General features: G+C 35.2%; 2 long non-coding RNA genes and 1 other non-coding gene across 3 annotated transcripts; 1 reads left to right on the top strand and 2 right to left on the bottom strand.

The window, feature by feature from the left end:
- Positions 1-28,445: 28,445 nt before the first annotated feature.
- LOC107967081 (uncharacterized) lies at positions 28,446-96,449 on the bottom strand. Its single transcript, XR_001707277.4, has 6 exons — positions 96,351-96,449; positions 89,976-90,043; positions 80,638-80,748; positions 32,084-32,207; positions 30,163-30,325; positions 28,446-28,955 (listed from the first exon to the last, which is right to left on the bottom strand). It is a non-coding gene; the product is annotated as an uncharacterized LOC107967081 (long non-coding RNA).
- Positions 49,126-49,232, bottom strand: LOC112207052 (U6 spliceosomal RNA). The gene has a single exon (XR_002941532.1). It is a non-coding gene; the product is annotated as a U6 spliceosomal RNA (small nuclear RNA).
- Positions 96,371-115,571, top strand: LOC134809018 (uncharacterized). Its single transcript, XR_010153500.1, has 4 exons — positions 96,371-96,563; positions 106,750-107,022; positions 109,748-109,832; positions 115,142-115,571. It is a non-coding gene; the product is annotated as an uncharacterized LOC134809018 (long non-coding RNA).
- Positions 115,572-144,179: the final 28,608 nt, after the last annotated feature.

The following is a 144,179-nucleotide window of genomic DNA, read 5'->3' as shown; positions in this document are numbered from 1 at the left end:
TATTTCAAAAACTGATAAGCTAAAACATATAATATTTTGTTCAATTTATAAGTTCTTTTTGTACATGTTGATAGCTACATCTTTGTTATTTTTATAGGAAATATCTCAGATACAGCTTGGCTGAAGCAAGAGAGAAAAAAATTCCTATGAAGTAGAGAGAGAGAAAAGAGAGGTATTTTGTCAGTTGGTAACGTATATATGGTGTTTTATTGTGTCATTTTCTAAGTTTCTGAATTCTGAGAACTTAGAAACTTATTTACAATAACCTGTTTTTCATCTTCAAGTGGATTTGTAAAAATGATGTAACAAAAAAAAAGTCCAGTTTGTTATATTCCTCAATCATCACCAATATTTTATGCTCCCAAAGAAAATGGGAAAATGTCTTTTTCCATTACTAGATGTATATCCAGTGCCCACCATGACTAGGGAAAAAGAGAACTGGTTATATATGTATATGTATTTGGTGAATTGAAACAGATTATTCTGATGTGTGAAAATATCATTTTTTGTCTAAATATAAAATATTCCTATAATGGCAAAATTCCTGGGACAAATTTAGTCATTTTCCTGTACATAGATATTAATAGAAATTATATATTTATAAAAACAGATAAATTCCTCGGTAAGTTTAATTCAACTTTATAATATTAGATGTTAAATTATAGAACACATGAAAAAGCTTTTTCTATGAAATTAGATAATGTTAAGATGACTTGGGAATATTGTCATTTCAGAGTTTCTTTATACTTGATAGATTTCCTCAAATACGAAAGTAATATTTCTTTGCCACAAGTTACCCTTTCCCTTCAGAAAAAAATAGAAAACAAATATGTATCTACTTATTTCATATACATATATACTTATGTGCTACAAAAATGTCACTTACATGTACATACATCTCTATGTTTTAGGAGTTTCTCAGTTCACCTAAGGATGGGGTCCTTGTCACATGGCCATGAAAGATTAGTCTCACAGACACTTTGAAGGGTGAGAAAAATGGAATTTATTGGGGGAAAAGGAAAAAAAAGGGAAACAGGAACTCTCAGCAAAGCAAGAGTCCTGCTAGCTGGTTTTCCCACCTCATAGCTTGAATCCCAGATACTACACTGGATCAGGAGAGGCCAGGCTCTCCCTCCCCAACCCTCCCCCGACAAAGGGTGCAAACTTTCATGGCTCCACCCCATTGGCTGGTTGGACGTTCTCCAGTGACCCCCTTATACTTGGCTGTCTCATCTACATGTAAACTTTATAATTAAACCTCTATAATTTACTCGAGATTATGTTTTCACCTCTGCACTGTGAGTACTATAAGACTAGAGATTACTACACTAATTATTCTTGTTCTTAAATAGTAAGATAATTACTGAAGCAATATTCTATTCAAAATGAAAATTGGATCCACCCCCAGCACACTTAAATTAGGTGTCTTTTTCTTTCATTTTGCAAAATGTTCTCCTTTTATGCTTTTCAAATGCATATAATAAAATTAGAAATAGAAGCTCCATTAACAGGAGAGTCCATGCTAGGTAAGAATGTCATCAATGTGGTTACTCTGCCTATGCTCCAATTCTAAAGGTATTCCTGTACAAACAGTAGTTCTATTAGATACTGATCCTGCTGGTTTCACCTGGCCAAACAGACACAAATTAGGGGAGGACAATAAAAATAGCATCAGTTAAGTTGAAAGTCATTAACACTTATTCAAAATATTGGATGAATTAAACCACAAAGGCAATTAATGTTTTGGTGAAAAAAATGTTTTTTTAAAAATTTAAGAGATTATTTTTCTGTACTAGAGGACAATTCAAACAATCCCAGGCTGAAATGAATACTACCTACTTAGGGCCCCATTGTATGCTGAATACATTTCAATAAAACACCTTTAACATTTTATTTCAACTCATTTTGCTTATGTCTCCATCTGTCCTTGAGGATAGCATTACATATTACTTTTTTGGTATCACTAGTTTCAGAAAAATCGTGGCACACAGAACCCATTCAACAAGTTTGTTGCATTAATAAATTAATCTGTGTTTTAAATGTAAGTTACTTGTTTCTGTCCCACACAAGTTAGCACATGATTATATGAGGCTTTTTAATTAATCAACATAATCAGTATTGTCATCCAAAAAGATGAATCCCAAAATCTCAGTGGGGATTCTCAGTGAAGAATCCTATACTCATGCACACACATATGTATTATATGCTTAAGCTACCGTCTCATTGTATTGAACACCCCTCTGCCACGTCTTTCAGTAAAGCCATTTAAGGTATTTGGTCCCAAGGGAAGAGAGAGACAAAGAAGAGCCACAGGGGCTCCTAAACTGCCTTTAATTACTTCAGTTCATGTTTCATTGGGAAGTACCAACCATAGAATGTCAATCTCACTGCAAGGGAGGTTAGGAATTATAGAGCACTGAAGTAATATTCAGTGACCACACATTTTCTCTGGCACAGTCTTTTTCTATAATGGTTTCAGAAATGTCTTTGCAGAGAGATTACAAGCATCAAGGGCAAAATACGGCACCTCATTTTATATATTTCCTAGTATAAGAGAATAGTAAGAGATATGTGGTAGGTACTCAACTTGCTGATATTTTGAAATTTATTTTTTGGAAAGTGTTATTCATTTTCCAAACTGTGGTGGTCACTAGATAAATATCTACTTGTGTTTATCTTTCCTGAAAAAAATAAGCTGGGATATTAGAAGTTTCAAAATGGTTGATATTATAACAACTATGGTGTTTCTTGAGGAGGAGGGAGGGGTTGTTAAGATGTGATTAAGATGTGTGCACATAATCATCTGAAGTGATTTTCCAAATGTAAGTGCTAGGGTTCTGAAAGTAATTCGTTTGAGGTGTGCCACAGGAGAATCTTTTCCTGAAGAAAAGTTCTAACTATTGCTCAAACAACTTTTGTCTAAGAATAACTAGTAAGCCTAGTACATTTTGCAGAATTAAACTGCTTCATAGTTTGGGAATTGCATTGACAGAACTACCAAGCTTTTGGAACACAGAAAATCATGGAAAGAAATACAACTCTCATCAACTTATTTATGTGAAAGGCTAATTTTGATATATTTTTTATGCTTCAGGTGAATTATAATTTTGCTGTCTCTATTTGGATATTTAACAATGAAACAACTGTATTACTGTGTTCACTCTTTCAGGACATTTCTGAGAAGCAACATTGATTTATTTTCCACATAATGTTTAGGATTATGTGCCAGAGAATATGAGCTGAGCTCATTCCTGGACATAGAACTTTAACATGTATGCCAGACTCTCTTTTGGTTAGTTATGAACACATTAAGTTGCAATGAATGTGATGAAGGAAATAATGAATGCCACCTTTAGATCTTGCTCACAAACCAACCAACCAGCAAACACACCCAGGCTTCTTGAATCATGAATTTGGAGAGATTCTCACCAAAAATGCTTGCATTGTTCTCGTATGTGAATAAGAAGGTAACTTTTATGGTCTCATGTCCTTAAGACTTTGAATTATTTTGCTATCATTAATATTAGTTATTATCTTAACTAATTTATTATTTTTATATTATTTAGGTGATTATTAATAAATCTTATTAGTCTCAAACCGTGTCACTTAAAATCATATGTTTATTCCTTCAAATAGCTTTCTCAGAGGCTTTCTGGCATTAAATTTTATTAGGTTTCCATTTCTAAATTTTTCTTGGGAACATTCTAGTATCTGAGTGCGTGTTACCAAAATGACATTATATTTTTAGTTACAAATGCTATCTCAGTTTATATTTCTGGGGAACACATATATATTTATCCCCACACAATACACACGCACACGCATACACACACAAACACACATGTACACACATGCACACTTGCACAAAACTGATTCTGTTGTTCATCACATAATTATAAAATGAATTGAAGATACTGTACTGCTTGTGCACGAGTCGATATGTAAGCACTTATATCAAACAGCAATTCTTACACTTTTAAATGGAACATACATGTCAAATAAAATCCACATAAATCTTATGTTCCTAATGGTTGTGGCATAACTGAGATAGACTGTGGGTTATGCACATTTCTATAGCTGTGATTCCATCCATTTGCCTTCCTTTCAAGAAAGCATATAAGTCAGCCTGACAGACCGATGGCCTCTGAAATGTTCTAATCCAATAAATCACTTATTTTTACATTTTTAAGTATATTACTCAAAAGTTTAGTTATCTTAATAACCAATGATTAATAATCAATTACTTACAGCACTTTTTGCAATGAGTCTCATAAGAGGCCTGTTCCTGACTGAGCCCTGGTTCCAGTCATGGTTCTTCCCTCCACTAGCGCAAATATGGCCTATGGACCTCAGTTTTCTCAACTACAAAATATTAATAATTTCAGAGATAATCTACATAATTTACTTTTTGTAACATCTGCCTCATAGTAACCATTTAGAAAGCATTAGCTGTTGTAACAGTCAGGGATCAGTAGCAGGTAATAAAAAGCAATAGAAATATTTTAAGCAGGAGCATATTTAATACAAGAGATTAGGTGCTTACAAAATTTCATGAAGGATTGGGAGAGCATGCTCAAATCTTGCAGAGCCACAACTCAAACTAATACATCAAGGTTGCTACTCACACTATGCAGCCAGGAAGGTGTGGAGTCAGGAAGCCAATACTGCATCAGATAAGTCACAAGATCAAAGGACAGTTACAGCAATTGAAGGACCTGAAGACATTACTACCCTTCAGCTGTTATGAAATGAATCACTGGACATTCCAGAAAAACTCCAGGTCTCTACCAATCTTCTTTCAAACAGCACAAGCCAAAGTAACGAGGAGCAACCCCATCTAACTCCTCATTTCCAAATCTTATACAAGTGTTTTCCAAGTCACTCTTGGTTTCCATATCTTTCTTTACTAGAGAAGTCACTATTTCTTATCCTGAGTTAAAGCAAAGGAAATTAGGTTTGCAAAAAGACCAAATATATAGCAAAACAGGACACCAGGTTAACCTAATAGAGACATAAGCCTGACAGGCACTCACATTTGAGAGGAAACTGAATTTGCATTTAGATTCCTAGATGTAAGGGTTTGAGAAATTTAGTGATTTGTTTTCCATCATCAGTAACCCAACAATGTTTGTTGGAATACATGAGTGTGGAATCACAGCTATTGTAGTTATCATCAGTGTAGACATTGGTGCTCCATGCTGTTTTCTGAAGGCTGTATCACCCCCATCATGTGCAGTATTCTCATTAATAAACCACAGCCATGCCATGTAAGATAGCCTGCTAGCTCTTTGAGGATACAAGCGTACCGAACATACAGTATTTGCCCTTAAAGGATATGTAATGATGTGATTTATAAAACAGATCTAAACAAAGATCTAAAACAAATTTTACCAAATTTTAAGCTAAATGTTTGCGTAAAAGACCATTATGCCTATCAATGGGCATCTTTTCAAAGAAAACTTGCTTAGATATTAGCCTGATTCCTCCAACAGCTCTGGTTACCTTAAGTAGGATTTTACTGCTTAACATTGGGCAGTTGCTTTTAATGTCTGATAAGAGATAAATTTGAAGTTTATTGCTTGTGATTACAACTTTTAAATAATAGCATTAATAACTGTCAGTATTAAATGCAGCAACTGCCATTAATGAATGCCATAGGGACAGAAGGCTTGTGAATAACACTTTTAAAACCCTCCTATATTTAATTTTTTTCCAAGTCACTCTTGGTTTCCATATCTTTCTTACTAGAGAAGTCACTATTTCTTATCCTGAGATAAAGCAAAGGAAATTAGGCTTGCAAAATGACCAAATATATAGCAAAAGAGGACACCAGGTTAACCTAATAGAGACATAAGCCTGACAGGCACTCACATTTGAGAGGATTTCTCTGCTGTAGGTCAATGTGCACAAATATCATTATACAGAATGGGAATTAGCTATCGCACTGAAGAAAGAGTAGCTTTATTTCTAGGTGGATTATTTTTCTATATAGAAAAACACATTTCTTTGTTTGATAGACATCACTATTACCACTATGATATAATCACAGTCATATCTGTGCACACAACAGAAAGATTATGTCCCTGCATTGCAGGATGAATTTGTGAATTTTTTCATGATAAGCAAGGGCCTAGATATGCAATATCTCTCTAACAATAGAACCAATGGTTTTTGCAAACACAGTGATGTTGGTAAGCATAAAGGCCAGAGAGTAGAGAGCATAAGAAGGTAGTTGCTATTTCCTTCATTTTGTTGTTGTTGTTGAAAATATCCAACTGGCGCTAGAGGTAAAAGTGTAAATAACATTAGTTTATCATGGTCTCTTTAGGACTGACAAGTAAATTTGTATTAATAAAGCAATGTGCACTAATTAAATTTTGTTTAAAGGCACAGAGATAAATAATAATACATTTGACTAGGGGATATAAGACCTATGACAGAAGACATTGTAATAACTTTCAAATACAAATATCAAACATCCTCAGGAGATAATGTAATCATCCTTCCAATGGAAAGACAAAGAAAACTTCATGAATGGGAACTAGAAGAAAGGTATCTGAAGGCCAAACAGAGAATTCTGAATAACGATAGTAGACTGAACCAGTAATTCATCTCTGCTACATCCCAAACACCTATTAAAATGAGGATTTTTTTTAAAGAAATAAATTAAACATACGCTATCAGAAAAAAAAATAGGAAAAGAGACCTTGGCAACAAAATTTTGTATGTTGGAAAGAAGATGGATGGTTATAAATCACTTAGCCAAACCAAGAACACTCCATCTTAAGCTAGCAGAGTGGAAAGTTGAGAGGCAAGCCTGATTTATACTGGAGATGCCCTAAAAGATGAAAAATATATCTGCACAAGATACTTTTGAAAAGAGGATAAAGATGGAGCTAAAATCAGAAGAAATGGTAGGAAGTCAGAGAGTCACTTAGGACCTAAAATCTCTTGATCTCTTCAGAGATAAAGATGACAAATATCTGAGGAAACCATCCACTTCAAAAAATCCTAATAAATGAGAAAAGGAATATCATTAGATGCACCAGACAGTCAAATGTGGACAATGGTTTTTGAATAAGCATAATACACATGCAAAGAGTCAAGGAAAGTTATTAAAGAAAAACAAGTAATAAAAGAGATCAATTATACAATTTAAGTATGAAAACATACAAGTTTACATTTAAAAAATGAAAATATTTTGGAAAAATAACATAATGAATTCATGAATTTTAAGATCAATTTGAGTAATTCTGCAAGAAGAAAGCAGGGAGGAATAAAGAAGTAAGTAAATAATTTTAAAAGTTGAAAGATATGAAAGGTAGAAAGCACCATCAGGTGTCCCAATGAAGGGAAAATGTTAAAATATAAAGAATTAATTCTTTAAAGAAATAATAGAGATAAACTTATCAGAATGAAAAGAAGATGAAATACATCAGACTGAAAGGACGCCCAGAGAACTATTTAAAAACAGAAAAAATTCTTAGCATTTTTAGAGAAAAAGAGGATATCACTTACAAAATAATTAGTATTTAACAGCAGATGCGTCAAGATCAATATTTAGATACAAGAAACAAAGGAGTAGACTTTTTAACATATTGAAGAAAAATAACTGAGTCTAGCTTTCATAACTATCAAAAAACACCAAAACAGCAGTCCCATAATATTCTTGGCTTAAAATACCTCAGAAGCTTAGCCACAGAGAAATCCCACAATAAACTTTTGAAAACTGTACTCTGCCAGGCACGGTCTTCACTCCTGTAATCCTAGCACTTTGAGAGGCCAAAGTGTGAGGATTGCTTGAGCCCAAAGTTCAAGATCATCAGCCTGGGCAACATAGTGAGACCTCATCTCTGCAAAAATATCAAAAATTAGCTGGGTATGGTGGTGCATGCCTGTAGAATCCCAGCTACTCGGGAGGCTGAGGCACAACAATCACTTGAGCCTGGGAAGGCAAGGTTGCAGTGAGCCATGATTGCACCACTGCATTCAGCCTGGCCAACAGACTGAGACCTTGTCTTAATAATAATAATAATAATAATAATAATAATAATAATAGAAAATTACTTAAAAAATACAAAAGACGTGTAAGATACATGTGAGTTAAATATAATAAAATATCTTTAAAAATTTGTTATTGTCCGCAAAAAGAGTCACACTCTGTATAATATTTGAAGAGATTAATTCTGAGCCAAATATGATGACCAGTGACCTCTGACACAACCCCAGGAGGTCCTAAGAATATGTTGCCAAGGTGCTTGGGCTACAGCTTGGTTTTATACATTTTAGAAGACATAAGATGTCAGTCAGTACCCATAAGGTGTACAAAAATTGGTTCCATCCAGAAAGTGGGACAACTGGAAGCAAGGGGGCAGGGCGTTCCAGGTCATAGGTGGATTCAAAGATTTTCTAATTAGTAATTGGTTGAAATAGTTATTATTTGAAGACATAGAGTCAATAGAAGAGAATATCTGAGTTAAGATTGGGGATTGTGGAGACCCAGGTTCTTATTATGCAGATGAAGCCTCTAGAAAGCAGGCTTCAGAGACAATAGATTGTAAATGTTTCTTATCAGACATAAAAAAGGTGCCAGACTCTTATTAATTATCTCCTGGCTCAGGGAAAACACCTGGAAAGGGAAGGGGATTCTGTACAGAATGTAGATTTTACCCACAAGAGACAGCTTTACAAGGCTACTTCAAAATATGTCAAAAATATATTTTGGGATAAAATAATTCCATTTTATTCAGGGCCTGCTATATGTCATGTGATGCTATGCTAGAGTCAGGTTGGAATTTGGTTTCTTATTGCTACAAAGAGTCCGTTTCTTGGTCTTCTCTGTTTTAATGTTAATGTTAATACTGGTCAGTTGTGCATAAATTTCAATGGGAGGAGGGTATAATGAGGCATTTCTGACCTTTCCTTCCTATCATGGCCTGAACTAGATTTCAGGTTAACTGTGGAAAGCCCTAGGCTAAAAGGAGTGGTCCATTCAGTTGGTTAGGGGGCTTAGAATTTTATTTTTGGTCTACATCATCTAAAACAAAAAAAAGAAGCAAACAGGCCTTTCATTTTAGAAAAACAAAACATTTACAAAAGGGAAAAATTAATGTATGTACTACACATGATAGCCCCGAATTAAAATTCCACCCCATATCAATGTGATGGGAGTTGTGCAGAGGAAAATCAATCTGGACAGAAGGTGTTAAGGGGAAGAAGTAGATAGTAACTACGATGTATACATATATAACATATATTTGACATTTTGTTTCCATCTATCTGATTGAAAATGGCAAACTGAAATAGAAATTTAAATTAAAAGTTGATTATTAAGAATTCACAAAACGAAATGATGTAAAGAATTTCAAATGGTTAAACTTTCAAAATATGTATTTTAAAAAAATTTGTAGCATCTGCTTCTGAAGTTAACTCTGTAAATCTGTCTTAAGACTTTTAGAGACATACTGTTTTATGTACGTGTGTGTGTGTATGCAAAATGATCTGAGTGATCTCAGTGAAACTGAAGAAGAAAATATAGATTGAAAAGACAATTGAGGGCCTATGGGCAAAACTGAGACAGTACAGGGAAGAGATTCAGTCCTGGTAGACAAGAGACATGGTGATTGAGATCCTAGTGGTCTTCACATGTCTGGGCATATTTCCTCCCCTACCTTCTTGCCTCCCTTAACAAGTTGACCCAATTCATGTAGCAGAAAGCTGCCCCCTTCCAACATAGCTGACCAAGATGAATTCCCAACCATAAAAGGAAAAATCGAACTATCTATTAATCTTCTTAAGTTACTTCTTCCAAGATTGCTGAAGTGGGAATGTGGCATTCCTGATTAAAAACCTGAGCAGATCTAGCTAGCTAAAGACAAGATGGACTCCAGTGCTAACTTTTCACTGAGTTTTTCCCTCATTATAATTTCATTATAATACTAGAAATCACAGACCCAGGGGTGGAGATTTAGCATGCTAATGAAACACACAGGCTTGAAGAAACATGTTATCAAACTAAGTAGGTGCTAAACGTTCCCCACCTCTACGTGTCTACATGTCACACCATTTCTCACCTCAGCTCCCTTAAAATGACAAGAGCCAAGCCCTTGAGAGAACTACTCCCTTGCTTTTCTCGAGCTGCAAGCCTGTTAAACCTTGCCTAAGAAAAATTTCCATTTGGCCTGGTGTTAATTTCTATTTACCCAAGAGCCAAGAACTCCGAGTCTAAGCTGCAGCAACAAAACCAATTATAGAAATAAATATAAATGGATATTTTAATGTCAGATACATATACAACCACAATAAATACACATACTTGTACACATATGAATTATTTATGATCAAGCACAATGTAAACTTGTAAGTAAAGCCAAATATTTTAACTTTTCCTTTGCCTCTGTTGATATTCACTGAAATAGGGAAAATTATAAAGGTAGTACAATTAATATCAATTTGGAAATATAAGAAACAATCTTCTTAAGCAAATTCAGGTAGAACATGTTTCAAGGCTGGTTGTTAGTCTATGTATATGTGTAAATATGCATTTGTGTGTAAGAACATGTGTGTGTAGTTTTGCCCTCTATAAATATTAAAGTTCAGCATTCAAACCTCTGCTTTGGAGTTGTACGTTGCTCTTTGTAATAAATTAATTCGGTAAAGGGGCCTTAGCATGTGTTTAAAAACATTTTTAGGAAAAGCTAAAAACAAATACATAGTTTGAAAGAAAACATTTCCACTGTGCTTTTCAACTAGTCTACAACAGAATAGTTGAAAACAGCTTCTCACGACTTCCCTGGCTTCAAAAAAACTTTCTCAGAATTCTCCTTTGTGTTTGAAAAAATAATGAATCAATCAATTAAAAACACCTCAAATGCAATCTATGAAATATACTTCTCTATTCTGCAATCAGCAACACTGATCAATAATTGAGCTCTCTTTTCTTTTGGGCTTCATCAAAAACTATTTTTTCCACGAGAAAGAAAGGGAAGGAATAAAAAGAAATCCAAAATTACAGTGGAAAATATGTAACCTTTTTACAGCAGGAGGGAGGTTAACTGTGCAAACACGTTATTTAAAATGACTACGAGCTGGCTTTCATCTGCACCCGTTGAATGAAGGGATGATTATTTACAAAGCAGTTTTGCCTCTGGCATGGACCTCTTTGGATGGCTGCTAAGGAAACCTGAGGAGGCTGTGACAGGCCCTTTATTAACAGCAAAATGATAATTTTCAAACAAGTGGTCAATTCTGGAACAAAGGACAAGCATAGCATTTAGTGATAATGCAATGCCCAGACCCTGGCCAGCATTATAAGGACAAGATCACAGGATGCATTTTATTTGCATATTATTTCATTAGCATTTACATTGTCTAAGCAAATAGAGGCTACATATGGAGCCCAGAAGAAGTCACCACCCCTGCATGAAAGGTTTTTGACCTAATCTAGCCAAACTCAGGAACCAGTAAAAAGAGGAATACAAACACACACATCTTGTCTAAATTCCAATGGTGCAATTAACTTCTGCCTACATAAAATTGTTCATGCCACTCTCACTTGAGAAGTTATTTTTCCAGCTCCCTTCCTGAATGCTGTTGTGCTGTGGAGCTGCTGTCATATTCAACCCCACAGGTGCTTGCATATCAGTGGTGGGTGAGCAATCTGTAGATAAAACCAGGAAGACATTTGAAGGTCTTCTGTGTGAAAGGTGTAATATACATATGAAGTGTTGTTCATCTCCTTTGGGGTGGGAGGCTCAGTTAACGTTGACATGTAATACTAATCGGTAAAACAGCCTGGTAAACTCACTCTATTATCAGGACTTGGTTTTGCTTTAAGAGGAAATTTCAAAGTGTATCATCTGTGATTGTTCAAATACCATATAATACCAATACTTAGGACCTCAAATGTACCTTTGCTTGAGAATGTCAAGATGCCACCGAACTTTGTGCTTTCCTTTGCATATTTTACGTGTAGACGGTAATTGAGGTGATACAACCAGTGAATAGGGAATTATTTTAAACTTCTTCTGCTGAGTTAAGAAAAATCTCTGGTGCAGAAGCTCCTTACAGTAAACACATGAAAATACTTCTTATAGTTATTAGCAAATTAAATAACAATAGAAGTCTCTTAAAGTGTAACAACCTGATTTAAAAAAATTTTTGATACGTTATATTTGTACATATTTATGAAGTATAGGTGAAATATTGTTACATGCATAGAATGTGTAATGATCAAGTCAGAGTATTTAGAGTATCCACCATCTGAGTACTTATTATTTATTATTTCTACATATTGAATACATTTTAAGTCCTCTCTTGTAGCTATTTTGAAAAATACTATACATTTTTAACTATAATCACCATATTCTGCTATTCCTTCTATCTAACTATATGTTTGTACCGATCTAACAATCTCTCTTTATCTTTAATCCCTGTATGCTGTTCCTAGTTTCTGGTATCTATGATTCCACTCCCTACCTTCAATGTGCTCAACTTTTCTGGCTCCCACATATGAGTGAGAAAATGTGACATTTATCTTTCTGTGCCTAGCTTATTTCACTTAGCATAATGACCTCCAGTTCTACCTATGTTGCTTCAAACAACATTATTTTCTTTTATTTTACTTTTTGAGATGGAATCTCGCTCTGTCACCAGGCTGGAGTGCAGTGGCATGATCTCGGCTCAGTGCAACCTCCGCCTCCCGGGTTCAAGCGATTCCCCTGCCTCAGCCTCCCGAGTAGCTGGGACTACAGGTGCATGCCACCATGCCCAGCTAATTTTTTTTTTTTTTTTGGTATTTTAGTAGAGATGAGGTTTCACCATGTTGGCCAGGATGATTTCGATCTCCTGACCTTGTGATCCGCCAGCCTCAGCCTCCCAAAGTGCTGGGATTAGAGGTGTGAGCCACCGTGCCCAGCCAATTTTATTCTGTTTTATAGCTGGATAGTATTCCATTGTGTGTGTGTGTGTATATATATATACCAGTTTCTTAATTCATTCATCTGATGATAGACACTGAAGTTGATTCCATATCTTTGCTATTGTGAATAGCGCTACAATAAACATGGGAGTACATGTAGCCCTTTGATATAGTTTTTATGTTGGTGTTGAAAGTTTGGATTTGGGTGAATCCTTGAATGTAGCCAGACAGAGAAGTTGAATCAGCCTATTGCTACATTGTAATGACAAAGCTGACTCTGTTAAGGATAGTGATTTACCATTTATCCAATCTATAACTTATCACAAGTTTGCAGAAATATATTGAACATACCAAAGCTTCAGTTTATTCTCTGAGTATTTCAGAACGGTTGTTGTCGTAATTAAATGAAATAAACTTATTAAATATATATAGCATATGAAATGTATAATAGATGACATATAGTAACATTGATTATAAGTTTTGAAATTAATTAGTAATGAGTTATAATTTCTATTTATTTCCTTATATTGTTAGATGCACAGATGGTATGACTATATACATAAAGTATTTTTAAAGATATGAGAAAATAATTAGAAACCACAGAAAGAGGGAAATGATGATATCAGAAACTCAGGACTGACAGTTAAATTTGATTTTCAATTTTTTAAGCAGCAAAGGCAAACAAATGGAAACATGGAAAAAAATATAGAAACAAGAGAAGTTTAAACAGTTTTTCTTGTCGGATAAACATGTCAGATTATTAGTAGAATCAAACACTGGTTTCATAAAATCTAATATATTTATCAACTTTAATGCAACTGTGCTCTCTAGTACCTAGCAAGCAATTTTGATTTTAGGAGTTTGACTTTGTGCAAAGTTTCATTTGTACAAAGCACTGTCCAATGGAAATATAATGTGAGCCACATATGTCATTTAAAATTTTCCAATACATACATTAAGAAAGGTTAAAATAAAAAAGTAAATTTAATTTTATGATACATTTTATTTGATCTGATATATTCAAAATATTGGTATTTTTGTGTATAATCAATTAAAAGATTATTAATAAAATATTTTGGTTTATTTTCTATAATAAATCTTCAAAATTTGTTGTGCATTTTACACTTACAGCACATCTGCATTTGTATTAGGCACATTTTAAATTCTTAATAATATTGTGATAGTATGCCATGTTAGATAGCATGGCTCAACATTAACTCCACATGGACATAAATAATTGACTTTGAAACATGAGCACAGATATGGATGAACTGGCATGACAATGTTACAGACATTAATAAGCACACACTCTCATGATGACATGATCCTTGACTACTGTATTAAACTTGCATTAATTTTTAATTTATTCTTACATTTGACAAATATTTGTTACCTATTATATTTCTGAATGTGCAGTGAAAATGCTTAACCTTTCCACAGTAGACAGTTTCTAGGAAAACCATTAGCCCAAAGAGTGTAGGAAGTCTTTTAGTCTCTGAGGAAATAACATGAAGCAAAATTAAATTTCTGCTTATCAAGCTTAAATTTTAGTAGGGGCAGACAGATAATAAAAAGTAAACAAATATTTATCATCAGCTAGTGATATTTGCTGTGAAGAAAAATAAACAGAGTAACAGTGAGGAGGTGGAATTCTTGAGTGGTACTTTAGACAGAGTGGTCAGAAGGCTATTCTATTAAAGATAGAAGATAGAGAAATGGCCCCTTAATGAGGCAGAATGAAAGCAAAAACCTGAATCAAGGGAGGCTATGAACCAAGAGGATTCTGGAGAGAAAGAATTCTGGAGAGAGAGAGTGCCAAGAGACTTTCAGAAGAGAACTTAAAATATGGAGATTAATAGATACAAGCAACAATGTGAAAGCCAGTATGACTGGAGAATAGCTAGTGAGGTGGATCTTGTTGGGATATGATGCCAGGTAAGAAGTTCAGGTGTTGTTTCTGAGACAGCTGGGAAACCAATGGAGGGACATGAGCAGAGAAAGGATGTGATGCTTTCTATAATAGTTACTGAAAGTATATTTATCTGTGCTGTTGTGTGGCAAAGCGATAGTAGCAGGAGATGAGCAGAAGCAGGGACAGCCCAGATGACGTGCTGGGTAGTCTTGGCCCAGGATGTTAAAGGCAGCATATGATCTAAATGAAAATCAAAATCACCTATTAAATACATAATGCCAATAGCTTTGTTTTACTTTCAGTTAAAACCATTATTGGATAAACTGTTCTATCCATAGGGCAAGTCTATTCATATCATGCAAATTTAGTTTTCTATGTGGTATTATGTACAAATTTCCAAATTGAAATTCAATAAATTGTTCTTTCACAATGTTCTTTCAATGTTCTTTGTCACAGTGCATTGTGCCAAGCTGAGAAGAAAACAATTCACATGCCTCCTGTCTCCTTTCTTGTTCCCTGTCCAGAGGCTTATGATGTAGTCAGGAAGGTACAGTTACCAGCACAAATTTGTAGGGAAAAAGTCAGACACTGGTGAAGTGTTGTCAGGATGGGCAAATCAAGGTAAAATGAAGAAACAAACAAGGAGATGATTAAATTAAACAGAGAGATTCATTAATTCATGCATCCATTCATTCTATAACTATTGATTTTGTCAGAGACTGTGTGTTTTAGCAATTCAAAGATGACTAAGGTTATAGATCTTGAGAATGGTTCATGGACTAAGAATCAAGAGTTGTTTCCCTGTTGTATAAGGTCATAGAGATGGATAGGCTGATTGGAATATTTACGCAGGAGAGTATCAAGTAGTATAGCTTTGAAAAAGATTCTGAAAGGTGGCTGCAGAGAACAACAAAAAGTCAAATCCAGAGGAGCAGTATCAAATACCAGACCCAAAGGGCAAGATGGAACACAAAGTCAGAAGCTCTGCCAATCAGGAACTGATTTAAAGCAGAACATGAGGTAGTTCAAGGTAAGCAGCTTAGTTAATGCAAAGACCATGTGCCTGAGTTTCAGAGAAAATAATGTTGTGTGGATCAGGGGGAGGCCTTAAGGTTTAAAGGAGCTGATACCACCAGAGAGATTTGTGCCTTTGGTATTTAAGCTGGAACTGACAATGTGGAAAGACACTGATAGAAGGATTTGAGTAGAAAGGGATTTCTTCCAGAAATAAAATTTGAACAGTGGTACGCAGGTTGGAAATTGCAGGGTATTACCAGGGAACAGTACATATTCAGCAAGGGTGTAACATGTCAAGAATTTGTGGAAAGATAAGTGAAGTGGAACTGGGCCAAAACCATATTATGGAGGGTTTTGAATGTCAGTATTTATATTTATTCCATATGTCTTGGTGAACAATCGAAGGTTTCATTAAAAGCATGAGTTACATATGCAAATTTTTATTTAGGAACATGTTTTAGTGTTCAAAATATAAGACATATTGTTACCAGCAGCAAATCTGTATGAGTCAGCAGCAACCTCAATTTTTGCCTCCTCAGAAGAAAGAATTCAACTAAGGGACATAAGGCAGAAGGAGAGACCACGGCAAGTTTTAAAGCAGGAGTGAAAGCTTATGACATGGTTGGGCTGTGTCACCACCCAAATTTCATCTTGAATTGTAGTTCCCATAATCCCCATGTGTCATGGGAGGGACCCATGGAAGGTAATTGAATCATGGGGGTGGTTACCCTCATGCTGCTGTTCTCATGACAGTGAATGAGTTCTCACGAGATTGGATGGTTTCATAAGAGGCTTTTCCCCCTTTTGCTCTCAACTTCTCCTTGCTGCCACCATGTGAAGAAGGGAGTGTTTGCTTTCCCTTCTGTCATAATTACATTTCCTGAAGTCTCCCCTGTTCCCCTTGCTGAACTGTGAGTCAATTAAAACTTTTTCCTTTATAAATTACCCTGTTGCAGGTATATCTTTTTTTTTTTTTTTTTTTTGAGACAGAGTCTCACTCTGTCACTCAGGCTGGAGTACAGTGGCGTGATCTCAGCTCACCGCAAGCTCTGCCTCCTGGGTTCACACCATTCTCCTGCCTCAGCCTCCTGAGTACCTGAGACTACAGGCACCCACCACCACACCTGGCTAATTTTTTTGTATTTTTAGTAGAGACAGGGTTTCACCGTGTTAGCCAGGATGGTCTCGATCTCCTAACCTCATGATCTGCCTGCCCTGGCCTCCCAAAGTGCTGGGATTACGAGTGTGAGCCACGGCGCCTGGCCTCAGGTATATCCTTATTAGCAGCATAAGAACAGACTAATACAGTTAATAATATGGTTTGGATTTGTGTCCCCATGCAAATCTCATGTCAAATTGTAATCCCTAGTGTTGGAGGATTGGCCTGCTAGTAGGCGATTGGATTATGGGGGCAGATTTCCCCTTGGCTGTTTTCGTGATAGTGAATGAGTTCTCATGAGACCTGCTTGTTTAACAGTGTGTGACACCTTCCCCTTCACTCTTTTCTTCCTGCTCTAGCCACATAAGTCATACCTGCTTCCTCTTCTGCCATAATTACAATGTTTCTGAGGTCTCCCAAAAACAGTGCACCTGTAGAACCATGAGCCAATTAAACCATTTTCTTTATAAATTACCCAGTCTCAGGTAGTTCTTTATAGCAATGCAAACATGGGCTAATATGGTTCATTAAAAAGCTTTGGAGAAGGAAAAAGAAATAAAGTACTCTTGCAGGAAGGCCAAGCAGGTGACTTGTGAAAGCAAGTGCATGATTTGAACTTTGATGTAGGGTTTTATATGTTAGCATAATTTTGGAGTCTTGTGTCTGTCCCTGATTTTTCCCTTCGGGAGTTATACACATGTTATATTAGTCAATTTTCATGCTACTGATAAGGTCATACTCAAGATTGGGCAATTTACAAAAGAAAAATGTTTAATTGGACTTACAGTTCCATGTGGCCGGGGATGCCTCACAATCATGGTGGAAAGCAAGGAAGAGCAAGTCACATCTTACATGGATGGCGGCAGGCAAAGAGAGAGAGAACTTGTGCAGATAACTCCTCTTTTTAAAACCATCAGATCTTGTGAGACTTATTCACTATCACGAGAATAGCATGGGAAAGACTTGCCACCCTGATTGATTTACCTTCCACCAGGTCCCTCACACAACAGGTGGGAATTCAAGATGAGATTTGGGAGGGGCACACAGCCAAATTATATCATTACACCAGTGGCCCCTGCCAAATCTCACGACCTTGTCCTCACATTTCGAAGCCAATCATGCCTTCCCAACAATCCCCCAAAGTCTTAACACATTTCAGCATTAATTCAGAAGTTCCGAGTGCAAAGTCTTATCCAAAACAAGGCAAGTCCCTTCTACCTATGAGCCTGTAAAATAAAAAGCAGATTAGTTACTTTCTAGATACAGTGGGGGTACAGGAATTGGGTAAATGCAGCCATTCAAAATTGGAGAAATGGGCCAAAACAAAGGGGCTACAGGCCCCATGCAGGTCCAAACTCCAGCAAGGCAGTCAAATCTTAAAGCTCCACAATGATCTCCTTTGATTCCCTGCTTCACATCTAGGTCATAGGTGGGTTCCCATGTCTTGGGCAGCTCTGTCCCTGTGGCTTTGCACAGTACAGCCTCCTTCCCCACTGCTTTCATGGGCAGGCATTGAATGTCTCTGGGTTTTCCAGGCATATGCTGCAAGCTGTTGGTGAATCTACCATTCTGGGGTCTGGAGTATGGTGGCCCTCTTCTCACAGCTCCATTAGGTGGCACCCCAACAGGGACTCTCTGTGGGTCCTCCAACCCTACATTTCTTTTCTGCACTGCCCTAGCAGAGGTTCTCCATCAGGGCCCAGCCCCTTCAGCAAACTTCTTCTTGGACATCCAGGCATTTCCATACATCTTTTGAAATCTAGGCAGAGGTTCCCAAACCTCAATTCTTGACTTCTCTGCACTAGCAGACTCAACACCATGTGGAAGCTGCCAAGGCTTTGGGCTTGTCCCACCTTAAACCACAGCCTGAGCTCTATGTTGGTACCTTTCAGCCAAGGCTAGAGTGGCTGGGACACAAGGCACCAAGTCCCTAGGCTACACAACATAGGAGACCCCTGTGCCTGTCTCATGAAACCATTTTTCCCTTCTAGGCCTCATTTTGGAGCTTTAAGATTTGACTGCCCTGATGGATTTTGGACTTGCATGGAGCCTGTGGCCCCTTTGTTTTGGCCAATTTCTCCTATTTGGAATAGGTTTATTTACCCAATTCCTATATTCCCATTGTATCTAGGAAGTAACTAGTTTGCTTTTGATTTTACTGGCTCATAGGCAGAAGGGACTTGCCATGTCTCAGATGAGACTTTGGATTGTGGACTTTTGAGTTAATGCTGAAATAAGACTGCAGGACTGTTGGGAAGGAATGATTGGCTTTGAAATGTGAGGATGTGAAATTTGGGAGGGGACAGTGCTGGAATGATATGGTTTGGCTGTGTTCTCACTTAAATCTCATCTTGAATTGCAGCTCCCATAATTCCAATGGGTTGTGGGAAGGGGTGAATCTTTCCCATGCTGTTCTCATGATAGTTAATAAGTCTCACAGTCTCACAAGATCTGGTGCTTTTATGAAGAGGAGTTCCTTTGCACAAGCTCTCTTTTTTTTGCCTGATGCTATCCATGTAAGAAGTGGCTTGCTCCTCCTTGCCTTCTGCATGATTGTGAGGCCTCCCTAACCATTTGGAACTGTAAAGTCTATTAAAACTCTTTCTTTTGTAAGTTGCCCAGTCTTTGGTATGTCTTTATCAGCAGCATGAAAAGGAACTAATACAGTCATATACCAGTTAAATGCTGCCATTTTGCCTCTTAATGTGCATGCTTGAGTCCACTTGCCTAACTCCTGAGGTCTTATCAGGTAGCTACTAATCACCAGCTTCAGATTTATACTATCTATTAGAAGACTGCCTTTCCCTGGTGACACCTGTGACCAATTATTATTTTGAGAAACAGTGTAACAACCAACTGACCATCACTTAATGGTTTGTCTGTCATTCTTGACTGGGGATGGGGAAATACTTTTCCTGCTCTCTTTATGTCTAACGAGCTACCTACTGTAATATTTCCCCACTCAAGAGTCCAATACCACAATATTTGGGGGAAAGTGAATGAAAGTCAGCTTTCTGCGATTGCTTCCTGCTGATAGAGAAGTGGTGGTGGTGGTTCTGTGGGTCTTGGCCTCTTGCTAGCTGTCAGGGAAGAATTGGCTCCATGACTTGGTGAAAGTGGTATCCAGCCAGGTCCAAGGGAGACCATGACAAGATCTTGCCTTTCTCATGTCCCACAGTTGGGCAGTCTGAGGGTCCCCTGTAGAAAGCTGATTCTTAATATTTAGAGGACAGTATTCCTCAGTGAGGATCAATTGGAGCTTGATGGCTTCAAGACTAGAGGAGACAAATCAGGTTATCAGATTTAGAAGGATGTCAAAACAAAATAGGAGTGAGGAAAGCTTTAAAAAATCCCAAGGCTGCTGACATGCTCACATAGCTGGTGGTTACAGTAATGCCTGCTAAGACTCGGGCTTATGGTGTTCCTAGCCAAATTCAATATGTGCCTAGAATTAGAATTTTGATCCAGATTTTTACATTACCCATCCCTTTGTTTTTTACTGAGCTGCAGCCAGAGATTACTTATTGGTTCACAGGAATAAACAGGGATAGTCTAAATTGCAGACAAAAACTCAAAACCACTGATGACACTAAAATCTAATGACAGGTATACCATAGTTCTTGAAAAATATTTTTATCTCTCTATTCTTGATTTTTGTTAAAAACAAATCATTATAGGACTGATTTGTTTGCAAAATAAACTTTAGTCTTATTATATTTGGCCTGATTATTGCATAAAGCACAGCAAGAATAATTATTTGTCAAATAGGCTCCTTTTTAAATTGGCTTTGATGGAACTTTGTTGCATAAGGAATCTCAGATAAGACTTTTTTAAGCCTTGAGCCTGTGCATGAGTTTGTGCCATCAAATATCTGTATGCATTGGGTAAATTTCTCTCCTTCTGAGGTTCCAAAATACCTTGGGGCTCCTGGGCCTGTCAGAAAGTAATATTTTTTACTTACCACAGTAAGGAACCTTGTACAGGATCTGTGTGGATAAGGTATGAGGCCAGTTCCCAAAGGGCTTTTATTGGCTCTATAAGCCAAATTGGTTACCTTCAAGGAAAGCTTGCCATTCCAGTCAAAGCCTTGTTAAAATAACCAGTTTCCCCAATCATTTCTTGTTGCAAAACAAAACAGATTCTTATTGTACTTATGCAAATAATTGTATTGCCATAATTTAAGAATACTCACATATAGTTTCCAAATTTGGGGGAAATCCAATAGAGAAAAATATGCTACAAATTTTGTTTATATATAGAAGTATACTTTACACAATTTTTAAAAGTTATAAAATCACTTCCACACCTTTTCAACATGCATCAACACCTTCAAGGTCATATTTTAAGGGAGGGAAGTCCAAGCCTATTGTGACAGCTGAAAAACAGGCTTCTCATCTACTACTACTTTTCATCTTTAAAGAATACGGGAAATGGGAATCTAAGAAAAAAGATAATCAGTTTGTTGCTAAAATGCTCTGAGCAAGAGTCATTATAAGGACCTGGAGAAAAGGACATAGGCCAACCCAAGCCTGCAGGTGCTAAAAAGTAAAGTTTTCTCAGCTTTTAATAACAAAGGATTAATGACATTCTAAATAAAAAGTCATAAAAGGATTATTTTCATCTTCAATTAGTACAGTCCAGGCAGTTAACTACTGTTCTGCTTGATATTCATGAACATTTTAGCTCTCCATGAAAGTCCTGAAAGATTTTTTTCTCTATTCTAATGTCAGAATCTCCAAAGTTATCAGAAACCTGCATTTAAGAGCACCTGTTAGATTCCTATAATGGATTAAAAAACCACCTTCTAAAACAATCTTTTAACCCTCTAAACCAGGCAAAAAAATCCACAATCTCATGCCTTCTTATAGTTTTTTACTGAAAGCATATCATTCTAGTTTCCTTACATGCCTTGCATGTAAAACTATTGTTCCAGTAGTCCCACGTACATGTTACACTGTTAACTCTTAGCAACTATTATTTTAGTGAAAAGCCTGTAAGTAAGTTATTTTAATTATGTACTACGTGTGGAGCCAAGACACCAGACAAAAGTGCAGATAAGATCTGACATATTCCAGCATAGCTAGAAGGCATGGATAACTCTGTATGTCTCCAGGGTTTACCTAGCTTTAAAGCAGGGAAGTTGTACAGTTAAAATCATAATAACAGTTCATGAAGCATTTAGTAGGCTTAATAACATTTAAAATTGTATAACATTTCTTTTATAAATTCCCTTTCATGAGTTTTTTTTACAACTTACACAGAGCAATTATGACATGCTTGGACTTTCTGACTTGTCCTAAACATCTTTCTTTTTAAACAATGAGTCATTTTACTTTAGGACAAGAATTTATCATACAAGATTCTTTTCTTATACAAAAAATCTTTTTTCTTTATAACTTTCTGTCCCAGAAATACCTATACTTTACAACCTTTGAATTAGTCAAAAGTAATTTTCCTTGTTTACAAGTTATGGATTATACAACATATTGCTCTGTGACTCCTGTGAAAGATGAGCAGATAAAGATGCTGTAGAAATACTGTACAAATTGTCTACGTACTATAGAAATTATCCCTTCTTAAGAGGTTGCTCTGTTAAATTTTTGCTGAAGCTTCTCTGGGTAAGTGTGGGCTATTTCTAAACCCCTGAGGCAGGAGTGTCAAGGTTCAACTTATTGGTTAAAGTTTTAGGTAGCTTTTCCAGGAGAAATAGAGCTATTCAAGAAAAAGATGAATTTCGAGGTTGGGTAAATATTAAGCAAGCACCCATCTTGGAAAAGTATATTTTTGCACCAAGGAGGTGTGAATCTTTTCTTTTGGAGGGAGGAGGTGGCATTTTTCCCTATTACCCAACAGGATTTGTAGGAGAGTTGCTCAGAGAAGAAGATAAGCATAGAGTAGGCAGCTCCTGAACCCCAAAGGGAAATTTATAATTTTATTTGACACCTCCAAAGTTTCTCTTGTCCTGTTGATTATGATGTCTGATTTGGAAGCCAGCCAGAACAGAGAGCCCCTTCAATTCAAGAATAATAGACGTTGAGATTTTGTCCTGGGGGTTCTTTGGCACTCAGGGCAGTCTTGTTTCCAGTGGCCTAGCTTGTGGCAGCAGGGATGAGCCATCCAGGGTTTTTCCCATTTACACCATTGGGGCAGTTTGCCTTCTAGTGGCCTGACTTCCCACACCAAAGGCAGTTACCTGAGAGGGTATTCTCATGGCAACCTGAAGAGGGGGTTGGAGGGTTTATAAAACAGCCAATAATTGAGCCTGCCTCTTGTCCCAGCATTTCTCCTTTTTATTACCTCTGTGCTCTGTCCTCCTTATTCTACTCTCAGTTATAAAACAACAACAACAACAAAAAACAGAAGACTAATATGAGGACCTCCTGTACACTCCTGTACAGGGGCATTGGGTTCCAAGGCTGACTTTTGTAATTTACTCTCAGTTTATTTTTATGTCAAACAGCTTTACAAAGGAAAGCTAGTGTGTGTGTGTGTGTGTGTGTGTGTGTGTGTTTAAGGTTTGGAAGATTCAAACTTTTTGGTTTTGAGGGGATGCATCCAAGTGGCATGTCCTGTGGCATGAAGACTTGGTTTTGCATATGCAAAGAGAGGACAGAGGAGAAAACATAAAAAGAAAAAAGAAGGCATCACCTCTTACTTTTCTATTATCCTGAATAGGGCATTCCCCATTTGTCCTTAGGGTTCTGGAATTAACCAGTCTTACTATGTACCCTTAACCTTGGTCTCATCTTGTCACAATTACCCACTTGGGATCAGAGGAGATAACATAGTGAAGTGAGCCCCTGTTCATCCTTATGGTGCTGGAATGAACCAGTCTTACTGTGTACCCTTAACCTTGCGTTCATCTCTGTTATAATGGTAATATGTTAGTCTAAGATCAGCCATCTTCTCTGTCCTATGTATCTCTTGCACCTGAAGGCTTGGGTTGGCCTATGTCCTTTTCTCCAGGTCCTTATAGTGACTCTTGCTCAGAGCATTTTAGCAACAAACTGATTATCTTTTTTCTTATATTCCCATTTCCCATGTTCTTTAAAGATGAAAAGTAGTAGTAGATGAGAAGCCTGTTTTTCAGCTAACTGTCACAATAGCCTTGGACTTCCCTCCCTTAAAATATGACCTTGAAGGTGTTGATGCATGTTGAGAAGGTGTGGAAGTGATTAGAGAAATTCAGGCTGCGGGAGGAAGTGGGAGGAAGCTAGAGGAATACTCATGTAAAGCCTTCATATGCTCACAAAAACAGCAGCCCTGAGATTTAAGTGAGCATTCCTTTGCACTCTTGACATAGAATAGTAACCTCTAGAGGATGTGGGGATAAAAAATTGCAAATGGCAAAGAGAATTTCCCCTCCTCCAAATGTGGTATTAACTCAAAAAAGCAAGCAGGTGAGGTCCATAAAGGGCCACAGGGTGAGGCATTATGCAGGCAGAAAAACAGCTTCAAAAGCCTATGAAAATCTTAACCCTAGAGCATGATAAGGAAAAAAAAGTGTAGGTAAGTCATAAGAATCTGGCAAAGTCAAGATTCCAGTTAGTGTCTGTCCTGGAAATGTGTCAGCAGATAGGGGGAGGGTTAGAGGTATCCAAGCTGGTAAGGTAAAAGCAAGTATAAATCTCAGAGGGTATCATCAAGACAGCCCGTGTCTTTGCAGCCCAGCAAATGCAGCAAGAGCCTGAATAACAGGTAGTGTATGTTTAAGGAGTGTATGTTTAAAAAGTCATGTGGAATGCAAAGTGCAGCCAGAGAAGAGGCAGACTTACCCCTGAGGCAGACAATTTGGCAGGTATGCAAGGCCATTTCAGAACACATACAGAAAAAACAGAATAATAGGCAGTGCAAAGTTCTTGGGAAAGAGCTGATTTTAGTTGAAAAAGCAGAAGAAACCCCAGACATTGCAGGGTGTTAGGCTTTAGTCCTAGCCTAGTCTCATGAGTCTCCTGTCAGGAGGGCCATTAAATACCTCAGTTCTACTAGGTGCAGACCCCAAGGTCCTTCCCACCCCCCATGAGCCACCTGTCAGGGTGAGCTGAAAGATCAGCCTGGGTGAGCAGAGCTACTTTTGGCCAAGAAGAATCTTTCTGAGAGTTGGTTAGTAAGCAGGAGAGTGAAAGGTGAGAAGAAAACCACATAAAGGGGTTTAATGCCTCTGGAACAAAGAAGGTGAGATGTGGACATGTCTTACCACTTAGGGAACGTATCAGAGTCATGTGGACCAAAGTGTGTTAGCAGTGGAACATATATGAGTCATGTGGCACCAAAGTATGTTACTGCTGGTGAATCCATATAGGGCTACAAGCAACCTCAGTTCTTGCCTCCTCAGAAGAAAGAACTTGGCTAAGGGGCATAAGGCAGAGGAGACCAAGGCAAGTTTTAGAGCAGAAGTGAAAGTTTATTACAAAGCTTTAGTGCCAGAATTAAAGAAAATAAAGTACACTTGGAAGAGGGCCAAACAGGTGACTTAAGAGATCAAGTGCATGGTATGATCTTTAACTTAGGATTTTAGAAGTTGGCATACTTCTGAGCCTTCTGTCCCTTCTTCCCTGATTCTTCTCTTGGGGTGAGCTGTCCACATGCACAGAGGACTGCGAGCACCTGGGAGGGGAGCATGCAAGCATGCACAGTGTGTTTATTGGAGTTGTACGCATGCTTACTTGAGGCATTCTTCCCTTAGCAGTTGAATAGCCCTAGAAGGCCATATACCAGTCTGCCATTTTGCCTTTTTAATGTTCGTGCTTGGCCCTAATTGCCTAATTCTTGAAGTCTTATTGGGAAGCTGCTGATTACCACTTTCAGTTTTTTTCTATCTATTGGGAGATTGCCTTTCCCTGGCACTGGCTGTGACTGATTATTATTTTGAGAAACAATGTAACAACCACCTGATCATCACCTGATGGTCAGTTGACATTTCTGGTTGGGGGCTGGGGATCCCTTTCCTGCTCTACCCACTGTAACAATATCAGATGAAAAATGTAGAAAGAATGAGCTCTTATGAATGTCCAAGAATGAGTAATTAAGCACAGAACCAGGGTAGAGTGTGAGAAACAGCAAAATGATAAAAGGAAAAAAAAAAGAGGCAAAGTCAGTATTAGCTAACAAAGGTAGAGCAGTGCAATTGTATAATTTTCACCTGGTTATGATTTCTAGACTTTGCCTGATTTATATAAGCTAAATGAAAGAGTTCCTATGTGGTGACAATTTTAGATCTTCAGGGAATGTAACTTATGTCAACAAAAGAGTCACATTCTGTAAAATATTTGAAGAGATTTATTCTGAGATAAATGTAAGATCCATGACCCATGATATAGCCCCAGGAGACCCTGAGAACATGTGCCCAAGGTAGTTGGGTTACATTTTTTTTAAACATTTTAGGGGGACAGAAGTTACAGGCAGAGACATAAATGAATGTATGTAAGATATACATTGGTTCATCCCATAAAGGCAGGACATCTCAAAGTAGTGATGTGGGGGGCTTCCACCTTATAGATGGATTTAAAGATTTCCTGAATTATAATTGGTTGAAAGGGTTAAACTCCACCTGAAGGAGTGAAGTTAGCAGAAAGAAATGTTTATTGTTAAGATAAGGGGGCTTGTGGAAGCCAGGGGTCTTGTTGTGTAGATGAAGCCTCCAGGTAGCAGGCATTAGATAGAATAAATGATAAATGTCTCTTATCAGACTCTAAAAGGTGCCAGACTCTTAATTAAATCTCTCCTGGACGAGGAAAAGACCAGGAAAACGAATCTGATTTTTCTACAGAATGTAGATTTTCCCTACAAGAGACAGCTTTGTGAGGCCATATCAAAATATGTCATAAAATATATCTTGGGGTAAAATACTTCATTTTCTTTCAGGGCTTGGTCTCTGTCATATGATGTTATACTAGAGGCAGGTTGGAATTTGATATCTTACTGCTACAAAGAGTTTGTTTTGTCTGTTATAAGATATCTTTTTTAATGTTAATGCTGGTTAGTTGTGTCTGAATTCCAAAGAGAGGAGAGTTTAATGAGACTTGTCTGACCCTCTCTTCTTATCATGGATTTAACTGGTTTTTTCATGTTTAACTTGTAATTTAACTGTTTTTTTCAAGTTTAACTTACTATACCTGCTCCTGTTCTACCCATCCATTTCTTCTGGTTTATTTTCATTCCTTGGCCTGAACCATGTTACATTCATTGATTTACTTTAGAATTATTGGTTGAGCATCCACTCTTGCCAGACACTGTATTGTATACTTGAATATAGCTTTGAACACTATTCTTGGACCCTCTTGATAAAATTTAGTTGAACACACAGACAATAACTAATAAATACATGTGAACTTGAAAAAAGTTATGAGAGAAATAAAATGCTCTGTGAAGAAATAATGCTGTTAGTTTAGGACATGGATTCCTAATTTAGGTAGATTTGGTAGGGAAACTGTATCTCTTGTCCATTCCCTCACTTTTCTACTCTTTCTAAATATCCTCCCTGATCAGGAGACTGGTATAAGGAAAGGCACATAAAGAACACAAGTAAAGAAGAATAAAGAAGTTGGGAGAAACCAAGTTGGTCAAAGATGCTTGAAGTTGAGTAAGATAATAATACAGATGTAACCATTGACTGTGGTCACCTAGAGGTCATTAGGAGGTAAATCATTAATGTAAAATCCTAAATACATAAAACTATCTTAGTCTACATCTGCACACTCTTTATGGTTTTAACTATTGCAATGGATGGAATGTTTATCATTCTTTTAAAAACTAATCTTGATAGAATCAAGTTTCTTCTTTTATCATCTCTTTTCTATTCAAGTGTGATCTTTAGCAAACAATTATGTTCCACTATTTTCTATCTTTAAAATTAAGTACACAGGTAAACAAAGCTATGATTCCAGTCTGGTATGGTGGCATAATATTATTTTGTATTTTGTATCCCCCCAGATATATTAGCAAAATAGTGCTTGTTTTCTTATTGAACCATGGGGGTAGGCCATCAACAGAGAATGAGGATTTGGTGAAGCTTTGGAAATTTTAAGAATGAGAAGGTAGAAAATAGAGTGGGATGGCAAAGATTTTATGAAGTAATAGTATGATGGCTGGCAGAAAGATGATTACCTTGGGAAATGCTCAAATTTTCTCTTTTACTGAAATTTATGATACTCATGAAAGAAGGAAACAGAACTTTTCCCCTTTCCAGTATCTTTGCAAAGATATTGAAGACATGTGTGTGATTGTGTGTGTGTTTTCATGAGCTCTATTTTTCTCAGCAATCTGAGAAGTTAAGGTTTCCCTCTTTTTTTCAAAATCAAAAGAGAGAACAATAAAATTTACCCATCATATTCAACTAGTAATTAAAATAGAGTTGCGTAAAAAAATATGGTAAATTGGAGGCACAATTCCAAAGAAAATTCAGATAGCCCCAATTATATGCATAATAAGGAGGCATACTATTAAGTTATAATTAAAATTCACTATATGTATAAATTGGCTAAATAAATAAATATGTGAATAGATTTCACCTTTACCCTATGTTCAGAATGAAGAACAGGCCTCATTGCTTCAATATGAAATAACCATTAATGATCAGGATTTAGACCATAAACTTCATTTTTAAAAATTTTACTGTTATCATCATATTGTTTTATTTTCTGGGTTCTTTCTTTCATTTGGCACGTGAAATGTAGATAATCTGGATTCTTCAGTAATGCAGTGTTGAACTTGATCCCAGTTGGCATCTTAAAATACTGATGGCGTCAGACAGAAGGTAAGTACAAGAAGTGGGATTTTTAAACTTGTTATTAAAATAAGAAAATACTGCCTGTCTGTCATATGACTTATTTACCGACTCTGTACCCTTCTCCAACAACTTTGGGTGCCAGAAAACTGACTGCTTCTTTGACCTTCCTTGATTTCTGTCTTTGTCTTTGTTCAGCCAATGAAAGGTCCTAGTATGAAATCTGAAAGTGGAAGGAGACAGTGGTCAAAAGAATGGGTTGGCTTTATTGAGCTTGCTGCATTCTTCTTCAGAACCTTTCCACCTACAGCTATTTTCTCCAGGTTTTGGTGATCATTCCCTCCAGTGGCCTTAAAGGCTTAGAATAATAGCTTCCTATTTTTACTAGGTCTAGAGCACTGCATTATACCTTACTAAACCCTGTATGTACTTTATAAATAACTCCACTATCAAAATCTCTTCAAATGACAAGATTGAGCATGATATATGTTTCATTCCAAGATCCTGACTGATAGAAAAGGTTCTCATGAGACAACAGACATTTGAACTGGGAGGAAATTAGATATAATAAAATGATATTACAGTTATGAGAACTTTGAGTCAGGCTTAGAATGGTGCATATATGGTGTGACTCTTAAGATTCAGTGAGAAATTATCTTGGTGACCTCAAGATAATAGGACACCACAGCTTCTTGAGGAGATGGAGCCTAGAGGTCTACTAAATTATTTTCAGAAATTAAAAGTAAAGTCAATCCTAGGTCTGTGGTGGGAAAATTGAACAATGAGTCTTGAGCATCTTGTAATACCAGAAAGTAAGAAAGTGTTCAAGAAACAAAAAGATGAGGGCATGTCAAAGGGACACAAAGCTCCAACCTGAGGGAGCTCCCACAAGAACATGGTAGAACAATTTAGCAACAGAATATACAAATAACATAGTATTGAATTATAATCCAAAGTAAAAAATTAATATTAATGAATACATATTAATATAAATAAAAGATTAAATCAATAAGAGAGTAGAAAGAAATCTTTGGAGAAAAATCCCACATAATATAGACAGATACTCCTTTTTTTTCCCAGGAAGTAGAGCTTAGTTTCCCTTCCTTCTCTTCAAAGTGGGCTACATTTCAGTATATCTATGCTCCTTAGCTATACAGTTTGATTCTTCACTGAGAACAATGTGATGGATTTTCCAAAGACTGAAAGTTTGTTGCCCCTGATAAACTCATACCCTCATATGATTTTGATTTATACAAATGCTACTTAATATACTGGTGGTAGCAAAAAACAAATGGACCCAAATGAAGCTTGAAACACACATACACTCAAAAACACCCTCTACCCAACTTTTTTTTTTCCAAGGGGTTGAGGGGATAGCAAGCTGTAGTTTTCTGTGTTCCATTGATTTCTATAGACAAAGAAAAATGTACCTAATAGTTTATCTGCAAAGATGTATTGACTATGATTTCATCCTCTGACTTCAGGAGGGTAGCAGGAATATATCTTTCTGGACATGGAAATGAGAAAACGTTCCTTCTGCTACTCTCTGGTTAGTTCAAACTCAAATCGTGATCTGACTGAAGAGAATGATTCCTAAGAAAACCATAGAGGCACAATTTTCCCTTTTGCTCGCAAAGAACTATAGACATTAGTTATTACAAACATTGTTCAACTGAAAAGAGTAATAAATCAACACAAATTTATTGGATATCTGCCTTTTCAAGAAAATGTGCTAGAAACCATTTGATATAGGTGGGGGAATATTACATGTTTCTAGTGTTGCACTACATATTTTTGAAAGAAGAAAGTTCAAAAGATTTTATGAAAAGCAGGGTTCTTTTTGAAATACATGTAGAAATAGCTAAATGGATTGAGAAGAGCTGTTAAGTATGAACATACAGCATGATCATAAACAGCTATTTTGGTGGACTAAACAATGCAAAAGCAGCCATCTTGTATTCCCTGGCTGTTAGGGCAGGCATGCACAGACTAACATAGAAAGAATCACTGTTACTAATAGGAACTTCAAGGGGCTTATTTATAAAGAAAATTGATTTTAGAAGAAAACATGTCAAATTATTTTAGTTTGAGAAACTTAATACTCTAGCAAACCCAGGCAGAGCAATCAAGAGAAAATATGGTCTGAGAATGCTGATATGACTTCAAAACTCAGGTTTGCATTCACATAAAGAAGATTAAACAAATTTCTGATGAAACAAATCTTCGTCTGAGTCATAAGGTTGAATACAAGATAGCAAAATGTTGGAAAGGTTAAAACTCCAGAAAAAGTTTCACAAAATTGTTAAATTACTAGTAATCCTTACCTAAGATTATTTATTTATTTATTAGTTGTTTTATTTGATTAAAAATAAATGAAAATAAACATGCTTTAGCATTTTGGATTTAGCTGAAGCTCCATATATCCTGGTGGACACAGATTCTTTGAATAAGTAGCCACAGTTATTCCAAATGTCAGCAACATTTATAAGGAAGCAAGAAAGCTAAGTAAAATAACCTTAGCTAAAACCTACAGTTCAAACACAAAGGAGTTTATCAACAGAGAAATAGAATTGAATTTATCATTAGTCTTCAAAAATGTTGCAATTTTTACAAGTGTCTTTCTCTTTATATATTTGTCTCTATCCCTCTAATATTGTAAAACTACCGTTTCGTATGGAAAAATCCTGATTATTCTTTAAAACTGTGCTCATGTATATTGATTCTCTAATGGTTTTCTAAAGTACCTTTGCCTCCGCTGGTATAGATTTTCAACATTTATTCATTTGACATCTATCTATTTTCACCTAGAAAGTGTAGTTACTTTTTATTATATATTTTGTTTACCCAGATTTGAAAGTTTTTTCCCTTGGGGGCAGAGGGAGGAATCCCAATCTTCTATACCAAAAGTCTTGTCCCAGCTAATAAGACTGTAATTTAAAATTTGTAATTTCAAATAACTGGTTGGATGTAGCAATGCCACAAGAAGTGATGTTTGAAGTAGCATATAATTTAATGACTAAGGCCAGGCATGGTGGGTTATGCCTGTAATACCAAGGCTTTGGGAGGCCAGACAAGAGGATTGCTTGAGGCCAGGAGTTCAAGATCAGCCTGGGCAACATAAGGAGACCCCCCCATCTCAAAAAAACAAAACAAAAAAAAGCCAGGTGTGGTTTCATGGGCCTGTAGTCCCAGCTACTTGGAAGGCTGAGGCAGTACAATTGCTTGAGCCCAGGAGGTTGAGGCTGCAGTGTGCTATAATTAGACCCCTAAACTCCAGCCTGGGTGACAGAGCGAGATCCTGTCTCTAAAAATAAATAAATAATAATGTAATAATTTAATATATTTTAATACCTCAATAATCTACTGATGAGTTGACCTGTATCAGTGGCTGTTCGTGTCCTTAGCTGCTTAGCTGCATGGATGGAACATTTATTTTAAAGAAAGCAGATATTTTTCTCCAGAGGAAAGAGAAATGCTTGGGAGACAAAAGCAATAAAAGGAGGTGATTAATGGCAGAGGCTGGAAGTTAGATAGATGGGATGGAATTCTAGCTTTACTACTTACTAGTTGTGTGAATTTGGATAATTTCCTGATAAAATTGACAATGAATTTACCTTTTGAGACTACTGAATTCTCTTTAAATAAAATCTCATCAAGTTAATGTATAAATGATAATCCTAACTTACAGCAAAGAATTGAAGAAAATGACAACCCTTTCCTGTAATATTTGGGAGACACTGGTAGATATATTCTATCACAAAACATCCTAAAAATCCTGTTGGAGTATGACTACCCTTTTGTCAAAACTTCCACCCTTTATGGTTACTCACACGTTGATGGGTATTCTCACATCTCTCTCAGTTTCCCTCAATGGATCTCTTTTTCAAAGGATTGCAACACTATTCTTTCCAACCCTCTGCATTCCCTCTTTCCAATTCAGCTATGTTTCTCTGATCTCATGTATAGCAACTTATCGTTCTTTTGGCTTCCCAAATTCTCTTCCTCAGACTTCGCCTCAGCACTCAGCAGAGCAAAGCTGAGTCAAGCACCTCATGAGATCTGTTAAAGAAGCAAGGAAACCATCTTCCTTAGAAAACAGAAGAGGGCAATGTAAATGTTTACCTATTTTGTGTCCTGCTACATTTAATCTCTTTTAGTGTAATTTACTTCATCTATAACGATAATAGTAGGACAATGAACACCTCCTAAGAATGTTTTCAGTGTTTTAAATGTGATAATGCATATAAGGCACTTTATAATTATTACACAAAAGAAATCAATACATTAGCTATATAATATTTTGGTCAATGGCTTTCATTGATTTGGTGGACATTTTGTATCCATTACAGCATGTGTTTACCTGGCCTACTAAGATTACCCCACTAACAAATCCCTTTAAACTTGTGGAAGTCATCTTCATCCTTTGTCTATACCTTATTTCCACATCTCCAGGTTCTTGTTTTTATTTTATTTTATTGAAGGGCACCTGGAAATAGAGCCCAAATGATTTTCTATGCTATAATTTTTCAAATAAAATCATCAAATTCTCAGAAAAATTCAATACACTTGTGCCTCCCTCCTATAATCTGAATTTTCTTACAATCAAAAATAACTCTTTTAGGCCGGGCGCGGTGGCTCACGCCTGTAATCCCAGCACTTTGGGAGGCCGAGGCGGGCGGATCACGAGGTCAGGAGATCGAGACCATCCTGGCTAACACGGTGAAACCCCGTCTCTACTAAAAATACAAAAAATTAGCCGGGCGTGGTAGCGGGCGCCTGTAGTCCCAGCTACTCGGGAGGCTGAGGCAGGAGAATGGCGTGAACCCGGGAGGCGGAGCTTGCAGTGAGCCGAGATCGCGCCACTGCACTCCAGCCTGGGCGACAGAGCGAGACTCCGTCTCAAAAAAAAAAAAAAAAAAAAAAAAAAAAAACTCTTTTAACACAAAGTAAAAACCTCAAACACAAATACCTTCTTTTGGAAAGTACATGAGATTTGAAACTTCATCATGATGTCTGTTAGCTATGAATTTTTAGGGGACTTATTTAACCTCTTCCTCTATTTGGTTAATACAATGAATCACATTTTTAAAAAATATTGGGATGCCCAAACCCTGTGCATATGTCAATTGGACATCTAGATAAATGCTTCCATTTATAGATTGCTAGCAAGCTTCAAGTACAAAACTTATTCCAGTGTATTGACCTAGATTGCATATCCAAGGCAACCTAATTTCTATGCATTTCTTTCAGTTGAATAAAAATGGTTAACTCAGTATATTTCTGTAGATTCATTGACCATAGTTTCAGATCTTTTGACAGGGTGAACTAAGATTAAAGTGCACTGAAATATGTAGAAAAGCCCAGAATTAACAATACCTTCTCTACATTGCACATGTGCCAATATAAATAGGTAATATATAAGAATAGTTCTATATTTCTTTTTCTATTTCAGAAGACAGATTTACTCCAACTTCATGGCTTGTATGGCTTGATGATTCTGCTTGATAGATGATATATTTGATTACATTGCAAATACAGTTTCTCTACATTGATAACCTGAAATGAAATATCATTTCCTTCTAAATGAAAGAAACAAAATATATCTTCTATTCTAATTGCTAGAATTCTTTAAGAAGGCATGAAATCTGTTATCCAGGTGCTCTAAAGGAACGGCTCAATGTGAAAATACTTCGTATCTCAATATTTTATTATTTAAGCAATATTGTATGATTGTGTCTCTAAAAATATAATTTGCAATGCTGGTTTTATTTTTTATTTTGGTTGAGATGTATATTGACTTTATTCAAATAAACTGTACTCTACAATTGAGAAATTGTACTAACAAAACAAATGTTGCTTAATTAACTCTTTTATAGTTATAATTTTTTTCTATTCTTTTAAGTACTTGCTATAGCTAATAGTAAAGTTGTACATATTAAATGGAAACCCATAATGTTTAGATAGATATATTTGTTTCAAATAAACCAAAAGCACTGAGACAAAGAAAATGATATATTGTTCACTCTGTCTTTCTGTATCAGTGGTACACATTATAAGTTAGTTGTCTTTTAATTGGAAAAGATACATCAAAGAAACATGAAAAATGATCTGAGTCTAAGCTTATTTTTATTGATTAAATCTTGATTACATTGCTCAGACATACAAACCTTATGCATATTTTCTTAGAACTTTTCAAAATTAGCTTGAATGGTATCTGATAATGTTAAGGAGAAAATTTTGTCTCTTTTCACTTGTGATTAACTTGATCAATGTATTCTCCCAACATTAATCATTTATTTATATGTCTTCAACCAATAATATTCTCTGTCTCTAAAACTTTAACTCTCTGAAGAGTGACCACTCATAATTCAACACATTGAACTGTGTATTGCAAAAGCTTTTCTTCATCAAACAAACAAAGTGCTCAAGAACCCAAATAATAGACTAGCATATGAAAACTTATTAGCAAGTATCTTCTGCCACTGGTCAGATGTGTGACCAGAATTGTTCTAATCAACTCTGGACTTTCAGCCAACAACTTAAGAAAGGAATGTAGCACAGGAAGTATCCATGTTATAGGTTCATTTCTCAAATCAGAAGGAAAATTGTAGATTCTGGGCTTGCAATTGGAGAAAGCCTGCTTTCCAAGAAAAAAAGAAAAAAGCAGAATTGTAGATTCTGCTTCTGATTTGAGATCTGGGATAGTACCTATAGAAGTGGTGAAATAAGTGGGTTTGCAATTAAACTTAATTGGTTTTACTCTTGATTCTGCCACTTACTGGCTATTTGATCTTGAACAAGTTGTTTCAACTTCCTAAGCATTAATTTTCTTCATCTGTAAAACTGATAAATAATGATGCCTATGTATAAGGTTGCTATGTGGGTTAAGTAAGGTAATGCAACTAAACGGTCCAGTATAATGCACATACAAAAGCTCATAAGTAATGCAATTAAGGTGTTTAGTATTAATATGTAAAGCATTTAGTGTTCACAGGAAAAATATTTAGTATGATGCACATCATAAATTGAAAAGCTAATAGAATCAAGTAGCTACAATTTATGTATTATTATGTTTTTGTTTACTTAAATGTATATATGCTTTTCTTGGCTCACTGCAACCTCTGCCTCCTGGGTTCAAGCAATTCTCCAGCCTCAGCCTCACAAGTAGCTGGAATTATAGGCATGTGCCACCACACCTGGCTAATTTTTTGTATTCTTAGTGGAGATGGGGTTTCAACATGTTGACCAGGCTGGTCTTGAACTCCTGACTTCAGGTGATCTTCCTGCCTTGGCCTCCCAAAGTGTGGGGATTACAGGCATGAGCCACCGGTGCCTGGCCATGTTTTTCTCAATTAATCTTTTTCTTCTAGGTATGTGTTGCAGGTTGGATTCTGTGAAAGCCAACTCTGAGAAAGAGATTAAAATGCTAGGAGTTTATTAGGAAGTGCAGTCGGAGTCAGCACCTATAGAAGAAAGAGATAGAGATAGGACTTGGAGGTGAGAGAAGCTCTTGCAGGCATCAGTCTCAACAAGGTTTCAACCAATTACATGGGAGCTCTGGAGCTGTTAATAAGATGGCCCTTCAGTGGCCTTTTGTTGTTGGGAGGAGCCCGGGTGTCCATACTTTTATATCAACCAGGCATTGGATGTAGGCTTCTTCAGGAAGGAGGTATGACCTTGAGCAATGTAGGGCTCTTCAACTAAGGGCAATTTTCTGAGATTTCCTGAAACATATAGTTGAGCATTATCTTCCAGGAGCACTCCTCGCAGATGGGAGCACAGGTTCTTCTGACCTGCAGGGGAATCTAAGCAGCCAAATACAACAATTACATACTTCCTCTTAAGTTATCTTTTCTGGAGTCTGTTCAGAAGCTAAATTTGCTTTTTTGTTTTATATTTAATAACTATCAATGGCTGTTCTTTTGAAGTCAATTAATAAAAGGAAAGTTTGCTAGTAGGAGATGTCACAGAATTCATGAAAGCCCTTTGACAATTTGCTATGCCTCTTGTATGTACGGGGATTGGATATAGTGATATGCACTATAACCAACAGGGGATATTTCCTTCCTTCCTTCCTTCCTTCCTTCCTTCCTTCCTTCCTTCCTTCCTTCCTTCCTTCCTTCTTTCCTTCCTTCCTTCCTTCCTTCCTCTCTCTCACTTTCTTTCCTTCTTTCTTTCTTTCTTTCTTTCTTTCTTTCTTTCTTTCTTTCTTTTTCTTTCTCTTTCATCTTTCTTTCTCTTTCTTTATTCTTTCTCATATTAGGCATCTAAAGCTCTTGGTATTGACAGATAAGCAAGACTCAACTAAAATGGAACTTCTAAAGTAAATAGTAAACTTGGGGGTAAGTAAATAATTAATTTTTAAAAAGGAACTATCATTATTTAGCCCAGAGAAGAAACTTTTTGTAGGGTTGGAGGACAGAGATGTGCCATCCTCTTTATGTGCAGAAAGGATAAATTGTTTGATTTTTGTTTAATAACAGGTGGAACTTTAGTAAGAATAAGATAGGTGGTGTGTGCCTACAGCAAAATAATGGAACAAACCAGAAACCCAACTGTTTGATTTGAATGTATTTGGTTACAGTGTTTTGGTAACATAAAGAGAAAAAGGGAATTTATTAGAAAGATACTTGTTTAAAACCTATCACCATAATCCAAAAAGGAGTTGGAAAATCAATCACACAGCATCTTTCAAGGTTTCTATAGAATTTTAACTTTCACTCAAGAGAAAAGCCATTAATGCAATTTGGCTGTGACTCAACATAATATTTCTTACTCTCAAATCTGTATTCATCGGGAGAAATTGCAACTGACTCAGATTCAGTAAAGTGTCTATTTCTAGATTAAATAAGGGTAGCAGGTGGGCGGGATCATGTTAAGCTCATGGAGAAGCTTTCTTGTGGGCAATGGAAGGCTCTGTCGTAGCGATCAATTCTTCTGTTTACTACTACTCGGCAAATAGGGACACTATTTTACTTAGTGTACATAGGCAAATATCAAGGGGGTGTGTGTGTGTGTGTGTGTGTTGTAAAATGGAAGTAACTAAAAGGAAAACATTTTAGATATATGTTATTATAAAATAAGATAAATTCCCATGCATTTGGGATGATTTAAACATGTTTCTTTATAAAATCAAGAAGATTAGCTGATTTATATGATTTGCTTCAATATACTGGGCTTGCAACTGGAGAAGGCCTGCTTTCCAAGAAAAAAATTGTGTGAGTATATACTTATTTATACATATGTGTGTGCATGTATTTCTATACAGTTTTTTAAATATCAGAACAACATTGCTTATCACCTATTCAAGATACAATAAGGCTTAGTATTTTTCATTAGTTTACTTGGGAAAGTATCCATATCCCTCATTATTTTTCTGCCTACTATATTGGTCAAGTAGCTGTGCTATGTTAGTTGAGCATTAATATGGAATTATATTAGAAAAAGAATACCTAAAAATTTGGCAGCTGGCTGACTACCAGTCAATGAGAACCCATCTAAAATATAAATATATTTTTAAAGTAGCTGTTGAACTTTTTGACTTGTAACAAATGTCTGACTATAAACTCTAGCTCAAAAATAAATTCCCAGATTTTAGTAGGCTTTTTAGCTATAGAAAAACTATATGACAGAATTTTTTAATTAGTGAGTCAATTAGACATTGATTAGAACACTATAGCACCCGTGCAAGTTTTATTATCACCATTCAGGCTTAGCAAGCTTGTATGCTCCTTACATTTTGCAGCAGTTCTCTTTGGTTTAATATTTGGAATTAATTTCTGAAATAGCTTAGACAGGCTGAGCATTCAGCCTGTCATTTTTCTAAATCTGATAGGATGGAATAATAAGTAGCTGAAATATTCTAGAGCTATATTACAGGCTTCAGTGATCACAAGGGTCTATGATTCATTCTCAAAGCAAAGTTTCTTTTCTAATATGTCTGATGTATTGGTTTTTATTGGCAATTTTCATATCTGAGTTGGTGACCCTGCCATTTGTCTTTATTGTTATTATTCTCTCTTTGTGGCAGTGATAAGAAAACTGGTTCAGGCCCTCTGGTTGTTTATGTCTGCAGTCAGTTATTCTTGAGGCTGCTCTCCTCTGCTGGGTTCCTTTCTTGCCAATCTTTTTTTTTTCTTTCTTTCTTTTGTGTGGATACCTGATTTCTGAGCAGATGCTCTTTTTAATCTCATCTCATGTTAATTTTAAATACTTATGTATCAAATGTTTCCAGTCAGTAAATCAGGAATCAGTTTCTGTGTTACATTCATGGCACTCATTAAATTGTGATCTCATGATTAACATGCTTGTCTCCTTTAAGGGATTGTTAGCCAAGAATTGTGTTTTTGTCATCTCTAGAACCAGAGTCTAAGCACAGAACTGAACACACTCTAAACACTCAGGAGCTTTTGATTGAAGGAGTAAACAATAACAGAACACCAGTGCAGAACTGGAAACTTAATGGGTGGGAAGTAAATAAATTAAAGGAAACAAATAATGAATTGGCACTTACATATTGTTGGTTTGGAAAAATCCATAGAAAAGATAAATATTGTTTTGGGTTATTGAAGTTGCCTACTTATTATCTGTATTCTTAAATGGATGTTCCATTATGAACACATAGAACAATTACAGTCAGCAAAGGTCAGCCTTCCTTTCTTTTTAGTACTTCAAGAATGTCTATCCACATACATGTTCGACCTAGCATTCTATGCTCTTTCCCATGGTTCTTTCTATTCTTCTGACTCTGTACTCAACTCTATACCTTATTCAAGCCTATATCCTTCTTTTAGTGATTATTTTAATATCTTTTTTCAGCTTCCTGAATTTGCTTCTCATTTTACTCCCACCCTATTCTAGCTTATCTTACATTTTCTTCCCATTCTTTTGGTTTCAGTAAATGTGCAACTCATTTGTAAATTTGGGGGGATATCTCTGAAGACGGTATGTAATTAAATTATGCTATTATAGCTTGGGGCCTAGATTCCTGTGAAATAAACTCAGTATGTGGATCTTTTCCAGAACCCCAGTATATGTGATCTATGTTAATTAGCTGTGTTCAGCCTCCCATATTTTGTGCCAATCCTATAAAATCTAAGTTTTCGGGGTTACAGGAAGGATCAAAAAAGATGATGAATATAGAAACATATTTTCAGTCAAATCTCATCAGTTTACGTATACATTTTGTAACAACTAATGAAAAAGATCTTACATGACTTCCTAGACAGAGATGAATACTTATGAGGATGAGTGTTAAAGTCAGAGTGCCTGTGAGCATCCTCAGCTATGCTTTTTGCTTGCTGGCCCGGAGTCTAAGTAAGGTGTTTAAGTTCTCTATATCTCAGTTGCTTCATAGAATTATGGGGATCAAATATGTAAACACATGTAAATTTCTTTGCTACTACACAGCAAGTACTCGATTAAATGTGAGCATTTACCATTACTATTTTTCTTTTTATTGTTTCAAAATATTATTGATATATTCATTTTCTATTCTCTTTGTGCTTAAGCAAATTTTGTAGCCAACTGTAATCACACTTGCAAGATATACTTCTATCTCCAAAAGAAAAATCCTAAGCTACAACTTAACAATTGTGCTCTCATATTCTTGGATGAATATTGATGTTTTTAAAATGAGAGGTCTTCAAAAGCAATCAGAGATATCCAGTGATTAATGGAGGTTGCCTTCTTTTCCAAACTGCTTTGAAAATTCACCTGTTGAAACCTGTTTTTCTGTTCTGTGGCCATAATCAGAACTTTTAGCAGCTCTAAAATACTCTGTTTTACTTTATCTCTACTTTCTCCTGATATAGCTCAATCCTATACCATCATAACTGACAGCTCCACAACAGTGGTAGAGCCCATTCATTCCAAGGAGGACTCAGATGCTAGTGATCTTCATCCTGTCTTCCACTTGTGAGGATGAAAACTGGAGTCTGCTGAGTCTGCTTTCTAGATATGAGTAGACCGAATGAAGACATCCTGGCACTGGTGAATTTTATTTCTTTATTTTCATCTTCTTTTCAGCACCCATTCCATTCTTTCCCATGCTGTATCAGCTTTGATTAGGGTAATATTAGTTTCACTTCTGTCACAATAGGTAGGCTCCCTGTTGTTTAAATCAATAAGGGCTATCCTATCTCTCTTTCCACAATATTTCACGTAGCTTAAGTCTTGACCAGTCATAACATATGACACTCCCCTGAACACAGGGACCTGTTCACAGTGTTTCAATTAGTAGGAAAGTCAGATATTTATTTGATGTCCTCTGTGCTGCTGGATGGGAATGTACCATGTTGCCCAACTGCTGGCAGCCATATTAGCACTTACAGGGAAGCCAGATGTAGCGTGAAGCCAGATTTTTGTATGGCACAACAGAGAGTCTGAAAGAAATTGAGTCCTTGATGACATTACTGAACCACTGTAACTTCAAGTTACAGGAGCCAATGATTCCCCTTTATTGTTTAAGCCACTTGGAATAGAGGTGTACTTTATAATCCAAGCAATCAAACTGATGTGCTTTCATTGAGTGATTTGTGAATAAACTCTTCACTCAAGATCACAGCACAGTCACTGTCCTTTAAATTAAAAAACTAAATAACTGTGGAATCCCCCCTATGGAAAATATTCTCATACCTGAGAATGTAGAAGTTATTTTACTAAAGTAAAAGCTAACTGGCACAATTTAGCTTAGGCATCTGGCCAATGATTGTACAGAATATTCCTTGATTGAGATCCAGAGATGTCCAGTGGCAGGCCCAAACTGCTCTGAGATTAGCGAGGCATAGTACATCAAGACAACCTTGTGGTATACAACCAGTCAGGTAAGTTTCCTCCAAACACAAAGGCTTTGCAACTCCACCACATTCACAGGACTCAAGTTTGTTTCAGAGTCCTAAATCTGGTTCCCAAGGACTTTTTGTGTCACATGAAAGCCAGAGATAGTAAAATATCTGTGCTCAAGGCCCTCTGCTGTCTTCCTATTATGCTCAAAGAAAGCAATAGATTTTTGCAAGTGATGGAAATGTTACCCAATCTGATCCTCACTTATACCTGTAAATTCATTTCCTAGCACTCTCTCCTTCATTTAGGTCTAGTCTCAATGGCCACCTCACTTTCCTACCAACATGCCATATGTATTCCTGCCACATACCCTTTTGTACTGGCTACTCCTCTGTCTTAGAAGGCCCTTCCTGCCAATATCTGCATGGCTCTCTTAACTTTCTTCTAAGAACATTTTCACAGTGAATCTTTCATTGCATGATTTTTCAAAAATATCAAATGCTTCTTTTACGATGTTCTTTGCTCCCCCACCATACCTACACAACCTTCCTTATCCATGCTTCTGATTTATTTTCTTCTTAGTCTTTAGTACCTAACAGAAGTTTTAAAATTAATTATCTTGTTTACTATCTATTTCCCCATTAAAGTGTGATTTTCATATGCACAAAGGAATAATTGGTATTGGAGTTACCCTACCTTACTCACAATTATAAAACTGAAGAATATATTTATGAGCAATGAGCTTCAGGCATTGGATACGGGGCAGCACAGGATTGTGAAAGAAAGCAAACATAGAAAGGAAGTGTGTAGTATTTTCCTCACTTTTTTTTTTTTTTCTGCAGGGCCTTTTCCTGAACAGTCCAGGAGGTAGGACCCCTCAAATGAATAGAGGAGTTAGGGAATGCTGAGGTAGCTGAGAATGCAGGGCACAGTCCTAGAGAAAAGAGAGCCATGTATAACAGATAAAGAAGCCAGAAAAATAAAAAGAAAGTATGAATCATTATGTACAATGGCACAACTCTAAGAATTGATGGCTGAATTTTTTAACAGATACAGTAGAAATCAGAAGACAAGAAAACCTCATCATTAAAAGGCAAAAAAATTAAAAGTCAGCCCAAAATTCTGTATCCCATGAAGATGTCCTTCATTAATGAGGTTCAAGTAATAATATTTCAATTAAAGAAACCAACAGATAAAGAATGTACATTTTGTATATGTATTGTCTTACATAAAATCAAAACTGAGATAGTTTATATGTTTAGCCTCAATATATAACACTCAGTAAGTCTCAAGATATTTCAAAATAAATGTTTAAAGTTTTGTTTTAAATTGACATGATAATTGCATATATTTATGGGGTACAGTGTGATGCTTTGATACTTATTGTAATAATCAAATCAGGGAAGTTAGCATATTCATCACCTCAAACACATGTCCTTTCTTTGTGGTGAGGACGTGCCAAATCCTCGCTTTCAGCCATTTGGCAATATATGATACATTATTGTTAACTGCAGTCATCCTGCTGTGCAATAGAACAAGAACTTATTTCTCCTATCTTACTATAACTGTATGCCTGTTGACTAACCCGTCCCTTTAACAGTCCTTTCTCCCTCGCCTCCCCTGCCTGTAGCAATTACTATTCTCCTTCTAAAAATCAATTTTTTAAAAATTTCCAGTAGGAGTGAGATCATGCAGTATTTGTCCTTCTGTGCTTGGCTTAATTCACTTAACATTGTCTATAAGTTTCATCCATGTTGTCACAAATGACAGGTTTTCATTTCTTTTTATGGCTGAATAGTATTCCATTGTGTATATGTGCCACATTTTAAAAATCCATTCATCTATTGATGAACACTTAGGTGTTGATTCCATGTCTAAGCTGTTGTGAATAGCGCTGCAGTAAACCTGAGAGTGGAGATATTTCTTTGGCATATTGATTTTATTTTCTTTGATATATACCCAGTAGTAGTATTGTTGGATCATATGGTAGTCCCATGTTATTTTACTTTTTAAAGGAACTTCCCTACTGTTATCCATAATGGCTGTACTAATTTACATTCCTGCAACCAATGTATAAGATTTCCCCTTTCTTCACATCCTCATCAGCATTTCAATGGATTAAAGACTTAAATGTAAGACTCAAAATATTAAAACTATTAGAAGAAAATGTAGGGTGAATGCTTCATGACATTGATTTGGGCAAAGATTTTTTGAATAAGACCTCAAAAACACAATCAAAGTAAAAATAGACAAATGAGATTACATCAAACGAAAAAGCTTCTGCAGAGCAAAGAAAACAATCAACAGAGCGAAGAGACTACCTACAAAATGAAAGAAAATATGCACAAACTGAATCTGACAATGCGTTAGTATTCAGAATATGTAAGGAACTCAAAAAAATCAATAGCCAAACAACAGATATTTGATTTAAAAACGAGCAAAATATATGATTAGACATTTCTCGAAAGAAGACATACAAATGGCTAATATGTGCATGAAAAATACTCAACATCCCGAATCATTGTGGAAATGCAAATCAAAACCACAGCGAGTTACCACCTCACCTCATTTGGAATAGCTATTACAAAAAAAAAACCAACGTTATAGAATATGTTTTGAGCACCATGGAATTAATTAAAAATCAAGTAATTGAGATATCTAGAAAATCCCCAAATATCTGGAAATTTAAAAAAATACATTTTTTTGTTTTTTGTTTTTGTTTTTGTTTTTGTTTTACAAATTTTATTTAGGTTTGGGGGTACATGTGAATGTTTGTTATATAGTAAACTCATGTCACAGGGGTTTGTTGTACAGAGATTATTTGATCACCCAGGTATTAAGCCTAGTATCCAATAGTTATTTTTTCTGCTCCCCTTCCTCCTTGCAAGTAGATCCCAGTGTCTGTTATTTCCTTCTCTGTGTTGATGAGTTATCATCCTTTAGCACCCACTTATAAGAGAGAACATGTGGTATTTGGTTTTCTGTTTCTGTATTAGTTTGCTAAGGAAAATAGTCTCCAGCTCCATCCATGTTTCCACGAAAGACATGATCTTTTTTTTTTTTTATGGCTGCATAGCATTTCATAGTGAATACATACCACATTTTCTTCATTCACTCTACTATTGATAGGGATTTACGTTGATTCCATGTCTTGCTCTTGTTACTGATGCTGCAGCGAACATTCATGTGTTTGTCTTTATGGTAGAATTATTTATATTCTTCTGAGTATATACCCAGTAATGGGATTGCTGGGTGAAATGGTAGCTCTGCTTTTAGGTCTTTAAGGAATAATCATACTGCTTTCTACAATGGTTGAACTAATTTACACTCTCACCAACAGTGAGAGTGAAAATGTTCCCTTTTCTCCACAATCTTTCAGGTATCTGTTGTTTTTTCAATTTTTTAGTAATAGCCATTCTGAGTGGTGTGAGATGGTATATCATTGTGGTTTTGATTTGCATTTCTCTAATCATCAGTGATATTGAGCTTTTTTTCCATATGCTTGTTGGCTGCATGTATGTCTTCTTTTGAGAAGTGTCTGTTCATGTACTTTGCCCACTTTTTAATGGGGCTGTTTGTTTTTCTCTTGTAAATTTGTTTTGGTTCCTTATAGATGTTGGATATTAGACCTTTTTTGGGTATTTGCAAAAATTTTATCCCATTCTGTAGGTTGTCTGTTTATTCTGTTGATAGTTCCTTTTGCTGTGCAGAAGCTCTAATTAGAAGTTTAATTAGATCTCATTTGTCAATTTTTTTGCTTTTGTTGTGATTGCTTTTGGTATTTTTTGTCATAAAATCTTTGCCCGTTGCTATGTCCAGGAAGGTATTACCTTGGCTGTCTTTCAGGATTTTACAGTTTTGGGTTTTACATTTGAGTCTTTACGCCATCTTGACTTGATTTTTGTATATGGTGTAAGGAACAGGTCCAGCTTCAATCTTCAGCATATGGCTAGCCAATTATCCCAACAACATTTATTGAATTGGGAGTTTTCTCCCCATTGCTTGTTTTTGTCAGCTCTGTCAAAGATCAGATGGTCATAGATACATGGTCCTATTTCTGCACTCTTTATTCTGTTCCATTGGTCTAGGTGTCTGTTTTTGTACCAGTACTATGCTGTATTGGTTACTGTATCTCTGTAGTATAGCGTGAAGTCAGGTAGCATGATGCCTCCAGCTTTGTTCTTTTTGATTAGGAATGCTTTGGTTATTCTGGCTCTTTTTTGGTTCCATGTGAATTTTAAAATAGTTTATTTTATTTTTTATTATTTTATTTAGTTCTGTGAAGAATACCATTGGTAGTTTGATAGAGTCACACTGAATCTGTAAATTGCTTTAGTCAATATGGCCATTTTAATCATATTGATTCTATCCATGAGCATGGGATGTTTTTCCATTTGCTTGTGTCTTCCCTAATTTCTTTGAGCAGTATTTTGTAATTCTCACTGTAGAGATCTTTCACCTCCCTGGTTAACTGTATTCTATTTTATTCTTTTTGTGGCAATTGTAATGGGATTGTGTTACTGATTTGGCTCTCAGCTTGGCTGTTGTTGATGTATACAAATTCTAATGATTTTCATACACTGATTTTTGTATCCTGAAACTTTGCTGAAGATTTTTATCAGCTGAAGGAACTTTTGAGGTTAAGACTATGGGGTTTTCTAGATATAGAATCATGTCTGCAAACAGAGATAGTTTGACTTCCTTTCTATTTGGATGCCCTTTATTTTTTTTATAGCCTGATTGCTCTGGCTAGGACTTCCAATATTATGTTGAATAGGAGTAGTGAGAGAGGGCATCCTTGTCTTGTGCCAGTTTTCAAGGTGAATGTGTTCAGCTTTTGCCCATTCGGTATGATGTTGGCTGTGGGTTTGTCATAGATGGATCTTATTATTTTGAGGTATGGTCCTTCAATACCTAGTTTATTGAGAGTTTTTAACATGAATTGGTTTTAAATTTGATCAGAAGTCTTTCCTGCATTTATTGAGAGAATCGTGTGGTTTTTGTCTTTAGTTTTGTTTATGTGATGAATCACATTTATTGATTTGCATATTTTTAATCAACCTTGCATCCTGGAGGTGAAGCCTACTTAATTGTGGTAGATTAATTTTTTAGTGTTGCTGGATTCACTTATCAAGTAGTTTGTTGAAGATTTTTGAATCCATGTTCTTCAAGGATACTGGTGTGAAATTGTCTTTTCTTCTTATATCTCTGCCAGGTTTTGGTACCAGGATGATGCCGGCCTTGCGAAATGAATTGGGGAGGAATCTCTCCTCAATTTTTTGGAATAGTGTCTGTGGGAATGGTACCAGCTCTTCTTTGTACATCTCGTAGAATTAGCCTGTGAAGCCATCAGGTCCTGGGCTTGTTTTGGTTGGTAGGTTATTACTGATTCAATTTCAGAGCTCATTGTTGGTCTGTTCAGGGAATCAGTTCCCCCCTGGTTCAGCCTTGGGAGGTCATATGTGTCCAGGAATTTATCAATCTCTTATAGGTTTTCTAGTTTGTGTGCATAGAGGTAGGTGTTCATAGTAGTTTCTGATGGTTGTTTGTATTTCTGGGAGTTCAATGGTAACATCCCCTGCATCATTTCTAACTGTGTTTATTTGCATTTTCTCTCTATTCTTCATCATTCATCTGTTTAGCAGCCTATTTTATTATTTTTTTCAAAAAAAAACAACTCCTATATTTGTTGATCTTTTAAGTGGTTTTTTAATGTCTCAATTTACTTCAGTTCAGCTCTGATTTGGGTTATTTTTTGTCTTCTGTTAGCTTTAGGCTTGATTTGTTCTTCTCTAATTCTTTCCATTGTGATGTTACGTTGTTAATGTGAGATCTTTCTAACTTTATGAAGCAGGTATTTAATGCTATGAATTTTCCTCTTAACGCTGCCTTAGCTCTGTGTCACAGAGATTCTGATATGCTATATCTTTGTTCTCATTAGTTTCAAAGAACCTCTTGATTTCTTCTTTAACTTCATTATTTACCCAAAAGTCATTCAAGAGTATGTTGTTTAATTTCCATGTAATCGCATGGTTTTGAGCAATGTTCTTAGCTTTGACTTTTATTTTTATTGTGCTGTGGTTTGAGAGTGTGTTTGGTATGATTTCAGGGTATTTTTTTGCATTTGCTGAGGATAGTTTTATGTCCAATTATGTGACCAATTTTAAAGCATGTGCCATATGGCAATGAGAAGAATGTATAGTCTGTTGGTTTGCAGTAGAAAGTTCTGTAGAGGTCTGCCCGATCCATTTGGTCCAATGTTGACTTCAGTTCCTGAATATCTCTATTTTCTGCCCCTATTATCTGTCTAATACTGTCAGTGAAGTGTTGGAGTCTTGCACTATTATTGTGTGACAATCTGTGTCTCTTTGCAGGTTATCTAAGAACTTGTTTTATCACTCTGGGTGCTCCTGTGTTGGGTGCATACATATTTAGGATAGTTAGGTCTTCTTGTTGAATTGAACCTTTTACCATTATGTAATGCCCTTGTTTGTCTTTTCTTTTTTTAATCTTTATTGGTTTAATATCTGTTTTGTCTGACATTAAGATTGCAATCCCTGTGTTTTTCTGTTTCCCATTTGCTTGGTAGATTTTCCTCCATCCTTTTATTTTGAGCCTCTGGGTGTCATTACATGTGAGATGGGTCCCCTGAAGACACAATAACAAAAGTTCTTGATTTTTCATCCCGCTTGCCACGCTATGCCTTTTAAGTTATGCTGGCTTGTTTGCACAGTTGCATTGTAGTGTCACTGGTATGTATAATTAACTGTGCTTTTGTATTAGCTGGTAGTGATCTTTCTATATTTACTTCTTCTTTCAAGATCTCTTGTAAGGCAGGTCTGGTCATAACAAACTCTCTCAACATTTGCTGATCTGAAAAGAATCTTATTTCCCCTTTGCATAGAAATCTTAGTTTGGCTGGATATGAAATTCTTTGTTGAAGATTTTTTCTTTAAGAATGTTGAATATAGGTCCTCAATCTTTTCTGGCTTACCGGGTTTCACCTGAGAGGTCCACTATTAGCCTGATGGGCTTCCCCTTGTAGGTGGCCTACCCTTTCTATCTGCCTTTCACTTTCTTTCTTTCATTTTGACTTTGGAATTTCTGATGATTATGTGTCTTACAAAGAATCTTCTTGTGTAGAATCTTGTAGGCGTTCTCTGTATTTCTTGAATTTGACTGTTGGCTTCTCTAGCAAGGTTTGATAGATTTTCATGGACAATATCCTATATCCTGGATTTCCTGTATTGATAACTGATATCATACACAAAACATTGAAATATGTTCTCCAAGTTGTTTGCTTTCTTCCCCTCCTTTTCAGCAATGCCAATGATTCACATAGATTTGGCCTCTTTACATAATCCCATATTTCTCAGAGGTTTTATTCATTCCTTATTATTAGTTTCCTTTATTTTTGTCTGACTGTCTTATTTCAGACTGCCATTATTCATGTTCTGAGATTATTTCCTTTGCTTGGTCTATTCTGCTGTTAATACTTGCGATTACACTGTGAAATTCTTGCATTGTGTTATTCAGCTCTGTCAGATCTATTAGGTTCTTTTTTTTATACCGGCTATTTCATCCTTAAGCTCCTATATCATTTTATTGTGAAAAATTTGAAATGTTTCATGAATTTGTATGCCATCATTTCACAGGGGTCATGCTAATGCTCTCTGTATCAGTGCAGTTTTAGTATATGTGCTGCCCCAGTGGGCAGTAAACAACATACTTCTAAATAACTCCTGAGTCAAATAAGAATTCATAAGGGAAATTAGAAAACATTTCTAAAAACAGTAAAACAAAGTATCAAAATTTGTGTGATGTATCTAAAGCAGGGTTTAAAAAGAAATTCATAATTTCAAATCTATATAATTTAAAAATAAAAAGGTCAAAAATTAGTAATCTACAATTCCATTTGAGAAGCTAAGAAAAAAAGGGGAAATTAAATACAAATTAAGTAGAAGAATGCATACATTAAGGATAAGATCAGAAATCAACAAAATAGAAAAAACAGAGAGAAATAACAAAGCCTACAGTTGATTATGTAAAAAAATTAATAATGCTGACAAATCTTATCATCAGCAAGATTAAGACAAAAAAGACAAAACACAAACTACCAATAACTAGAATAAAAAACAGAATATCACTAAAGTTCCTATGGATATAAAAAATGATAAAGAAATATAAATAACTCAATGCCAATAGGTTTGACAATTATACAAAGGCGATTCTTTGGAAAATACAAATTAGTGAGACTGACAAAAAAAAAACTACATTTGTAATCTATTAAAAAGGAATTAAATGTTATTAAAATATTTTCACAGGAAGACTAGAGATCCTGCTGATTTTGAGAAGGCATTCTACTAAGCATTTTAGGATGCAAGAATATCAATTCAATAAAAACTTCCAGATAATGGAGAAGCTAACACTTTTCTTCTGATTTTAAAAAGCTGAGATAATCATGATGCCAAAAGATCTCTCAAATTAAAGACTAATAGCCCAAATGAAAAGATGTATAAATCTTATCACAAAATATTAACGAGTTGTAACCAGCAAAAAATAAATATGTATACATCATGACTCTGTGGGTTGATTCCTACTCAAATCATGAATGCAATTCATCACATTAAAAATAGAAAAAAAAATCAACTTTTCTTGTAAACTTTTCAATTTATGCAAAATAATCATTTAACACAATTCAGTATATAGAATAGGAATACTCAGCAAAATAGACAAAATGGGCATCTCTAATAAGAGGCATCTGAGAAAAACCTCGAGCTAGCACCATACATAAATGGTCAAACGTTAGACATTTTAAGGAATAAAAAGTTCATCCATGATATTTTTTCTGATTTTTTATATCTTTATGTATAAAATTTCTATAAATAAAATTCACATATTTTAAGTGCAGGATTTAATTATTTCTGGTAAATGAATGGAATGATATGAGAACCATCACAATCAAGTTTTAGTACACCTCCATCACCTCAAAGAAATTTCTCATGCTCCTTTGCATTACATCTGTGCTCCAATCCCCCAACACCCATTGACTGCTAACTTTCTTTTACTGTTTCCCCTTTTTCTAGGATTTCATATAATCATACAGTATGTACTCTTGTGTATGGCTTCATTCACTTGGTGTGCTATTTTTGAGATTCATTCATGGTGGATGCTATTTGTATCAGTAGTTGATTTCTTATTATTGCTGAATAGCATTCCAATGTATAGGTATACTATATTTTCTTTACTCATTAGCCAGATGAAGGATATTTGAATGGTTTACAGTTTATAGCTATGTTAGATAATACTTTTAAGACATTCAAATACACATCTGTGTTTGACATCTGTTTTCATTTTTCTTAGCAGGTAACTAAAATGGGAGGTGCTTGGTCAGTGGTGTACCTTTTTAAGAAGTTATAAATCACTTTTAAAGTGCCTGTACCATTTTGCATTCCCACCAGCCAATATATGAAGATTCTAGTTTCTCTACATATTCATGGTATTATCAGTTTTCTTCATTTTTAGTTATTTTAGGGAATGTGTAATAAAATCTCATTGTGGTTATAGTTGCCATTTTCCTAATGATTGATGATGTAGACCTCCTTTTTACGTGTGTTGGTCATTCATATATCTTCTTTTGGGAAGTGTTTCTTTAAATATTTGACCATTATTTATTGAGCCATTTTTCTTATTGTTAAGTTGTAAGCATTCTTTCTTTATACTGGATGCAATATATTGTTAGATGTATGCTTTGCAAATATTTTAAACCATTCTGTGGCTGCTTTTTCATTATCTTATATCTTTTTGTAAGTGACAGTTATTTCTTCTAAAATCTCATTTTTAAATTGTTTTTATGATTTTTGCATAAAAGAAATATATTAAATTATTTTAAAATGTATGTAAAATAAAAAGGAATTTAAAGAGTTTAAATATACATTTTAGAATAATTGTGTTAATTTCCACAAAACAATGCCAGGAATTTTACTGGTATTGTGTCAAATCTCTACATCACTTTGGGAAATCTGACATTTTATCTATATTGAGTCTTCAAATTCATGATCATGGTGTATTGCTCCATTTATTCAAGTCTTCTGTAATTGATCTCAGCTATATTTTATGATTTTTAGTGTGCAAGTCTTGAATATATTTTCTTAAACTTATTATTTCCATTTTTTCTGAAGCTATTTTCAATAAAATCAATTTAATTTTCTAATTTAATTTTCAGATTGTTGTTGCTGATAGAAATAAAACTGATGTTTATATTGATCTTGTTAAAATCATGTATTAATTTCCATAGCTATATGCATGATTATGTTCTACATCCTTTACTCAAATATGAGTGAATATATTTTTTTATCTGTTCTTATTACACTGTCTAGAATGTCCAATATTGTTGAGTGGAATTGGTGTAAGCAGACAACTTTGCTTTTTCAGAAGGGAAGACAGTAGAGGGCATCAGTCTTACCATTAAGTAAAATGACAGCTTAGGTTTTTAATATGTCCTTTGTCAGGATGAAGAGGGTGATTTCTATTGTTTTTAAGAGTTTCCATGCCAAATACATGAATTTGTCAAACGTTTTTGTGTCTATTGATATTATCTAATATTTAATTTATTCAGTTTACATAGTGTATTATATTGCTTTTCAGATTTTAAACCAAGCTTGCATATACTTGGTAATACTTTAATTCTTGCTGAGTTAGATTTACTGACATTTTGTTAAAGATTTTCACATCTTTGAGAGTCTGTGATATTGTTTCATAGTTATTTTGTTATTTTTTGCTTGTTCTATTGTTGTGTGATGTCTTTTTCTGCCTTTGGTGACAAAGTGGTACTGACCTAACAAAATTAGTCAGAAAGTAATCTTTTCTCCTCTATTTTGTAAAAAAGGGTGTCCAGGTTTGACATTAGTACTTTCATCATAGTTTTATAAAATTCAACAATGAAGTCACCAGGCCTAGACTTTTCTTTCAGGGAAGGTTTTTAATTAGTAATGAAATATTTTACTTGATATACAGACATTTACATTTTTCTGTTGTTTTTTGAATCAGTTTGGTAAAATAATTCAATGCCCACTAAGGTAATTACATGTGTTTTAAACATAAAAGAATTATGTATATAATAGATATATGAGTATATATATATATACCTATATGTACACCTATATATGTATACCTATACCTATATATATACATATGTATACCTATATATATATACCTATATTCATATAGGTATATATGAATAATAATACATGTTTTAAAAATTGTACCCCCATATTTGCCATTTCCAGTACTTTTAGTTTCTTCCTCTATATATGAATTACCATCTAATGTGATCTTTTTCACACTGAAGTTCATTTAGTTTTTTATTAAGTAGAATTATACCACCAATGAATTATATCAGTATTTTTTTTATTTGAAGTGTCTTTATTCCACTACTACTTGTAAAAAAAGAGTTCTGCTAAATATGGGATTTTTTACTGACAGCTTTTATGTTTTTGTTTGTTTCCTCACTTTTTAGCAACCTGAATAAGTCATTGCAAGGTTTTCTGGCTTCTGTCATTTCTGATAAGAAGTTAACTGTTAATCATATCATTGTTTCCTGCAACTGAGGTTTAATTTTTCTTTTCCTTTGACCAAGCTTTTCATTTTTATGTTAGTATGTCTAGCTCTGTGGTTTTTTTTCTTCTTCTTGTTTTTGGTGTGTTTATCATATTTCAGGTTGGATAAGTTTCTTGGGATCAGTATGGTTTTCGGTTTGTATTTTTAATTAAACTTCTTTCAAATGATTTTCTGCCTTCTGCCTGCCCCATCTTTTTCTGGAAAGCTATAAAATGTGTGCTAAAATATCTGATATTTTCCCACACATCTATGACAATTTTAAGTCAATTCTTTTTCTTTTTATAATTTGAAATGAACATCTACTGATCTATTTTAATCAATTACTGATTTATTTTGCCTTATCAATTCTGCTTTTGAGTCATTTAGTGAAATTTTCATTTCAATTATTGTAAATTTTTATCTCAGAATTTAAAAAAATGTTGATACACAATGAGTATATGTATTTATGAGTTACATGTGTTATATTGATGCATGTATAAAATATGTAATGATCAAATCAGGGTAATTGAGATATTCACTGCCTCCAACATTTGTTATTTCTTTGTGATGTGAACACTTCAATTCTTCTAGCTATTTTGAAATATACAATAAATTATTGTTAGCTATAGTCATCCTACTGTGCTACTGAACACTAAAATTTATTACCTCTATCTAATTCTGTTTTTTACTCATTAACCAACCTCTTTTCATCCCTCTCCTCCCTGAAACTTTCCCAGCCTCTGGTAATCATCATTATACTCTCTACTTCCATGAAATCAACTCTTTCATGTGAAGAAATCAACTCTATCACATCAATGATAACATGTGAAATTTGTCATTTTATGCCTGGCTTATTTCACTTAACATGATGACTCCCAGTTCCATCCATGTTGCTGCAAATGACAGAATTTCATTCTTTTTTGTGGTTGAATTATATTCCATGTATAATACATTTGCTGTATTCATTTTTCTGTTAATGGGCACTTATGTTAATTTCATGTCTTTGTTATTGTGAAAAGTGTTACTATAAACATCAAAATGCAGATATCTGTTTAACATACTGATTTTTTATTTGTGTGTGTGTATATATATATACACTTGAGATATAAATATTTGTGTGTGTGTGTATATATATACACACACACAATTGTATATATACACACACATTGTGTATATATATACACACACATTTGTGTATATATATACACACACATTTGTGTATATATACACACGCATTTGAGATATATACATATATATGGCAGCGTGAGTTCTGGTTCAACATGGCAGGTATATTTTTAATTTTTTAATGAAAACTCCACACTTCTTTCTATAGTGGCTGTACTAATTTTCATTTCCACCAACTGTGTACCTGAGTTCTCCTTTCTCCATAAACTCATAAGCATCTGGGTTTTTTTTGTCTTTTTGATAATAGTCATTTTACTATCTCATTTGATATCTTTACTATCCTTTGATATCTCATTGTGATTTTGATTTGTTGATTTTATAGTTTTGTAGCATAGATTTGCATTTTGCTGATGGTTAATTATGTTAAGAATTCTTTCAAGTGCCTGTTAGCCATTTGCATGTCTTCTTTTGATAAATATCTATTCAGATACTCTGTCCATTTTTTAAAACAGATTATGTGGGTTTTTTTCTATTGAGTTGTTTGATTTTTTAAAATACATTTTGGTCATTAATCTATTGTCAGATAAATCTTTTCTTTCATTCTGTAGGCTGTATCTTTATTCCATTCACTGTTTCTTTGCTATTCAGAATATTTTTGGCATGATGAAATTCAGAAGTTTCTGATGAAGTTCAGAAATATTTTGGCATGACGAAATTCTATTTGTCTGTTGTTTGATTTTTGTTGCCTTACTCAAAATATCCTTGTGTAAATCAATGTCCTGAACCATTTCCAATTTTCTTATACTACTTCCAATATTTCCATTATTCCATTCCATTTCCAATATTTCTTCTACATTTCCAATGTTTTATTCTACTATTTTCATAATTCCAGGTCTTACATTTAAGGCTTACATAAGTTTTGATGTGATTTTTGTATGTGGTAAGAGATAGGAGTCGTTTCATTCTTCTACATGTGGTTATCCAGCTTTTTAAGCGCCATTTATTGAAGAGGCTATTCTTTCCCCAGTGTATGTTCTTGGCGCTGTTGTCAAATATTAGTTGGTTGTAAGTGTGTGAATTTATTTCTGTGTTCTCTGTTCAGTTCAATTGGGTTATGTGTCTGCTTTTTTGCAAGTATCATGCTGCTTTGGTTACTATAGTTTGTAGTATACCTTGAAATCAGATAATGTGATGCCTCTAGTTTTGTTATTTTTGCTGAAAATTCCTAGGCTATTCAGGGTACTCTGTGACTTCATATAAATTTTAGTATTGCTTTTCTATTTCTGTGAAGCTTGTCACTGGTATTTTCATAGGTATTGCATTCGATCTGTAGCCCACTTTGGGTAGTGTGAAACTTATTAACAATATTAATTCTTCCAAACCATGAACATGGGATAGCTCTCCTTTTTTTGTGTTCTTTTCATTTTTTATCAGTATTTAATAGTTTTATTGTATAGATTTTCACTTCTTTTATTACATTTATTCCTAGGTAGTTTTTTTAGTTATCTTTGCAGCTATTTGTAAATTGAATTTCTTTCTTAATTTTTTTTCAGATTAATTGCTGTTGGTGTATACAAATGTTACTGATTTTGTAAGTTGATTTTATAATCGGAACATTTACTTTTAAAAAATTATTATTATTATTATTATTATTATCATTATTATTATTCTGAGACAGAGTCTAGTTCTGTCACCCAGGCTGGAGTGCAATGGTGCGATCTGCGCTCCGTGATCTCCGACTCCCGGGTTCAAGCGAATCTCCTGCCTCAGCCTCCTGAGTAGCTGGGACTACAGGCGTGCACCACCATGCCCGGCTAATTTTTGTATTTTTAGTAGAGACACGGTTTCACCCCATTTGGTTAGGCTGCTCTGGAACTCCTGACCTCATGATCCGCCTGCCTCGGCCTCCCAGAGTGCTGGGACTACAGGCGTGAGCCATCTCTCCCGGCCTAAAAATTATTTCTACCAGACTTTGGTGGAATCTTTAGGTTTTTCTAAATATAAGATTAAGTCATAAATATCCCAATGAGTCTAAAAGAATGGATGAATTCTAGCAAGGAGAACTGGCAAGGAGCTACCTGCTCTCTCTACAGGCCTCTGGAATTCAGGAAGGAGGAGACCCCTTTGCCACCAGGGACATAGAGTTGGAAGGGAATATTACTTAGAGGAATGGAAGGGGCAGCAAGGCAGCTGATGTGGAGCCCAGCGGGTTTGGAGCCAGAGCCTCTGTAGTGGACCACAGCCAGGGATGGTGATTCCCCTGGGCTCCCCTGGCTTCCCTTAAGAAACTTTAGCTCTAGAGGAGCTATTGCAACTGAACTCTGGAGGGCAGTCTTGCCCATCAGATGGGGCCAGTCTGACCTGAGGACCCCTTGGTCTGCTGGCCTCTCCGGTGGCCCCAGCCTGGTTGCCTGCTTGCAGAGCAGCCTCGGGTGCCCTGGGGGCCTGCATCATAGCTTCTGTGCCAGGGGACCATGCCTGACCAGCAGAGAGCTTCAGCAAGCGGCCCTCACAGCCATGCACCAGCCCACCCACTCCCTCCCTACACAGCAGCTTCCCCCAGCCCACGGCAGCTATCATATAACTTTGCCGGGGCATGTGCACAGGAGTGGGTTTTGCTTTCTTTGCCCTGCCAGCGCACGTGTGTGAGCACTCTGCCTTGCCACTGCTGCACTGGGAGTGTAGTCCACTTACCCGCCCCAGCACCACACCATCACACTCAGAGCTTTGGCAGGCACAGAGCCAGCCAGCCCTGCTCCGTTCCTGCCAGTGCAACTCCCAGCCATGGGAGTGAAACTATGCACAGAGAACAGCGGACCTTCCCCTGCCTTGAGTAACCACCCCTGCCTGTGGCACACAGAAAAAGCACACAGTCCTGCACCCTTCAGTGGCCCGCCTGGTGCCAAAACCATCACCAGCATGACCATGCACGCAGTTCCCAGGAGGGGCCCCCACCCGCCATCTCCCCTAAAGCCACATTGCTTCTGCTGTGGTGAATGCCTCTGTGGAGACAGGGCCCCCAGCCCCCGCTAGCACCCTGCCACAGCCAAGGAGCACGCACCCTGCCATGCGCAAAGGCTGCTGCTGGCACATGCAAATGAGGAGGAGTCCCGCTGTCACCACACTATAAATGCTTTGGCTGAGACCATCCATTGGAGTGTAGTGACCAGTAGTTCAGGAGCACATCAGCGCCCCTAGTACCGTGGATTCCTAAACTTGAGAAGCCAGAGAACGAAGTCGAGGCACAATACAAGTCCCAGAGTTAGACCACGCAGTTCCAGAAACAAAGCCATTTGACTAAATCCACCTTATACCACAATCAAACCTGTGAGGTCATCAAATAGGAGATATATATATATAGCAAAGGTCAGCAACTGTAAAGATGGAAGGAACATAAGCCCACAAAGATGAGAAAGAATGACCACAAGAACCCTGACAACTCAAAAAGCCAGAATGCCTTCCTTCCTGCAAAAAACTGCATCACCTCTCCAGCAAGGGCTCTGAACCAGGCTGAGATGGCTGAAATGACAGAATTAGAATTCAGAATATGGTTAGGAACAAAGATCATTGAGATGCAGGAGTATGTTGAAAGCCAATCCAAGGACGCTAAAAATCACAATAAAACAATGCAGGAGCTGACAGACAAAATAGCCAGCATAGAAAATAATGCAACCAACCTGATAGAACTGAAAAACAAACTACAAGAGTTTCATAATACAATCACAATTATTAACAGCAGAATACACCACATGAAGGAAAGAATCTCAGAGCTTGAAGACTGGCTTACTGCAATAAGACATCAGACAAGCATACAGAAAAAAGTAATGAAAATGAGTGAACAAAACCTCTGATAAATATGGGATTACGTAGAGAACAAATCTATGACTCACTGATGTACCTGAAAGAGATAGGGAGATTGTAAGCAACTTGGAAAACATATTTTAGAATATCATTCGTGAGAACGTCCCCAAACTAGCTAAAGAGGCCAACATTCAAATTCAGGAAATTCAGAGAACACCAGTAAGACAGTTCATAAGAAGATCAATCCCAAGACACATACATCAGATTCTTCAATGTTGAAATGAAAGAAAAAATGTTAAAGGCAGCTAGAAAGAAAGGTCAGGTCACCTACAAAGGGAAGCCCACCTGGCTAACAGCAAGTCCCTCAGCAGAAACCCTACAAGCCAGAAAAGATTGGGGCCAATATTCAACATTCTTATTAAAAAGAAATTCCAACCCAAAATTTCATGTCTGGACAAACTAAGCTGCATAAATGAAGGAGAAATAAGATATATTTTAGATAAGCAAATACTGAGGGAATTCATTACCCCCAGATATGTCTTACAAGAGCTCCTGAGACTTAATTCTAAGACCTCAAAGTATGAAACTACCACCAGAAAACATTGGGAAAATATTCATGATATTGGTCTGGGCAAATATTTTTGGGGTAATACTGCACAAGCACAGGAAACAAAAGCAAACATGGACAAATGGGATCACATCTAGTTAAGACACTTTTGCACAACAAAGGATACAATCAACAAAGTGGAGAGACAACCCACAAAATGGGAGAAAATATTTGCAAACTACAACTACCCTCTGACAACGGGTTAATAACAAGAAGATGTATAAGAAGCTCAAACAACTCTATTGGAAAAAAAATCTAATAATCTGATAAAAACATTGTCAAAAGGTTTACATAGATATTTCTCAAAAGAAGACATACAAAAGCCAAACAGGCATATGAAAAGGTGCTCAACATCATGGATAATGAGAGAAACGCAAATCAAAACTACAGTGAGTTATCCTCTCACCCTAGTTAAAATGATTTTATCCAAAAGACGGGCATTAACAAATGCTGGTGAGGATGTGGAGAAAAGAGAACTCTTCTACACTGTTAATGGGAATATAAACTAGTACAACCACTATGGAGAACAGTTCAGAGGTTCCTCAAAAAATTAAAACTTAAACTATCATATGATCTACCAATCCCACTACTGGGTATATATCCCAAATAATTTTAAAAAATCAGTTTATCAAAGAGATGGATACACTCCTATGTATGTTGCAGCACTGTTAACAATAGAGAAGATTTAGAAACAACCTAAGTGTCCACTGACAGATGAATGACTAAAGGAAATGTGGTTCATATACACAATGGAGTACTATTCAGCGATAAAAAAAGAATGAGATCCAGTCATTAGCAACAACATGGATGGAACTGGAGATCATTATGTTAAGTGAAATAAACCAAACACAAAAAGACAAACATTGAATGATCTCATATATTTGTGGGATCTAAAAATAAAATCAATTAAACTTATGATCATAGAGAGTAGAAGGATGGTTATAAGAGGCTGGGAAGGGTAATGGTTTGTTGGGAGGGACAAAGGGATAGTTAACGGGTACAAAAAAATAGAAAGAATGAATAAGACCTACTATTTGATAGCACAATAGGGTGATTATACTCAGGAATAACATAATTGTATATTAATCCCAGCAATTTGGGAGGCTGAGGCGGGTGGATCACCTGAGGTCATGAGTTCGAAACCAGGCTGGCCAACATGGTGAAACCCTGTCTCTACTAAAAATACAAAAATTAGCCAGGCATGGTGGCAGGCACCTGTAATCTCAGCTGCTCAGGAGGCTGAGGCACGAGAATCACTTGAACCCAGGAGACAGAAGTTGCAGTGAGCTGAGATTGCACCACTGAACTCCAGCCTGGGTGGCACAGCGAGACTCCATCTCAAAAAAAAAAAAAAAAAAAAAAGTAGAAATATCTCAATTTAAAAACCTAACATCACAAATAAAAGAACACAAACCTAGCAGAAGACAAGAAATAATCAAAATCAGAGCTGAACTGAAGGAGACTGGAAAACAAAATACCATTCAAAAGATCAATGGATCCAGGAGTTAGTTTTTTGAAAAGATTAATGGAATAGACTGTTAACTAGACTAATAAAGAATAAAAGAAAATAAACACAATTAGAAACAGCAAAGGATACTACCACTGACCTCACAGAAATATAAATAACTATCAGGGAATATTATGAACACTTCTATGCACGTAAACTGGAAATTCTAGAAAAATGAATAAATTTCTGGACACAAACCCCCTCTCAAGACTGAGCCAGGAAGAAATGGATTCCTTAAACAAACCAATAACAAGCTTCAAAATGGAATCAGTTATAAATGGCCAACCAACCAAAAAAGCTGAGAACAATCTCCATCTATATCCATGTTGCTGCAAGGGACATGATTTTTGTTTTTTATTGTTGTTGTTGTTTGTTTGTTTGTTTTAATGGCTGCCTAGTATTTTATGGTGTATATGTAACTCATTTTCCTTATCCAGTCCACTGTTGATGGGCATCTTGGTTTATCTCACATCTTTGCTATTGTGAAGAGCACTGCAATGAACACATATGCCGTGTGTGTGTGTCTCTTTGATATAATGAATTATTTTGGGGGGTTATATACCCAGTAGTGACATTTTTTGATCAAATATTAGTTCTGTTTTAAATTCTTTGAGAAATCGCCAAACCGTTTTCCACGATGGCTGAAGTAGTTTGTGATTTCACCTTTCCTGACTTAAAGTCTATTTTAGCTGATATAAGTAGAGCCACTCCTGCTCTTTTTCCTTTCCATTTGCATTGAATAGCTTTTGCCATCCCTACATTTTTTTGGCTTTGCGTGTCTTTATAGATGGAGTGATATTCTTGAAGACAGCAACCTGTTGGGTCTTATTTTTTTAATCCTTTCAGCCACTCTATAACTTTTAATTGGTTAATATCATCCACTTCTTTTCAAGGTTCTTATTGATAGATAAGAGTTTACTATTGCCATCTTGTAATTTGTTTTCTGTGGGAATTTTTTGGTAGATTCTTAATCCATTTTTTTCTCTATTATTATCCTTCTTTGTGGTTAAGGTTAAGTGATTTTCTCTAGTAATATGTTTGATTCCATGCTATTTATGTTTACTTTATCTATTACAGATTTTTTTTTGTGGTTACCATGTGGCTTACAAAGAATATCTTATAACAGGTTATTTGAAACTATCAACAACTTTGATCTCAAAGAAAAGTATCAAAAGCAAATCCTACACTTTTAATACTACAGCCCTATATTTTGACTTTTGATGCTTCATTTTACTTTTTTTATGTTGCCTACCTCTTAACAAATTATTGTAGTTATGTTGTTTTCAATGGTTTTGCTTTTGGTCTTTACAGTCTAATATGTGTTTTACTTACCAAAATCACAGTATTAGAATATTATGAATATCTCTGCTTTCTTATTTTACTAGTGAGTTTTATACCTTCAGATTTTTTGTGTGTTACCTGGTAGCATCCTTTTTTTTTTTAGATTGAAGAAGTCCCTTTAAATTTATTGTATGATATATCTTGTTTGATCAATTCCTTCAGCTTTTGTTTATCTGGAAAAGTATCTGTCCTTCACATTTAAATAACAGCTTTGCTGGGCTACAGTATTCTTGGTAAGCAGGTTTTATTTTCCTTCAGTAGTTTGAATACAGCATCTTACTCTCCTCTGGTCTGCAAGTCTTCTGCTAAGTAATCTGTTGAAAGCCATATAATGACTCCACTTCTTGTGTTATGTTTCTTTTCTCCTGCTGCACTGAATTTTTTTTTTTAGTGTTTGGATTTGCTAATTTGATTATGATATAACTTGGGTAATTCTTCTTTGTGTTGAAAGTAATTGGTGATTTCTGAGATCCCTATACGTGGATGATCTTGTCTTCCTCTTCTTTTTCTAGATTTAAAATATGTTCGTTATTTCCTTAAATATGCTTTTTAAGCTTTTTCTATTTTAATCTTCTTAAGGAATTCCAATTACATGGAAATTAGTTTACTTGATGGTGTCCCATAAATTTTGTATGCCTTTGTCATTGTTTTTAATTCTTTTTTTCTCCTCTGATTAGATAATTTTACATGTTTTGTCTATAAGCTTGCTAATTAATTCCTGTTTGATCAAGTCTCCTGTTGAAGCTTTCTAATGAGGCTTTTATTTAAGCTGTTGTATTACTTATTTCTAAGCTTTTCTTTGGGATTTGTTTTTAATTTATTTCTCTGTTGAATTTCTCATTTTCATCCTGAATTGACTTTCAAATTTTATTTACTTTGTCATCCATTTTTAAAAATGATTCTCTGATCTTCCTTCAGAGGATGATTCTGATTTCACTGTTAGAAATTTCACAGATCTTCAGTTCTTCTGAGTTCATTACTGGAGCTCTTGGTGGTGTTTGTTGTTTCCTTTGGTGGTGTCATATTTCCCTGACTTTTCACAATTCTTACATTTTTACATTGATGACAGCCCATTTGTGGAGACAGCCAACTCTTTCAGTTTTTGCAAGTGTTCTTTGGTGATGTTAGACATTTACTTTCCAGTATCAGAGCATAATAAATACTGGCCTTTACTGTTTTCCATTCTGGAAAAAACTTACAGTGATCACCAGAACTAAATCACTGCACTGGAGCTAAATCATTGTCTTGTCATCATATCTTTGTCCAGGGAAGACTTAAAGTGAGCACCAGAGCTTAATTACTGTCCTGAACTATATTGCTTCCCCGCTATTTTTCCCAGTCTGGAGAAGCGTTAAGCAGGCACCGGAACTTAATTCCACAATTTTGTTTCCAAACCAAGGGAAGGCTCCACCAGAGCTTCTGAGATTTGTGAAAAATCTAGCTAGGAGTTTGGGCCTCCATTTAAATTGTGCCCCTGAAGTGCCTTGATATCAGCTAGTATTTTCAATATGGTTTCCCTGCTGATTGAAGTGTTGAGTAACCACCAAGATCTGCATACCAGTCACTGTGATCAGCATCCTTCTCTTTGTCCCCAATTCATCCCAGGTAGTCTAGACCTCCTTGCATTCCCAGTGGCTCCTGTGGGATGGTATGGGAGTGACCTTCCCATGAAGATTCCTAAACAAGCAGGGAGATGGAACATCTACTCCAATTTCCTCCTCTCACCTTGGCAACCATAAGTCTAAGAAAATTATCTGTGAATGGCATTATGCCAGGTTACAGGAGGGGTTGGCACAGACTGAAATGATTTTTTTTTTTTTACTGGTTGTAACTTCTCTCAATTAGGCATCTCTTTAAAGTTCTGGTGTATTTAGGCTGGTATTCTTGTTTTTGAATCGTTTCTAGTTGTATTTTTTTGAGGTTAGTAATGCTGGGTGACTCCTCTATTTGGCCATCTTGCTGACATCACTTTTATATCCACAACTTCTGTTTGTCTTTTTATATTGAGATTCCTAACGTGATTATTTTTTGTATATTTGCCGTTAGTTCTTTGAAGTGTTAATAAAAGCTGCTTCAAAGTATTTTTCTGCTAACTCTGAGTTGGAATCAATTTTGATTGACTTTTTAAAACCCTTGCATATGTATCAATTTTTTTATTGTCTAGTAATTTCTTGGTAAAATTACTAGTCATAAAATTACTAGTCATTAAATTTGAGCATTGTAGATAATACATTGTAGCAACTCTTGATTTTGTTTTGTTCTTCAGAAGTTTGTTTATTTTTTGCTTTAGAAGGGAATCAGCTTGTCTCAACTCAAACTGTGAACAGTATCTCCATCATGGGATGCATAGTTTAGTGTGGTTCTCTGGAAATATCTCTTGTTCTCAGTTTATCAGTAAGTCAATGCTTTGTTTGAGTGGAGATTATAGTTAGATATTAGAATCCAGTAAAGCTTATTCTTTACTGCATGACTTGTGTTTAGGTTGAGGGAAACTTTTAAAGTTGTTAAAAATTCAAAAATATCGCTAGTGTTTTAATTTTTTCAGGCTCTCTAGGATCTTCTGGTGGCATATATATTTTAGCAGAGAGAAATGTGTGGGGAGTTTCTTAACTCAGCCTATCTGTGCCTTTTTTCTTCCAAAATTGTCCCTTTAAATTTCTAGCTGTTCTTCTCCTCTCTGAACTAAGTCCCCTACCTCTACCACTAAAACTGTAGGTCTTTGTCACCTATTTTCTAAGGGGTGAGAGTATCCTTGGGCAAGAAGATCACAAACTCACTCTCTGATCTGATGCAGCAATGTTCTATGAATAAACAGTTATAAAATTGTTGCCTGCTCGGGTTGATTTTCTAGTGGCCTAAAATTCATGTTTTTATTTTAACAATTTTATCCCATCTTACATAAGTTTTATGCTGAGATTAATGCCAACATCTTTTCATGTGGCCATAACCAATGTAATATTTTAATTAAACTACCTCTAAATCTCTGCACTTGCCTTTCTCTAATCTTTAGCAGAAAACTTCAGTTTTGCTTTTTAAAAAATATTTTTTCTCTACAAAATATTTTTTAAAAAGCAGAACCATATATGCTTTATATTATCTATCCTTTAAAATAAAGCATATTTATGTGTGCTTTATATCTTTAAGATTTGATATAAATGTTGCTTCTTCTGGGAAGCCTTACTGTATTTCCTTAGAAATATTTACTTGGCTCTTCATCTGGATTTTCATAGAAATCCATTTTTGTCTGTTTTAGCAGATTTCATTCCTCATTATAATTACTATTATGGTTACCTATTGTCTGCATTTAACCACTAATAATGTAGATAATTCAATGTAGAGGGACATGTGACTTGTACATCATATGCATTTAATATATGATTGCAGAATTTATGGTTACATACAACTAATTCCTGGCATCTTACAAAGGTCATTTCAGTAGCCATCTTTTTTTAAAACTAATAACTATATGGTTTTGAGTAAATTATTGAAATGCTTTTTCTGGATAATCTTTCCCTCTGCCTTTTGGATCCATGTATACTCATGTTTACTTCCCATTTCTCTCTATTATTAATTGTATAACTTCATGCATGTTACTTATTTTTTGTACTTTACTTTCTTCACCCAAAATGGAAAATTGATACCTCACAGAATTTTTGTAAGAATCATGGAAATATCATATACAGTGTTCACTATATATGCCAGGGACATGATTGGTGCTGTCTAATTTGAATTGCTTTCTGCAATTCAGTGCTGACCATGTTTCTATGTCCCAGGCATAGAAAAAGAGTAACGTTAAACTCTCAGCAATGTCATGTTGATGTATGGGAAACACAAGGATCCCAAATTATCTGCCAGGTATCTACTATTGCAGAAGTTCTTTAAAGTATATGTATAGTGAACTCATTGCAGAAAAAATACAGACTCTATAGCACACATCTTGTCCTTATAGTAGTTATCGAAGATTGAACATATGTGTTTACGGTTTGTCAGTGACATGCTTAATTACATTATTAACAGACACAATGTCATTGGTAATTTTCTCCAAGATTCCTCAAAGCTCCAAAGCATTTGAAAGAGATTTTAGTATTTCTGTTCCTACTCTGGAAAAATAACCTATAATTTAACATTGTAAACCAATTGTGCATCTCAAAGATCACTATTATTGCCTTATTTTCTGATAGTTTTCTCCTCCCATGAGCTTGTGTGGGAGGGAAAAGAAGTAGTGGACCTGAAATTCCACCAAATGTGACAGTATGTGGCCAGTAATGTGCCAGTATGTGGCCAGTAATGTGCCAGTATGTGGCCAGTAATGTGCCATCATATTTGCTTTAACCCTCACAATAAATCTGAAAGACAAATATTATTGACCATTTTATAGCAGGGAAAGTGGTACAGAGAAGTTAGTCCTGTTGCTTAAAGTCACGCAGCTTTGAAGAGCAGAATTAGGGTTCAGAGTCAAGACTTTTAAATCTGAAGTTTATGACTCTCTTCTAAAACACCACTTATATGAAGGACTTTGAACAAATGATACCATATTGTAGTAGACCCAGCAATAACACTGTTTCATGCTGTGCCAAATGACTATCTTTGCAATATATAAAACAACATGACATAACTGTGACATAGTCATTTAAAAATATTTGTAAAACCACCACAAAAATGCCTTTTATAATTTCAATTGTGAGTAATGCCAAGAATGTTAACTCTTGAAATGTTAACTTGTGTATATACTCATGCTGTGTGCATATTAATATAAGCTTATTTTATATACATAGATCTAATACTTTTCAAATGCCATTGTTTTCACTAGATTGAACTGTCATCTGCTTTAATAACATGAAATTCTTATTTCATATCAGTATCACAAACAGCTACACTATGTTTTTTTTGACAAGCTGTATTTTTACTTTATGCTTTATTCTTGAAGCTTCAAAAATTGATACCAGTTCTTTTCAAGACAATGTGTTCAACACAATGAGGTAAAAATACGTTTTCTTCTTATATTATCGAGTAAAATTCTAGGTGATAGAGTTCAAATATAAACTTTGTCTCCACTCATAACTCAGAAGCTTGTGGAATGCCTTGATAGTTTGGCAAACATGTTAGATTTCAGTTGTAAACAGTGATACTATGTATTCACAAATGCATTCATATTTTAAATGTGTATTTTCTTGTTTGTGTTTCTGGTTTTTAAATATTGTGATTCCTGATTAAAGTATCTGCTAAAAACTTTTAATTTTTTTAAGTGTATGATAATGTTTTTAACTCTATGTCTTTTCACATAAAAAAGGCATAGAAATTTTTCACAGAGTGAAAAGATAGAGAGTTAAAACACATCATCTATGCCTCTAGAACTTAAGTAGAGGCTACATTAATTAAAAATGGATACTTACAGAAATGTACATTTTTTTCATTAATATCTCTAAATACATAAAAATGTGAGATAATCTATATATTTGCATGTCCATACATGTGTATATATATGTGTATATATATATAATATAATACCTTATATATATAATAGCTATGAATACTCACATTTATCAAGCAATTACTACATGACAGATACAAATCCAGATTTTGTGTAGTGAGAAGTTTAAATAACTTAGAAAAACTTCTGTAGGTAAAAATAAAATACAAAATGAGAAATACAAAATTAAGTATGAATATGAATATTTACTTGGAATAAGAATATAAATCATTTCCAGTTACATAATTTCAAAAATCTAACAAATCTAAAACATGGACGATTCCAGAAAAGTAATACATTTTATTACAATAGCTCTAAAATCTACTTTTTTTGGTTTTATGTTCTTTGATTATTTCTTCATATGACAATTATTTTGTCATTTTTTTTCTCAAAGGGAGAAGAGAAAGGTAATTCCATCTTTCCATTAGGATGACTGGTTTTATTTAATGATAGTTTAGAAAAGATTCTCTCAGCCTAATAATTCATCTTTGGTAATGCCATGTAATTTTTTGGATTGTTGTCAACTTTGGAAAAACTTTCACAAAATTTCTTTCATATATTATTGTAAGATTTCAGAGTCGTTTAGGTATTTTTGTGCAGTTACTCATCTTCAATATTCTTTGAATTAACAATACCTATTAAATAATTTGTCATTTCTATTTCTTTACTGCAGTGGCTTATATCAGTATTTTGTGTTGAATTCATAAAAAAAAACAACTTTTCCGCTATGAAAAAAATCTTCATTAATTAATTGGACTCTTAAATTAGTCAAGCCTATATATTATTTGTAGTAAAATCTTTTGCTTAATGAATTGCTGACTTTGGAATGACCTGAAAATTATTTTAATTCACTTCTTATTGCTACAGTAATTTCTACTGAATTTATATAACAACACATGCAAACATTGTTTTATTTTATATTTCACTTATAATTGTATATCTTGCTTTATCAAATATTTCTGACAGAAGAAAAAATCTATTTTCACTTGGCGTTTAGGAAAAGTAAATTTTTTGCTTACCATTTTACATGTTATTAAAAGAATTGCTTACTGGTTTGCTTTTGGTTTCCTAACTTTGTTTTTTCTTCACTATACACATACTTCTGTTGCCATGGGCCAGAGGACACTTTCTCATATTATGAGTCAACCTCTGGCCCCTCTTCTAGAGGTCAAAATTCTGGGTTAGTTTGCAGAGTGAGCAGTAGCAAGAATTTTTCTGGAAGCCATTTCTATACTTTCATGGCTTACATATCTACCATGAATTCCTTGACTAACTATATCTAACCATAAAGAAAATGACTTCTAATCACAAGAGTATATCCCATGAAATCCAGACAAATTATTGTTCTAACCCAAATTCCCTTAGCAAAATTTCCCATATAGTAGATATCACTCCAATGGTATCATAGAAAAGGGAAAGTATAATGAATGAGAAGAATATGTGAAAAAGTGATAGGTCTTCCCTAACTCTAAATAACCCACTTACTTATTTTCAGATTTTGCAAAAATCCTACACTTTGCCAGGACCTCTCTAGGGCATTTGAAATATATATTATTTTCATGATAAAGTTACCCTATTTATAGTTCACATAGAGTATTTTCATACATTCCACATAGAATATATTCTACATATTCCACACAGAGTATTTTGTCTAATCCTCATACACATTTTTTGAGGATAAACTGCTTTAGTGTTATAAACAAGCATATTGAGAAAGAGAGAGAGAAACTGCGTGACTTTCAAAATTATAGCTAGAACCCTGGCAATTTGATTCTGAAATCTATTGTCTTATCTCTGCCAGGCATTTTTAATTGCATGGGGAAAATTGACTTCAGAGCATGTCAGTGGTTATGATTTGTTTTGCATCTGATCAAGTTAACCATTGATTATGCTAAGCTTCATTTAGATTTAGATTCTCTTCACTCACACAGAACTGAAGTGTGTAACAGCCTCAACTTGCCTTAACCTAGGCAATCCTTTTATCCATAACAAGCATGAAGACTAGAAAAAATGCAGATACAAAGCTAATGGAAAGAAGAGCAGATTCAATGTTATGATGCATTTTGCTATATACCAATGAAAATAAATAAATTATAGCTGCATTCCTCTACATAGATAAACATAATGAAGAAGATGTTTACCATTAAGAGGAAGTTGTTGAAGTTTGTAAAAAGTATGATTCCATTTATATAAAGTTCAAAATATAGGCTGTGTGTGTGTGTGTGTGTGTGTGTTTGTGAATAGACCATGGAAATGAAAATGAGAATCACAAAATTCAGGATAGTGGTTGTAGAGTTGGTGGGGAAAGGAGAATAGAATCATAGAAATGAACAAAGGAAACTTCAAAAGTATTTGTGCTGTTCATTTTATTGTTATTTCATAAGGCTTAGAGACATGTTTTAAATATCTTAGATGTTAAATATTTAATTGAAACAATCAACACATTTCAATGGGATTTGAAATAATTAGGTGGGTAGTGGGACAGTTTTGGGCTGAGAAAGACCAAGCCAAAGAAATGTAGGCAGAAGTAGCATAATTGGGTGAAATTGGGAGCTTGACAAAAAGTTTTCAGGCTTGGAGATTCTTATTCTGAGGATATCTTCATGAAAAAGCACATCTAAATGTAGGTCAGAATTTGAGAGAATGGACTCATTGAAATGCCCAAGTGAGGCAGAAACATCAATGTCCATTGTTCAAGTTGAGTCATATATCCCCAATAAAAATATATTAGTTTGTTTTCAAGCTGCTGATACAGATATACCCGAAACTGGGAACAAAAAGAGGTTTAATTGGACTTACAGTTCCACATGGCTGGGGAGCCCTCAGAATCATGGCAGGAGGTGAAAGGCACTTCTTACATGGTGGTGGCAAGAGAAAAAGATGAGGAAGAAGCAAAAGCGGAAACCCCTGATAAACCCATCAGATCTTGTGAAACCCATTCACTCTCAAGAGAACAGCACCTGAAAAAATGGCCCCCATGATTCAACTACCTCCCCATGAGTCCCTCCCACAACACATGGGAATCCTGGGAGACACTATTAAAGCTGAGATTTGGGTGGGGACACAGCTAAACCATATCAGATAATAAAATAAGAATAGCTCTACAATTACCACTGTGCTAGTGGCAAGTAATTGGGGGCAATTTAGGGAACTAATGAGCAGACATTGCATTATGTGGCAGCATTTCATTTGCTATCAGAAGATATATCTAAAATGTTTACTATATATCCAAAATAATGCCAGGTCCTGTACTAAGATATTGAGGAAATGGCCACATAGATCCTGTGATTTTTCAGGGGCATAAATTGTGTTGCCTTTCAGAAAACATGCTCCTTAGGAGATGAAAAATAAGACAATAGCATAGTTACTGAATTACTGGCACAAATAACAATATCTGGTTTGACAAATTTGTGTTAGGAGCTAGAGATCCTAATTACAAGGGGAGCTATTGTTACAAACGCAAAAATTTAGGACCTAGAATTTAAGCTAGAATTCTAGTCATTGGTGAACTGGTGTAAGAAGATTAGAGAAGGAACAACAGCAATATGATAAGTGAAGAAGGAAAGCTTCAATACTGAGTTTGTAAACAAAAGGCTAGCATTATTTTGTTTAGGATTAAAACAAAGTAGAACAGGTTGTCATGAAAGACAGGGAGGACTTAAGTTCTTTTCATTGCTGAGATTAGTTACATATACGTATGCACTTAGGGGTGGGTGTGTGTGTGTGTGTGTATTAATTAGTGTAGGGATGGGGGATTAAAATAATATTGCAACAATGCATTGAAACTAAGTTGGTTTAAAGAAATGTAAAACTTTGAATTATTCATAAAACAATGAAATAATGCCCACAGTGTCAGTAGACACACACACCTCTTCCAGCCCATAGATTTTTTTTCCTTGTAACTGTTAAAATAGGCACGCTTTTTGTTTATGTTTGGTGATATATGTTCACCTTTTTACATAGTCCATGAAGCAATTATAACAATGTATCATAGTTTCCAGTATATAGTATGCTAATATTTCATTTGCACTTTTTTTTCCCACTCTTCACCTCTCTCTACCTTGCTCTGTGGCCAGGGAGGCTGATATGAACGGACTGCATCAGTGAGCATTTTTGCTTCTGGCTTGTGGTTGTGTTTCTAATAAAAGCCATCAACAGGAGATCAAAAGACAGAAAGATAGTACAAACAGGGCATTTAGTTTTTAGTTCCCTCCAGCTGGGCCATTTTGGTCTTTACCAAAGCCACAGCTCCTGTCAAGCTACATTATCGAGAAACTACAACTGTGATCAATGGGTGACAGTCATTTCTCCTTCCTCTTTCCCCTTCAGGCCTAGAGGAGGCAAGATCTCTTTTGCTGCAAGCCCCAGGACGCTTCACCAATTGTTGGTCATCTGTAATTTTGCCCACACTTTTTAACAGTTTCTTTACTAAACTCTCCTAAATTACCCATTTGAGGGTGACACCTCTTTTTAGAAAACAATCTGATATACAAAATATCCAAATGTTAATATTTGAATGTAAGTTTTCCTTTCAAATTAAATGAGATAACAGTCCTGCTTTACTGACCATGGTTATACCACCTGAGATAGCTGAGATAATTATTTGGCTCTGGGGTTGATTTCAACAGGAATGAAGTATAGAATGGGGGTAAAAACATGGACCCCAGAGCCCCTAACTGACACATCAAAAGACAGGCAAAATTTTACTATTTTTATTTGTATTTCACTCAATATAAAGTGAAATGTTTTTAATGACTATAATTATCCAGGGGTAAAATAGCATCCTTTTGAGATAATGCATACCTTTTTGTTGGAAATGTTCAAGCAGAGGCCCAATCAATATCATCAAGGCTTTCTGAGGACTATTGCAATACTTGGTAGAATTTGAACTTCATTTGTTCTCAGGTCTCTTCTTGCTCTCTTTTGATTATTTTAAGATACTATTTGCATGTCTTTCTAGTACAGGTTACTAAAATGTTAGGAAATGCCTGTGATAATCATAATCATGGCATGATATAAATTGAGCCTTTTGAGAATAAAAATCTCATTCTCAGGGAAGACATTTGCAAAATTTAGAGATAGTGTACTACCTATTTTTAGTACCATTTTTATTTTTTCAAAACAAATAAGTAAATTATAGCACACTTTATTGAAAGATAATAAAGGCCACAAGGTAGAAGATACTCTAAACTTTGCAGGTATTATGGGAGAAGAGAGAAAAGCAACTGATATTTTTGTTACACTATTACAAAGTCAGTAACTTCATATATCATTTTAATGTATTTATCAGGTTAATAGTAATTTAATATAATTTGGATTTTAATTATATGTAGTTCTTCTTCTCTTTAAAATATGAACTTACTTGGTCTTTTATCAACTCTTTTAAAATTCACATGCCAAATCCAAGAAACATAGAATACAACATATGTTTTGAACAAGTATATTTCTAACTTAATGATTTAGGAAGGAAACGTGCCTTCTCCTGCTGTCAAAACCAGCATTCTTTTTCTAGGTTTATGCAGTGAACCTATGCAATAATCCAATATCACCTAAATCACTTGGGCATGCTGCTGTCAAGTTGAAAATCATATTTTACACAATGGTGCTTTCCTTCAAAAAACGAGAAAACAATAAATGTGCCTTACATTATGGGGAGAGTCTTAAGAAATACTATCAGTGAAAGAAGTCAGGGTCTGTTCTAGTTGCAGTTATAAAACTCATCAGCATCTTAACCATTCCAAGTGTCAAAAATCAAGAGCAGGTAGACAGCTCTCCTTTCAGAGACAGGATGAACTTTCTCACTGTGTGGTTCCCTTTGCTTTAATTAAATGCATCTCTGATATCTCTGGAATTGCAACCTTTGTGAATTAAAGTGTCTCTGTTCATTATTTAACTGAGTCCCTGAAAAGACAGTCTCATGTGATATGTTCTCTGTAGGTACTAATTTATGATTGGCGTTCTGATGGAGAGCTGTCGGATGGCCTTCTTTCTCCCCTCCTCTTCTACATTGATTTATTGGTAGGAGGAAGCTGGCAATTGCGGTGGCAACTTTTTCCATTTAGACTTCACAGATACAGTGCACACCACTTCCAATGATTAAACAGAATGCAACTGACAGGTTTTCATTACTGAATCATAGAGAGGAGATGACACACTTTTTAATGGCATTGGCTTTTCCTTTCTTGGATATTTAGGTCACAAGTGAGTACAATTTTGGCAGCTCCATTCTATCCCGATTTGGACATATAAAAATCTTCTAATTTGGCACCCTAAGTGCCAAATATTGAATGGCAGCTTTAGTTTCAGAGTGATGGATGATCCAAATGAGAGGCCCATTATAAATCAAGTGCATTCTGAGAGATATGGAAGGAAAGCTTCAAGTACTTGCTCAAACTCTACCTGATACCTGCTGGAATAAATATTGTCCTTAATGACTTTTTACAGAAAAAAATAGGTCAGACATATTTTAACACACAGATAAGCAGGGTAGGATTGACAACAGATCTTATGTCAACCCCAACCCCTATTCTTCAGTCTATTTTTGTTTCTGCTTAAGTGCTTTTAGCCACTGGCAGAGCTAACAAATATTTTGACCTAAGATGGAGAAATGCAGAATTTAGTAGTAATGTCTATGGCAATTCAATTGATTTGACTCAAGTCAAGTTAATGGAATATGATCTAAGATCATGAGAATTGAATTCAATGAAAGTGATCCCTGGGTTTCTGTTGATGGCTTGAGTGTCATTGCTCAGCAAACCTATGCAATGAGATTGTATATATCTAACTTAAAGGGGCTATTCTTGAAAAATAACTGGTTATCTTTGACTAGTTGCAGCTTCCAAATGATTTTCTTAGACAGTTAATTTTCTAGATTGATTCCAGGCAAGTAGGCCTTTTTATTTTTATATCAGGATAGGAATAGTAAAAGACCACTGACAAAATTTTTAATGCAAAAATTTCAGAAATTATAATTCATCAATACATTAAACTCAACCTCCAGAAGCATCTGCTATGGGCAAATTCTCTGCTATGTACTGAAACAAAAGATAACAATTTGAACTAGATAAACAGTTTCTTTACTCAAGGAGAAAATTAATAATGTAGTATTAAAAAGAATAAGCTCCATAATAAATGTATAACCCACAAACTATATTATCCTGCAGGAGAAAAAAGTGATTTTCACTTATCCACAAACCAACTCTCCCAAAGTCACCCCTTTCTGTGAGGATCAGAGAAAATTTCACAAAGAAAAGAGCCTTGACCTAAGCCCAAAGATATAAGAACATGTAGGTTCACAGAAGTAATTTTAATTTATGTGAAGGTAACCAGGTTGCAGTGATTGACTGGAATACTTTAATAGTAATATGCATGAATATGGGTTTTTATAAGAAAAATTTCCCCACATCAGTCCATCCAGAGATGTACATAAATATTGCAGCTATTTCCTTCAAAGGGCTTAGTCATATAAGAAGATAGTAAACACAGTTTTGTCCTCTTTAGAATATCTTAAGCCAAATAACATAATTAGATTTAGGTGCAGTGGTATTTATAATTTCAAGCCTAGTTTTCAAAAAGATAAGTGAACGTCTGAACAAAATTTTCAGTGAAAAATGGGATTTGGGTTCATGTTTTAGGTCACATATAATTACAACAAAAACAAAATCTATTACTTAAAATTAATACATCTGTTTATATTCGGTTCATAAAAGGTGAATTATTTTGAGACATACTAGGATTTTGTCTGGGAGGGAATGAAGCCACAGACAATCACCAGCATGGCTTAGCTGTAAGGCATTTTTTGGTCTATTGCCCAGTTAAGCTATTGCAGCCTAGAGATACTATGGACAAAGAAGTTTAACTAAGAACCAACTTGATGGTTAAGAAGAGGTCTTTACACAAATGTCCCTGTGCCTATTTTCATGTTAGCTTTGTTAGACTGAACACTTGTACAATACTGAGAACAGAACTAACCAGAGATGCTTAGCACCAGTCAGTTCACATGCAAATAGGCACTGACCCAATAAGTTTAAATGCAGAGATGATCCCTCAGCAGACAATCACAATGTACCACTCTGGAGAGCTAGGATTTAATAAATTAGTCCTGCATCAATCCTGCTACTGAAAAGACTGTTTAGACTTGAAGCTGGCATTCACCTCAAATTGAGAGTAAGGAGAGCTTAAAAAAGTTGCCCAAACTCTACTCCAAGATGGGGCTGGAGGACTGGGATGAAGATATTAAGGAACAGAACAGAATGAGGTCTAATACTTGGCTCTTAATGTTAAAAAAAAAAAAAAAACTAGATCTAAATTAAAGTCAAATGCTAAATAATTTGTGTAAAGGAGAATTCGCTTAGATATCATTTGTTTTGAAACTGCTTCCAAGTCTTCCAAGACTTCCCTTCCAAAACTCTTCAAATATGGATAAAAGGATAAGTTTTGGAAAGGCAATATTAGACCCAGATATATGTAGGCAGAATAACTTCAAAGAAGCTTTACTGGGTTCCATGCCAAAGTTAGATGTCAGAAAGATAGGTCATGGGACATTCAGGAGCCGCAGTGTGAGGATGTTTACATCATAACAGAGGAGGCTGAGAAGCATCAGTTAGAAGAGGTTTGACAGCAGTGAACTCACCAATACAGAGTAACTATCCTCAAAGACCAGATTAATGCCAGACACCCTATCCATCACCATGAGCCTTCATTGGCCCAAATGCCACATCCTGAGTAAACAATATGGACAGGAGAGAAATCCTGAATGGGATTGTTTTTAACTGAAATGCCCAATAAATAATGCAAATGACTGAGTTCTCCCAGAAGTTAGTATTTGACATATAAATTAAGGTTTATGAAAAAAAGTTTTATGTTTTGCATACCTTAGTTAGCATGGAATGCCTATCTCCTTTCCTGTCCTTTTGCTGGGATTCCTGACCCATACAGAATCAAAGAGAAAATGCCATTACCCAGCAGCACTTCTGCCAATCAGATAAACCCAAGTGTCTGTATTTTGATTAAAGATAACTGAATCTATAAACAAACACCCACTGGAGGAATTAAATATTTATTTATATCCACTTATATGAATTAAACACATATTCACATCCACTTATATTCCCATGAGTATCAGCTACTACAGTTAGCATCATTTTTTTCAAGGGTTGATTTCACTTTTTGTCTATTTTAGAAATTATTTTCAAGGTATTTATTTTGCAATGACACCCTTTTTCATTTCTAATTAATTCAATAATATGACTCAGCTCAACCTATGTAAGAATCACCTATGTGCAAGTTGTCTGATAGCATTTAATATGTGCCAGAACTTATGCAAGGCACTAAAGATCCAAAGATAAAAGCTTTCCTCCTTAAGGGGCTTCCATTCTAAAATGTGCTTCTTTCTAATAGAAGTGCTATAAATTACAAGAGAGTCAATGGATAGAGAGGTGGGAAGAGGGAGTGATTATAAAGGCCTCTCTATTATGGAACAACAGGCAAAGGTTTACTAGGTCTTGTCTTTTCTCTGCTTCCACTAATCAAGTAACTGGCATTCTTCCCTGGGTCTGTTGCCTTTTGAGTATTTTCTGTGCTCTCAAAACAAGTCAGCTTGAGACATCTTCTTGAATGCCCTAGTAACTTACGAATGATGTGAGAGTAATATACAGATAGGGTAGCTAAAGATTAACCAATTTATTATAAGTTAACAAATTAACTGTGGTTGAAAGAGTTTTTGAATTTTTAATAAAAAATCCCTGAATTATGATTCTGGCTTGACTCCTCATAAACCAAATGTGATGGGAAGATATCTAAAGATGGCACCTGCTAGATTCCCATCCCCTAGTTATTAATTCAGACACTCATCTAAGCACTACTGTAAAGAAATTTTGCTGAGGTTATTAAAGTACCAATGGAACTGAACCTTAAGATACAAAGATTTACTTTGTAGGCCTGACCCAATCAAGTGAGCCCATTAAAAGCAAAGAGTTTTATCTGGCTGGTGGCAACAGAGGAAATCACAGATATTTGAAGCACGAGAGGCATTCAGCCATGTAATTGTTAACTTCAAAAATGGAGGAGTCTATATGCCAATAAATGTAGCAGCTCTAGGAGTTGAGAGCTGCCCTCAGCTGACAGCTAGCAAGAAAACAAAGACCTCAGGCGACAACTGCAAAGAACTGAATTCTGTCAACAATTTAAATAAGCTTAGAAGTGGATTCTCCATCAGAGCCTTACAGTTAAGACACATACCAGCAAATACCTTGATATCAGAAGCAGGTTATCCACCCATATCATGCCAGGCTCTGACCTACACAACTTAGAGTTAATAAATAGATGTTGTCTTATGCCAATAAGTCTGTGGTAATTTGTTATGCAACAGTAGAAAACTAATACATCAAGCAACTTTATTCAATTAAATTAGAAGTTCTGGAAGTCAGTTTCATCCTCTACCAATTACCAATGGAAATAATTATAATACATGTAGGCTTTTTCTGTTACTTGAATAAGTTGAAGGAAAATGCTTCCTGGAGAGTAAAATCTAATGCAAAGGTTATTGTCATTATTAATAGAACATCAACAGGGTATATATTATTGTATTTAGAATCCAGTTTTGGATAAGGCTGCTGCTAATTTTCCCACTGCATAGTCCTATATTCTATTCTATCCTTGTGCTGGGGTCTTTAATGCAATCCTGTAAAATTCCCATATGTCTCCTGTAGCCTTCCAATTAGAGTTTCTATTTCTTTAAGTGCATAACAAGTATGTATGTTAAACATTTTAATATCCTTTCTGCTTCCTTTAAAAAATTGCATCGTGTTTTTCTCCATCTTTATTTCTATTCGTGTAGTTAACCACACAATCTTGGTAACAGACACCTTTAACAGACCGAATCAGCTTATGCAGCCATAAATAAATCAATTTACCCATGAGAATTCCCATATTTATGCAATGAAATGGAGCCAGTTCCCCTTATATCTCCACATAGAAACCGGCTATGCTCACAGCTGACTTTGTAGAGCTTTCCCCCATGACTGGACATTCAAACTCTTCAAGAGTTTTGGGATGAGAGAGGGATGTTGATTATCTGTTACAGGAAATACTATACTTGAATGTAATTTGAATATTGGGTATCTTGCCTTTGTGTAAAAAGTCCAACATTTGGTAACCTTAGAAATGTGATTATTCTGACATTATTATGTAAATATTATATTATACTTTTTCCTCACAAAACAGCATATGAGTTGTATTATTGTAAATATTTACTCAGTCTTAGTATAAAATTGGAAAATTGGGAAGCGGTAGACATATGGATACAACTATGTTCATATTGAGCCAAAAGTGTTGATCTTGCTTCTTGAAATGAAATGAAATTATTCTCTATGAGGATCCCATTCAGGATAGCTAATTGACTTTATTCATGTTTAACAAATGTTTTTATTAGTATCTGTTATTTCTAACAGACTAATTTCCCTTAATCCAAAAAATTTTTGAAATCATGTTTCTGAATTTATATCCCAAATATGAATAATATATCCATTTCTAAATTATGCACTAGAAATATCCTCTAGAGAATGAGAAAAAATGTTGGACCTTTTGTAATTCTCTGCTTAAATAAAGCTTGCATCTGTAACATTAAATTGTTTCTAAGTGAGAACAAAAATATCTGAGTGCTTTTAGAATGTTAAATCTTAGGCAAAATATTCATATCTACTCCCAAAAGTATCTCTATATTTTCAGAAGCTTTGTCTGAGGAGATGGAGACCTACTTTCAAAAACTCTGTGACCTATAGGGCTGTTAGTTCTTTCAACAATTGTAAAGTTATACTACAAAGAAGCAGAAACATATCAAGAATGCATAGACAGCTGCCTTGCACTATTTGCCAATTACTGTGTCTGAGATTGCAGTCTGGCCTTCATGTACAGCTTTGCTGTGCTTGATATTATCTTTGATACTGTGACAGTTTTGAAAAAGTTGGCTTAATAGTCAATTAAATTTCCAACTATGAAAACTCATTGATTTGACTAACTTGTATTATACCATCGAGCTTATTCCCTGATTTATTTCAGTTTCTCATTGATTGACAATCATTAATTCCATATATTATTAAATTCCCTCTGGCTGCAGACTCAGTTTTCAAATTTGGAGGAGCCTAACTAACCCACAAAACCTAGGACTCAGGATGCTATCTCAGTTGACATTTAATGGTAGTACATGATTATGATGTGAAAAACGTGAAAAAAAGAGAAAGTAGTAGAAACAGTCCTCTTTTAACATTTAGGTAGTTCAGTGGAGAAAATGATATAGCAACAATTTCCTCAACATTATAACACAGTATGTCTTTTGTGTGGCTGAAACTACATAGTGATTGGTACTTTTTAGGATTATTTTACCAGTTGCTTCTATCTTGTGTGTTTTTTTGTTGTTGTTGTTGCTGTTTATACAGATGAAGCAAATCATATGCAAATATATTCAAAATATCAATTGCTGGTGACCCTGAAATTATGAAAGGCAATGCTGCGTTTGATTTTTCAAATATTTCAGCTGCACTGACTGCTGGGGATGAATGCAGGAGAAATATTAGCTCAAAAGTTCTCCAATTACTGTCCATATTTCCTACTATTTAAAATGTAAATGGTAGATTAATTACATCTATTATAAGAGAGAAGAAGGGTGTCTGTTATCTCTTTGTGTTGTCCCTTCATAGCTGAGTGGCTGCTTACATTTTATTTTGAAAGAAGGAAGCTCTTTCCACACCACAGAATATTTCTCATGATAAAGGAAAATCACATATAATAAAAAATCAAGAAGCACTCCCTTTGACCATGGCTGATACCATGTAGAATATATCAACCCTAGATGATTTCATAGATTGCATGTTCATTTCACCTGTTTGCTAAAAGTTCATTTTCTGTCAGGTAAAGTACAAATTCTCTTTATGACATTAAAGCTCTATTCACAAGATAATCCAACCTATCATAGTTCTTTTTCCAGGATCTTATCAGCCACTTACTCCCTTCGCTGACCCATCATTTTCTTTCTATCCACCAAATGCCTCATTTACTCTGCACTCCTTCCCCCATGCCTTTGTTGATGGTGTTCTTTTTATCTGTAGAATCTTTTCTACCTGTTATTCCGTTTCTTCATGTAATGATCTTAAACCACTATTTCAAGATCAATTTAAATGCCACTACTTATCTGAAGCCTTATTTAATTTCTCAAGGCAGAATTTCTTCGGTGACCACATCTTTTCTGCAGACATCTATCATGATAGAGATTCTGCATTATATACAGTTGCCCATTTTTTTGGCTGGTTCATCAGATTAGAGTATCCTTTAGGCCAAAGACTATATTTTATTTTTCTTTTATACTTATCAATATTGGTTAGTGTTCAAATGAATCCATTCTAACAACAAGACAGGAGACCCATAGGCACAATTGCATGAATATGATAGGAGTTTATTCTGTCCTCTGTAAAGTCATTAAAGGACTCAGGACTTTCCCACTTGATTTTCACAGGGAATGGTGGCCCCTATCTTCATTACTATCTGCAGAATGGAAAAAGAGGCAGTGCTGGAAAAACAGGTTTAGTTTTAAAGGGATGACCAAGAAGTTGTACACAATTTGGACACAATATTTATGCTTACATACGTGGGTTTAAATTCAATCTCAGGGCAGTACTTACCTAAGTACCTAGCTGCAAAACAGTCTAGGAAATATCTGTATCTTGGTGGTCAGATGCCAAACACAATTTTAATGGCGGCGGGAGCAGGGAAAGTGGTGATGTATTTCACTCCTTAAAAAGAAAATAAGAATAATAGATATAGGGAAATGATTAACAGTTTCTCCCATTGTACATATATGGAGAATTTGGAACAGTTCTGGGGGGCTAATGAACAGTATTGAATGAGGGAATCAATGAAATTTATATAGAAATTGGCATGAAAAGGAAATCATATTTTCCAGATATTTAGAGAACTGTTAACACATGAGCAGACTGCAGTTCTATTGCTTAGGGTTTTCAATATTTTAGCTGAACACAATTATTATTATGATCCATTACACTGGGACTCATTTTTACCACCAAAACTTTATTGCTGCACAATAAGATCTCTCAAAACCAAAAGGGTTAGTAAAACTAATTGTATATTGTGTGAGTAACCTGGTTTTAAAATTATATAACACTTCATAGCTTGTAGGCATTTTGTGTTTAGCATTTTGAATGCCATTGTAATTAACTTCAGTGGAAACTTTGAGAATTTCATAGACAAATTGAAGTTGAGAAACACTGCAAAAATGTAGAGATTTCTGAACACTAAATAATAAGCAAATAATTTAGTTTCTCCTGTTAATAAAATCATAGTTTTATAATATTAATTATGCATTAATTGTACATATTAGTTATAATTACCTGAGCATTTATAAACCTATTCTATTTTATAATAGCAATCGCAAGATTTTTATCATGATTTGATAATCCTTTAAAATGTTTCACTTTTCTGTTTTAATAGGGCTGAATGGGTAAGTAAATATGTTTAATTAATAACGTTTATCCTGAAATGATTTTTTAATTAAATAAGAAAACACAAATTTACGTATGATTTAGAATATCTGTAAACACTAGATGGAACTCTATTACTAATGCCAATACTAATACTCATGTATAACATATGTGCATGTGTGCATGGGTGTTTGTGCACAAACACACATAGGAAGGAAGCTATTCTATAGATTTTTTTTTTTGACGGTGTCTTGCTCTGCCCCCCAGCTGTAATGCAGTGGCGCAATCTCGGTTCACTGCAACCTCTGTCTCCCGGGTTCAAGTGATTCTCCGGCCTCAGCCTCCTGAGTAGCTGGGACTACAGGTGCATGCCACCACACCCAGCTATTTTTTTTTTTTTTTTTGGATTTTTAGTAGAGACTGGATTTCACCATGTTGGCCAGGATGGTCTCGATCTCTTGACCTCGTGATCCACCTGCCTCGGCCTCCCAAAGTGCTGGGGTTACAGGCGTGAGCCGCTGTGCTCAGTCTCTACAGATATTTTTAAAGTCAAAATGCAAACATAGAATCTTGGTATTAAGCAGCATTGTCATCTAAGCACCATTTCTTGTTATGATTACATTAACAACTATCTAAAGCTGTTTTTTCTAACCACTCCCACCTGCTTCAACCTCATGATTGCTTATGTGTCACAACACAAGAATATACAAGTAAGAAAAAGTAACTTCTCTTCAAATCCCTGATTTTGTTGTTCAAATGATCTGTGTACTTTTAAGATAGAGCAAGGGAACTTAAGATGACCTCAAACACCACAGTACATTTGACCCTTGAACAACACAGGTTTGGGCTACATGGATCCACTTATGTGTGGATTTTTTTTTTTTCAGTAAATATATTGGAAACTTGTTTTGGAGATTTGTAACAATTTTAAAAAATTTTCAGATGAACTGTGTAGCCTAGAAATATTGAAAAAAAATAGTTATGTGCTGAATGCATAAAATGTTTATATACTAGTCTGTAACATTATTTACCATGATTAAATATACATAAATCTATTATAGTTAAAATTTATAAAAACTTATGCACACAAACACTTACAGACCATACATGGTGTTATTTCAGTCCAAAGAGATGTAAAGATGCACTGTTAAATCATAACTGCATAAAAGTAGCTTTAATACATGCTATGCTATTATACTAAATTTGTAGCCACCTTCTATAGCTATTGTGGTGAGTTCAAGTGTTGAATCTGGTTAAAACATTTTGTGAAGGTAATTCTCTTCATGTTCATACTTCCTCTCTTTAGTAAAATGCATATCACAGTAAAAGTGATCCCTCAAGTTTCTCACATATTTTTTTATTGTGTTTAGTGCAATATGGTAAATTGCCAATAACAGGATGAGACCCATACGAAGTGCCACTTGTGATGCTGGATGTACCCCCAAGAAACAGAGAAAAATCGTGACATTACAAGAAAAAATTCAATTCCTTGATATGTACCACAGAGTGAGGTCTGCAGCTGAGGTTTTTCACCATTTCAGGTTAAAACATACCAAGCCTAAAGACCATTTTTTTTAAAAAAAGAAAATTTGTGAAATCATCATTGTAGCTTATGCCAGCAGGCATGGTAACCTTGCACTTTTTGCAAAATGCCTTTCATTTCATAGTGGAAAATACAGCTTTCACATGAGTGCAAAATTGCTATAAGAAAGTCATACCTAACAATTCTAATAGATTTGAGAAAAAGCAAAATCATATGACAACTGAAAGCAAAACAAAGATGAAAGATCTAGTGCTGGAGAATTTAATGGCAGTAAAGGATGGTTTGATCATTTTAGAAAGAGGTTAGGTTAAAAATTTTTAAGAATACAGAAGAGGCTTCTGCAGGCCAAAAGTATGAAAACAATTTCTCACATACCATAAAGAAAAACATTAAGGAGAAAGAAAATCTGTATAAAAGGTTTTTAATGAAGACAAATGTGCCCTATTCTGGAAAAATATGCTGTGAAGGATATTTATTAGTAAGAAATAGAAGCAAGCACCAGAATTTTAGGCAGGAAGAGATAGGCTAACTCTACTGTTTTGTGCAAATGAAATTGGGTTTATAATCAGGATTGGTCTTATCTATAAAGCTGCAAAACTTGGAGCTTTGTAGGGAAAAGACAAACACCAGCTGCCGGTTTTTTAGTTGTACAATGGGAGATCTGGACAACAAAAATTATTTTTCTGGGTTGATTCAAATGATGCTTTGTCCCTGAAGTCAAGAAGAAGCTTGCTAGTAAGGAACCGGCTTTTAAAGTCCTTTTGTTATTGGACAATGACCCTGGTAAACCCAGAACCTCATGAGTTCAAAGTGGTCTACTTGCCCCAAAACACAATGTCTCTAAGTTGGCCTCTGGATCAGGGTCTTGAGACCTGATCATAAAGACCTTTAAAGGTTATTACACATGACCTTAATTGAAAGAATTGTCAATGTTATGGAAGAGAACCCCAATGGAGAGAGTACCATGAAAGTTTGGCGGAATTACACCATGGATGTCATTGATGTTACAAAAAATTTTGTGAAAGGCATTAAGCTCCAAATAATAAATTCCTGCCAGAGAAAATTGTTTCCAGAAGCTGTGCATAACTTCACAAGATTTGTGACAAAGCCAATAAGGAAAATCATGAAAGAGATGGTGAATATGGCAAAAAGGGGGACAAGTGAAGCATTTTGAGATATGGATCTTGGAAAAATTCAAGACCTAACAGATACCACAGCAGAGCAATTAACAAAAGATGATTTAGTGGAGATGAGTCCTTCTGAACCAGTGTCAGATGATGAAGAAAGAGCTGTAGAAGAAGTAATGCTGGAAAACAGATTGATATTAGATAATTTGCCAGAAGGATTCTGATAACCCAAAATTACTCTTGATTTTTTTTTTACTATAATGTGGACTCTTTTATGATGTGGGCACTGAAAGTAAAGCAAATGATGGAATTAAGGATAATTCAGACATATTTCAGAGGAAAATTACACCAAATTTGTCTGCCTCTCCTTTCACTCTCTCCATCTTTTCCACCTTTGTCACCCCTGAGGCAGCAAGAACAATCCCTCCACTTCCTCCTCCTCTTCAGTTTACTCATGTTAAGATCATGAGGATGTATATGTATTTTCCCTCCCTTATGATTTTCTTAATAATATTTTCATTTCTCTAGCTTACTTTATTGTAAGTATACAGGGTATAATATATATGACATACTAAATAGTCTTTAATCAGTCATACATGTTATCAGTAAGGTTTCTGGTTAATAGTAGGCTATTAGTAGCTACATTTTTTGAAAGCAAAAAGTTATAAGTGGACTTCTTACTGCAAGCCGGTTGGCACTCTTAACCCTTGCGTTGCTCAGGAGTCAACTGTGCATTCAAAGTAAATATTTTGATTTATATGCAAAGAAGTCAATTAAATAGGCAAAATACTTATATATTTTGTCACCCAAGATATAGTTTAAAACCAACCAGTGAACTCCAATATTAAAAAACAAAAAATTCCAGAATGAAAAGTTAATGCCCCAAGTCCCTCCACCCTTACCCCATGGCGTAGTAGTTAACATTAAGATGTTTTTAGCATAACATAAAAAATTATTTGAATGATCCTGAAAAAAATTTCTTTTCTCTGATGTTTTCCTTTGTTATTTCTTCTAGGTATGTCTCATCTACCTTATCAAGTCAAAGAACAGTGGGACGATTTTGGTTGTAGATTGTACTCTGTATTAACTATCCAAATAAATAAGACATTTCCTTGGGTTGTCATCCTATATGCAGTTTTCTCTTTTTGCGTTTGTGTTTGTCAGAGTTCTCCAGAGAGACAGAACCAACATAAAGGATAAATTATAGATGATAGATACATAGATAGATAGATAGATAGATAGATAGATGAGATGGGACTTATTAGGTGAATTGGCTCACATGGTTATGGAGGCTGAGAAGGCCCCTGATAGGCTGTCAGCAAGCAGAAGAACCTGGAACCCAGCAGCATGGCTGATCAAGCCTGAAAGTTTCAGGATCAGCTAAAACAAATTTGCCTTTCTCCTGACTTTTTGTTCTCTCCATGCCTTCCTATATTAAGAGTGGAACTTGGCCATTCAGTCCACCAACTCACACACCAATCTTCTGCTGAAACATCCTCACAAACACATCCAGAAATAATGCTTTACCAACTCTCTAGGTATCACTTAATTTAGTCAAGTTCAGATAAGAATAAACTGCATGAGAAGGAGTAGTTCTAAAAAAAATGATTGTTACTTAAAGTATAATAAAAAAAGAAAAAAATGGAAAATATGAGCTAACTTAGAATGCATCAAGTTTTGACAGATTTTGGGTGTGTATGCAATTTTTTAACAAAGTTTTATAATAGCATAACGTGACATTTTTCAATTCCTGTTTGATAATATGACTATAAAGAAAATCGTTCTTAAAAAAATGAGTGTTAATAGTTCTGGTAAACAAAGCAACAACAAAAACAAACTATAAGATCAAGGAAAGAATGAAAATTACTATTATAGTATATTTAGAAAAATGTAAAAATAAAGTCATTCTATAAAATCATAGAAAATGTAGAACATCAATAGCTTTATTATTAAGCAAAAAAATAGTAACTCATCCTTCAAATTTAAAAAAGGCAGAAAAAGACGTTCAACACTGCTACTCTTCAGGAAAATGCAAATTAAAACCGCAGTAAAATACTGCTGTACACCTATAAGAACAGCTAAAATGAAAAACACTGATGACACCAAATGCTGGGCAAGGAAGTAGAAAAACTGGATCACTCATACATTGCTGATATGAATGTAAAATGGTACAACCACTTTCAAAAAACAGTTCAGCAGTTTCTTCAGAACTAAACATACAACTAGCATACAACCCAGCAATTGCACTCCCGGATATTTACCTAGAGGTATGCAAACTTATTCTCACATGAAAACCTGTGCACAAATGTTTATATAGCTGTTTTAATCATGATAGCCAAAATCTGGCAACAACCCAGATGTCCTTCACCAAGTGTGTGTCTAAACAAATCATGGTACACCCATGTCAAGAAATACTACTTGGTGATTAAAAAAAGAATAAACTTATAAACACAACAACCTGAATGAATTTCCAGGGTAGTATCTTGAGTTAAAACAACAACAAAAACAACAACAACAAAGCCAATCTCCAAAGGTTATATACTGTATGGTTCCATTTATGTAATATTCTTGAATTGACAAAATTACAAAATGGAAGATTAGTGGTTGTCAGGGGTTTAGGGTTATGAAGTTGTCGGGGAGTAGAGGCAGCTATGTAAGAACACAGTGAAGCTTCCTTGTGGGGAGGAAACGTACCTTGACTGTATCAACATCAATATCCTGGTTGTGATATTGTCCTACAAATTTGAAAGATGTTACCACTAGAAGAAAACTGGGTAAAGGGCATGGAATATCTCTCTGTATTATTTCCTACAACTGCACGTGAACCAACAGTTAACTAAATATTTAAAAAATTCAATTAAAATAAAGAAAAATCAAAACCCAACTCATCTAAGGAAAGCAACATTCATCAAATATGAGGGTAGTGATAGATTTGAAAACAAAAAAAAAGCAAGAATTAATCTGGGTTCTGTTTTACGCACACACACACACACACACACACACACGCACACACACACAGAGAGAAATAACAAAGCCCTATGCATCAAATTGAAAATAAAAAATATAGAATAAAAACAAAGTAAAAAATTAGTGGCTATAATTGCTCACTCTGAGTTGGTGAGACAAGTCAGTTGTTAACTCTGGGCTCCCACCCTCTCCCATCAGGAGAGGCCGCATTCAAAATTAACTTCCTTTTGCATCAGGGGCTGCTATATCACAGAATCTAGAAGAATGCCCCATATATGATACATTTATGTGTTAATGGGCCTACAAACTAATCTATTGAATGTTTATTCTTTGGTTGGAAGGTACTAAGATACACACTTTACTTACACACTTTCATATAATTTTCTCAACAACTACATTAATATGTTGATGTTTTTAACATCAACCTTACTTTCCTATTAAAAGAAACTGAGAGCGAAAAAGATTAATGAATGTCATGAATGCCCAAGGTCAAAAGGCTAGTATATGATTTGTAGCCAAGATAATCTGACTGCTAAATCTACTTCCTCTCGAATATCTTATTTATATGGAATACCTTCACACAACTTTCAACTTAGATGGGCATGAAAGAGATAGAAAGAGGGAGAACATCTGCTGTTATATATTTGTAGAGATTTAGGAAAGCTTTTGATATAAATTTAATAATATGTCAATTTTACTATAATTAATTCTCTTTTTAATATTATATGCATGTCAATCATATCCTCCTGTATGCAAAATCACTATTATTAATTTGTGGAGATGTTTCAAGAGCGTTGAAGGTAGAGAGAGGTATGAGGTATTGTTATTATTCCAATATTTATTATTGGGAATGTTCTTCATATTTTGAAGATAAGTTCCAGTCATTAATTATTCCCTGTCATGTTGCCTTGGTTACAATTACTCACAGTAACTGAAGCTGTCGGATGTTGCAGGCTGAAAATGAAGAGTATTGGGTCAGATTACCACTGAGTTACATAGAATGAAAATCTAGTCATCTTCCTATTTAAAGCTCTCTAAATTCTCCTAAAATATCTTATTAGAAACACATTGCATAAGTAAAATATATATTTGAGTAATTTCTTTATTAAAAATTTGACTTCAAGGCCGGGTGCGGTGGTTCACGCCTGTAATCCCAGCACTTTGGGAGGCCGAGACGGGCGGATCACGAGATCAGGAGATAGAGACCATCCTGGCTAACACGGCGAAACTCCGTCTCTACTAAAAATAAAAAATAAAAAAAAATTTGCCGGGTGTGGTGGCGGGCGCCTGTGGTCCCAGCTACTCGGGTCCCAGCTACTCGGGAGGCTGAGGCAGGAGAATGGCGTGAACCCGGGAGGCGGAGCTTGTAGTGAGCCGAGATCGCACCACTGCACTCCAGCCTGGGCGACAGAGCAAGACTGCGTCTCAAAAAAAATAAATAAATAAAAATAAAAAATAAAAATTTCACTTCAGAACAGTGCCACTTATTCTACACTAGGGTATCTTGCCTTTTATAAATTCAGTCTCTTATTTAAATACTTTACACTGTACATGCGTTTAAAATGGACTTCAATTAGTGTGTTATTGCTTAGTAAGTAAGTATTCAGAAAACAGAGTATAAGAGGCAAATAATATGCCACATCATTCCACCATAAGTAACCTGAATATGCAATGCTAGCAAATTACACCTAGCTTGGAGAATAAGTTTCGTTTTGTGTTTTCTCCCTCAAGGATGTGGGCTACAAACCATTTTAAAATCCCTAATGTCTACTGAAAAATTACGCATGTATGCCCAGAGGAAATGTAATTAAAGAGAAAAACCTATGAAAACACTGTTCATTTTTATATATGTTGAGAAATTTTAACTTATTATTTTTTTCCTCTTAAGTCCTGTTATCCAAAGAAATGCATAACAGTTGGTTTACAAGTGTTAGATCAGTTTCCAATCACCAGCATTATAAGGAGCATTATAAAACAATGTTCTACCCCCATTGTTTTCATGAAATTATTTTATTTTATAGCTAGAATACTTTTTTGTGTTTGTGCCGCTGCTCACCTTTCATTTAGTAATAATAGTACTGGCATGACCTACCTCATAAATTTATTACAAAAATGAAATAATCTTGAAAACTATATTACACAAAATTTTAATTGTTTCTCAGCAGGAATTGATAGTACATATACACTATAAGAATATCATCTGAAAACATGCTTCAGAAAATTTTAGATATCAGGATAGAAAGATTTAATATCATAAGAGCTCAATCAAGGGTGCTGGATAAAAATCATGGAAAAGATATTTGAATTGAAGATCCTATTATGTGGATACCCAGTTGTACAGCCATATGCAAATGCAGGGGCATAATTTTCACATCTTATTTTAGAGGTGAGGCTCTGGGTGCTTGAACAGGGAACTGACTTGTAGCAAAATGCTGACCAGGCTTTATTTTATTCTGAGTCTTATCGGTGGTTTGTGAAAAGATTCTTCTCCAAAGTCTATCCAACATGTTTCTTGTGAACCCTAACCAAAAATATACATTCACTGATAAAAAAGTCCACTTCTTCAAAGTCAAGTGTCATGGTAAAATTATTGAAAAATGCCAGCAAATGGACTGTGGGAGACTATGGTACAATATGTGCATCCTTAGATTTGTGGGTGAGGAAGGAAGTTATTGACTGTCTTTAACTCATGTAGAAGCTCTGACAATGGAAACTAGTTTAGAAATTTTGCCAAGGGTAGTAAGGTTTCAGCACTTCGCATCTGGGTATGCCATTAGAGTTGCTGCCACAGTCATGCACACTACATGCTGTAGTATTGTGCCTTAGTCTGTTTTCTGTTACTATAAAAGAATACCACAGACTGGATAACTTATAAATAAACTTACTTGGCTTATGGTTTGGGAGACTGGGAAGTCCAAGAACATGGCACCAGCACCTGGTGAAAGTCTTCTTACTGCACCATAGCATGGCAAAAGGGTATCACATATTAAGAAGAAAAAGTGTGTTTGTCACCTTAGGTCTCTTCTTCTTTTTATAAAGCCCCAAGTCACATCATGAGTGTCCCATCCTAATGACTTTATCTAATTCTAATTACCTCTCAAAGACTGAAATTCCAGTCAACATATTAATTTAGAGATTAAGTTTCCAACACATAAAGTTTGGGGGACACATTCAAACCATAGCATTCCACCCTTAGCCCCCAAAATTCATCTCCTTTCATGTGCAAAATACATTAATCCATCCCAACAACCCCAGTCTTAACTCGATCCACCACCAACTCAAAAGCCCAAAGTCCAGAGTTTCATCTAAATCAGATATGGGTGTGCTTAAAGCATGGTTAATCCTGAGGCAAATTTTCTTCAGCTATGAACCTGTGAAATCAAAACAAGTTAAGTACTTTACAAAATACAATGATGGGGCAGGCATAGGATAGACATTTCCATTTCAAAAGAGGGAAGGAGGCTAGAAGAAAGGGGCAACTGATCCCAAGTAAGTTCAAAACCCAACAAGGAGCACAAATTAAGTTGAAAAACTAAAGAATAATCTTTCGCTCTGTGTGCCACCTCTCAGATACATGGAGGTGAAAGCTGTGTTCCCAAGGCTTTGGGCAGCCTGACACATGGCTTTACTCAGCTCAACCCACACTTCAGTTCTCCCAGTCTGCAATGGCACACTGGTGGCTGTGCAGTTCTGGAGTCCCAATAGTGATCTACTAGGCATTGCCTGATGGGCACTCTCTGTGGCAGCTCTGACCCCACATTTCTTTTTTGTTTACATTTTTTATTTCAATAGCTTTGGGGGTACAAGTGGATTTTTTGACATGGATGAATTATATAGTGTTGAATTTTGAGATTTTAGTGCACATGTCACCCAAGTAGTGTACATTATACCTAATGTGTAATTTTTTACCCTGAGCCTCCCTGCCACCCTCCCTATTCTGAGTCTTTAATGTCCATTATATCACTCTGTATGCCTTTGCGTATACATAACTTAGTTCCCACTTATAAGTGAGAACATATGGTTTTTGGTTTACCACTCCTGTGTCACTTGACTTAGAATAATGGTCTCAGCTCCATCCAAGTTTCTGCAAAAGACATCATTTCATTCTTTTTAATGGGTGAGTCATAGTCCATGGTGTGTGTGTGTATATATATATTACATTTTTTTAATCAACTTTAGTTGATGGGCACATAAGTTGGTTCCACATTGTTGCAGTTGTGAATTGTGCCGCTATAACCATACGTGCACCAGTGTCTTACTGATATAACAACTTACTTCATTTTGGGTAGATACCCAGTAGTGGGATTGCTAGATCGAATGGTAGATTTACTTTTAGTTCTTTAAGGAATCTCCATACTGTTTTCCATAGGGGTAGTACTAATTCACATTCCTACCAGTAGTGAACAAGCGTTCCTTTTACTCCACATCCACACCCATGCCTATTGTTTGCTGGCTTTTTAATAATGGCCATTCTTGCAGAAGCAAGGTGATCTCATTGTGGTTTTAATTTGCATTTCACTGATGATTAGTGATGTTGAGCATTTTTTCATATGCTTCTTGGCCTCTTCTTTCATATGCTTCTTGGCCTTTATTGTACCTCTTCTTTTGAGAAATGTTTATTTTTGTCCGTTGCTCACTTTTTGATGGGATTATTTGTTTTTTTCCTGCTGATTTGTTTGAATTCCTTGTATATTCTGGATAGTAGTTATTTGTTGGTTTTGTAATTTGGAAAAATATTTTCTCCTATTCTGTGGGTTGTCTATTTACTCTGTTGATTTTATTTATTTTGCTGTGCAGAAGCTTTTTAGTTTAATTAGGTCCCATTTATTTATTTTTGTTTTTGTTGCATTTGCTTTTGGTGACCCCACATTTCTTCTCAGCATTGCCGTAGCAGGTACTCTGTGGTGGCTCTATGTCTGCAACAAATCTCTACTTTGTCCCCCAGGCTGTTTGCAACACCCTTTGAAATCTAGGTGTTGAAATCTAGGCCATGACTCCTCTTGCATTCTGCATACCTGCATAATGATCACCAGATAGATGCTGCCAACTTTTATGATTGTACTTTTCAGAGTGAAGACTGGAGCCACACTTGGGGCTCCTTCAGCCACAGCTGTGGTAGCTGAGGAGCACTACACTGAAATGCAAGGAGCAGAGAACCAAGGAAGCTCTGGGCAGAGGCCCATTTTCCAAAATCATTCTGCCCTTTTAGAGTTCTGGACTCGTGATGAAAAGGCAGTTTTAAAGATCTCTGAAATGACTGCAGGGTATTTCTCCCACTGTCTTGATTCTTTTTGTCAGTACTAATCTTCTTAGAAAACTGTCACTGGACCATATTCTTGGTTTCTTCTGCCGAAAAATGTTTTCTTTCTCTACCACATGGCCAGGCTGTGAATCTTGTAAATTTTCATGCTCTGTTTTGTTTCTCATCTTACTGTAAGTCTTTAAAAGTGGCCATGCAGTAGTCTGAATGCTTTGCTGCTTAGATATTTCCTTCTGCCATATAACCTGGTTTATTGCCCTGAAATTCTGCATTCTATAAAGCCCTTGGGCATGAGCACATGTCAGCCATGTTCTTTGAGACACAACCACATAAGTCATTTCAAAGAAGTTGCAGAATTCCCTTAGTCTTCTTGTTGAGCCATTACCAGAATTGCCCATAATGCTTAGTTTGTGGAAATACAGTCATTTTCTAGTCTGTTCCTCCAAATTGCTCCAGCCTTTACCCATTAGCCAGTTTCAAAGCCACTTCCACATTTTCAGGTTATTTGTTATAGCAAAAACTCCACCTCTCTATACCAATTTTCTTAGTCTATTTTCTATTGTGATAGCAGAATACCACAGACTGGATAATTTATGAAGAAAATAAGTTATTTAGTTCACAGTTCTGTGGGCTGGGATTCCCAAGAGCATAGTGCCAGCAACTGGTGAGGACCTCCTTACTACATCATAACATAGCAGAGGGCATCACATGGTGAGAGGGCAAGAACAAGCCTGTCACCTCAGGTCTCTCTTTCTCTTCTTATGAAGCCCCACTCTAATGATCTTATCAAATCCTAATTACCCCCTGAAGACCCTACCTCCAATCAACATATGAATTTGGGGATTAAGTGTTCAGCACATGAAATTTGGGAGACATATTCAAATCATAGCACAGTTCTTTGTGCTTATCTTCAATCAATTCTAAGCTAAAGGATTTTCTGGAATGAGGACCAAAATAGTCTCAGCCACCTATAATTGTAATGTAATCAGAGATTATACCACAAGCTTTTCTGATTCCACCTATTCTTCTTCCTATTTTCCAAACCGTCTCCTTTTCATGTCACAAAAGACCCTTACCAACTGATCTGGGAAACTCAGCCCCCATTGGATCCAAATATTCAGTAGGAAACGATATAATGACTTTGGGGCTAGTTTTGAAGGGCTTCTTTCCAAGACTTAAATAAGTTTTAGACTTTCCAGGAAATAGCTACTCCCTTGCTCATCTCTCCATGTGGTGGTGGGAAGAAACAGTTTTTGTTATATTTGTTTTGTATTCTGTACTGTATCATCTATTTTTTTTTCTTGACAGAGTTTCACTCTTGTTGCCTGTGCTGAAGTGCAATGGCTCAATCTTGGCTTACTGCAACCTCTGCCTCCTGGGTTCAAGTGAGTCTACTGCCTCAGCCCACTGAGTACCTGGGATTACAGGCATCTGCCACCACGCCCAGCTAATTTTTTGTATTTTTAGTAAACACGGCTTTCACCATCTTGGCCAGGCTGGTGTTGAACTCCTGATCTCAGCTAATCTGCCCGCCTCAGCCTCCCAAAGTGCTGGGATTACAGGCGTGAGCCACCACGCCCGGCCATTTTCTATTTTTTATAACATTTCTACAAGAGAGGTATTTCCTATTCCTTATGTCACATAAGTAAAATGAAACTCAGAGAAATTTAATTATTTGCCTCAAATTGCACAACCAAGACTTGACTACAGATGTTATAATGTCAAATCAATGAGAATTTCTATGGCATACATGTATTTTTTTATTCTAAGAATGATAACTGAAAATAATGAAAGCAAAAACTGCCTATAACAAGAAAATTTTTATTTCAAATTATATTTAAACTATGTTTAACACTCTTACTGAACACTGTATATTTGATGAAGTATTTTACAATATTGTACTATCAGTTTTTCATATTATTCTCCCTGAGTGAAACCTGTTTCATATCATTGACCCCCTTTAAACAGTATATGTGACTTAGAAAGACCTTTTTAAAAAATATCTTTATTCCTAAACTTCACTAAAAAAAAAAAAAACACTTTGTCTCCTTCCATTCTCATCCAAAGAACATTTAAAATAAATTAATTTTCTTTAATTTGCTTCAAAGAACAAAGGCTCTTTATGATAAGATCAGATTAACTTTCATTGAACCTCTATTTCTAAACAGGTATCCAGAGGTTAAAAAAAAATAGAGATAAAACAAAGAAGTCCTAACATTTCTGTCTAGTAGGGTGAATGTTCTCTGTAGTAATAGATTTTTTCATATTCTTGTCAATAGAATTGGAGAAAAAAAGTGTAAATCTAGAGCATTTCATTTGAGTACTAATAGGTACCAAAAGAAAATGGTAACTGACTTCCCTTTATAGTGCCACTCTAAAAGCTGTCACTTTAGTAAATTTCAGGAAAAAGGAAAGAGAAAAGAAAGAAAACTTTCTCATCCAAGAAACAAGCATGTTCACCCTAAACTAACTTGATCTTTCTTATTAACCAAATAATTTTAGAAATGTTGTAAAGAAGAAAGAGGCAGGACTTCTGGCTATGGACAAATGAGGAGATTGGCAAATTTTCCCTTCCAAAAAGCAATGATAAAATGGAATAAAGTTAATGAAAACATCTATTTTTATGCTCTTTTAATTGACCAAAGGCGATTTTTGAGACGCTCTTCTGCTTTAGAACTGCTTCACTTTGGGTAGTGACAGTGTGAATTTGTAGTGTTCATGCCTGTGGCTACTCCTCACAGTTCTATTTGGAGTGATAAAGAATTCTCTTAGGAAATGGCATTGTTGATGAAATAGACAACCTTTGTGGTTTGGAAGCGGGGAGGAATAGTGGTTCTACTTGCTTGAGGTTGTGGTCATTGTTGAGACATAGACATGCTTGTTTCAGACATGCAAGGTGGAAACTATACAGGGCCCAAGCTCTCCATATACTCTTAACTCAACTCTGTGTGCAGTCATGAAGGATACTTGAAAAGAACCAGTGGAAAGTAAAAGAGATATCAGATTGGAAAAAAATACCCTGAGGTTTGAATGTATATCTCTAAATACAAATAGATATACCAAAAGCCTTACAGGCTCAAGGCTCTTGAGCACAATTTCTCTCAAATCATTAGCTTGCCACCTAATTATACAGACACAGAAGTGACTGCTAGAAAATTTGACTTACATTTAGCAAGAATTAAAAACAGAACAAAACATGGACAGACAAACAAAAACTTAACATGGATATTAGGGAGTACAAACTATGGAGGAGACAGATTTCATAGATTTAGCTCAGGTAAATCTGAACCCTAAAACAAACAAACAAAAAATACAACCAACCAACAAACAATCCTAGCAAATTTATAAAAAGGTAAAAACAAAACATCAATTTATAAGGAGAAAAATAGAATTCAGAGTTGCTATGATATGCTGTCTATAAAAAAATTGAGACATCCAAAGATGCAGGACAGTTAAAGAGGGAGAAACAGTCAGTAGATATTTATTTTATCAAATAAAGACTTCAGAAAAGCTATGAAAAATAAGTTTAAAAATAGAAGAAAATCATGCCTAAAGAGTTAATAGTGTAATAACAATGAATCAACAAACACAAAACAAAATAAGGACAGATAAATTCTTTGAAGAGGACCAAATGGAAATTATGGAGTTTAAAAAAATGCAATTGAAATTTAGAAAATTCAGAAGAACTCAGTAGCAGATTTGAGGTGGCAGAATAATTAGTGAGTTTGAAGGTAGATCAATACAAACTATTCAACTGAAGAAAAAAAACACAGAAGATAAATAAATTAAAGAAAAATGAGCAAAGCCTTAGAAATCAGTAAAACACCATAAAGTATATCAATATATGTATAAAGAAAATATCAAAGGAAGAGAAAGAGACAAAAAATTTGAAAAAAAATAGCTGACAAATTTCCAAATTAATGAAGACATTTCTGTATACTTTTGAATATAAAAAATAGACCCTAAATCCTTGGTAGAATAAATACACAGAGAAACATACCTAGATGTATCAACCTGTTCAAAACAAAGCATCAGGTCTTGAAAGCACCAAGAATAAAACAGTCCATTGCTTATACATTGGATTACCATCTGAAACAATGGAGCACACAAAACAGTGAAATGACATATTCAAAGTTCTAAAAGCAAAACAAACCCACTTTGAAAACAAGGAATTCTCTCTCTAGCAAAACTCTTCTTTAAAAATGAAGGCAAGGTAAGGATACTTAGAAATAAACAAAGGCTAAGATAGTTTGTTCATAGCAGACCTTCCTTTGAATACTAAAATCCATGAGACTAAAAGGAATTGATATTAGATAGTAATTTGAACCCACAGAAATAAATAAAAAAATCTCAGAAGTGTTAAATATATGTCGATTATATTTAACACTATCTCAGAAGTGTTAAATATATTTTGTTGATTAACAAAAGGCAATACATATGTATTTGTTTATTTCTTCTCTTAACTTCTTTAAAATATATGACTGATTAAAGCAATAATTACAATACTATATTATGTGGTGAATAATTAAAGAATGTAAAACCAGAGCAAGGTGAAGAGAGGAAATAATAGAGATTAGAGCAGATATCCATGAAATTAAGAAAATACAATAAATAAAATTAATGAAACAAAAAAATTGTTCTTGGAATATGTCAACAAAACTCACAAACCTTAGCTAGACTGACTAAGAAGAAAAGATTGACAACACAAATTACCAAAAGGAGAAATAAAGCTAGAGACATCACTACCAACCCTACACAACTGAAAAGGATAAAGGTGGATATAGTTAACAACTTTATGACAATAAATTGGACAACCTAGATAAAATAGACACATTCCTATGAAGGTACCAACTACCAAAATGACTCAACACAAAGCACAAAATCTGTTAGACCCATAAAATAAGTAACAAAATTAAACTTGTAATTAGAAATAGTCCCCTTCAAATAAGCCCAGGTTCAGGTAGTTTCATGCGTAAATTTTATAAAATATTTAAAGAATAAACAATACACAATTGGTCTTCAAAAGTTTTGAAGAGAGGAGACTACTTTCCAACTTATTTTAGGAGGTCAGTATTATTCTGAGACCAAATCTAGACAAAAGACATGACAGAAAATGAAACTAAAGATAAGTATGCATCATAAAAAATACACAAAAATTCTTAACAAGGACTAGGGTGGCACCTCATGCCAGTAATTGCAACACTTTTAAGACAGAGGTGAGAAGATAGCTTGAGGCCGAGAGTTTGAGACCAGCCTAGCCAACATAGAAAGATCCTATTCTACAAAAACATTAAAAAAACAAATCAGGCATGGTGGTGTGTGCCTGTGGTCCCAAATACTTGAGAGGCTGAGGTGGGAGATTTGCTTAAGCCCAGGATGTTGTCTGCAGTTAGCTACGATGGCACCACTGCATTCCAGCCTCTGTGAGAATGTGAGGCCATGTCTAAAAAAAATACAAACACTAAAAATAAAGAAAAGAAAAATTCTTGATATAATATCAGCAAAATATCAATTAATTGTTAAAAAGATTGTACACTATAACACTGTGATATTTCTCAGGGATGGACGTTTAATTAACATCTGAAAACTAATTAATGACTTCATCATATTAATATAATAAATCATGTTTGGTAAATGTTTTTCTATAATAAGCCAAATAGTAAATATTTTAGACTTTACAGTCCATGTGACAGCTGTTAGAAATTATTCAGCTATGCTGAGTAAGTAAATGGGCACGTCTGTGTTCCGGTAAATATTTGTTTACAAAAGTATTTACTCACAGGTGGAAGGCAGAACTTGGAACATGATTTATGTTTGCCAATCCTAGGAGAAAGAAGAAAGGAAAAACAACATAATCATCTCAAAAGAAAAAAATTATCAAAATCCATTATCTTGTCATGATAAAAACTCACAAGAATTTAGGAAGATGAGTGGGGCCCAGTGGCTCAATGGATAACATGTCTGACTACAGATCAGAAGATTCTAGACGTTAGGAAGAGAAGGGAATGCCATCAACCAGCTAAAACATGAAAAACCCATAGTTAACATCATGGTAAATGGTGAAAGACTGAATGCTTTCCCCTTAAGATCAGGAACAGGACAGTAATGCCTACCCTCACTACCTTTATTCATCAAGGCACTGGTAGTTCTTGCCAGTAAAATAATGTATCCCCTAACCCTTATCCGCCTCAAAAATCAAAAAGCTATCCATATTGGGAGGTAAAACTATCTTTACTCACAATCATATAAACTAACATAAAACTTAGTATGCAAGTTTAAGTTTAAAGTTAAACTTTAAATCACAAGATAGAAAATATTTGAAAGTAATAGTGTCTATATCACAAAAAAAGAAAGAAGTAGTATCAGAACAACGTATCCAAATGGTGACTACTTTTTTGCTCACTTTTATCCATGATTGCAGAGGAAGAAAGGGTGTCCTGACAATGAGGCATAAATAGTACAGCCTAGTCAGAAACAACGTAGCTGTAGCTGCTGGGTCAAGTGAACTCCAAAGCTGAAATAGTGTTTTGAAAATATTAGAAGTTCATTCTGTTGATCCTCAAATAAGCAATTACTCAAAATTGAAAGTGAATGCAAAGCTTTGCTCACTGATGTGGAGTAATCGTTTCTCCTTTGCCCCCTAATTTCTCTCTTTCCTCTAGTCCAAAGTTAGCCCCTTGAAGAAAAAAGATCAAGGGTTTTGCCAAAATTCCTGTTTCCCCAGTAGGGCTGACAGCCATACACATCCATCTGAATAAGCTGGGGAATTTGGGGGGGGGGTGAGACACTCAAACATGTATGGCTCTGTTTGATGTAGGCACACACATCCCCATCTTGTGGAGCAGAGGTACCTGAATTCAACCGATAGGATTTGGACAAATTTCACAGTACAGGAAGAAAGCAAATATGATGTTGTCAGTACAGCCAACTTTCATCCAACTTAATGTAATATTGCTGTGACTTCCACTGCTAAATGCACATTTGGCTTTGGTTTGCATAATTTTACTATGAATGCTCAAAATCCCAGAGAGGATTATCCTGATCTGGAAAGGTTGCATGGAGAATAGTACTAATAATATCAGCACATCACATCCCAAATGAGCTTTGAGATATAGGACTCTGTGATGGATGATTTTGCTGATTGGAACCTATGACAAAGTGAGGCAAATCTGGAAGCACTCATTAATTTCATACTGCTTAAACATGGCTACAAGGTATACACCAACTGAAAAGTACCTATTAGTGTTCTACTTAAGTAGAACTGAAGTAGAAGTAGTAGTTCTACTTCTACTGAAGTAGAACTGAAGGAGAACGCTAATAAAGCAGTAATTATAATACTATATTATATGGCTAATAATTAAAGAAAGCAGAATCCCTAACTTACAGGGGTCTTATGAGTCTGTGACCTGATGTTCTCCATTTAGGGTGGGCCAACTGAAATTCAATGACTAACAAGATGAGACAGGACAAAAATACTTCTCATGTCAAATGGAAGTTCAGGAATAAACAGGCCTCCAGTAGCACGACAGCATTACATGAAAAAGTAATGGTTAGGTCTTTGAGGGACAACGTTAAACCATTCTGCCATCTGAAGCAACAGTGCCATTTCAGTAAAACCAATTCACAGAAGTCTCCTTAAATGTTTGGAGCTGGTTCACTGATGCATTAGCTAAGCTGAAAACTGATTACATGTACTAAGTTACTGTAGCTGTAACTCAGCACTTGCTGTTCAAAACTGAAAAGGTATGTGGTAACTTCACTCAGTGGGTAGAACTCAAGTAATTTTTAATAACTCTGGCTGGTGCTTCTCTTGATGGAGTTTGTTTGTTTTACTTATTCCTGGGATATTTCTTGCAACCTGTTTTGTTTTAAATTTAGAAAACTACAAACTAGCAGATTAAAAACAGGTAAACTATCTGAATGACTCATGCAGTTGCTCATGGTAAGTGTCCATTCCCTGATGAGACTAACTGAAATCAAGCTGCTGATGGAAACTGCAACACCTAGAATGCCACCATTGTTGCCTGGATCCATCATCATACAGAACATGGAAATATCTTCACAATTATAGACTAGGGAAACAGTAAAAGATTCTGTTTCTGATGCAGGGGCAACCATTGCATACCAGATTTGTGAGTCTTGCCAAAGTTGGCTGAGTCCACCTCACTTAGTATTCCAGGTCCATACACCTTTGTAAGGAAGTTTGCTCATTGAATGTGTATGCCTCCATAAAAAGATCATTTTCTCTTGGCTGATCCATAGGTTATGATAAAATAAAAAAGAGTGGTAAATTGACCTATTTTAAAAATTCAGGATTCTGTCCTGACCATTCCTGAGTATGATGGTTCATTCTTTCTTCTAATGGCAAATCCAGGTTTGCCTGATGGATGCAGTTTTACTGTGGCAGCCCATCCAAGATGTGTCCTAGGAGAGATAAGCTTAATTCTGACTTAGGCTTCTGGAGTTTTTAGTTGGGTTGACATAGTCCTTTGCCATAAGGCTAATAATCACTTAGTTGAGTACACTGCTTACCAAAGTTACCCACATGGAGCAAAGTCAGGAATATAATATATTTCTGTAATTTTATAAAATTGTTTTCCTCTTGTATATGATCAATTCAAATGTAAATTTTGAGTGTAAGGAAGGGCTGATTGAAAAATATAGTATAGTCATAACTATTATAAAGAGCTGTGCCTAGATTTTGGTAATGGAGGAGAAATAACAACTTAGGAACCTGAGGAGGGAGCATCTCAGATCCCGGAAGCTGTTGGGGTTGGGGGAAGAGACATTTATAATGTTTGCCTTTCAAAACTTCTCTATGAACCTTCCTTATGAAATAAAACACTGTGTAGCTCTCCAAAACTATTGAAAGTATCTTAAATGTAGCTAGGTTTCTGGTCAAGAAAGGGTTAACTTAGAAGGCCTGGATGGCTCAAAACCTTACACATTCCAAAGAAAGGCCTGTGTCCAAGAGGATCCTTTGGCAGGATCCTGAGCGATAACTGCTAAGCCCTTGGAATACTCTGCTTGATAGAAATGCTTTTGTATGCCCTAATCAGTTGAGGTTGTCCTAACATTGTGATTTACAGTGAAGGACTCTTTCTTCTCTGGAGGTGATGAGTATCTGAGGTTAGTTGCACAGCACTGCATGCCTGTGTGACTGATCTCCAATAATATCCCTTTACTGCAGGGCATGGGTTGGCAACACTGCCAACATTAGACAATGTTGCTGGAAGAATTAAGATCATCCTCATGAAACTCTACTGGGAGGGGACATCTGAAAACTTGGCCCTGTTTCCTTTGTACCTTGCACCATGAGCCTTTTCCCATTGCTGATTTTGACTGTTATCTTTTCACTGTAATAAAATAATAACATTGAGTATAACAAGTTTCTTTTCTTTTCTTTTAGTTCTATGAGTCACTATAGTGAATCATTGAACCCAGGGGTGGTCTTGAGGTCCTCTGATATAGTGTACCATCCCCTGCTAGATGCCTCTTACCATGCTCTAATTGCCATTCCCCTGAACATTACTGAAGAGTCAATAGAAAAGATTAGGCGGTGGTCCCAGTTCTTGTACCTTCAGGCAAAACATGCCACAGCTCCTACAGATGTCTTCTTCTCCCACTCCTATAGCTAGTAATTTCAGGAGGCAGAGGAATTACTTGGCTTGTGACATGGAAAAACAGGACAAGTTGTACAGACTGACCTAAGACACTTCATACAAACAAGAAGTTAACTCAATTATCTGAAGTAACTATGATGCCTAAGGACAACCAGCTAGTCAAATGCATCCCCAGACTGATGTAAGTCATACCCGGAGGGACCTCACAATTTTAAACAATACTTTCTTGCCAGAGACACCATGTGTACTCCTCAGATTATACTTCTTATGTGGATGTCAGGCATTTTCTTGCCAAAACACAGTAAATTTCACTATAGGGGTGGTCATAAGAGACCTTCAAGGGTTTAAGAACACAACAACAATATATCATGTAATCCTGGATGACTGTGGAGATCTCCTAGAGGCATAATAGACTCAACATTTTTGCAGGCCCTGTGGTCATATTTTTTTTCAAATGAATAAAAAGATGGTACAAAATGTGTTCCTGATTTTCACTGAAGTGAATAATGACACCACTTGAGCCATGGAAATAATTCAGGCCTGACTCTACTCACTGAACAAGGGTTGTTAGGGATAATAGAATTGCCCTGGATTTCCTCCTTGTAAGCCAAAGCGGAGTCACACATTCATTAACACATCCTGTTACATGTGAATTAATTCCTTAGACCAAGAGGTAATTTCAATATAGAGAGACAGCCACCTGGCATTTGCAAGTAGACCTTGCTGGATTATGAGATTTGATTAGCGGGCTTATGCTGGGTCCCTAGGCCATGGCTGAGATCAATGCTGCAGATTAACCTCATCTTGCTGATTATAGTCCTATTTGTTTTAAACTTAGTTACTGTATGAGAAAAAATGAATAGTTATGGTCCCAGCTTTTGTTGGTCAGATTAGAGTGGTCAACAGATTGATATAATCATGGAAAACTTCATCAAAAGTCAAATGAGTGTTGAAACTAAGGATGGATATTATTAAGAGACAATTTTCCATGTTTGTTTTTATCTTTTTGGTGCATCTAGCAAGTTAGGCACTAATTGCTCTTTGTTAAGGACTATCTTTCCAATGTTGTTTGTAAGTATAACAGCTTTGGAAGATGAAGATAGTGTTGTTTCCCAGTGGAGTGAAAGAAAAACATGCTTGTTGACCATTATGAAGATTCTGGTTCCCTAAGCCCAGGGCTGCCTGAGAGCCTGTGCAGCAGGTATCCATCTGTGCCCATCCATGTCATTCAGGTGGGGTGAGAGGAAGTCAAGCAAATATGCCAGTGTGTATCCCGCCTTTTGTGCAGTGAGTGATACAGGCCTCTGTCTCTCACCTAGGAGTCTTGTGTCTTCTACTAGCATCTATGAAAATATGACAGACTAATTTGTTAGCTTGTAAGTAAGATAAAATATCAGACAGTTCACAGTAACAACACACAGAGTAGGAGTAATTCTGCTTGGGATCATTCAAAATATACCCTCCATGGCTATCATAAAAAATCATGTTTGAACAGCTCCTGGGAAGTTGTTTTGTCAAATTCAAAAGAACATAGGCTTTGGAATCAGAAGGATCAGAAAAGAAAATACAAGCTCACTATTTGAACATTATAATAATATCTATAATGTAAATATATTATGATGAATAAATGTAATTGTATTAATAATAAAGCTATTATTTAGCACCTGGCCTAATAAAATAAATTGATGATTTTTTAATATTTCTTAAAGAGTTGGAAACTAAATTGAGAGGCACATAAAGAAAATGAACACAAATAAAAACATAATATAGAATACATGTAAAAGTCACTTATTTAAGAAATAAATTGAAAATAAACCAAAAGTAAAAACAGAAAAAAGCTATAATTATATCACATAGAACAAATAATTGTTAATATTTTAATGTATGTTATTTTTAATATAATTTTTAAAGGAAGGTTTTAGAAAATACAGTGTTTTGCATCCTAAAGTAGAAGCAGCTTGATATTGGTTCTGGTGAATTTATTTTAAAGAAAGAAAATATGTTAATATCACAATTCAGAAAGCTTGGCTGTTGAATTTTTGTTAAATCTACTGGTTAAGAACATAAATGGAACATCCATAGAGACTTTTCTTTAGCCCAACCATCTGGACACTTGCTGTATTTTGATTAAAAGCAAAAAACCCATTTGACTAAAACTTATAATATACTTAAATTCCAGGCTTCTATAGAAAGAAAACCAGAGATAAAATAACACGTAAAAACTCTGAAAAAAGTCATTGTTGCATCAAAAAATTCTATTAATTATAGTAATTATCTATGATTGGAACTCTTAAAACAACTGCAGTGAAACAAGTGGCTATGCTTCAACATGCTCATTTCATATTTCAATCACTTAAACATAGCTATTGTTAAGGAATTAGTTGGAAGTCATTAAGAAAGTAACTTGCAAAAAACCAGTTCTGCCATATGACAAAGACAAAATTGAAGAACTAATAACAGAAAATGTGCCCAAACATTATGATCTCCATCATTAAATATAAATTAGTATAAAAATGAGGAACATCCAGTTGACAATTAACTTCAATTGTATTTCTTTATTTACATATTAAGATCATTAATTCTATTAGCTAATTAAAGTCTGCAATAATGTAATTGTAATGAATCCTCATTCAGCAAAGATGAAAACTATCTATTCAATGAACATTGTGTCAGGTAACTTCTATATGTCTAGCAATGAGGTTGTCATCATAGGTATGGAGGAAATGTGGTAATACTTCCAATTCTAATGATTTATTTGAATCACTATAAGTTTGAAATTGGAAATACCTTCAAAACTGAGGATACATATTGAAAATATCAAAGGTATATCACATGTTTTTTTGTGTGTGATACTATAAAATTATAATAAAAAACAACTTACAATATGCAATTTAAAATATATTATTAAATTGAAAGGATGAACAAATAATATGTGCATCATCTCAATGGATAAAATAAAGAATGTTAAATATATTAAATGAGAAGAGCATTACACATGGGTTGTTGGGCTGTAGGTAAATCTATTATTTGTGCATTTCCAATTTCTGAAATTGTAGCAATGTACAACTATTTATTTTGTAATCTAAGGTACTTTTTTTTTAATTAATTTTTTTTTTCTCGAAACGGGATCTAGCTCTGTCACCAGCCTGGAGTGCAGTGGTGCGATCTCAGCTCACTGCAACCTCCGCCTCCCTGGTTCAAGCAATTCTCCTGTCTCAGCCTCCTGAGTAGCTGGGACTATAGGTGCACACCACCACGCCTGGCTAATTTTTGTATTTTTAGTAGAGAAGGGGTTTAACTATGGTGGCCAGGATTGTCTCGATCTCTTGACATTGTGATCCGTCTGCCTCAGCCTCCCAAAGTGCTGGGATTACAGTCTGAGGTACTTATTCTTAAAAGAACAAAAAGTCTTGTATCCCATTTTCTCATGTTTGTATTATATTGAATAAAGTAATATAATTAATGCTAATATACAAGTATAATCAAAACAGAAAGACTCAAATCAGATGACATGGCTTTTGGTCTGGGTCATCCATTAATGATCTGTTTGATCCTGAGCATAAGGTTTTGGGCCTGTTTTCCTCCAGTTGTATTTTGATTGATTTTGACTCTACCAGCTCTATAATCTTTTTCATCTCTAAGAAAATAATTATTATTGTTAAATTATCTAGGAGTCATAATGCCAGGCTACTCCTAAAGCATATCTTTGGGGAAGAATGAAGCAATCTAAATTGGGGAGGTGCCATCTTCTATAAATGAGGCAAATGGGTTAAGACCAGGGATACTTCAACTTACTGATAGACTTGCTTCTAGAGATCTGTGTATACATTGAATTGTTCCAAATGTTTACCCATGTAATGTTAAAAATGTTTTCTCCGTATTTCACATTGATTTTCAATTGGATATGGCTCTCAGACTTTTAGCAGTAAGTTTTAGACACTTTATATTTCCATTCAGTTATATTAAATGGTGACTAAATCTGTGAATAAACAATTCAGAATAATGACACCCTTCACCATTTCAATGAGGTCTATTAACAGTGATTTGCTTTGGTAAATAGAAAAATATTAGTAAAATATTCGTCGCAGTAGTTATTTGTTTAATGGCTAATATAAAATGGAGTTTACTGCTTTGATAAGATAAAAATTAGAATTTTTGTCTATAAACCCCTACTTTTGGAAGATATTTAGTATTTTAAATTATTAGGACTCTGAAGTATGTTTTTCTTGATTGAATAATTCATTTATTCATTGAGGAAATATTTTATTGAAAAGCTACCATGTGCCAAGAACTATTCCAGGTGCCAAAGACACCAATAGTGAAAAAAAAAATGCTATCAACACTACACGCACAGAAAATCAGTGCCTTGATAAAGCTTATATTTAAATGATTCATGAAGAAGAAAATATATGTAAAATGTGCAGCATATTTTTAATTATAATTTCAAAGGAAATACATAGCAGAAAAGAGAAAAAAGGAATTAAGGTACAGTTATGAATAGAGTGGTATCAAAGAAAGACTCACTGAGAAAGTGACCTATCTAGGTGGTGGAAGGTACAAATAAAAAGGCTGAAAGTCAGATGTGTCTCCAACAGGTTCTGACAATAACAAATTGGACTCTATGGCTGTTGAGCAGTGCAAGGGATAAGGGAGAGTAGCAGGAGATGGGGTCAGAAAGGGAACAGGGCAGATTGGGTGATGAGAGATTCGAGGGGTAAGGAAGCATTGAGCTTTAGGAGCAACTGCGAGTCTTAAGGAGACCTTGATTTCATTCAGTGATATGGGAAACCACAGCAAATTTTGATCAGAAGAGTAATATCAACTAACTCCATTTGGACCGCATGGAAACGAGGAAGGAGAATACTACAGCAACCTGGAAGCCAGTGAAAAATGATGGCAACACTATCTAAGATGGTAAAAAATTGACGAAGAAAAGCTCATTTCGAACTGTTGAGGAGAGAAATGTATTTGCAGAGAGAGCATGAAAAATCATGAACCACTCCATGGGTTTTGCCTTGTGCAAGTGGAAGCAAGGGAAGAAGATAAAGAGTAAGTTACAGATTTTTTTTTTCTTTAAACCAACACTTTTAAACACAACTGTAAAATGAATAAAAATACGTAACTTCTCCTGCCATACCTCATGCATCATGTTGGGACAAGCAGTCAAAGTTCCTGAATCAATAATCATTTTGATTATACTGTTCCAGAGAAACAATGTATAAAAACATATTCCAGTGCAATTTCTATGTAATCTGTTCCTCCTGTCCCATCAAGTGTGCCAGTGTATTATTATGTATTGACAGAAAACATCAATATGGATGATGTTAGACAGTGGGAGGAAAGCATTTTTGTGTGCTAGTTTTGTCTTTATAATAACAGCATTGATCTGTATTTCAGCTAACCCGTTTTCAGCAACTCACAGCTAATTTGCCCTTATCTACATTGGTATGAGCAATAATATGGTGAATGTCAGATGGGATCTGCAATTCATAGGAACAGCTCCGCAGCCTAATGATTTTTGTCAAATGTGAATTAATTATTAATCTGATTTGTCCTTCTTTGTTCAGAGCTCTGCAAATGTTAGTAAATCAGGGTCTGCTCAAACTTTTAGTAGAATTGAGGCGATAATAAGCAGGTACTTTTTGATTTGCTTACTTTCCTCTTGCCTGATGAATAAAATATTCCTGTACTTTTAAGGCCTTGGGATTACCATTTGCTCGATTTTAAAATTACTTACTCAAAATGAATTGTTTGTTTAGTGATTTTTATATTTTATACTCCTTTTTGTTAGAAACTTTCAGCATTCTTCTTTAAATAATACGAAAGCTTTCATCCTATTCTCAGGTTAACAAATCATGGTAGTGTTGAAGAACAAAGAAGGCTTGGAAATTGAATTAAATCAATTAATAGTTATAAACACACTATTTTTAAAGAGCATCACATTCCTTATCTATGTTATTAAATTTTAAAATATCTGCTGACAAAGACTGTCTCCCCTTGATCTAACTTTTTTTTAAAAAATTGTTTTTAGAGACTGAGTCTCGCTCTATTGCCCAGGCTAGAGTGCAGTGGTGCGATCATAGTTCACTGTAACCTCAAACTCCTGGGCTCAAGCAATCTTCTTACCTCAGTGTCCCGAGTAACTAGGACTATGGGTGTGTGCCACCATGCCCAGCTAATTTTTACGCTTTTTGTAGACCGGGATCTCAAACTCAAGTCCTCCTCAAGGGATTCTCCCACCTTGGCCTCCCAAAGTGCTGGGATTATAGGCATGAGCACAGCCTTTGACCTAACTTTAGCTTCTCTGAACCCTCTGTTGGACTAGGCCTGACCTTGGTCTTTCATTATTGTCCTTGTAGAATTCAGTTTGAGCAAGAATCCTGCTTAGTCAAGTTAGAAAAAAAAATTCCCCTTCCTTTGTATTTGACCACCTTCTATACCTGATCAAATTCCTTATCCTCTAGACTCAATATCTTCTCACCCTGGCTTCCCTTCAGCAAGAATTCTGTTCAGTTGGCCTAGCAAGAATCTCCCTTACCTCTGATATTTTCTCTTAGTAAATATTCATCCTGTGACCGCCCCCACCCCCCAAACCTGCTCCTTAGCTGTAAATCCCCACTTGTTCTTGTTGGAGTTAAAATTGATCCCAATCTGTCTCCTCTACCTAGAGACTGTATTGCAGTGGTCCCCATATCTACTGAGATAAAAGTCCTCTGTATCCTCTTTAAGAAGTGTCATAAATATTTGTTTTTCTTTAACATTACTTCACAGGCTTATAATGAGCATTTAACAAGATAACATATATAGAATTCCCAGCAGAGGACCTGGCCTTAGTTTCTGCCAACTGTTTTGTCAGTGTGCCTGTTAGGCTGGAATGGGAGGCAGACTGTGTGCCCTTTAAATCAAATCATTTCCCTTCAGAGATGACAGAGAGCATGCTGGCTATTTACACACAGTATGTTCACTATTTTGATCTATTCAGCTAGGGATTTAGTCAAATTACTAACTGAATTGGTGGAAAATAAGCACATTTTATTAATTTTTATATGAATGATTTCATTAAATCATTATTACACTGGTCACCTGATCCATTCATTGACAGATAAAACCTATAAGGAAAGCTCTACTTTCAAATAATTTGCATTCCCCAGTTAAAAGTTGATAAATTTTATATCCTTCTGGGTAAGGGTGCTTTTTTTAAATATAATATGAAAGCAGCTATAAGTACAGAAGGCTGAGTGGGCCATGTAAAATTTTATTTTAGCTAAAGTACGAACTGGGCTTTCAGAGGTTGTGCAAAACGGCCTGACTTCTCAGTTCATACACATGAGTGTGACAAGCAGAAAATTAGACACCTGGCAGCTACAAGTGTTTTGGTTTTATGTTTTTAGATACATGGCCAAGATTACTTTTGTGACTGCCAAATTACTACCTTAATTTAAAAGCAGAGAAACACATCAGATTTTCACCACCTAGAAAATCATGTTAAATCTTTGTTTGAAAATGTCTTCATTAGCAGAGAGAAAGAAAAAAAAATGTTTCCTACCAGACTTAACTTCCATCCATGGTGTAGGGTTCAGACCTTGAGAAATGTCTGACAACACTGCTGAAAACTATGCTTGAAATGTTGATTTCACTGCTAGAAGCCACTTAGGGCAAAGAATGTAACTGAGTGGCTTAGGGGTTGATGCAGTTATTTGCTTACCTAATAGTGATAAGCACAAGTCAAACTTCTGTATTTTTGATATTTTCTTATTTTCCATTTTACTTACAGGATGTTTTTATGGGGCTTCTCTACTTAACACAATCCTGAGATTTAACACAGGATGGAAAAGAAGGCATTATAAAATTTCAGTAAGGTAGATTGAAACTAAAAGTTACACTTAACTCTGACATCCACTTTGAACAAAACATAGAAAGAACAGTGCATTTAAACTAAATAAAATCCAAGAGGTAAATATGGTACTTACTGTGGCAAATATGGTTTTACTGTGAGGTAGTTAGTAATAATTTAATGATAGGATATCTGAATATAAAGAAAAAAAACTGGTGACGAGAGTGTGAGAAATGTATCTTACTGCTTGATAACAATATACATCTCAAAAAAAAGGGGTGGCTTAGTGCCCAGTTTCTGAAAGAAGGTCTTTTTTGTCCTTTTTATTGCACTTTTCAAGTTTATTTAAGCTAGCCAATTGTGACTTAAATTTGGTTAAGCAAAGACAAATATGCTTGACAAGTCATTAGAGCTCTTGTGTGCTTTCTTATTTGTCCATATAGCTGTTCCCTGCCCATCCACTTGCCTACACAGTGTTATGATGTCAGTTCATTAAGTTGGCTATAATAAAATACCATAGACTAAGTGGCTTACAAACAACAGAAATCCATTTCTGACCGTTCTAGGGGCTGAGAAGTCCAAAATCAAGGCACTGACAGATGTGGTATCTGGTGAGGGATTATTTCCTAATTCCTAGAAGGCAATCTTTTTGCTGCATCCTCACAGCCTGTGGAAAGGACTGGTAACTCTCTGAGATCTCTTTTATAAGAGCATTAACCCCATTCATGAGGGCTGTACCCTTATGACCTAATTACCTCCCAACAGGCCCCATTTCCTGATACCATTGCCTTGTGAGTCTTGGCAGGAGGGAGGTGGCCTTCAGTAAATTGTAATATCTGTTGCTCAGCATTGGCTATATCTTGGTTAGATTAACAGTGAAGAAGATCAGAAAAAAGAGATGGGGTCCAAATGGCAGCTACTGGCCATTTGTGCTCAAAGACCAATTATCTTAGAAGGGCTACTCAAAAATAAGCCCCTTGTGAGGCTCTTGGTGCTTAAGTTTTTCAGAATTGGCTATAAATGGTCTCTCTACGGGGGAAGAACTGAGCCTGGAAATCGGACCAGTTTTTGGAAAATAAGCAAAATGGAGAAGGGAAACTGAGGTGAAGTCTAATAGAAACTTTTTCTGCCAACATGTAGGAAGGAACTATGGAGGACTAATAAGTGAACCAGGAATATTAATGAGGAGATTTAGATTTAGTAAAAAATTAAAAATAAAGCAGAAGGATTATTTCACCACGAGTCTGCTGCTCCAAAACGTAACAGGAAGAAGGAAGACTTAGTACCAAATTATGTAAGATAGCCATTACCTCTATAGCAAACATTTTTTTTTCCTTTTGGTCATCAAAAAATTAAACTAAGAATAAAGATTCTCTGAACATAAAAAAGTCTTTCTTCTAGAATAATTGATATAAAACCAATACATGAACTATCCAAGGTGATATTGGGTGACCACTAGAATTTGACAAAAGATTCCAGTATTTCAAATTCTAAATTATCGTTTTCTTTTTTCTACAGGACTGAAAATTTTCATTTGCTTATGACCTTAAATGTATATGGAAGTTTCCTTTTGAAAGTCTTATTTATGGTTTGCATGCTTATTTAAACAATGAGCTTTTTAAAAATCATTAGGTCAATTTATTTTTCTTTCTTTTAATTTTTCTTATATTTCCCCGATTTCCCCTTTACATATGGCTAATCCCTGAAAACTTCTGATATAGTAAAAAGTATCCTATTGGTTTATTTTACTAATCTCTCTTACTTTTTTACAGGATTGTGACCTCTAGAGAGCAGAGGCTGTATCTTTTTCATTTGCATATTCTGAGCATCTATTACAATGCTTCATACATATATAGTGTCTCAGTACATATTAATATTTATTGTTCAATAAATGAATCCATGAACTCATTTTATGTGAAACTACGGAAAGTAGGACAATCTCTCCTACAAGAAATATTGGGAAGTAGATTATTCCAGTCATCTGTTTCTATTTAACAATTTATACAGCGCTTAGTGGCTTAAAGCAACAACTGCATTTCTGTTGGTCAGGAATTTACACAGAACTCAGCTGGGTGATTCTTACGATCCAGTTAGTGATATTCATCTGATAACTGGGCTGGGCTAAACTGGGCTGCTTCCATCTCCATGTAGACTCAAGCCCTCCCCAGTGGGCTAGTTGGACTTTTTATAGGATGGTTCAGGGATCCTAGAAACCACAGCAAAGGCTACCAGTCTCTTTGAATTTTAGGTCTAGATCTGTATAGCTTTACTTTAGCCATATTCCATTGATCAAAATAGTCATAAGTCAACCCAGATTCAAGGCAAGGAAAAATAGACTGTATCACAAGGGGTTGAGTATAAAGAATTTGTGACCATTTTCAATCTGCAATATATGAAGGAAAAAAAGAATAAACAAGCTATATATTTAACCTCATTCTCTGTGCCTGCATCAGGTCTATACCCAAAAAAAACTTGAAGAGAAAAAATACTTTTCAGAAAGGCAACATATTTGTTCATATTTCTTAAGCAATTTTTAGCAGAGATTTCCCTGGCCTTGACTACTTTACTTGTTTAAGTTCTTTCAATGTCTAAGTTATTTTGATGTATTCTTTTCACTATCTCTGTCATTTATATTTTTTCATTTTTATTCTGACTGCTATCAGCCCCCAAAACCTGACCAGGTCCTTAGTTGTACATGTACTGTATCAATTCCTTTCTAAATAGGAGCCAGGAAGACGGCAGGCAAGGCTCCTAGAATCCTCCTCCACTGACCCATTGTCCCTTGTCCATGCCACTTCCAGATTTCCTTTCTCTAAACTAATTATTATTTTATCATATTCCTGCTCATAAAACTATCAAATTCAATGCAGGAATTCCTCAGAGATATTGCAGATCTGGATCCACATCACTACTGTAAAATGAATATCACAATAAAATGAGTCAGAAATTTTGTGATTTCCTAGTGCATATAAAAGTTATGTTTACACTATATTATAGTTTATTGTGTGCAATAGTATGTCTAAAAAACAATGTACATACCTCAATTAAAATGTGCTTTATTGCTAAACATTGTTAACAATCATCTGAGCATTAGTGTCACACTTCTCCCATGAATGAAGTCTCTTGTCTGTATAATGTTCCTCAAATGTGCTTTGCATTCTCCTAGATCGCTTCTTTGGCTGATGTCATTCCTATGGTCTAGAGTTCCATCCCTCTGGCTCTATCTATGGTACCACAGTTATCTTTTGGGCTCTTGCTAAAAGGCCACTGTTTTTATGAAATTGTAGCTCTCATGATTAAAAATTATTTCTTCCAAGAATTTCTAATGGCTTTCACTGTATTTTTATTTTTATTTTTTATTTTTTTTGAGATTGAGTCTCACTCTGTCACCCAGGTTGGAGTACAGTGGCGCCATCTCGACTCACTGCAAACTCTGCCTCCCGGGTTCACGCCATTCTCCTGCCTCAGCCTCCTGAGTAGCTGGGAGTACAGGTGCCCGCCACCAGCCCAGCTAATTTTTTGTATTTTTAGCAGAGACGGGGTTTCACTGTGCTGGCCAGGATGGTCTCAATCTACTGACCTCGTGATCCGCCTGCCTGAGCCTCCCAAAGTGCTGGGAATACAAGCGTGAGCCACCGCGCCCGGCCTTCACTGTACTTTTTAATGCAGTTCTTATATAATAAACCCTGCTATATTAATATTTACAAAGCAATTGATCTTTGTAAAAATAATATATTCCTAATGAGTGGAAAGTCTGATTTGCACATTGTAAAATCTTAATAGATGTTGGAATGAATAAATGAAATAGTGAATCAAATAATAGTAGAATGTTTTTATAATAATTTCTTTATGAAAAATACATACTATACAGTGGCAAAGTAATTTTTGGAGAAAAGCTGGGAGAAGGCTCAGCAGAGATTCAGATATATGATTAGGAAAATCACTACCTGTGTTCTCTAAACAAGAAGGGAAGAGTTTCTTACTGAAGAAAACTTAATAAAAATACTCCTTAGACATTAAAATTCCCAATGTTAAAAAAAGTTGAATCATATTTGAGTCAAATATGATCAGATGCTGAATCAAATTCAACTATATTTGTGGATTTTAGATGGGTTTGCCAAAATGTCCTTATGCATAGTTATCAATATTTTTAAATATAGCTAATTGTAAAAGTCAAGAAAATGAATATGCAGTTTTAGTTTGCTTTGTGAATTTGAATATTTTGAGCATGAGCAATGCTATTTTTGGATTTGCAAATATAATTGACAATGCACAATTTTTATTAAAGCTGATGTCCAAAACACTTTGTTTGATTTTACTGAATATTTGTTTTCCAAAATGAGAATTGGCTGAGTTTATTAAAGCAATGCAATTTTTGCACTTTGAGAAATAGACCTTTAACTTACTATAAGATATCCCTGAACAAATGATACTAAATGCAACTAGAGAAGTAGCCCAAAACATTGACCTGAATTGTGTTGAAGTTTCACAAAAGGTTTAATTTGAATTGATTTTCAGTTCCAGTAACATAATTTAGTAGTTCACCTGTGATTAACTAAAGCATATTATTGATTGCTTTGACTTAAGAAAGTCCTGAATTTGGAGTTTTACATGGCTAGAATAGATATGAGCAACCTTGAGATATTGTTAAAACTGTTTTAAAGTCTTTAACATTTATAAGAATGTCTTACTTTGCACTAATATAACTCATGTTCAGTCTGTAATTGGTTCAAATGATTTTAGTCCCCTATTTTATGTCTCTTTAGGAAGTCCCCCAGTATCTCAAAGGCAGTATACATAATTATATGGAAATTTCAATGGTTTTTTTCCAGAACTGTGGAAAAATTCAGCAGTCTCTATAAAATGAATATCCATAGGCAGCCTGGTAGCCATATGAAACTTGTCAAAATTTGGTCAACATATAATTTTCTGCACTCTCCTTTAAAAATTTTATGTTTTTCAAAATGTCTTTTTTTTCCTTTGAAGCACTCAAAACTTGCAACTCCACATCTCTTATTTTATCTCTATTTATTAGTTTATAAATGTTCTAATTCAATATCCTATCTAAAATATTGTTGAAGGGTCAGGTTGAAATATATTTAAGGAATAAAAATAAGAATAGTTATGATAATAACAACATTAACACCAATTACAATAAGTACTGTATTCAGTAGAACATTGTTCAATAGAACATTGACTATCCTTTGGGTTAGTCGTGATCTTGTTACATATATTATTTCACTCCGTATTGATGGTCATCACATGGGAAGTTGAGTGTAGTTTTTATGTTTCCTTGTCTTTTGTTTCTTGTTTGTTTGTTTGTTGTTGTTGTAGATGGGATCTTGCCATGTTGTTCAGGCTGGCCTTGAATTACTGGACTCGAGTGATCCTCCAACCTCGGCCTCCTGAGTACATATTCCCTGGTCTATAGATGAAGAAATGAAGGTTCAAGAAGACTGAACATCTGGACTAATTAAATGACAACTAAATGGCAGAAATGGTAGTTAAGCTCAGGCCTAGCAGATGCAAAGTCATGGGCACATGTCAAGTATGTAATATTGTATAGCCTATTAACTCATCAATTTAGTCTTTAGAAGGCTGAATTTCTAATATGTATCAGGAATAACATAAAAGGTTGAGAGGAAAACCATAAAAAGACAAGATCCATATGCAAGTTCAATTTATTTCAATAGAATTTTAATTATTTGCCATGTACTAGTAGTTGTGTGAGACACTACTGACAAATAAAAAGATAAGTTAAAAACATGTAAAATTAAATAACATGCTATACTAGGGGACTATAAAAGGACAGAGGAGAAATGGAAGATAGACTTAAAGTTGGGGTGGTCATTGAGTTGAATTTTAAAGGAAACAGGAAGCTTTTTCCCATTTTGGAAGTTTTGGGAGGGGCTTCCAAATGGATGTGATAGCACATGCAAAGATACAGAGATGAGAAAGTATGCACAAAGCTCTTCATGTTTCTTAATACAAAGCTTGAGATGAAGCAGGGGAACTGGACAGGACTGCATATAAGAGAAAGTTTTGTCTGCCCAAACACACAATGCTATTATATTCCTCAGTCTTGGCTCCGATAGTCCTGTTTTACTGGGCTGTCTGTCAAATCCTCTCTTGTCCAAACTGTAAAATTTCACCTATCAGAGGCTGAAGAGTCTAAAAGATAAGATTATACATTATAGACCCCTTTTAGCATTGGGTTCAAATGTCAGTGTTGCCACTAACAAGTTGCATAATCTGGGGCAGGTTTATTTTCTTTTTTTCACTTTGTCCATTTATCATATAAGGTAGCTTTTGCATTAACATAATTAATAAATATTATTATTACAGTTTCTTAAAACTTCAGGTCCTATATGAAGTTTTTTTTACTATTCCTGATAATTATTTGCTTACTTCTTTTTGCCTTCCCTTCAGTATATATGTAGTAGATACTAAAAAAATGTAATTGTATACAAAATGGAGGTGTGGTTTATGGTATGAAAAGCTAGTATTTAGAGACTGAATATTTTTTTCTCAAACAACTGAAATCAATATATATAATCTAGTTCATCCCCTTACTGGCTTAGAAATAGTACAGCATATATTATATACCTTATGTATTTAATTATACACACACACGAATACAATGAAAAAGTTAACAGCATTATCTTTGAACTTCTACAATACAGCTAAAGAATTGTAAACTGGGTAGTTCTTTCGCTTCTTTTCACAAAAAAGTTCATACTCATAAAATTATTTTCATAAAATATATAAAACATAACACTTATTGCATGAAATGCTTTCCCGTAGAAGTATTTTTCATATTCTAATGTAAGAAAGCATTATCCTTCAATGAACAATTGCAAAATTATACAGAGAAAACAATTCTGAACTGGTCAAAATCTCATTAAAATTGTATGAGGAGAATTATGTATGCCTCATTTACAATTTTTCTTTATAGCAGAATATCAAGTAATTTGAGAGCACACTTTAGTTTTATCCTAGACCTACTTGACCTTGTAAGTGTTTCTTGATTTTAAAGGATGACATTTAATTAAAACTTCCTTGCTGAAGTACGGTAATTATTGGTGCAGATAAAAGAGATTTACAGAAACTCAAGTCAGTGGATTGGTAAGAGCAACACAGATTTTTCTTAACATCAGGATGTATCATTTGCAAAATGTGATATACTATCTAGCTTTGTATCATTTAAAAACACATCAAGTTTCCTGGTTGAATTAGCACACATGATTGTGGAAGAGGCATTTCAATTAAGCCCAAAGTCAAACAAACTTGAAGAATTTTCTACCTTTATTTGCAATGCTGTGCATAAAATTATTCAAGCATTTCATTGAAGAATGAGAACTCATGGAGTATGAAATCGGACCAAAATCTCTCCCTTTATTAGATGATATCTTTCCTTCATAGTTTGCTGCTCATCAGCAAATGACATTTGGTAATATGTATGAATAATTGGTGAATTTACTGCTCATTACCTCTTTAAAAATCCAAGGAAGTATTAAACATACTTTGATTCTTTTATGAGAAAATAATTTTCATTAAAAGGTTAAAACAAAATAAGTGATTTTTATTTTTAATTAGATAGCTCAGCTACAGAGTCCTTGCAATACCAAAATACTTACGATTACTTTTTCAATTGTATTTGTGCAGACTATAAAAAAAACTCAAAAAATCATATATTCCTCTCACACAACAATGATCTTAAAACTCTTTCAAATAATACTTCAGTAGCTAGAGTTCTGTTAAATATTATTTTATTTATTTTCCCAGAAAATTATGAGTTATTCTTCACTTCTATATTCATAATTAAATATGTTATGCAAAAATTATGCATGCATATTAATTCTACATGTTTCACGTGTGAAATCTAAGATGATATTACTATTTTGCAGCTTGATATTCTCCTAAGATCACATAAAAATTATTTTAAACAGTTTTGATTTGTGTATATATTTTTGGTAGCTAATGTCACTCCAAAGAAAAATATTAGCATCTTTTTAAACCAATTTTACTCCTATTGACATTGTTTACTTGTATTCACAATGGCCTATTTTAACAGGTTCTAAATGTTAACACAGTAGTTTGTAATCATTTATTGTTGACAACAAGATAGCAGGTGTTTAGCATATTGTATTCTGAATTGGTACCCATGTATAATGAATTTCTTGGTCCTTGAGGTATTTAATGGATGTTTTCAGAAGTATTCTAAAGACTGAGATGATAAATAAGTTTTACATAACTTTAGCTAATTGAATCTTTTCTTTTTTCAGGAAAGACGAGATATATCATTTTTTCCCACATAGATCCTGGATTATTACTATCCTTCGAATTTATTTCTATAATCTCTAAGTCAGGTGGAACAGAGCTACAATTTATTAGAGTGAAACTTTGGAGGTGCATACAGTAGTCACATTACTATGTTCATCTCCTACAGGAACAACTTTTGATTTCATTTCATTACATTGAAAGGTAACTTCAAATATGAAAGGAGCCTTTAATGTTATAAATATGACCATGATGATAATCATCACTATCATCATCTAAGGTACTCACAATCAATAATAAGCCTATACACTTAGAGGTCCAAATTGAAATTTAAAAAGGAAGACGAGATCTAAACTTCAGGTAAAATCTACTTTTCTTAAACATTTATATGTGCAGGGCAGTTGAAAATGGAAACAGTTGCATAACAAGAAACATCTGGTATTCAAGCAGATTCTCATCTACTCTTTCCATCATAAAATATAAAGCACAAAATGAAATACTTTGGTTAGAACATCCCTTTGCACAGATTGAATGAATCACTACTGTTTTCCAAGGAATAAGGTTTATGCAATTTCTACTCCTCAAATCTTTTACCACATTCACATTCGCAACAACTTTTGGCAACACAATTGCTTTTATTATTATTATTTTTTTTAGTTCAGCTAAAGAAGAAAAGAAGAGGTAATGCATAGAAAGCAAAAGTTAATTCCCCTTTTTTTAAATGCTTGTTTTTTGCCTTTGTTTTGGATCAGTGTTAATATTTTTTAAAATATCGTTATATGTATATAGTTTAAAACGTATTTAAAATATTTTAACTTAAAAATGACTTTTTTTCTGTCTTTGATAGAGGAAATTGAGGTTCAATAATATTAAAACTTTATTTCATATAGAACTATTTTTCACTCAATTTTTTTCATGAAGTATTTCTGAACGGTACACACTCATGGCTTAATGAAGATAAAAGAGATAGATAATGGACATTAGGATAAGGGGTAAAATGAACATCACGATTCTTAGTGTAGAGTTGTACAAGCTACTACACTAACAAGAAATTAGTGAAAAGGAAACGAGGGGAAGGGCAGTGGAAAGAAAGACTGAACTGATGGAGCCTGATCCTGAAAGCAGATGAGCTCAAAGAACCTAGTGAACATATACAACCTATAAAGGTCAACGAATAGTAGCCAACCATAAGTAAAGGCACAGAACTACATTCAGTTAGAAGAAAGGAAAGTTGAGAGCACACACAATTTAAAAAGTGATCATACTTTTAATTAAGAGACTATAAAGACTGAGGTGTTCAGACACTACAAAAGAAGGAAAGAATAGGAGCATCGACTAGGGATGTTAAAATTATTGCTAAGTTTTAGCAATAGTTTGTTAAATGTCAACTGAGAATCAGTGTCATTGACATGCAACTCTTGAACAGAACACATAGGGGTATTTTACCAGCTTCTTTCTATGGAAAAAAAAAAAACCCAAAGGGAATAGAACATTCCTTTCCAATGATGGACCATGAGGCCAAATATTTTACTTTTACTAATAATAGCTACAGGTTATTGGTGCCACTATAGATGAGGTATTCCTTATTCACTCAAATATTTACATTATCTTGATGAGGTAGAAATTATTGTTCCCTTTTTATAGATGATGAAACTGACTTTAAAAAAGGTAAAATAACATGTCCAATATCATATAGTTTACAAATGTCAGGACCAGAATTAGAATCCAGAGATATCACAAATCCTGTGTTCTTTACTAGGCAGACTGCCTCACTTATAGAGATGTGGCTTTTAAGACACAAGAGTCCTGAGTCCCTTAAGGACCTGCCAGGATTCAAGGGTCCTGGTACTAGGTTATATTAGAAATTCATCGACTAGGCAAGCAGTTTCTGCTGTCCATATTAATTGGTATAGGATTACCTCAAATTAATGTGCAGATATAAACACAAGTCTGTAAAGGGAAAAACTGAGAATCATAAGAATAAACTACCTCTCAAACTAGGAGGGAGTCAAGAGACTTACATACAAGGCACTCTTGGATGGCAGCAGGATAACTTTAGAGATGGGCACTACCTCCCATCTCTAAGCTACTTTTAAGCTAATTGTTTGCTACTGTGTGTATGTGATGGGACTGTCTTTCTTGATAGGTTCTCAGACACTCTCTGGGATGTTTGGGTTCTAAGGGTCATCTCCTTAGCTGGGCACCATGGCCCTGCTGAGGTCTTTATGGTTCAAGCAGCAGATATACACCCTTAAGTAACCTGGTGTGGGACCAATCATACTACAAAAACCCTAGTGTTATATTATAGTGTTATATTTTGAATCATGATGGTTGGGAGAAAGTCCTCTCTTCAAGGAAAAATGTAGATTTCCTCATGGCTCTGAAGTCAACTTTTTGGTAAATTTGGGGAGATTAAAATGGAACTTACTCGGATATCATTAAACCAACATTGCCTTTTAGGAAGATAAGTAAAATAACAACGTGCTGTTTGACATGGGTGGATTCTTGGCCCTTAACTCCTAAGAGTCATATAGATGGACCTTCAAAGAACCACTACTTAGTGGAAAAATATATATTTGGTTGTCTGTCTTCCACTATGTTGGTCAAGATTACAACGTATAGATTCCATTCGGGCATCTAAACCCCATAATAACAACAGAATTCATTTTATCATTGAGGAGAGGCCTGGGACAGAAAGAGAATTGGAAAATTTTCCATCACCGATACAGACTAAAAATGGATTTAGTTTTTCTATCAAATGAGAAGATTTGTAGAATTGGACATACTCAATGTACTTTCTAAAATTAAAGCAAGACAGTAAGAATAGTGCTTATTAGTTATGAGACACTACTGGGTAAGTTGACAGTGAATCAGAGAGAACCAATCCAAGTTATGAGATACTAGAAAACAGAAATTTTATAATTGGCTGGTTTTCAGATTCTTAAAATTTTTCTAAGTGGTTCAGCTTTCAGAACTCTGAAAACTCAAGAAACAATATTTTAAATTCTATGTGACAAGAAGGAAATCAATTAGCAGACATGAAAGACAAAAGTTACTAACAAAATAGGTGCTGGTAAAAAATTGTATTAGCCTGTTTTCACGCTGCTGATAAAGACATACCCTAGCTAGGGCAATGTATAAGAGAGAGAGGTCTAATTGGACTTAGAGTTCTACATGGCTTGGAAAGCCAATAATGCAGAAGGCAAGGAGGAGCAAGTCACATCTTACACGGATGGCAGCAAGCAGAGAGCCTGTGCAGGCAAACTCCCCCTTATGATAACCATCAGATCTCATGAGACGTACTCACGTGGGAATTCAAGATGAGATTTGGGTGGGGACACAGCCAAACCATATCAAAAATTTAAAAATGAAAATTAAAAAAATGAGTTATTTAAAAGATACCAAGAAACATCTAAAAAATTTTTAAGTAAAAAATAAATGAAATAAATGAATTATGGGTTTTTAGGGCAGAGAAGAAAGCCTCCTGCGAAGTAGTCAGGCAAGCTTTGGGGAGGGGAGAGCCTGGCATCCAGAAGTGGGTGTTCTCTCTGTTCACTCCAATGAACACTATTTCAGGCAAGAGAAACTCTATAGTGGTTCCTTTGATGCCCTAACTAGGATCTAAAATGAAGACTAGGTATACCATGCTATAATCTGTGATAGCATGTGGGAGAAAAGCAGAGACCTAGAAGCATTCAGTGCTCCAGCATCAATTTTGGATTATATAGTAAAGAAAAAGCAGGAATGAGATAAGGGCTAAGTATTTTAGACAGGCAAGTACCAGAATGAGGACCGAAGCAACAGTAGTGAGAAGTAGGCAAGTAAACTAACAATCGGCATTGGAACCCAGGTGGACCCTATCTTGAATCCCTGTTGTTCCTGAACAAGTGAAATTGACCTGACAAATATGTTTTGCCCCCTTGTTACAACATGCAACACAGCTGATAAAAACTGTGGAACTTAATCAGGCAAGGAAAGGAATTAGATTATTAGAGTCTTACTATCATATCTCAAAAAATCCTGTCATTTAGGGGACCATGTTTTCCAAAAACAGGTTCTGATCTTACACATTGTTTCTATGTTAGGGAATGGACATACATTGCAATAGTTCATTAGATCCATTCCAATCAGAGCAAGTCTTAGGAAATATTTTCAAATGGAAATATACAAATAACTCATATTAATTTGTAATTGAGTCCCTTTCTTCTGAGGAAGGTAGTGTGGGTACAGTGGAAAAAATGAATCCTTTGAAATCACCTGCTAATATGGGTTCTGGTTCTGACAATAATTTTGTGATATTGAGCTAGTTATCTGTTGGAGCTTTATAGAAAATGTCCCAATATGTAAGATGGGGCTCTCTTGTAGACTGACTGCATTTTTAATGTTAAACTGTTGATACCATTTATGCTCCACCTCTCCCTCTTCACATTCTGCCCCACATCTAGACAAGCTGATGAGAAAGCCTGCTTGCTTCTTCCTTCATTTGGACAGGAAGGTCAAACCATGTAGGAACCGTCACCCCAGCTGCAATCCCTGACCATAGAAACCCCAAGCCAGTTTTCTTTCCTTGTTTCTCGAGTCATCTTTGGACTTGCTTGAGATTTGCCTTGTTCTCCCAGAAAAGCTCATTATGGGAGCAATAAACCTTTCCATTTCCTCTTGAGGTGTGTGTATCTCATCATCAGTCTTGACATCTGAATTAAATTTTGGGTTGGGAAGACATTTCTCTTTCTGTAGGGGGTGACCCAAATAGTTTAATTCAATAAATCCCTGCCACAATATAATAACTGATTTTTACAATATAATAGCAAAAATTTTACCAAGTAAAGTAGAGTAAAATTTTACCATGTAAAATTTATACCAGGTGAAAAGGTTTTCTTACTGACAAATCAATTACAAATAATAGTTTTATCATTCAGTCTGTACTATAGCATAAGAAACAAAACAAAGACAGCGAAAGCTACATGCATGCAATTGTTGATTGCCAAGACCAGCTCAGTTGGGGAGACCCTAACCCAGTGGCGCAAGAAGAATTAAAGACACACACACAGAAATACAGAGATGTGAAGTGGGAAATCAGGGGTCTCACAGCCTTCAGAGCTGAGAGCCCTGAAAAGAGATTTACCCACATATTTATTAACAGTGAGCCAGTCATTAGCATTGTTTCTATAGATATTAAATTAACTAAAAATATCCCTTATGGGAAACAAAGGGATGGGCCGAATTAAAGGAATAGGTTGTGCTAGTTAACTGCAGCAAGAGCATGTCCTTAAGGCACAGATTGCTCATGCTATTGTTAGTGGCTTAAGAATGCCTTTAAGCAGTTTTCCACCCTGGGCGGGCCAGGTGTTTCTTGCCCTCATTCCCGTAAACCCACAACTTTCCAGCATGGGCATTAGGGCCATTATGAACATGTTACAGTGCTGCAGAGATTTTGTTTAAGGCCAGTTTATGGCCAGATTTTGGGGAGCCTGCTCCCAACAGTTTATAAACTGAGAAATTCACAATGCATTATGAATTCATCAATTTTAAACTTGTCCCAACAGAAGACAAAATTTTAACCCTCTCTTTTTGAAAAAATGGGCTTGGCCAAGGATGAGAGACAATTAAGTACATTTGCATCATCCCATTCAGGGAATGTTCCTGTGAGGGATTCACAGTTGCCTATATTTTAAGCCTACTGCAAAGATTAAAGAAGCAGTGTCTGATCAAAGTACCCCATTAATTAAAGTATGTTTCCTCATGTCCTCTCCCACCCCAACCCTAATTACTCACAAGATGTAGGAAATCTTGTGCCTACAAGCTCATAAATCTGGCTGCCATAACTGAATGAGGGAGTGGATGGCCAGGTGGTTTCTATTACTTTTAGAAGTAACTTCTAAATACAGTACATTATCTAGGCTCTCATTTATAGTGGCTGTTAAGTCTATGATAATATTATTCCATAGAGGGAATAAGGAATTCAGATTTTATTAACTCCTTGAGGCTTGAGGGAATAGAGCTAATAAAAGTTCTACAGCATTTCTCTGGGGAAGGAGCTACAAATTCATAAAAATCTACCCTTTGACTTTCTGAACTGCAGTTGTCTCAACACTCCTTTTAGAGGTCAAAGTCATGGGAATTGTCATAACAGAGCAAAGATAGCTGATTTAAAAATTCTAATACTATTTTTTGGAGTGCAAAATAGTTGCCAATATTTCATTTTTGAATCCCAGATGAATTAGCAATATATAATATAGCAAGCACTAGGATCAGTCCTGTTTAATAATTTTAATACATTGTCTGGAAATAGAAATACAGGTGAACTAATTCATGTTCATTGAACAGATATTAAGCATTTCCTATATGCTATATATTGTGATGAGATCTGGTTGATGGGATGGGAATGGAAGTACATATGGAATTTAGAATTTAGAATCCTTGAGCAATGTAAAAATCTAGTAGATAGTGGAGATTTGCTGAATAATTAATATCCTAAGGAATGGAGTAAATGCTGTGTAAAAGTGTAGGCTCATAAGTTGGACAAGAGGAAAAAAGAATTGGTATTTAACTTAGGATCTGAAGAGCAAAGAATATTTTAGGCTGAAGAAATAATGTAAGAAAAGGCCATAAAATATGGATTTCTAGAAAATACTTTGGAGTGACAGAGTATGTGTGGGAAAAAGTAAGAAGAGTTTAGCCTAGAAGAAATTGAATATATGAGGGCATCTTTATGTTTTAATTTTTTTCCTCTAAGGCTATTAGGGATATCTGGAAATGTTTGATGGTAATATAAAACTTATTTTTGGAAGATAAGTGTATGGTATTAAAATTAGTTACCATTAAATGGGTGTCTGTTAGGTCTAGCATATACTAATGGCTTTGTCATAGAGGAACTTTCTCTCCCCGTCCAAGTGTTTTCATTTATGTGGATGCAGCTCTACTACAGTATCTTCCCTTTTCTCATTCACTCACTTCTCTCATGGGAAATACCTGATCTGATTGATGAGTTTACAAATAAACTAGGCAAATGTAGCCCAATTACAGTTCTCTCTATGCCTTCCCAGAAGGGAGATGCTCACCTACTGGGAGCACACATTTCTCTCCTCTCTTCCAAGCCATGCCTTCTGTAGCAGTGCACTATGCCCTGATGAGGAGGGCTTTCTCAGTCAGCATTTCTTGTGACCAAGAGTCTGAATTTGTTTAATTCTGTGATTCAAGATTAGAAATCCCACTTGACCACTGATATAAGCCACAATTTACAATATCAGCTAAATAATAATAATAATGATATTTCTACTAAAGTGTTTACAATTTAAGAATTGATCCTGAACATGGGAGAGAAATAGGAGTATTTCCTCTTCAAATTCCCCATCATTTTTCAGTTTCACAATGCATACAGAAATGCCTTTATATATTTGATGCAAAATATTAAGCCTTTACATCTAAGATCTCATTTAATTAAATCCTCTCTACAAACTAAGAGATAAGTTTTATTTACTGCATTTGAAAGTTGGCAAAAAGGAAACTTAGAGAAGTTAAGTATGTCCCAAAGTCACTATAAATGGATTGGGAAAAAAAACAAAATGAGGATTATCAGATTCAAACCCATGTTGCATAACCATTAGCATAAAATTCATCTTTCTGTAGATAAAATCATATATATAAATAAGTGTGTTTTTTTAAAAAAATGTAAACAAGAGCAAGACAGTTATATTTTAATAGTATCATTTAGAGAAATAAGACTTGAATTAGGCACTAGACAAAGGGATTTGAAAGGATGTGCAAAACATGAAAATATGGGGGTGATATCAATGAAAATTAAAATTATTGGTATGGAATAAAGATTTAGGGAAAAATATTTGTGATATTGATATACTTTATTGCTAAATAAGGTGATGGTCATACCAAAAAGAATAATGATGATAAGTTCAGCAGTGGGCAAAGAGAGTTTTACCTTCTGAATTAATACATATTTGTCAGAAAAATGTTAAATATGGATCTGGAGTCAAAATGGAATTAGTAAACCATCATGATATGAGTTTACTAATAAACTGTGGACTGTATTATTCTTTCAGAGCAAAAGATGGGTAAAGAAGAATACAAGTAGATTTTGGGATGTGTCTGCAAATGGAAGTGTGGAATACATAGAAGAACACTAAATAGGAATCAACAGAAAGGAAGGTAAAGAACTGAGAGAATAGATGTTGCACAAGCCAAAAGTAAAAGAAACAAATGGTGATGTACCTAAGAAGTACTGTAATCTAATGGTAGTTTAAGTTCTCAGAAGGAATTAATAATATAATTCCTTTGAGTCCCCAAAGCATTTTGTGACTTCATTCAAACTATAGGTACTCTTTTAATCATTCACTCTCAAATATTTAATAGTGTTTTGCTCTGTTGTGCATGTGGGATACAGGATAAGGATTATAGTACCTGCAATTCCATAGAAATTACAGAAGAAAGACCAAGTCTGCCAGGGGGCAGAGAATTGGGGGAAAGTATCCTAGAGTGGAAAATATTTTATTAAGGTTTTGTAAGCTGGGAAGGGGTTAAAAGAAGCCAATATCCAGAGTTATGAAGGATGGTATAATTTTCCAAGCAAGTTGGGTCTTGCACAAGCACTGGCACCATAGTTATAAGTACATACATGGACAAGAACAGGATATGCAACTGGATAGGTCACTAAAGGAAGACTCTAAAGGACCTTTTGTACAATATTACAGAGATTAGTGATCCTGTCAGAAAACTAATGAAGATTTTAAAATATGGAAGTATTTGGAAGTATTACCAGATATGTTTTAGGAAAATAACTCTGGCAAAACTTGGGAGAATACACACACACACACACACACACACACACACACACACACACACACATACATGTATGTATACATGCAAACACACACACACACATACACACACATATATATATATATATGTGCCAGGGAGTCAGGGAGAAGTCTATTAATAGTCTGAAGATAATTATAGTGACATAGAGAAGAGATGCCAATTGTCTATATATTAAGTTGCTAACATTAGTGGGCAAGGGAAAAGATTATAAATTGTTCAGTTATAAAAGTGAACTTTTTTATTTTTTATTTTTATGGGTACACAGTGGGTGTACATATTTTGGGGAAAATGAGATATTTGGGATATTTGGATACAGACATATAATTCATAATAATTATTACATCAGGGTAAATAAAGTAGCTATCTCCAAGAGCATTCATTTCTTTGTGTTACAAACATTTCAATTGTACTTTTAGTTATTCCTAAATGTACAGCAAATTTTTGTCGACTATAGTCACCATGCTGTGCTATCAAATAGTAGATTTTATTAATTGTATCTAACTATATTTTTGCATTTATTAACTATACCCCTTACTTCCCTCTCCCTACTACCCTTCCCAGACTCTGGTAACCATCCTTCTACTCTCTATCTCCATGAGTTTAATTGTTTTCACTTTTAACTCCCACAAATGAGTGAGAGCATGAGAAGTTTATCTTTCTGTGCCAGGTTTATTTCACTTAATATGATGTCCTCCAGTTCCATCTGTTGTTGCAAATGACAGGATCTTTTTCTTTTTATGGCTGAGTAGCACTCCGTTGTGTATAAATACACCATTTTCTTTATCCATTCATTTGTCGAAGGCACTTAATTTGGTTCAAATCTTGGCTATTTTGAATAGTGCTAAAGTAACCATGGGAATGGCAGATATCTCTTTAATATACTGGTTTCCTTTATTTTGAGTTTATACCTAGCAATGGGATTGCTGGATCACATGGCAGTTCTATTTTTAGTTTCATGAGAAATCTCCATACTGTTTTCTATTGTGGGTGTACTAATTTACATTTCCACCAACAGTGTCCTAGGGTTCCCTTTTATCCACACCCTCGCCAACATTCATTATTACATATCTTTTGGCTCAAACCCATTTTAACTGGCATGAGATGATATCTCTTTGTAGTTTCGGTTTGCATTTTTCTGACGATCAGTAATGTTGAGCACCTTTTTATATATCTGTTTGCCATTTGCATGTCTTCTTTGAGAAATATCTATTCAGGTCTTTTGCCTATTTTTAAATCGGATTATTAGTTGTCTTCCTGTAAAGTTTGAGCTTATTACATATTCAGATGGATAGTTTGCAAATATTTTCTCCCATTCTGTGGCTTATCTCTTCAATTCGTTGACTGTTTATTTTACTGTACAGAACATTTTTAACTCGATGTGACTCCATTTATCCATTTTTTTCTTTAATTGTCTATGCTTTTGGGGTATTATTCAAGAATCTTTGCCTAGACCAATGTCCTGAAGAATTTCTCTAATTTTTCTTTTAGAAGTTTCATAATTTCAGGTCTCAGATTTAAGTCTTTAATCCATTTTGATTTGACATTTATGTATGGTGAGAGATCTAGGGGTGTAGTTTCATTTTCTGCATGTGGATATCCAGTTTTCCCAGCACCATTTATTGAAGAGACTGTAGTTTCTTCACTGTACATTCTTAGCAATTGTGTCAAAAATAAATTCACTCTTGAAGTATGGATTTGTGTCTAAGTTCCTTATTTGTTCTGTTGGTCTATGTGTCTGTTTTCATGCCAGTACAATGCTGTTTGGGTTACTATAGCTCTACAGTGTAATTAGAGGTCAGAATTATATTTTTTGAAGAACATTTGAAATATAAGGTATGATATAAAAAATTGTTGATTCATCGATGACTTAAAGATAACCATAATTAATATTTTGTGTATTTCTTGTGTGTATATGTATGCATTCATGCATGCATTATATATATATTTATTAAAACATATTAATGTAAGTGCATATAGAAAACATATTGCAAAATCCTCACTGCTATTTAGCTTTACATTATATTGTATGCGTTTCACCATATATTGGTCTAATCCTAAAAACACATTGGTAGAATTCTGTAGTATTAAACATCACTGCAATTTATCATTAGAAATGTAACTATTGTTTGAAATTTAGATTGTTTCCATGTTTTAGCCATTATATAATATTGAGACTCTTGACTTACATTGAGAGCTGCTCAGCAGAAATATTACAGTGATTTTATTTTTTCAAGCTATATATGAAGCCCTTTTTACTCCAGCCTCAACAATTAGCAATATCTTTTTAAAACTGCCAATTTGATAAATGAAAATGTTATGTTTCATTTGACAGTTTATACAGTTGAACTCTTTCTTATGTTTATTGGCCACCTATATATCAACTGAAATAAATTATCTATTCATACAAATTCTTTATGTTTGTATTTTCTTTGCTTGTGCATTGTAACAGCTCAAGAAATTCAGTGGGGATAGAATCCTAGAGAATCCTCCAAAATTCACTGATTTAGTAAACTTGTTTTGTCCTTGCCTTGTGCCTGGAGCATTTCCAAGTTGCTTATTTGGTAGTGGGTATTTAATAATTTTGAAGCCCAGCGTCAAAACTTTCTGCATCTACTAATAGTCCTGTTTTGCTTTATGAATCACCATGGTTACTTCGACCTCAGTTCAGGTGTTTTGGATGGAGTTGGCCTCATTTCTAGGCACCAGAGCTGCATTATGTGTCTTGGGAAAAGCCAATCAGCACATTCTATCTTTCTCATTATAATCATTACTTCAGGGACTGGCATCTTTCCAAGTGAAGTCAATCAAACCTAATGAAAATCAATTTTCTACAAGGAAATCAAACCCTTTTTATAAATTTGGTTTATTGATACTATAAGCCTGAAGTAACCTGAGGCAACCCATAGCATTTAAAAATGGCAGCAACTCACAAACAGCACAGCCAAGCCAATTCTGAATTCGACCATTCCCAACATTACACCCAACCCTGTACAGTTCAGTTAGGTGAGCTTATGCAAATAATTTTTCCTTAAACAATTTGATTTCAAATTTATCTGATTTACAATTGATTTTTTTTTTTTTTGAGACAGAGTCTAGCTCTGTTGCCCAGACTGGAGTGCAGTGGTGCAATCTCCGCTCACTGCAAAGCTCTGCCTCCCGGGTTCACGCCATTCTCCTGCCTCAGCCTCCCGAGTAGCTGGGACTACAGGCGCCCGCCACCACGCCCGGCTAATTTTTTGCATTTTTAGTAGAGACGAGGTTTTACCATGTTAGCCAGGGTGGTCTCGATCTCCTGACCCCGTGATCTGCCTGCCTTGGCCTCCCAAAGTGCTTGGATTATAGGCGTGAGCCACCATACCCAGCCACAATTAAAATTTTTAATTGATAGAATAATGAAAAATTACAACTTTTATTTCTGTTATTTACAATTGAATTTTTAATTGATAGAATAGTGAAAAAATGACAACTTTTACCAAACATCTTGATAAATACTCCAATTCATTATTCTTAATGAAAAACTAAGTGAGAAATCATAAGTTCTCAAATCCTGCAGACTATCAGAGTTCCTAGGACCCTGAATATTAAGGCTATTTTCCTTCAGAGTGAACATACTGTAATAATGGGGCCCAGAATTTTTCACTTCAATTTTTGGAATTAACTGCATTTCTATTGTTCTAGGAAAAAAACGTATTTATGAATAGAGATTAAAATTCATGAATATTTTATGCAACAAATGAAGGGATTGACTTACTGTGTATTTAGCAGAGTCGGTTACCTGTGTCGTGATGTAGTTCAAAGAATTACAGGTGTTTCCCAAATTATAAAGGTAAAGCAAAACCATGCACCTTTAATCACTATAATAAATTTCTGTTTTTAACTCTCCACTTCCTTAGCTTCCAGAAGAAAAATATAAGATTTAGGTAAACAAGTTTTATATAAATAAAATCGGTGTGATTTTATTCTTATCCCATTTAGAGTTACATCATTGGTGTCCCTTGTCCTTTCATTTATTATATATAGAAAAACACCAATGTGAAATTATGTATTTTGTTTCTTGATCACAAATCTTTCTTTCCAAAATAAAAGCATTTGACATTTTATTATAGATAAGGAAAAGCTTTCTATCCTCATCACCTTTTTCCCTGAATTTTATAATCCTTTCATGGGAGAAACAGCTTTTTTCTCTTTTTTCCAGCTTCATTATCTAAAGGACAGTTAAATGACATCCAAACCAGGAACCTGGATTTGTTGGATGTTACTTTCTTTTCATATCCACATCCAATTAGTTACCATAACCTATTATTTTACCTCCTAAATATCAACTGCGGTCCTCTCTTCCTTTCTATCTCTAAAACTTTGACTTTTTTTAGCTGTAATAATTTCATGTTTGAATTACTAAAGCAGTCTCACACGTTGTTTCCATGATTGTATTGTCTCCCTGAATCATGAGATCTGTCTTAAATCTGTTGCCACAGTGACATAATAGTGCTCTAAGGCACAAATGTAATCATACATTTCTTTTTAACCACAAATTCTTTCATGTGGTTTAATCTTGTTTTTTAAAAATAAGAATAAAATTTAGAATTAATTTTAAAATTATAGTATGTCAGAATTTCCCTTGTCATTTTACTATTTCCCTTGTGCCCACCTGTGGGCTCACGTCTTACTATGTCCTCACATCCACCCTTTCTTTCAATCATATAACCATTATTTATTAAGTTCCTGCTTAAATAATAGGACATTTGAAATACCTAATTCTCATGTCAACCATATAGTGTAAGATTTATTATTTCAAGGTAAGAATTACTTCACGACTGGGTGCAGTGGCTCACACATGTAATCCCAGCACTTCGGGAGTCTGAGGTGGGTGATTCACCTAAGGTCAGGAGTTTGAGACCAGCTTGGCCAACATGATGAAACCCCGTCTCTACTAAAAATATAAAAAAATTAGTCGGCTGTGGTGGCAGGCACCTGTAATTCCAGCTACTCGGGAGGCTGAGGCAGGAGAATCTCTTGAACCCCGGAGGCAGAGGTTGCAGTGAGCCGAGATCGCACCATTGCACTCCAGCCTGGGCAGCAAGTTTTAGCAAAGGTTATCAGGTGAGCGAGATACCACCACCTACACTTTAATCACACTGAATTACTTTCAATTTAACAAAAGCAGCCTTGTTTCTCCTCTCTCCATGACTCCCTTTCTCTCTGGAATACCGTTTCCTTCCAACCCACTTTGACAACCCTTCATCCACAGCTCAAATAAGTTGAGATAAATATTTGACTCAGAATATGCAAAGTGGTGTTTATTAAATTTAGAAGGAAATTACATAAGCTATTTTGTTCTTATTTAAAAGTACCTAAGAAGCTATTTATATAGGTCAATGATCCTCAACCCTTCAAGAAACATTTAGGGAATCCCTGAAGCATATTTTACAGTTTTCAAAAAATGTTTCCCTTTGCAAAGACTTCACGTTAATATTCAAATTTTATTGTTAGGTAAGTTCATGGACTTTGGAGTCAGAAGATTTAGGTCAGAATACTGGGTTTTTCATTACCACCTGGGAAGTTGTAGGCATTAATTAAAGTCTCTGAAGTCCAATTTTATTATCAATGAAATGGGATAATAAAGGTACTTTTGTTTAAGTATTAGCTTACTGTGAAAATTAAATGAGATGGAGCATGGAAAAAGATGATCAGAGCACACTGCTAGCCACAAAGTACTTCCTTAATAAGTGATATATTTTTACTATTGTTATTGTTGACATTGTTTTTGCTGTTATTGGGCTTCCTGAAGCTTTTTTTTCAAAATCCCTTTGCTAACACATACAATATGCCAGTTATTGTAGATATAATAACAGTAAACTTTTCAGAACAATGTAAATATGCTAGGGAGATAGAATATTTTTATCATGTGAAAACTGGTTAGATAACGTTCAGTGATAATTTAGTCTTGCTTCTTTCATTCTACTTTAAGAATAGTTTTTTTTAGATTTACAAATGAAGCAAAGCCTGCATATCTAAAAATATGTATTTAATAATGTATTTTCCTACACGATAAAAGAATTTGATGAGAAAAGTTTGAAGGACACAGACAGTAATCATTAATTAGAACACATATTTCTTGCAAAATGCCTTTATATTATATTTGTACTTCAAAAGTGTCAAATTACAAAGGGTAATATAACACCTTTTAAGTACCTAAAACAGTGAAGAAGCATAATCCTTCTAAGGAAGGAAGAAAACTCTTTAACAATAGTGTAAATTATTTGTAGACCTCCTGCTTGAATAAGATAAGTTATTAAGATTTTCTGATATGATTGACTATTGTTTTAACTGCTATTTGTGTTTCAACATAGAGGAGATAAACACACTTTGGATAGAAAGTCCAGAGACCTTGCCTGTTATTTGCTAATCATATGGCATTCTGTAAGGCACTCATCTCTCTGGACCTCAATTTCTCATCAGAGAAATTAACAGCTTTGAATACATAATATCTAATCTACATTAACAGTCAAACTCTTGTGTAATAGGTAGGTCCTAGAACTGCATAGATTAAGAGACTGTTGTTTACAGGTTGTTAAATTTGGCACGTTGCTTTAACTAACTGAAACTTATTTTTTTGCACAGGAAAAACATATATAATTGTGTTTACTGTACAGGTTTGTTGTGAGAAACGTATGTTAATCTACATATTTCCTGGCAGGTGGTAGACATTTAATGCATGTTAACTAACAATAATATTTTATAGAAGCTTTGAAAATATGCAGTGCTTAATTTTCTTCATTAATGCTTAATCAAAATCTATACTCTTTCAGTTAATTATGTCAATGCTTTTACTTCATTTTACCTTATTAAAATTTTTAATGTTTAATTTTCATGGGTACATAATAGGTGTATATATTTATGGGATACATGACATATTTTGACACAAGTATATAAAATGTAATAATCATATCAGGGTAAATGGAATATCCATCACCTCAAGCATTTATCACTTATTTGTATTACAAACAATCCAATTATATGCTTTTAGTTATTTTTAAATGTACAGTAAATTATAGTTGACTGTAGTCACTCTATTGTGCTATCAAGTAGTGGATCTTATTCATTGTATCTAACTATATTTTTATACTCATTAACCATTCTCATTTCTCTCCCTGTCTCTCCCCAGTAATCTTCCCAGTCTCTGATAACAATCACTCTACTTTCTATCTCCATGAATTCAATGGTTTTAATTTTAGCTGCTACAAATGAGTAATAACATGATAAATTTGTCTTTCTATGCCTGGCTTATGTCATTTAATATAATGTCTTCCAGTTCCATCCATGCTATTACAAATGACAAAATCTTATTCTTGTTATGGCTGAATAGCACTCCATTTTGTATTTTGTACATTTTCTTTATCTATTAATCTGTTGATGGACACAAAGGTTGGTTCCAAATCTTGGCTATTGGGAATAGTACTATAGTAAACATGGGAGTGCAGATAACTCTTGGATATACTGGTTTCCTTTTTTTTGGGTATATACCTAGCAGTGAAATTGCTGGATCATATGGCAGTTCTACTATTAGTTTTTTGAGGAAACCCCATACTGTTCACCATTTCCATAGTGGCTGTACTAATTTACATACCCCAAAACAGTATACAAAAGTTCCCTTTTCTCCACATTCTTGCCAGCATTCATTATTATCTATCCTTTGGATCGAAGCCATTTTAACTGGGGTGAGATGATTTCTAATTGTAGTTTTGATTTGCATTTTTCTGAAGATCAATACTGTTGAGCACATTTTTATGTACTCATCATTATTTGCATGTCTTGAATCATCCTTGCATCCCTGGGATAAATTCCACTTAGTCATGATGAAACATCTTAATGTATTGTTGGGTTTGGTTTGCTAGTATTTTGTTGAAGATTTTTGCATCAATGTTCATCAGGGATATGAGACTATTAGTTTCTTTTTTGATGTGTCTTTGTCTGATTTTTATCAGGATAATGTTGGTCTCATAAAATGAGATTGGAAGTATTTCCTCCTACTCTATTTATTGGAAGGGTTTGGGTAGGATTCTATTTTTATTTAAGTGCTTAGTATAATTCAGCAGTAAAGCCATTGGGTCCTGACTTTTTCTTTGCTGGAAGACTTTTTATTATGGCTTCAATCACATTACTTGTTATTAATCTATTCAGGTTTTGGAATTCTTCATGGATCAATCTTGCTATGCTGTATGTTTCCAGGCATTTGTCCATTTCTTCTAGGTTTTCCAATGTATTGGCAATACAGTGGCTCATAGTAGTGTCTACTGATCCTTTGAATTTCTGTGGTATCAGTTTCAATGTCTCCCTTTTCATCTCTGATTTTATTTATTTATTCTTCTTTTTTATTTAATCTGACTAAAGGATTGTCAATTTTGTTTACCTTTCCCAAAAATCGATTTTTCATATTGTTGATCTTTTGTATTGTTTTTAATATTTCAATTTTATTTATCTTTGCTCTGATCTTCTATTAATTTGGGTTTTCATTTTCTCTTGTTATTCTGGCTAAGATGAATTTTTCAGTCATTTATTTGAAGTTTTTCTGCTTTTTTGATGTAGTTGTATATTGCTATAAAGTTTCTTCTTAGTAGTGCTTTTGCTGTATTCCGTAGGTTTTGGTATGTTGTCTTTCCATTTTCATTTATTTCAAAGACTTTAAAAATTTCTTTCTTAATTTATTCATTGACCCACTTGTCATTAAGGAGCATATTGTATAATTTCCATGCATTTGCATAGTTTCCAAAATTCCTCTTGTTATTGTTTTCTAATTTTATTCCACTGTGGTCAGAGAAGGTACTTGACAGGATTTCACTTTTCAAATTTTTAAACATTTGTTTTATGTACTAACATATACTCTATCCTTGAGAATGACCCATGTGCTAAGGACAAGAATGTGTATTCTACAGCCATTAGATAAAATGTTCTGTAAATATCTATTAGTTCCATTGGGTCTATAATGAGATTAAGTCTGATGTTTCCTTGTTGATTTTCTGCCTGGATGTTCTTTCTGATGCTGAAAGTGGGATGTTGAAGTCTCCAGCTATTATTGTATTGTGATCTATCTCTCTTTGGCTCTAATAATATTTGTTTTTATATCTGGGTACTCCAGTGTTGGGTGCATATGTATTTACAATTGTTTTATCCTTTTGCTGAATTGACATATTTATCATTATATAATGATCTTATTTGTCTCTTTTTATAGTTTTTGTTTTGAAATATATTTTGTCTGATTTAAGTATAGCTACTCTTGCTCTTTTTTAGTTTCTATTTGAATGGAATTTCTTTTTTCATCCCTTTATTTTCTGTGCCTTTATAGGCAAAATGTGTTTCTTGTAGGCAGCAGATCATTGGGTCTTTTTTTTTTTTTAATCCATTCAGCCACTCTATGTCTTTTGATTGGAGAATTTAGTCCATTTACAGTAAATATTATTATTGATAAGTAAAGACTTACTTTTGCCATTTTATAACTTCTCTTCTGGTTGTTATGTGATCTTCTCCTTTTTCTTCCTTTTTTTCACTTCCTTCCATTCTTCCTTCCTACCTTTCTGTCTACCATTTGGTGAAGATGATTTTCTCTGGTGGTATGTTTTATTTTTTGCTTTTTCTTTTTGTGTATCTGTTTAAGGTTTTTTGATTTGAGGTTACCATGATGTGTGAAAGTAACATTTCATAACCCATGATTGCAAACTGAAAACAACTTAACACTGACTGCAAAACAAATGAACTAAACTAACAAGCAAAGAGAAAACTAATAGAGATTCTACAGTTTATCTGCCATACTTTTTAACCATTTGTTGTTTCTATTTATATCTTATTATGTCTGTGTCTTTAAAATTGTTTTGTTATTTTTGATAGTTCCATTTTTTTCCTTTTAGTCAAGAGATAAGTAGTTCACACACAACAATTAGAGTGTTATAATACCTCATATTTGTCTATGTACTTATTATTGCCAGTGAGTTTTGTTCCTTTGGATGTCTTCTTTTGCTCACTGTGGTGGTTGTTATTGAGTGTCAACTTGATTGGATTGAAGGATACAAAGTATTGTTCCTGGGTGTGTCTGTGAGAGTGTTGCCAAAGGAGATTAACATTTGAATCAGTGGACTGGGAGAGGCAGATCCAACCTCAATCTGGGTGGACACAATCTAATCAGCTGCCAGCATAGCTAGAATAAAGCAAGCAGAAGAAGATAGAAAGAGCAGACTTGCTGAGTCTCCCAACCTTCATCTTTCTCTTGTGCTGGATGCTTCCTGCCCTAGAACATCAGACTCCAAGTTCTTCAGCCTCTGGACTCAGACTTACCCCAGTGGTTTTCCAGGGGCTCTTATGCCTTTGGCCCCAGACTGAAGGCTACACTGTCAGCTTCCCTACTTTTGAGGTTTTAGGAGTTGACTGGCTTCTGTGCTCCTCAGCTTTCAGACAACCTATTGTGGAACTTCGTCTTGTAACTGTGTGAGTCAGTATTCCTTAATAAACTCCTCTTTATATATACATCTAGCCTATTGGTTTTGTCCCTGTAGAGAACCCTGACTAATACACTCATTCATGTCTATTTCTTTCAGATTGCAGAACTTCCTTTAGTATTTATTGTAGGAGAGGTCTGGTGTTGCTGAAATCCTTCAGCTTTTGTTTGTCTGGGAAGGTCTTTATTTCTCCTTCATGCTTAAACAATACTTTCACTGGACAAACTCTTCTTGGGTAAAAGTTTTTTCCTTCAACACTTTAAATATGTCATATCACTCTTACTTGAAGCTCCTTAGTATGTTGTTTTTTTGTCTTGGTGCTTTTAGGATCCTTTCTTTATTATTGAATTTGGGAATTTGATTTAATATCTTGAGGTAGTGCTATTTGTGTTAAATCTGCTTGGTGTTCTATAACCTTTTTGTACTTGAATATGGATATCTTTCTCTGGCTTTGGAAAATTCTTTGTTATTATATCTTTGAATAATCTTTCTACTCTGATCTCTCTCTCTACTTCTTCTTAGAGGTCAGTAACTCTTAGATTTGCCTAGTTGAGGCTATGTTCTAGATCTTGCAGGTGTGTTTTATTATTTTTTATTGATTTTTTTCTTTATGTCCTTTGACTGTGTGTTTTCAAATAGCCTATATTCAGGATCAGTAATTCTTTCTGCTCCTTGATCAGTTCTGCTACTGAAAGACTGATGCGTTCTTCAGAATGTCAATTGAATTTTCAGCTCCAGAATTTTGCCTTGATTTTAAAAAATTATTTCAATCTCTTTGTTAAATTTATCTGGTAGGATTCTGAATTTCTTCTCTGTGTTATTTTAAATTTTGTTGAGCTTCCTCAAAATAGCTATTTTGAATTATCTGTTTGAAAGGTCATATATCTCTCACTCTGGAATTCATCACTGGTGCCTTATTCAGTTTGTTTGGTGAAGTCATGTTTTCCTGTATGATCTTGATGCTTGTAGATGTTCATCAATTTGGGCATTGAAGAGTTAGGTATTTATTGTAGTCTCCACAGTCTGGGCTTGTTGGTGCCTATTTTTTGGGGGAAGGCTTTCCATGTATTCAAAGGAAATTTAGTGCTATTATCTAAGTCTTTGGTTACAGCAGCCATGTCTGTATTAGGGGACACCCCAACACAGTAGCACTGTGACTCTTGCAGACTCATCAGGGTACGACTTTTGTAGTCCTTGGTAAAATCCAGGACAATTTTTTGGATTACCAGTCAAAGATTCTTGTTCTCTTCCTTTGCCTCTCCCCAAAGAACTGGAGTCTCTCGCTCTATGTTGAGCTGCCTGGAGTTGAGGGAGAGGTGACACAAGTACCCCTGTGGCCACCAGCAATGGGATTGTGCTGGGTTAGACCCAAACTCAGCACATCAATGGGTCTTGCCCAAAGTTTGCAGCAACCATTGCCTGGCTATCACCAATGTTCACCAAAGCCTAAGGGCTCTTCAGTCATCAAGTGGAAGTCCATCCAGGTTTGTGTTCTTACGTTCAGGGTGGCAAGTCACCCCCCTCTGCTCACTTCAGACCCAGAGCATGTCCAGAAATGCCATCCAGGAGCCAGGTTTGGGATTCAGAAAGTTTGAGAATCTACTTGGTGCTCTATTCTACTGCAGGTGAACTGACACCAAAGCTGCAAGACAAAGTCCTTCCAACTCTTCCCTCTCCTTTTATTGAGCAAAAGGAGTCTCTCCCTGCAGCCACCACCACTCAGGCTCATGGCAAATACTGCCTGGCTACCACCAATGTTCACTTAAGCCCCAAAAGCTCTTTAATCACCTTGTGGTGAATGCTGCCAGGTCTGTCTCTCCTGTTGGGGCAGTAGGCTCCTCTCTGGCCCAGATCAGGTCCAGAAATGGCATCAAGGAGCCAAGGCATAGAATCAGGAACCCCAGTAGCCTGCTTGGTGCTCTGACCCACTATGGCCAAGTTGGTACCCAAGCTGCAAGAGAAAATTCCCTTAATCTTCCCTTTCCTTTCCTCATGCGGGAGTCTCTCCCCATGACTGCAACAACTGGGAATGTTCTGGGTCACAACTAAAGCAAGCATGTCACTGAGTCTCACCTAAAGCCCACAGTCAGTACTGCTTGGGTAATGCTAATGTTTATTCAAAGCCCAAGGGCTCTTTAGTCAGCAGGATTGAGTTGTTTTCTTCAAGGCAGTAGGTTCTCTTCTGGCCCAGTGTGGGTCTAGAAATGTCATCTAGGAGCTGGGGCCTTGAATGGGGCTGCAGAACTTTGCCTAGTGCTGTATCCTACTGTGGTTGAACTGATATCAAAGGTGCAAGACAAAGTACCCTTACTCTCCCCTTTTCTCTCCTCAAGTAGAAAGAAGGTATCTCTCTTGGATCTTCAAGCTGCACTGCCTGGGGTTGGGAAAGGAGTAATGAAAATATTCCTTTGGCTGCCGCAGCTGGTGTCTCATTGGATAATGTGCACCCCAAGTCAACTGGCTTTGAACCCAGCAAAGCACCAGGACTTGCTCAGGAATTGCAGTCTTTGTGGCCTGGACTGCCTTTCAAGTTATGTAAGACCACAGAGCATTTTAACCTGTGGTGGTATGGCTTGCTGGAACTCAGGTTTTGACTCCTGACATGGATAATTTGCCTCTGGCTAGGGCTGGTCTTAATCTTCCCTCCATAGGCTCTGGCTGAATTCTTCCCATGTTGCTTTCTGTAGCAGTGCAGCACTGATTCCCACAATGACTTTCTTCCCCCTTCCCCAAGTACACAGCTTCTCTCTCCATGCCATACTGTGCTGCTGGGAGATGGGGGAGGGATGGTATTGGCAATTCAAGACTGTCTTTCCTACCTTCTTCAGTGCCTCTTTCCTTTTTATGATGTTAAAAGCAAGTACTGTGATAGCTTGCCTGATTTTTGATTCTTACGAAGGTGCTTTCTTGTGTAGATAGTTGTTCAATTTGTATTCCTCTTGGGGCTATGGCCATTGGAGGGTTCTATGTGGCCATCTTGCTTTGCCTCCACTTTTCCGTTTTTTATTAAACAAATATTTTATTAGGCTTTGATTATTTGCTATGCTTTATACAAGTCTCTGGGTACATAGTGATTAATAAAATAGTCACGGACCCTGCCTTCATGGAGTTATGTGCAAAATAAGCAATATAAAAGTAAAACACAGTTCAGTATACAATTAGAAAGTATAATGTGTGCCAGGGAGGAACAGAATAAATTTTTTGATAGTCATAAAAAACCTTCAGCCAAATTAAATTTAAATGAGTTTAATTGAGCAATGAATGATTTGTGAATCAGGCAGACACCAGAATCACAGAAGGTTCACAGAGATTCCAGGAGTGCCTTGTGGTTAGAACAAATTTATAGACAAAAAAGATTAAGTGAAGCACAGGAATCAGAAGTGAGGTACAGAAACAGTGAGATTGGTTATAGCTCAGTGTTTGCCTTATTTGCATGCAGTTTGAACATTCAGCAGTCTATGAGTAGTTGAAGTATGGCAGATGGAATTGGCCAACACTCAGCCATTGTTACAGGTGCATACTATTAAGTTAGGTTTTCAATTTTGTCTGACTATTAAGCTAGGTTACAGTTCATCTACAAGGATTCAAGTATAGAAGTATGGAGTCCTTCACAGGCCATATTTACTTCACTTTAACAATTCCCCCCTTGTGGTCATTTTCTCAATTTTGAGAGATTGCCCAAAACCTTAGGCATTGATGCCACTGTCGCTGTCATAAATGTACCAATATGGTTTTGAAATTCACTGGGAAGCAGTAGAACAGTGAGTTTTGCAAAGAGAATAAGGACTGAATAGGGGGTACCTCCTTATGCTGGACCATCCTTTTTACAGGAGAAAAACAAAACCTGGTCTGTTCTAGTACTTACGTGTTTTCTTAAAGCCTTAGTTTGATTATGTCACATTTAGCATGAGTGACTCCATTTTAGTTTGGTTTGGTTTGTTAGGACCTAGTACATGAGTTCAATCCAAAATAATGGCCTCTTGTAATTTTGTTTTTAAAAAAGTCCCCCCTTTTGGCCAGGTTCTCACTTAGGTGAGAAAGTAATAAAAACTTAGAGCCTTAGCACCATTCTCAGTTACCATCGTTTTGGGTTTCCGGTCTCAGCATGTCATTCATAGGTCACAGTGTCCTCATGGTCGCACATTTCTTTCTGCTTTTGTCATTCCAGTTGAAGAGAGACCATTTGATGTTCTAGAGATGGCTGCATGTGAACATTTAAAATCTTTGAGAGAATACAGTGTACCAGGAAGACCATTATGACTATTGGGAGGATAATGCCAAGAGTTTGGAGTATTCTCCTTACTCAGGGACCCCACAAACCAAACTACTTAAAATTAGATAGATTAAAGAATGAGCTAGATGAAGAGTCTACTCACTTGACTAAGTGGTCTTTTCATTAATCCCCTACAACTGAATTTTTATAATTTACATTTTATAGATTTCTCCATAGGCCACAAATGTCAGCAACTGCACAGGTGCTTCTCTGTTTAGTCAATTCTATTATTTAGCATAACTTTCACAAGAGAATTTAAAGTCTGTTGTGCGATAATAGCCTTTAAAGTACAATTTGCTGTAGAACCTATTATGAGGGAGATATTTCTAATTATTGCCTCTTTTATTCTAAACCATGGAAAAAGGACCTAACAAATGATGTCCTTCTAGAAGAGTGAAGGCCTCCTGGCAATGTTCTCTTTATTCCAGGTTGTGGGTTAAGAGGAGTTTTGACTGATTATAAGGCAATGTATGTACCACTAATGTTTCTCACCTACATTGGGCCTTCATCTTTTATCTGTTGAAGTGTAAGGTTATTCATGTATAAGGCTGGCTGCAAAATCCTTCATAAATAAAAGTATACATTATAAGTGCACACAGTAGATTCTTTTTTCATTTCTACTGTTCATAGAGGCATAAATAAGGAAAAAATATTTAAAGATAAGAGTCTAGTGATAGTAGAAGTTTTGATCCATGATGTTGGGAAAAGCTGTTAACATTAAGGATGCCATCTTCTTCTGGGGAGAAACTTTCCTGGTTAGTTTTACTTTAAGGGTACCAATGGGTGTACAGTTCCAGGAGTGTAGAGAGACCCTTCTCAGTTGTGAGATTATGAACCCAAGGTTCAAGACTCCAAAGTTTTGCTGTAGTGTAAATGGCAAGGACAGTCTTTCTCTGATGTTCTCAGAAGATCCAATCTCTGGGTTCTAGATTGTGAAGGAACTGTCCTCAGTGAACCATAAAAAAAGTTCTTTTCCTGGTGAAAATTCACTGTAGCATAATAATCTGCTCTTATAACATCAGGCCTCTTGCATGGGAAAGCTTTTATACAACCAGAAAACATGCATTGAAAATGACAATTGAATGAAATCCCTTTATAAATGTTTAAATGGCCCATGAGGTAGCCAAATGTACCTCAAACTTTGATTATCGTTCCAGGAATATGGAACCAAAAACTTATTTTAAACTATTTCTGTAATTTATAAGTCACCACATCAATATATTCAATTTGGATTAATTTTTCTTTTCCATGATGAGTCATGGAATGCAGAACCTTAATAATAAAAGTTTTAAGGAATCAGGAAGGACAAGGTGGCTGTCCTGGTTCTTCATGAGTCCATGCTTAACACTGGACTTAAGTCCTCTTGAATACTAGTTGTTTCTCCAATTTAGGTGCAAAGCAATGATAACTAATAGGTTATCAGAGGTAATTTAACTTAGACCATGGAGTTCACTCAAATTGCATATTTAAACAATTTTAGTGTTGGCTGGTTTTGCATGATAATCTAGAGCTTGATTTTGAAAAGTTTGTTAAATACCAAAGTTTAAAACATTGGATATTACAAAATATAATCTTAGCTTACCATAAGTAATTCATTTAGCCAAAATGATAACTCAAAAAAATTTTAAAGCAAAAAACATTATTCTGATAGATAGAAGTCTTTTAGCTTTCCAAAGAAGACTCAATGAAGATAGCATGAGGCCTACTGACTGTCTCCTTTCTTTCCTCCCCAGCCCTTTTTTTGTAGTTTACTAAAAAGGTAAACAAAAACCTTTCATTATCTTTTAATATTACATAAAAGTCTTCTTTAAAAGAGAAAAACAAATTTCATGTTTCCAGTAGTGTATTGTTAATGTTAAAGCTAGTTTTTAAATAACATTTTATAAATCTATTTTTTTAGTTTGACTATAATTTAAGATTTTTATAAACCTTTTATAATCCTTTACTTTTTTTTCTCAGAGCAGAACAATGTTCTGATAAAACTCTGTTGTGCTTTTATTCCAATGTCCAATTTATGGAAAAAACTGAATAATGCCATTTTAATTTTAGCCAATATGTCCACACATAGAAGTTTTTACAATTAATTTTTTATAAACCTTCCACAACTTGTTCACACCTTTACCTTTTTTAAAATTGAAAGCAAACCTTTCACCCTCTAACCTAGCAAAAGTTTACATTTCCATTCCTTCTTATAATCTCTTAAAAAACACATTTTATTCTCCTTGCACACCTTGTATGAAAACTTATTTTTTCATTAGTCTCAATTACATATTACAATGTTTACTCTTTTGGTAAAATGTTGGTATTTACTTTTACTTTTGGTGAAATTCTTGGTAAATAAAGGATTTTAATTACGTAGTAGGTGTGAAGCCTAGGACCCAGACAGAAATGCAGGTAAAGCCTGACTCTTTCCAGTCTCTAACTCCACATGTCCCAGGCCTTACATAGCTGTAAAGCAAGCAGGCTGTACAGTTATGAGTCATAGTGACATTTTATGAAG

This window comes from Pan troglodytes, chromosome 1, assembly GCF_028858775.2.
Source record: "Pan troglodytes isolate AG18354 chromosome 1, NHGRI_mPanTro3-v2.0_pri, whole genome shotgun sequence".
In the NCBI taxonomy this organism is placed as follows: Eukaryota; Metazoa; Chordata; class Mammalia; order Primates; family Hominidae; genus Pan; species Pan troglodytes.
This window is presented reverse-complemented; position numbering and strand designations above follow the sequence as displayed.